The 139982-nt window shown below is 46.0% G+C and overlaps 2 protein-coding genes across 3 annotated transcripts; both read left to right on the top strand.

Moving 5' to 3' along the window:
* The first annotated feature begins 28604 nt into the window (after window positions 1-28604).
* Window positions 28605-98565, top strand: ADAM19 (ADAM metallopeptidase domain 19). 2 transcript variants are annotated; one of them, XM_083181708.1, is made up of 22 exons: window positions 28605-28997; window positions 35091-35194; window positions 38226-38296; window positions 51507-51585; window positions 60733-60809; window positions 62571-62739; window positions 64152-64217; window positions 65441-65512; window positions 68222-68388; window positions 73482-73566; window positions 75526-75665; window positions 77653-77830; window positions 80479-80568; window positions 80724-80919; window positions 81236-81344; window positions 81662-81863; window positions 83390-83467; window positions 84645-84753; window positions 84831-84981; window positions 93110-93176; window positions 94535-94708; window positions 95080-98565. In XM_083181708.1, the coding sequence occupies exons 1-22, from the start codon at window positions 28910-28912 to the stop codon at window positions 95164-95166; spliced, it is 2559 nt and encodes an 852-aa protein (XP_083037834.1). In that variant the 5' UTR covers window positions 28605-28909; the 3' UTR covers window positions 95167-98565. The 2 variants fall into 2 exon arrangements, with proteins under 2 accessions (XP_083037834.1, XP_083037833.1); XM_083181707.1 differs by having other exon boundaries at window positions 35088-35194.
* Window positions 98566-106298: 7733 nt separating this feature from the next.
* On the top strand, window positions 106299-114526 carry LSM11 (LSM11, U7 small nuclear RNA associated). The gene is made up of 4 exons (XM_083181705.1): window positions 106299-107083; window positions 108749-108888; window positions 110120-110203; window positions 112591-114526. Exons 1-4 carry the CDS (start codon window positions 106672-106674, stop codon window positions 112933-112935), a joined length of 981 nt encoding a protein of 326 aa, XP_083037831.1. The 5' UTR covers window positions 106299-106671; the 3' UTR covers window positions 112936-114526.
* The last annotated feature ends 25456 nt before the right edge of the window (window positions 114527-139982 follow it).

Raw genomic sequence — 139982 nt, 5'->3', positions numbered from 1 at the left:
GTATATATATATGCTGTAACTATCTACTGCAGCGGTTCTCAAACTGTGGGTCCTGACCAATGTTCCCTCTAATTTTATGAAAGGCAGTGTGCGGCTAAAGATTTTGGCTGTGCAACTTTGGAATGAAATTTACATTTTTGTGCGTCACTTATATATAACTGGAAAATGACATTCAGCATTTGCGTTAACTTTACTTCAAAATGATATTAAACATTTAAACATTCAAAACACTGCACACAATGTAGTTAATGGGTGAAACACACATTAATAGAGTCCACAACTGCAAAAAGGGACCACTGCTGCTTTGTGCGCTCAGTTGTAATGTCTGTGCGCATGCTCGTCGAGGTGTGTGCGCGCGCACATGCGCACAGCTTAGAGGGAACACTGGTACTGACCCCAAAGCGGGTCCCGACCTTCTCAGCATGGGGTCGCAACTCCATGTTGCTGACCATCAGGCTGATGACTTTTCAAATCTCAGTCAGTGACTCAAGGAGTCTGAAAATTCTGTTATTTTAGACTCCTCCCATCATTTTGTGCTCCCACAATGCTGCCATGTATGTGCTGTCTGCTGACGTGTGTGGATCGTTTTATCGACCACACTTAGGTCGACACCATTGGGACAACAGTGGGGAAGGTCGACAGGTGTCTAGGTCGACATAGGTGAAGGTCAACAGGTGTCTAGGTCGACATCGGACAAGGTCGACATGGGTTTAGGCCGACATAGTGTTAGGTCGACATGGGTTATGTCGACAGGCCGACGTAGTTTTTTACAGTTTTTTTACCTGAATGTTGACACAGTCGACATGGACACACTTGGAAGGCAACTGCAGCCCCTCGCTTCGCTCGCAATACTTCGGGCGCGGTGCCTTGCTGCGCTCGGCACACTATTTTATTCTCCCACCGCGCCATAGTGGATGGTAGGTCATGAAAAAACCGCCTGTCGGCACATGTCGGCTTTAAAAACCGTAAAAAAAAAACATGTTGACCTTCCGACCTGTCGACATAACCCATGCCGTCCTAAACACATGTCGACCTTGTCCTATGTCGACCTAGAACCTGTCGACCTTCGCCTATGTCGACCTAGACACCGGTCGACCTTCCCCCCCTGTGAATCCAACAGTGTCGACCGAATGGCCGTTGACCGAAGTGTGGTCGATAATTCGACCTTATCCCCTGCTGACTACACATGTGATGTGATGACCTTCTGCAGTAACTTGCTGGGGTCCTGTCATTATTTTCATTGTCTAATGGGGTCCCAGAGCAAAATAGTTTGAGGACCCCTGATCTACTGTATATGCTGTATCTATCTATCTTATGTTGTATCTATCTTTATCTATTTATCTATCTATGTATCTATCTATCTATGTATCTATCTATGTATCTATCTATCTATATATGTATCTATCTATGTATCTATCTATCTATCTATGTATCTATCTATCTATCTATCTATCTTATGTTGTATCTATCTTTATCTATTTATCTATCTATGTATCTATCTATGTATCTATCTATGTATCTATCTATCTATCTATCTTATGTTGTATCTATCTTTATCTATTTATTTATCTATCTATCTATCTATCTATCTATCTATCTATCTATCTTATGTTGTATCTATCTTTATCTATTTATCTATCTATTTATCTATCTATGTATCTATCTATGTATCTATCTATCTATCTTGAGTTGTATCTACACCAATCTATCTATCTATGTATATATATATATATATATATATATATATATAATCTCTCTCTCTCTCTCTATATATATATATATATACACACAATATGTGTGTGTGTGTGTGTGTGTGAAATAAATATAATGTGTATGCAGATAAGAAGAAATAGATGTAAATGTACCTGATGTTTCACCTCCATGTGCGGTGTCTGTAACTAAATAGGCCACAAATAGGAGGAGGAAAGTAATTATTATTATTATTATTATAATTTTATTTATAAGGCACCACAAGTGTTTCGCAGCGCCGTACAAAGGAACAATACAGGGAAACAAAACATGGCATAACATTGAATAAATAACAAAAATAGAGTACAAATAAAGAGCGCCACAGATCAATACACATTACAGCTTGGATATAAGTAGTGAGGACTCAATCAACATACAACTAGAGGCTTGAGGCCAATGATGGAGAGGAGTATGCAGACGAAGATGGTCACTGAGTGTTGGAGTATAGGAGAGCTGTGAGTGAAATGTGAAGAGAAGTGGGCTTTGACAACAGGAGGGAAGAGGGCCCTGCTCGGAGGAGCTTACAATCTAGTAGGAAGGGGAGACAGACAGATTACAAGAGGTGCAAGCGAGGGGGTGGTGGTTAGATAGCAGGATGTAAACAGGAAACAGGCAAGGGGTCGGAGAACCAGCTGGTTTATGCAGTGGGTACGCTTTGATGAATAGGTGAGTTTTCAGTGCCCGTTTGAAGCTTTGCAAGGTCGGGGAGAGTCTAATGGAGCGAGGGAGTGCGTTCCACTGAAGGGGTGCAGCATGGGCAAAGTCCTGTACTCTAGCATGGGAAGCAGTGATCAGGGTGGAGGAGAGACGACAGTCGTCAGCTGACCATAGAGGGCGGGAGGGTGTATGAATGGAGATGAGGTTAGAGATATATGGAGCAATGGAATTAGAGATGGCCCTGTATGTGAGTGTGAGGTGTTTGAAGAGGATTCTGTAGGGGAATGGAAGCCAGTGCAGATTTTGTTGAAGGGGAGTAGCAGAATTAGAGCGGCGGGAGAAGAAGATAAGCCTGGCTGCAGCATTGAGGACAGATTGGAGAGGAGCTAGTTGGGATTGAGCAAGGCCGGTGAGAAGAGCATTACAGTAGTCAAGCCGTGAGATGACCAATGAGTGGATGATCAGCTTAGTTGCACTCTGTGAGAGAAAGGGCCTGATGCGAGCAATGTTGCGTAACTGGAACCGGCAAGAATGGGCCAGCGTTTGGATGTGGGGTGCAAAGGAGAGGGAGGAGTCAAGAGTGACACCCAGGCAGCGGAGTTGGGGAACAGGGGAGATGGTGGTGTTGTTAACAGTGATAGAGATATTAGTAGGGGGCATAGCTCTGGGTGGGGGAAAGATAATAAGTTCGGTTTTGTCCATATTCAGCTTCAGAAATCGCTCAGACATCCAGGTAGAGATGGCAGCGAGGCAGTTGAAAACTTGAGAGAAAACAGTGGGGGACAGATCAGGAGAGGAGAGGTAGATTTGGGTGTCATCTGCATAGAGGTGATATTGGAAGCCAAAGGAGTTAATGAGTGCACCCAGAGAGGAGGTGTACAGAGAGAACAGAATGGGGCCAAGGACGGAACCCTGAGGGACCCCGACAGGAAGGATAGAAGGTGGTGAGGTAGAGCCAGAGGCAGAGACTGAGAAGGAACGGTTGAAGAGGTAAGAGGAAAACCAGTTGAAGACTGTGCCAGAGAGGCCAATGTTTTGGAGTGTGTGGAGGAGGAGAGGGTGATCCACAGTGTCAAAGGCAGCAGATAGGTCCAAAAGGATAAGCAGGGAGAAGTGACCCTTGGATTTGGCTGACAGCAGGTCATTGGTGACTTTCACTAGGGCAGTCTCAGTGGAATGAAGTGGGCGAAAGCCAGATTGAAGGGGATCTAGGATGGAGTGGTCAGACAGGTAGCTGGTGAGACGCCTGTAAACCAGCCGTTCTAGTATTTTAGAGGCAAATGGGAGAAGAGAGATAGGGCGGTAGCTTGTGGGAGATAAAGGGTCCAGGTTAGGTTTTTTAAGAATAGGCAAGACCAGAGCGTGTTTGAAGGGTGAGGGAAAGATGCCAGTAGAAAGAGATAGGTTAAAGAGGTGAGCAAGGTGGGAGCAGCCAGTGGGGGAGAGGGAACTGAGGAGACGGGAGGGGAGATGGTCCAAGGGACAGGTAGAGGGGGGAGAGGATGAGATGAGGGAGTGGACTTCCTCAGCTGTAGTAGGGCAGAAAGATGACAGAGTGGGGTAGTTGGTAGGGGAGGATGATTGGGGTGGGTGGGCAGCAGAGGGGGTATGGAAGGAGATATCATGTCGGATTACCTCAATTTTAGAGAGGAAGAAGGAGGCAAAGTCAGTGGCAGTGAGGGATGAAGGGAGGAGGGGTGGTGCAGGGCGAAGTAGAGTGTTGAAAGTTTCAAAGAGACGTCGGGGATTGGAGGAATGGGAAGAGATGAGAGATTTGAAGAAAGATTGTTTGGTATAGGAGAGAGCAGCGCTGTAGGAGGAGAGAATAAACTTGAAATGGAGGAAGTCTTCCAGAGAGTGAGATTTCCTCCAGAGGCGTTCAGCAGAGCGTGCACATTTTTGCAAGAATCGAGTTATTTTGTTGTGCCAGGGTTGTGGTTTATAGCGTCGAAGGGGAACAGTGTGGAGGGGGGCTACAGAGTCGAGAGCAGAGGTGAGAGAAGAGTAATAGAAAGAGGCAGCCTGGTTGGGGCAAGTCATGGTTGAGAGAGGAGAGAGGAAAGTCTCCAGGGAAGTAATGCGCTCCATCCTCTATCGCCTTAGTGTACAGAAATGAGGCATTCTCTGTTTGGTGTCTATTATGACATCACTCCACTATGATGTCACTTATGCTACAATGTGATGTAGGACAGGCATGTCCAAACTGTGGCCCTCCAGCTGTTGTGAAACTACACATCCCAGTATGCCTTGCAATCATTTAAGCATTCCTAATAGCAAAACTGTGGCAAGGCATGATGGGACTTGTAGTTTCACAACATCTGGAGGGCCATAGTTTGGACATTCCTGATGTAGGAGGAAGTAAGCATGAATGGTGCTACATCATAAATGTGTATGTGTGTGTGTGCATCGATGGATAGATACAGTATATATATATATATATATATAGGATTCGAAAGAACTGGCACTCCTGGTCTTGGGTGTAAGCCGAAGTAGCTTGCCCTGGTGCCTGCAATAAGGAACCTTGCAGTCCCAATAGTATACAATCGAATAAAGGGCACACAGGGTCTTCAGATAGGTGAAAGCAGGTGGACTGGTTTATTACACAGTCATGGAAATGTCAACGTTTCGGGGTCGCCCCCGTCGTCAGGACAAGTAAAGGTGAATGAACAAGGTGCAGAAATTACAGACATATATAGGCTTGGACACATACTTACCCCCTCCTGCAGGGAGCACTCGCAGCGCGACCACCAGGCTTGGTTTCCGGGTGCGATCGCACACTGGTGACGTCATCGCTGCTTACAGCGCCGTCTGGCAGGCGCATCACTTCGGCTCCGTCCTGGGGTCACGTGAGGCTGACTGCTGGGGAGGCAAACAAACAGTTAGTGCTATGGCAACGGTGACGTGAATACAAACACATGGGAGGGCTATTGCCAACAATGTAAAAAATGCGAACGCATCCATAATACAGCATACATTTACGAGGATGCTAAGAACAACAGTGTGAGCAAAAAACAAAATAACAAGTGGTGCGAAATACATTGGATGAGGTGGGCTAATGTATAAGAGAAATGGGAGGGGAGATTTAAAAACCCTGTACTTCTAGGGGTTGCGGGGGTTCCGCAAAGTGTCATGTTATGACAAAGATGCTAATATAAGCAGCACTAAGCGAGATTGTGCCACACATGTGACAGGTACATCAGGAGACTGCGCTGAGGGGCATGAAAGTAGGAGGCCGTCATGTCAGCACGCAGCAGAAGTCGACCGTGTGTCGATTGGTCATGCAGTTACCTGCATAGCTGTGTCAGGCTGAACCACGGGTGAAACGGAGTGTAGCATGGACCTTATAGGAAGGCATGAAGACCCAGGCTGTCATTTAACCCTTTTGGGGCCAGTGTGTCCAACCTGAATATCCACTGACATTCAAGTTGGAGTAGTTTCTTGGACCGGTCTCCTCCCCGGATGGAAGGTGGGACATGGTCAATGATTTTATAACGCAGCCTCGCCAGGCTGTGTTTGGCCATGGCAAAGTGCCTGGCCACTGGTTGTTGGCTTTTGCCAGACACCAAAGCAGCTCTGATGGCACTGCGGTGTTGTGCCATGCGGACCTTGAATTCACAATCAGTCTTGCCGACATAATTGAGTCCACATGGACATTGGATAATGTACACAACGAACTCTGTAGAACATGTTAGGGGCCATTTGATTTTAAATTTTTTGCCAGTGTACGGGTGAGCCACATCTTTGCTGGCTATCAAGTAGCCGCAAGTGGTGCAACCCAAACATTTAAAACAACCAACCCTGTTATTGCGGCTGGGACGTGCCTGGGTGCTGAAGTTGGTAATTTCTGTTTTAACTAACAGGTCTTTAAGGTTGGGGCCACGGGTGTAGCTAGGCATCAGTTTGGTGTCCTTAAAGATGGGTAGATCGGGGTCAGTGCGTACGATGTCCCACCACTTTTTAGCTTTGTGGGTGGTGTTTTGGCTGGTGGTACAGAATTCATTGACCCAGGGAATACTGGGTTGTTTTTGGCTAACTGTTTTTTTGGAAATCAGGTCTTTGCGATTTTGCGCCATGGCTTTAGCTTTGGATTGGAGAAGTTCATTGAGGGGGTACCCACGTTGGAGGAATTTGTCAATCATGATGTCAATTTGGGCAGATGCCTCTGCATCCAGGTCAGCAATCCTGCGGGCTCTTAAAAATTGGGAATAAGGGAGGCTTTTGACAGTGTTGCGGGGATGATAGCTATCATGCCTCAGCACTGTGTTGCGGTCCGTCGGTTTGACATATAGCGTAGTATGCAGTGTGTCATTGCTGATTGAAATGGCCAAGTCCAAGAACGGGATCGAAGTGGTACTGGTGGACAGCGTTAATTTAATGGGATGATGGGAATTGTTCTGCTCAGCTACAAACTCCTCCAGTGGGCTAGCAGGACCTTGCCATAAGATGAAGAGATCATCTATATAGCGTTTGTATGTGTTAATTTGGGTGTTAATTGCTGGATTGTTAAGGAGCTGGTTCTTCTCCCACTGCCACATGTAGGCATTAGCCAGGGATGGAGCTACCGGGGATCCCATGGCACACCCCGTTTTTTGTAAATAATAGCCTCCGTCGAAGTAAAAGTAATTATGGGCTAGGGTGTAGCTCAATAAATCGCTGAAAAAATTAATCGTGGGGCCTTGGTACAAGGGGTGATCGTGAATGAGACTGGCTACTGCCTGTACCCCATCTAAGTGAGGGATACAGGTGTACAGGCTGGTTACATCGAGAGTAGCTAGCGTAATATTCTCCAAGTGGGAACTCTGGTTGGCAAAGAGCTGTAACAGTGAGGTGGAGTCTCGCAGGTAAGTGGGCAAAGATTGGATACAGGGTTGGAGATAGGTATCCAAGTACACCGCTATGGGTTCGCACAGCGACCCCCTGGCAGAGATAATGGGTCTGCCCGGGGGGTGCTGTGCGTCCTTGTGAATTTTAGGTATGGTGTAGAAGATCGGCGTAACCGGGTACGCTGTCTGTAATTTTTTGCTCACAGTCTCGGTGATAATGCCATCTTTAACAGCTATAGACAACATAGAGTCCAGAGTACGTTTGAATTTGAATATTCATGACGTTCAGATTGTGGAGACTGTGGAGCCCAGGCGAAAGTGACCACTGCGGCAGTGGTAATGAGTAGGTATCCTATCTACTCATTTCCACTCTTTTCTCCACTAACAGGGGGGACAAATTGAGTTGCTACCTAAACTTTTCTAAATAGCGCATTGAAAGGGTATCCCATTGTTCTATATATATATATATATATATATATATATATATATATATATATGAGAAGAAAATAAAGTTTCAAAGGGCACTAAGAATCAAGTCAATACAGTCAAAACAAATATTTAATACATAAAACTGTTATAAAATCACACAAAAATCGCCACTTGGGCAAAACAGAAGTATAAAGGGCGCCGTGATCGGGGGGCGCCTCCAAGACACAAAATCAAGTATGTCTATGAGGATCCTTGTTGTTGTACTTAATGCAGGTGGCTGCTTTGGAGCTTCTAAGACCTCACCTCCATACTTTCCCTTGATGCATACTTTCCTACTTTTCTGCCCCCTCCTCCTTGTACTCTGTTGTGGGTGGCAAAAGGAGCCCTGAGTTCAAGTCACATTATTGCATTACAGATGATATATAATCAGGCTTTCCTCCCCGCTGATTCAATTACTGGAATTCATGGGTCGCGGAGAGGGGGTTGTGCTAAAATGATGCAAGTAGCTGCATTTTGTACCATTTAAGCTCTGCCCTCTCTTCACGGGCCCATGAATCATGTAGTTTTTGGAGGGGTATGGTAGGGCCTATTGATGTCATCCTTGTCCCATGTACACATCCCAGCATGCCTTGCTTCAGTTTTAGCATGGTCAAATAGCAAAACTAAGGCAAAGTATGCTGGTATGTGTAGTTCATGAAAAGCTGGAGGGCCGCTTATTGCCCTTCTAGACCATACATGCCTACCCTTCGGGAATGGTCGGGAGGCTCCCGCAAATCTAGTCCCCCTCCTGGCCCCCCGGGAGGGTGGCTAAGTCTCCGGCATCGTCCCTGCAGTACCCGCACCCCCGCACCCCCCTTCCTGCAGCATTAAAGTCCGAATATCGTCATTTTGCATAATTTTAGCCCCTTCCCCAAACCGCAGTCCCACAAATTGCCACTTTTGACTGTCGTGGGGGCAGCACTTGGTGACATTAGCCTTGTCCCGCTCCCCTGACTCATAGTATGTGGTCTTCTCTCTGGGGAGGAGTGACAAAATGTAGGCAAGTAGGGTCTAACCCTAGACTGACATTTATCTTCCAACGGTAGATAATGAATTCGATGGTGAGTGACCACTGAAAGATTTTTCACCCATGCGGACACATGTGAGGGGATGTGTTAGCGTTTGGCTGGTCGGCGAACATATGCAGCCTAGCGAACGGGTCTGAATCAGAGCCTAAGATGGGAGTTCTCTTGAAGATGGAATATTGCTCATAGCAACCAATCCGGTTATAATTATGTTTGTATTTAGCAACTTCTAGAAGATAGTAGATATAATCTAATTGGTTGCTATGGGCAACATCCCATCTTCAATAGAAATCCCAACGGTTGAAATATTTTTCTAACAATGTGATCCTGCATCTACATCAAAAGAGAGCTTCAGAATTCCCAAAGCCTTGTGTCGCACCTTATTGTCTATCATTGCAGTGTTGGACGCAGGGTTGCCTACCCTCCCGGAATGGCCGGAAGGGTCCCGGAAATCGCGTCCCCCTCCCAGCCCCCCCGGAAAGGGGGGCAACCCTCCCGCATTTCCCTCCATCGCCCGCAAACCCTCACAGGTTTGGGGGTCCACAGGTGAAATGACGCGATTGTGGCATTTTAGTCCTGCCCCCCTCAGTGCAATGCCTGAAATACTGGCATTGCACTGCAGGGGGCGGGGCTAAAATGATGTGTTCGCTCTAGACATGCCCCCAATAGGGCATCCCGTCTGTGGCTCCGCCCCCGAACCGGCTTCCCCCCCCCCTGCTTCAGTGATCTGCCTTGGACGGGATCTAATTATCTATTGTGATGTCTGCTTTCTTTCTCTTCCTCCAGTGATGGAAGTCTCGAGTCGCTGCTATAATCCACCATTGCGAATACCCAACAGTTGATAAACATTCCCCTATGTGCCCCCGTGTCTGTTTCCTGACCTCAGAGACAGCTTACACACCCTCAGTCCAATCCTTTGCACAAGAATGTAATTCCGGCTCTGCAGCTGCCATGTGCACAGACATGTCACAACTTGTTGATCCTATATTACTGCCCGCAAATAAAGGATCCAAATAAAGTATAAATTCTTGAATTTCAATTGCTCTAAGATTTGTAGTAACACATTCCACAGACTGATTGTATTTTTTTAAAACCCGTGTGGGAGGGATAAGGCCATCCAAAACTCACATTTAGCCACAGAATACTTTGGCTCACTACTAGGTGTAGGGCAGATTAGAGAGTAATCATCTATTCCAGGCCTGGCCAACCTGTGGCTCTCAAGATGTTGTGAAACTACAAATCCCAGCATGCCTTGCCACAGTTTTAACACTACCTTATAGCAAAACTGTGGCAAGGCATGATAGGATTTGTAGTTTCACAACATCTGAAGAGCATCTTGCAGGAGGCTCCTTTTAAGCCAGAAATCTACTGCTGTCCTGCATTGTACTTCAAATCTCCTGGATTCTCTAGATTCTGCCAGGGGTGCCATTATGTAGTTTCTTTACAAGGACAGCGATTTCCTATTGATTAATTAATTAGAGTATCTGGTGTCCATACTAATTTGGCTAATGCTATAATGGTATGGAAAACAGCACATTTAATAAATATAGATAGTGCTTACAAGATGCAGACAGTCCAGTGTTCACAATAAAGTCACATTTAATGCACAAAAACATACTTATATGTCATGGGATGAATTCACATATGGTCAAATTGCATTTTGAATGTATTGCATAAGCATCATTTTAACCATGTATATTGTGCTGAGTGACGGCAGAAGGGCTACATGGGGCGTTGGGTGGTGAACGGTGATGCAGCATTAGTTGGGCGCAGTCCGGACAGCACAGTCCTGTCTGTCCGGAACATTTTTGGGTCAGTTTATGACGGCTGCGTAATGTCACACACAGCCGCTGTAAGCCAAAGCATGGTTAGAGATAAAAACCCTGCAAAACTGCAACTGACACCATGGGGTAAATTGACTAAGATTGGAGTTCTATTGAAGATGGCCATAGCAACCAATAACATTCTATCTAGTATCTTCTAGAAGGTGCTAAATAAATAATAAGAACAATCTGATTGGTTGTTATGGCCATCTTCAATAGAACTTCCATCTTATACCGTGTTCTCACTGCGAGTGAGAAATACACGGCTTTTACCCGGCATTAAAATACCGGGGAATGCAGGGACGGACCCCCATTCTCACTGCAAGGCAAGTTCCCGGTTGAGGAAGTTCTACCCGGTAATTTGCCTTTAATAATAAAATAATTTTCTAAATTGAGATATAACCAGGAGTTCTGTAGCAAATGGGTAGCCATGGCCCATGCTGAGCAAATGTAGTTCTGATCTAATCATACTTATACAATAGAGAAATCTGCATTGGAGCTGTCCATTATTACAAAAATAAAATCTCTATAATGCAATACATCTGGTGAACCTCAAAACCGTCCGCTCTACTGAATGGACTGAAAGCACACATAGAAGTATATAAATGAGAGCTTATCAAATTTAACAGAGATAACATTCCACAGTGAACACCCATTATCAAGGTACGATTACAGTTGGACCATTAACACTTCAAGGAATCCACAATATGCAGCCAAGAGTAGAAGTTTTAGTTTTAACCCATTGGACACCGAGACCTCCAGTGGAAGCAATAAGAGACACATGTATGAACTAAAGGCCTATACACACTGGGCAATTTTGAGCTGAAAGCAGCTCACTTTTACCGTTTAAGCTGTTTTCAGCTCAAAAGCAGCTCAAACAGTCAGCAGGCTGATGTCGCAGCTGGGTGAAACTTTTTATATACAGTAAGTTCCCCTGGCCAAAGCATTAACACCTGACTGGTCAGCTTGGGCTAGGACCCTGGGGGAGTGGGGACCACCCCAATAAAGGGCCACATCTTCCAGGGCACCCCTTGCTGGACTGAAGCCTGGGGCTGTCTCCGGTGCCTCTGGGCGGTGGGCACAAGGCTGATAGCCAATACGGTGTTTAAAAAAAAGAAAGAAAAATGATTAATAAACTATTGGATTAAACCGTGGAACTACAAGTCCCAGTAAGCCTCCCCCGCATGCGGTGACTTGGAGAACCACAAGTCCCAGCATGCGGGTATTAAAGGGCCAGCTGCTACATGTATTTCTACAACTTAACCAATAGTCAAATAACTCACACTGACACAAAGAAAAATAAAACTTTAATACATACTTACCTATAGGTTCCAACGTAGGCCAGTCCTCTTCTCCAGTAGCAATCCATAGGTGTACCTACGGAAATATATTATACTCACCATCCAATCTGGCGTAGATCGCATCCTCTTTGGTCCATGTAGGCATCCAGGGATTAAAAAACAAACCGACAGCCCGATTTCATAACAAACTGGAGGAGTCACAAGTGTGTTAACACTTGTGGCTCCTCCACCGAGCTGGGGGATTTGCCGTTGACATCAGACACCAGGTCCTCCCTCAGCCAATCTGCAGCGAGAAGATGTTTTTTTACTACTATGTGAAAAAGTGTTTTCAAACCTTTATTGCATTATTTTAGTATCACCTGAATGCATACCTCCCAAATGTGTTCCATGGGAGACCCTCATTTAAGTTATTTTGGGGGTGGACCCAGTGCTCCCCGAGCAGCTGAGCAGTCCAGGGCTCCCCTTACTGCACTCCGTGATCATTAGCTGTTTGCACAGACTACCCCATCTCCCCCCCTCCCCCATCCTACACATGCCCAAACCCTCGGATTCTATGGACAGCATTTACTGAAACCTGAGGGCAGTATTCAATGCTCCCGATTCACTATTTTTATTCGGCGAATCGGGCTGTTTTCACTCCTTGCTGTGAATCTTTTTCACTGAAAATCTGATTCACCCTATTCAATGTTCACCGAAAGTAAACAGTGAATGCCGGCCAGTTCTCTGTTTCATGCTCGCTGCAATTCGCTGGTGTATTTCAATATGGTTTTCACTGGGATTCGCCAAGAGTGTATTCAATGCTAGGATGGAGAACTGCTTTCAGCATGATTTTCACCATGATTCACCATTTTGCATTCAACATCTTTTTAAGCTGAACTGGAAAGTGATCTTTTAAAATAAAGTGTTTTTTTTTTTTGGGGTGTAAAAAAAATCAGAAATTTTATTCTGAGAAGGGGCATGCTATTTTTATTCATGTGTTTGCAGCACTATTTATTTTATTTATTTTTGTACACATTCGCCAGCAAGGGGCCGGGAACCGCTCATTAAATATTCACTTCACACTGGTCCCTCTCATTACATATCCACAAGGGGGACCAGTGAAGCGCGGGGGAGGGGCCTGTGTCCCCGGGAGCCCTCTTTCTCCCCCACACATTCTGGGGCGGACAGGAGGCTTCCACCTCCCTGCCTGCCGCTGTCCCCCGGCAGGGGTTAAAAATTGCCATTAGGGGCAGCGAGCCCCTGAGGCGTTAAATAGGATGACAGGGAGTGCTGGCAGCGAATGCTGCAGCCCTCCGGAATCCTGCGAATGTGCAGCGAATCCTAAACAAAAATTACATTGAATACCTGCCAGAGAAGCAGTATTGAGCTGCGGGACAAGGTAGGGAGTGACTTCCTACAGGAAGCCAGCTCTCTGCCTATTGCAGACCATACTGGCCGTTCCCAGAGGGAGGGAACACCTACCATTGGTACTGCCTGTGCTGCTAGTGACTGGTAGGTAGGATTTTTTATTAATTAGTCACAGTCACACATTTAATTACAGTTAGGGATGGCCATCGGTGCAGATGCCATCGATGGCAATTCTGCACCCAGCCATCGATAGTGGCAAACTATTTGATGGATAACCATCGATAGTTTTAGCTATCGATGGTCATCCATTATATTTGACTGAATGGCCCGTGGGCCATTCAGAACATGGGGGTGGGACTTCCGGGTGTTGGGGGGCGGAGCTATTCTCCGTGTCCCGGGACCTTGAAAGAAAAAAAAAGAAAACATTGCTTCTCCTTTGCCATCGATGTAGGGAAACCATCTGGTACTCCCACATCGATGGCAAAAGTATTTGGCATTGGCCACAAACCATCAATGATTTCAAATCATCGATGGTCAATAGCCATCCCTAATTACAGTTCATAAAATGGTAATCAATAAGGAAACATATGCAAGAACGAATAATGTATTTGTGTGTCAGAGGCTGGCCTGGATGTGTTACAAGAATTTAAGTCTCATATATATAAAAAGTTTCAGAAGAAAACCATAATACAGATTTTTCAGCCATTTGTTCCTTTATGCTTATGGGGGCAGTTTTAGTTTACTACACCAGGGCCGTAGGGTGGCAAGAGCAGAGTGATGACATCCCAGTGGAACCGTCAGCCCTAACATATAAATAAAGGTTTCACAGCAGATTTATTTTTCTATTTTAAGCTTTCGCTTCCCCTTGTCTTTGATGTGTAACCAGAAACACAGTGCACTATCCAAACAGTGTGTGATTTACAGCATACAATACTGTGCAGCAAAAAGCAACCAGCACTACATTGTGCCCTATTAGGGCCAGATGTATTAAGCTTTAAAAAGTGATAAAGTGGAGAGTGATAAACAACCAGCCAATCAGCTCCTACCTGTCATTTTTCAAACCCAGCCTGTAACATGGCAGATAGTAGCTGATTGGCTGGATGTTTATCACTCTCCATTTTATCACTTTTTGAAGCTTGATCCATCTGTCCCTTAGACATTAGTGACCATAATGTGGAGCAGTATGTAATATTATTCTTATTATTTTATTATCCTTTATATAGTGCCACAAGGTTTCTGCAGTGCCCAATTACAGAGTACATAAACACATAGTCTAAGCAAGAGCACAGTAACTTATGGGGCCTACACACACAGAGATTTACTGAGCATTCTGAGCGATGCTAGATCAGACGGCGGCCTCTCTGATGCTTGGTATGCTGTGATGTTAGCAGCTTACTGAGCAAACCAGAATCCGGCCCTACATCACTACACCATATTCCCCTATACGTAACTACATCCCCTCTATGTGCTGCATTACACTTCATTAACCCTATACGCAAATTATATCACTACACTACATCTCACTACACAATGTGCTAGATCACTTCACTTCATTCCCCCATGCTCTGCACTATATTACTTCACTATATTCCCCTATACTCTGTACTACATCACTATACTAAATTCCCCTTAAAACTTAACCACAGCCCCTATACACTACACTACACTACATCCCCACTATACTGCACTACCTCACCACACTTCGGGCCTTATTCTGGTTGGAGCGGCCGGGCCGTACGCGTACGTCCCGGGGTTTTTCATGATCTGCGCATGTGCAGATACGCTAATGCGCCGGCGCGAACACTCCACAACGCTTACGGCCGGGCTCTCAACGTGCGAAAAAACCTGTACGCGAGCGTACGGGTAATGGGGCGGCATAGGGGCGTGTTGATGGGAGCGGCCGAAATAATGAGGGAAAATGGGCGTAAATATGGGCGTACACGGGGGTGTGCACCAAAAATGAGCGGTGCTACTACCGCACGATCGACTAAGGCACCGTTCATTTCGGACACCAAAGAGGCGGCCGCCAACCGCCAGCTCAAACCACCCCTACAGATACCGCATGCCAGCGTGCGCCTGAGTTGGCTAATTTACGCTGATTACTACTCAAACACATACACCTGAATGTAATAAGCAATGCTGCAGTCTATTAAGTCCAAAGCATGATTTCACTACCTGCAAGCCACACACACAGCACGCAAACACATTGGAAGCTTATGTTTTTATACTTCTCCACATTTAAAGGTTTGTTTAATTTAAGGTAAGAATCTTTTTATACGCTAAGGTAGGTATTTGCTAAACAGACACATCCACTACGTGCTTTCATAGACTTTACGCAGTAGCACACTCAATCTACACAAGTCGACATGTGTCAACGTGTTCACTCTAATACTAACATAGGTTTTGTATTTAGGATACAATAACATAAACCACATCTAACACCTACAAAGGATGTTTCAGCAATGTTTTAAGCCCATGACCACTATTTTCCACACAATCTTTGTATAGTACCCAAAATAATGACCTGTACCACTATCTCATCTGCTATGATTTGGATTTGACTACACTCTGGATGTAAGATGCCACCAATCACATTATTGCACTCTCATTTCTCTAACAAAGGATTCCTACATCTGCTTATGACACTGTCAAATCATATATATTTAAAAAGTTAGGCATGTTTGTTCACAAGCTAATTTATCATGTTTGGCCCATTCACACATCTTTTTTTAGGGAGGACACATATGCATTCCTACACAAATTTACCTTTTCACCCTTGTTTGTCTGCCTCACCCACTCCATGAGGAAAGCATTGTTCTGGACCTGCTTTTACCTACTACTGTAGGAGCTACCTCACCTGCACACAAACTGCTTTCTCACCTATTAAGTTGCTCTGCACATGTGCTGACACAAACTAATTAGCAGGGAAAAGTTGGATAGGAACATGGGAATGGCCATGGAGAGGGTTACACATGGGAAACTTCGACCACACTTCAACAAATGTTCAAAAATACCCTTGTCAGTAAGTACACATAAATCTAGTATTTGTTTCACACAAGAAATTACACATACCACAATTTTGATTTAATTTGTAAAATAAATTTATTTGCTGTTCAGCATCACAGCTTGACACTTTAATGTGAGAAATCAAATAACCAAATAAAATAGACACACAAATAATAAAACAGCCAGAACAAGAGGTTGCATATCTCCAAACATGTGTTACCCTGCAAATGCAATGGTGAAAGAAATGGGGACACCAGAATACGTACTGCAACAACCAGGGTGAATACTAAGCAAGATACACACCACCAAAAAAAAAAAGCCTGCATTTGTAGAGGTCAAAATACGAACTTTCATGCCCATGGCACGCAAATGGATCGATGGCCAACTCAGGAAGCGGATGTCCAGTGCAATTTAAACCTTTGGCCTCCAACCACAGAGGAAGTGAACCAGGTCTCATTTGGGCCCTTTTTTGCCCCTTTTAGATGGGGCCTTGGGGACAGGGGCCTTTGGCTCAGCTGCCTTGCGGCGTCTTCCACTAGTCGACACAGGAGGGTCAGCCGAGGTGGAAGGTTGGGGAGCAGCTTGGGGTGGGGCAGCAGATGGGGGATTGTCCCTTAGGGACCTGGCGGTGGACAGCTGCTCCGCAAGAAGTTCATTCTGGCGGCTGAGGTGTTGGCCAATGCTTAGCATGCCAGCCGCCAGAGTTTCATTAATGCGGTTCAAGGCCTCAACCTGCACCTGGTTTGTGGCCTTCCACTCCGCCAGAAAATCCGCCACCTGCTGCTGACGGATCGCAGCATCCACAACTTGCTGCTCGATCCTGTCCAGCGTCACCAACAGGCTCTCAGTCCATGTTTCCTGTGGCTGGGGCTGGGGGCGACGTGTTGGTGGAGGCTGGACCACTTGCTCCACCTGTGGCTCTGCAGAGGAAGATGCTGCCGGTACATACTGTGTTTCTGCTTCTTCTAGGATAAGAATTGAAAACAATGTCACCATCACATACGCAATCAAAAATATCTTTCTAAATACAATGCATTACTGTGACTTACCATCAAAAGCAGCAGCAAAGACCTCCGCCGGGAGCTCACTGTCCATATTGGAGATCCCCCTGACCTCGGCCACATCGATCACGTCACAGGAGTCCAGCTCCAGGGGGGTATACTCCAAATGGTCAGGCATAGGACCTCTCCCGGTGGACATGCTGTGGTTGTACCGGTCAGTCATCTTCTTCTTCAGTGCACTTTTGAAGTCAGTCCACCTACAAGTTTAAAAATACAAATATCACCATGAGATATGTGCACCACTGTGCTACGTGTAGGGTTACCACCTAGTCCCTTTAATTCCGGACACATGTTACTTACACAGGTTCTGTGGCAGTTTAAAATTAGGTGAAGTGGAGTCTTGAAGTCAGCCAGCCACAGAACCTGTGTAATTAATATGTGTCCGGAATTAAAGGGACTAGGTGGTACCCCTAGCTACGTGACATTTGCTAGTGTGGGTGATCTTATGTTTTTTTGCCATATGTGTCCCACACACACATTCATGTCTCAATTAGGAGGCATTTCAGTGTCTCATCTCATTCATTAGGCCACTAAATGCACATACATACATCACTATGCAGAAATGACATCATCCATGGCCAAATTAGGCACCTCCACCTGGTGTGAAACTACACATTTCACCATAGCTTGACAATGTGGTTATTATGGAGTAATTTAACTATGGAATGGCATACTGGGATGTGTAGTTTTTCACCAGCTACATGTGCACAGTTTGCTCATTCTTGTTTCAGTAGCATCATATGGAACATGTTACAACAACTCTTTCAAAAACACACTTTCTCTTGTCCCATCACATACTTCACATGAGCAGAACTGTGCCCATAACCTCACATCACACCAATGGTGCATGTTTCATATATCAATGTGGGTTATTAGACATGGTTGTGTTCACATGTGACATTGAAGTGTAGCACTATCTACAAACACACCTTTCTATTAGTCTCCAAACATACATGTAACATATGTACACACATATGACATTATCAGGGGGACAAAGACCAGGGCAATTTTTCAGCAGTCTCCAGCAGGAACTGAGGCCCTTATTCTAGTTCACTCTTTCTGGCCAAATATTTCTTAGATGGACAAAACCATGTGCACTGCAGGTGAGGCAGGTGTAAAACCCCACCCAAATCTGATTATCTCTGCACAAGTAACACCTGCCTCACCTGCAGTGCACATGGTTTGGTCCATCTAAGAAATATTTGGCCAGAAAGAGTGAACTAGAATAAGGGCCTCAGTTCCTGCTGGAGACTGCTGAAAAATTGCCCTGACAAACACACTAACCTTTTCTTCACCGCGTCCCAAGTTCTGACCACTGGTGACACCTGGTTCACTTCCTCTGTGATCTTCTCCCAAAGGTTTCTCCTTGCACTGGCACCCGGCTTCCTGGTTGCCAACTCAATCCATTCGCGTGCCCTGGGCACTAGAATTCGCATTTCGGCCTCTACAAATGCAGGGTTTCTCTTTCTGGTGGTGGTATCCTGCTCAGTCCTCACCCTCGATGTTGCAGCACGTTTTCTGGTGGCCCCAGTTCTCTCACCATGCACCTGCTGGGTCACACCTGTTTGGAGAGATGCAACCTCTTGTTCTGGCTGGTTGCTTGGCCCTTGTGGAGCTGGTGGAGGTTCACCAGGGCCTGTTACTGAGGGGCCCGCTTGATCTTGCAGGCTACTCCTCTCTTGGGCCCTCCTTCTCCGCTCCTGTTCCCTCTTCTGTAATGCTTCAAGCAGGGATTCTGCTTGTGCTCTCTGCAGAGCGTCCTCTGCTGCTGAATCGTCAGAGTCAGACATGTTTGCAGCAATTGTGGCCTGCATCTGACTGAATATTTATATGTTAATTTCCCGCCATGAACAAGGGGGCGTATATTTTTTCACGCAATATAGATGCAAATTTACGCCGATATTTCCCGCCGATAATTCCCGCTTAAATTACGCAGGTCTCAACGCACCTGATCAAACACCTGTATATGCACATACACAGGTTGTGGAGCATTGTGCTACATCGTGAAATGTGTGCACCTGTCATTCCAATGACGAGTGTTGTCAGCTGGTATCTGTTGGAGTTCGTGTATGCTTTGTGAGTCACATTTCAAAACATCACGATATAATGCTTTCCTTACATATGTAATGTGTATGAAATTGTCATACAGCAACATGTTGCATTGTGGCCCTTTAGGCAGCGTAGCTATAAGTAGAGGGTTGCGTGTATTATTTTCCGCCTACTGTATATACAGTACTCCTCTCCATGCATATCGGTGTATCGTGCCCCCTTTAAGCAGCGTAGCTATAAGTAGAGGGTTGCGTTTATTATTTTCCGCACACTGTAAATACAGTACTTCTCTCTTCATTGAATGCATGCTGTTGGTTGTGGTGTGTGTATATCGGAACGGTCCGCGTAAGTTTCTATTCGCATCCAGTTTGTTAATGTAAGAGGGATTAATAAAGTTAATACCAAACAAACAATTTTTTCGACCAATCAGCAAGCACCAAAAGTGATATATGTTCCTGCAATTAATAACTGCGCCATTGCCAATATGACTTGTACAAGAGCTAGGCCCTTTTCGACATCAGAGCTTTTGGCCCTGGTGGAAGTGATGGATCGTCACCTGGGGCCCAGGGGCCCATATGTTTCTAATGCGGACAAGCGGCGGGCGTATAATGCTGCCCGCCGCCTGATATTTTCCACAACCGGCGTCCGCAGAAGCCTGGGGCAGGTTGAGTGGCGCTGGTCCGACCTGCGCCGGCGGCAGCCGGTTTTACTCAGCAGCCTTCGCCGCCATATTGCCCAATGTAAGTTTTGATTACTAGTATGTCAGCGTTTTTTAGCAATGTTTTGTGTACTTTTTATAAATATGTTCCTGAGTATGGGGGTGTATATGGGTGCATAGGGGGTGTATATGGGTGTATATGGGTGTATATGGGGGGTATATGGGGGGTATATGGGGGTATATGGGGTGTATAGGGGGTGTATATGGGGGGTATATGGGGTGTATATGGGGTGTATATGGGTGTATAGGGGGTGTATATGGGTGTATATGGGTGTATATGGGGGGTATATGGGGTGTATATGGGGTGTATATGGGTGTATATGGGGTGTATATGGGTGTATATGGGGTGTATATGGGTGTATATGGGGGGTATATGGGGGGTATATGGGTGTATAGGGGGTGTATAGGGGGGGGTTTAAGTAGTTGATCAGTTTTGGGTGTAGGATATCAAATAGTTTGCATGATAAATGTCTGAAATTTCACAGCAATGATAATTTTAAAGGTTATGAGCATGACTAATGTGAATTTTTCTTTCCCCCTTTTTTATGAAACCCAATCTTCGATTTCTATGCCATCAACATGAACATTTCAGCACGGGCAAGGGCACGCATTCAAGCCCGGGAGCAGGCAGCCCGGGACCAGGCAGCCGAGGAGGAGGAGGAAGAGGAGGAGGAAGAAGAGGAAGAGGAAGAGGAGGAGGAGGAAGAGGAGGAGGAGGAAGAGGAGGAGGAGGAAGAAGAGGAGGAGGAACAAGAGGAGACCCAGGGTGCAGTTTGGACCCACACCATTTCCCCATCCCCTTCCCCCTCCACAACCCCCACCCCCTCCACAACCCCCACCCCCTCCACAACCCCCCCCTCCCCAACCCCACCCCCTCCACAACCCCCCCTCCACAACCCCCCCCCCTCCCCAACCCCCACCCCCCTCCACAACCCCCCCCCCCTCCACAACCCCCCCCTCTACAACCCCCACCCCCTCCACAACCCCCCCCCCCCTCCCCACCCCATTTCCAACCCCCCTACACCTCTCCACCACCCACCCCCAAACCTCTCCACTCCCCAGTCACACCCACTACCTCGGTCCAAACACCAGGACCATCCTCCTTGCTCCTGCACCCCCCAACCACTCCACAGCCAACCAGCGGCGCCCAGGATGGCTCAAGTAGCCGTAAGTAAATAATGTGTCTAATGTTGACCTACACATTTCTACACATAAACAATCACAACAACCACATATGTGTATCCAACATCAACATTAGTTGCAACATATCACTGCAGGCCGACCATGAGGTGTGTCCTGTCCTTCTCCAGGAACAAGGCTACCCTTGGTGGTTTTTTGAGTGTGGCCATGCCTCACCCCTTGAATAATTGACATAACAGTACATCCAATGAGATATCCGACATTAGTGGTGTGGTAGTTATGTGGCTCCAGGTGTTGGGTAACTCCAGTTCCCAGCATGATGTGCAACACAGGGCCAGATTATAATGGAGGCGCAAGGGGTCAGTGCCCCTGGGACCCCCTCTAGCTAGGGGCCCCCTGTGGTTGTCATTTTTTTTTTTAAAAGAAAATGTTTAAGTTATGTTTTTTTTTTTAGCTAAATGTTTTGTGCATGGGTGGGGTAGTGCTGCAGCTTCACCTATCTGCCAATGTGACAATGATTTATGGTGCTGAGCATCGGGAGGCAAGGCACACTGATTGCACAAGTGTGCAGTGCATTTCTGGGAGTTGACTAAGTCCCATGACACTTTGCACCAGAGGACAGAGGCTGAGAAGTTTGTGCTGAGCTCTGATTGGTGAGCTCATTACATACTTCTCAGGTCCATGGAGAACAGCAGCAGCAGCTTAGTCATAGGAGGGTTTTTAATCAGAGGCAGCACTAGGACTGTGAGGTCTCCTCCAGAGTAAGGGGCAGAGGGACAAACACAGGCTTTTCATGTGGTGTGTGTATATATATATATATGGTGTCTATTATTATTCCGAGTGCCGCCAACCCCCTGTCTATATATATATATATATATATATATATATATATATATATATATCCCCTGCAGGTAACCATTGACCAAGTTTATTCTGCCTTTACTCTATGTCTTGACAGTATAATATTCGCCCATGCAGTGTGCGGCCAGTAATGACAAGTGCAAGGGGGGCCCCCCGCTCTAAAGTACCCCCGGGCCCCCCAAAGGCTTAATCTGCCACTGGTGCAACTTAAATGTAGAGATTGTTTTGGTAATAGTGTGTGAGGCCATGCGGATGCATGCTTTACAAACATAGCTGTAGGCCTATAATTTGTACAGCAATGTCCTAAATTTAAAATAGTAAGGAGTGCTTAAGCCACAACAATGTCATAACCCTTAAATAGCACAGGCTAATTGTGAGGTTAGAGAGAGTCCCCCAAAACCAAAGTACCAATTGGGATACAGCATACATTCATTGATGAAGGAGTAATTGAATTAATGTTATTTACTATGTACAGTATGTGCGTGTTAACATATTATTTTTTAGTACTGTGTTTACAGCAGACCCATCTTCAATGTAGTTTCTAAATGTATGTGGCCTTCACACATAACTATGAACTTTTTATAATGTACAATACAACAAACATTTGTGTATATTAATTTTTTGTTTTATCCCTTCATTACAGACACTGACAGCAGCAGGATGGAGGTGGCAGCCCTCATGCGGGAAATAATGGTCACCCTGGTCTACCTGCAGCTACTTTTTGGCCTTCTGGAGGCCCGCCTTTAATTTTTTATTTATCCCCCCCCCCCTTTTTATTTTTGTATCCAATAAAAGTTTGATGACAGTTCGAAATTGCCTGTGTTTTTAATAATAAATATGTTAGAGGGCGTGTAAGGGTAGGTACATACAGATGTGTACTGTAAGTTATACTTGTAATTTGAGGTGAGGGGTAATGATTGATGTGTGAATGTGTGTGTTTTTGAGTAAAATAACACATAGTGAATATGCATGAATGTTTAATGTTGTTCGATTAAAACATCACACATAACATCAGGGTAGGTATACATGTTACACATTTTGGAAAAAGTAATTACGTACATAATTTAATACATATACAGAAACACCAACATAAACTTGATTTAAACGTAACAGCAATATGGGGACACATAGATAGTGATTAAAATGCCACATTAGAACATAACAAATATACATGTAATGTGGGTTAAAATGTAGTTTTATTAGGTCTTTATTAAGGTAGACAATTGAGTTAATAGAAAACAATAAGTGAATCACAAATAGATTAATTAATCAATTGTCAGATTAGTAGTTGAGAGGCAAGATTTGCAGGTCCATATATGTGAAGGGTATGCCAGCGTGCACGGACGTACGCTCACTCTCACGAGCGGTGACATAAGCTGAGTTTTCCATTGAAAACAATAGGGACCCGTCCGTGCAAACTGGCGTACGCTCAGATCTCCGCAAGAAGTCGGTGGGGAGACGGAGGAGAGACGGCCGTAGACGGCGCCGTACGCTCAGTCGTACGCCAGTTGTCGGAGTGTAAGGGCTGGGCCGGCCGCGTACGTTGTCGTACGCTCATTTGTCACCACTCCCCTTCTACGGTATTTCTGCCCGTACGTAAGCGGCTGATTTGTGGGTGGACTTAACCCTAACGGCCGCGTACGGCTAGCGTGCGGTAATGGCGAACGTACGCACGTTTGGCCGCTCCGATCAGAATAACCTCCTTCATCCCCTTATACACTGAACTACAATACATGCCCCCTATGTGCTGCACAACAACCCATACTCTACAGTACATCCTTCCATACTCTGCACTACATCACTACACTACATCCCTACATACATGTCTCTATACTCTGCACTACATCCCAACACTACATGCCCCTATAAGCTGCACTTCATCACTACACTTCATCTCCCTATACGTTGTACTACATACACCTATGTGCTGCACTACAAGACATCCCCATTATATGCTGCACTACATTACCCACAATAGAACATTCCAATGCCTCCCTCTACATCAGGGGTCTTCAACCCATGGCCCGCGGGCCACAAGTGGCCCGCTGAGTTGTTTTGACTGGCCCGCCTGTAAATGCCGTTTAAAAAAGCCAAAACCTTCCACGCTCATCCCTTTACATGGGGGATGCGGCGGAGGAGGACGTGCAGTGGCTGGGGTGGACGGGACATGCACATTGTGGATTTCCTGAAGCTGCGCACACGTCCCGCCTGCGCCCTTTCAGAGAAGACAGCCGCCACCACGTGACAACCGGCTCCAGACCTCTGATGCTGCGCACCCGTCCCTGCCTGCCTCCTTCTCAGCCGCTGCCAGCAGGAGCAGCCCTCTGAAAGGGAAATACGGAGATTGAGGCAGGTTTCTTAAGGGGAGGGGGGAGGTGAGCTGCCTGCCTGCAATGCGGTGCTGACTGGGGGAGTGAGATGGCTGCAATGCGGTGCTAACTGGGGGGGGGGGGGGGTGAGCTTGCTGCAATGCTGTGCTGACTTTCGGGGGGGGGGGGGGGTAAGCTGGCTGCAATGTTGTGCTGAATATTGGGGGAGGGGAGCATCTGGCTGTGCACTGCTGACTATGGGGGAGGGAGCTGGCAGTGCTGTGCTGATTCTCAATGGGGGGCTGTGCGGAGATGCCTATGTTTGGGGGGGGGGGAGGGAGCTGTGCTTTCTATCTATAAAGTGCTGTGCTTTATGGGGGCTGTGCTGGCTATTTAGAATTACCCCTTTCTGACCAGTGACACTACTGGTGGCATTTTATGAGGGACACTACTGGTGGCATTTTATGAGGGACACTACTGGTGGCATTTTATAAGGGACACTACTGGTGGCATTTTATGAGAGGCACTGCTGCGGGCATCATATGTATAAGCAGGAGTATTGGGGGCATTGTAGTGCAATGGGCATCATGGTGTGTGGCATAATGTGTAATGGGCATTACAGTGTGTGGCACAATGCGTAATGGGCATTACAGATAAACAGTGTATATTGATTTAAGTAGCCTGTCATTGCTTGGGCTTGACTTGTGAGGAGTTCTAGGTCACTGTGTGGGCCTTCATGTTTATATGTCACTGTGCGGCCTTTAGCCAGCCAACTTAAGCGTGGAAGGACCACAACCATTCCTGCGGTAACCAATATCTGGTCATGCAGGTTGCAAAAGTGAAATGTCAGGTAATGGTTTTCCTGCTAGTTCACACGCTTATAATTAGACCACGCCCCTTAGAATTAGGCCACACCCCTTATGGGGAGCGCGCGCACAATTTCTTCAATATAATATTATGTATGGGGGAGCTGCATTTTTTTTCTTTTTGCACTGGGACCCTAATTGTCTAGAAATAGCCCTGCTGCTGATTATATATTGGGGGCAGGGTTTATGTGTATGGGCAGCTGTGCCAACTATGTATGCCGGGGCTGTGATGTCTATCTATGAAAGGCTGTGCTAAATACCACAGTAGAGATTAGTGGCCCTCGGGCTTCGTTGAATTTTTTAATGTGGCCCACACTGTCGGAAAGGTTGAAGACCCCTGCTCTACATGATTGTTCTTACCATGAGGAAGATCTCTCAGCTCCTCTGTCCTGCAGAGCTCCAGACAAGGGTGGCCGGCATGGTAGAGTGAAGGGAGGGGGTGGGCCTGGTCCCTTTAATTAAAGAAGCCAAATAAAGGGCAGCAGAGCAGTAGCTTAACAATAGCAGGGTGATCAGGTCAAAGGATGGTTGTGGTGTGATTTTTGGGGCGCACACCACTAATCAAAGCAGTGTATTACATGGACATCACACTTGGTGCACCCCCCACAATCCCCTCCAGCTGGAAAGGAGAGAAAACTCATGGACTGCGAACCAGTAAGTCCCACAGATGCATCTCTACTGGGTCCGCAGCAAGCAAAGGGAATCCCAGCCAGCAGGACACACTAACCACCAATGGTCAGTCAAAGGGGCAATATATTTGTAACACAGCACAGTAACATTATTTAATTTGTGACACTGACAATTTATAGCTTGCATGAATTTATGACTCTCTCTTCTGATGCCCCCTCTCTCTCCATCCCATCCCACCCCCTGCCTCTAATTATGTCTCTCGATCTCAATGGAGCTCTCACTCTACCCATACTCCTCTCTCTCTCCATGCAACTCTTCTCATGCCTATCTCCATACCCCTTCTCTCCCCACACCCTTCTCTTTACCCATATCTATATCTCCATGCCTCTCACTCCCTATATGCCCTTCTCTTAACCCATATCGCTCTCTCTCCCCATAACTCTTTCACTCTCCCCATACCTCTTTCCCTCTCTACATGTCCCCTATATAGAAAAAGATGCATATACACAGCACCAGGAACCAATTTGTAGGTCAACATTGGGTCGACAGGGTCAACATGGACACTGAAACGTAGCACTGCATCCCCTCCAATGGCTCGCTACACTCACCATGCTTCAGGATCGGTGCCTTGCTGCGCTCAGCACACTATTTTATTCTCCCACCACACCCTAGTGAATGGTAGGGCATGAAATATCGCCTGTCGGCACAAAAATATAAAAAAAAAACCCATGTTGACCTTTTGACTGTCGACCTTCCTGCATGTCGACCTAGACTCCTGTCAACCTAAATGCATGTCGACCTAATGACTGTCGACCAAAATGCAGGTGACCCAATAACCATTTCCTGAGCAAGCAGCTCTTCTCTCTCCTCAATTTACCATTGCATATGTGTAGCTAATATTAGGTACCTCCGAATGTATGATCCCTCCTGTCCAGCATCACCCATAGGTTTCTATGGGGGATGCAATGCTACCCAGTGTTCCAATATATCAGGTCATCCTGAGATGGTGCATTGTAGGGCTGGGATCCTTTCGGAGCCCCTTTCCCTGTCTGTGCTCATTGATGTATGTCGCCATTAAGATCACATATTGCAATGTGAGCCTGGTACGTGATCCTTAATAATACTCCTTTCAGACGGAGATTAGGACATAGGTCCGTCCCAGGAGAGACCTGACATTTGTGGTCTGAAAGCTCTGCGTCCGACCTGGCTTATTGCCGGGTCAGTGACGTCACTCAGAAGCAGGGCTGAGCGGTGGCGTGTCATTGGGGGGCAGGGTAGGATGCAGGATTTAAATCCCCGGTTGCTCGACCCAGGGTGGCCCTTTCACACCACACCTCGACCCGGGTTGGTAACGATGAGAGTGCAGTCGACAGTCAAAAGGTCGACAGGCAATAGGTCGACAAGGTCAAAAGGACAACAGCCAAAAGGTCGTCAGGTTTTAAAAGGTCCACAGGCAATATGTCGACATGGTCAAAAGTTGACATGAAAAAGGTCGACAAGAAAAAGTTAGACATGCATTTTTAGACAAAAATTTTAGCCGACATGTGCCGACAGGCGGTATTTCATGCCCTACCTTCCTCTAGGGTGTGGAGGGAGAATAAAATAGTGTGCCGAGTTCAGCGAGGCACCGAGCCTGAAGCATGGTGAGCGCAGCGAAGGGATGCAGTACACTCAGACAGTGTCCATGTCGACATAGACACCCTAAAAACATAAAAAAGACATGTCAACATTTTCCCATGTTGACCTTTTTAACCTTGTCGACCTTTTGACCCTGTTAAAACTAGACACTGTAGATGATTTATACCCAGTACTATTTTTCTGGAAAAATAGGTCCAGGAACTCCAGGTCTGGGGGCGGATCAATTTAAAAAAAAAAAAATATATATATATATATATATATATATATATATATATATATATATAGGGACAGTGTTGCGGCTTGGCACTCCAGCTCAATGGGACAGCTACCCAGGTGCCCTCAGGATACAGATAGATAGCCCGATGGTATAACCAGGTATACACAAACGGCGGCACTCAATGGGTTTTTTCAAAACGTGTATTTCAAGCGGTCCAACGTTTCGGGGACTAGCCCCTTTGTCAAGGTGCAGGAAACCCATTGAGTGCCGCCGTTTGTGTATACCTGGTTATACCATCGGGCTATATATATATATATATATATAATAGAGAGAGGGAGAGATGGATGTATGTATTGTATTTACAAACAAAGGCACTCACAGGTGACTTTAAAATAAAACTTATCTTATGGAAAAGTAGATTTTCAGTACCTGATGATGTTATATTTAATAAGAGGTTCAGGAACTGAGTTCCTGCTGGTTTCTGCTGAAAAATAATACTGTTTATAATAACCTGGATGGACCCCTTAGGTCCCACACTCAGTTTCCGTCAGTCCAGGGGTGGATTTTAGGGTGAGGGCTCCTGTAGGCACAACAGTAAAACGGCACCACTCTCCCCCAACCACACACACCTAACTATTCTTTTTAGATAAACCTTTATTTGATGGAAGCCAAATTAAAAGAATCAAAAAATACTATGACTTATTTTTTTTAATTACGTATGCAAATTTACTAAATAGGACAGCTTATAGGGGCAGCCAGCCAGCTAAACATATATGTGCAGTGCAGATGTGGTACATGTGTAACTGAGGTGACAAGCTGCAGGATACTGGGTAACACTGCTCTACACATGCTAGCTATGACATTGATGCTCTGCCCCGCCCGCATGTAATGCATGTCATTGCACTGTGCATTATGGATATAATTCCTCCCGCTCCTCCTTATAGCGGCCGCATACAGCGGGACTCCCATTCCGGGGACCGGCGCAAGGTGTAAATCCCCGGGGCAGCATTAGCCGCCACACGCCAAAGCAAAACCCTCCCGCAGTGTCACGGGTGGGAGTGTCCGGCAGCTAGGCGGGGGGCGGCTGTGCTCGGCTTGAGTGGTGCCCGGGCAGCAGCAGCAGCAGCATCGCTCCGGGGCAGCGGCTGTGTGTGAGGACGGAGATGCGGCTGCTGCTGCTGCTGGGTGTATGACGGAGGGGAGAAGCCGGGGATCCCGCGGATGGAAGGAGCTTCGTGGCTCGGGGGGATCCCTGTCTGGATGTGGATCACGATGCTGACGATGACACCTGCGCCAGCCACTGTGACAGGCAAGTGGAGGAGGACACGCGTGGAGAAATCTCCCTACGTGTTCCACAGAGCAATGTATTATCCATATACTGTATACCGGCTGCTGAATAACATGCAGCTCACACACCCTGGGCCTGATTCTGGTTGGCTTGCTGTTTCCCCTCGCAACCAAGATAACACATCATCTCGCATGCCGCCGCTGCCGGTTAAGTAATTCGATAGTCGCCGATCATCGAATGATTTCTCCTGGCCTCGCAAATAAAAGTCAGTGGAAACGAAATTTTATTTGCGAGCGCTGGGACGAAGACAGAGCTAGCTATCATGCCACCCGCATACCCATGGGAACGCTGAGCGTTCCCATGGGCGTCCCCCACCGCCGACTTCCCCCGGCCCGCCTTGAGCCCTCCGAAGGGCTCGGCGACTACGCAAGTCACCAAAGCCGTTCACATAGGGGAGCTGCACATAAGCATTTTTTACCATGTACATGCGCAGTCCACAAACCATCGGAACATGCGAATCAGCTTCTCCATACATTTGCAGTTCTGCTACATGGGACATGCACAGACACACAGACACAGACACACACACAGACACAGACACACAAACATACATACAGCAGTAATCTGATAGTTCTTAGTGTTTTTTTTTTTTAAATCTATATGCCCACTATAATGTGTTCTGCCTACAGTATGTTGGCATGTACTATATGCCCAATATCATGTGTACGTCCTACATTGTGTCTGCATGTACTATATGCCCCAAATCATGTGTACTGCCTACAGTGTGTCTGCATGTACTACAGTATATGCCCAATAAAATGTGTGTCGGCATATACTATATGTAGAGTATAATGTGTGCTGCCTACAGTGTGTCAGCATGTACTATGTGTCCAGTATCACTTGTCTTCTTTACAGTGTGTCGGCATGTACTATATATACAGTATAATGTACATGCCCTACAGTGTGTCGGCATGTACTATATGTACAGCATAATGTGTACTGCCTACAGTGTGTCGGCAAATACTATATGTAGAGTATAAGGTGTACTGCCTACAGTGTGTCAGCATCCTCGTCTAGCCGTCTCTGGATAGCCATTGTGAGCCATGGCTATCCAAGGCCTATTGTTCTCAGCTGCAATACAATACATAGAACAATACAGTAGGGGATTAGCAGAGTAAACCTATCACTTATAACCTGTTCTCACTGTAGGCAAATTCCCGGGTCTAGCATGTCGACCCGGAAATTTGCCTTTTTTTTTTTGCAGTGTGAAAGGGTCGCATTCCCGGGTAAAACCCTTCTTTTTACCCGTGTTTGTGATCCGGGTATGCAGACATGGGTTGACCCGTTCTCACTGCATAAAAACCTGTGTTAAAAGGCAAATTACCAGGTAGAACTTCTTCACCCGGGAACTTGCCTTGCAGTGAGAACAGGGGTCCGTCGCTGCAGTCCGGTTAAAAGCCATGTATTTCTCACTCGCAGTGAGAACACAGTATTAATCATATTAAAGGGCTAGGTGAGGATAGCTCCATATAGTATAATGTGTACTGCCTACAGTGTGTCGGCATGTACTATATGTACAGCATAATGAGTACTGCCTACAGTGTGTCTGCATGTACTACAGTATATGCCCACTATAAGGTGTGTCGGCATGTACTATATGTACAGCATATTGTGTACTGCCTACAGTGTGTCGGCATGCACTGTAGGAATCTGATATATACACTGCTCCAGCACATGCACTAGTCACAGCAGTCTGGAATATAATGAATGTGTGTATACATAATCTCAGTCGGTCAGGCAGCGTGTAAGCGTGCCCTTACTGGTGCAGTATATATATAGCACACTATATATAGAAGAGTGATGAAGAATTTATAGATCTAACAGTAATGTGGGAGGACTTGGCATACACTAGACCAGAAACCATCTCTATGGGGGGGATTTGGGCAGATATATTCAGGCAACTAGGTGATTCATCGCGCCCTACGGGCGCTCTTCACACCGGCGTAAGGGGCTACGCCCCTTAATTTGTGAACATTTGTATTGTGAGAAATATGGTTAGAATTGTATGAAAGATGCCCTGTATTGCAGCTTCTGGCAGTGGGTGAGGGTCCAGCGTGGCAGCACAGGAGTACCGGACGGTGGCCCTGAGTCAGTGTCTCCTCCTACTGGGTGGGAGTTGGGGTGCATGAGAGAAGGAGGCTGGGATATGAGGCATGATAGGGGTATGTGGGCAACACAGCGTCAGCGATTACCCAGTGGTGGAAGTTACGGTTCAGGAGAGCAGGAAGCTGGGTAGTGATAGGGGTGTGTGGGCATACGGGGGACTAAAGAGGGTGGTGGACACTGTGCAGCTTCTGCCAGTGGGTGAGGGTCCAGCGTGGCAGCACAGAAATACAGGAATCAGTGTCTCCTCCGACTGGGTGGGAGTTAGGGTGCATGAGAGCAGGAGGCTGGGCGGTAAAGCATGATAGGGGAATGTGGGCAACACAGGGTGAGCGGGTCTCCACTGGCGGAAGTTACGGGGCAGGAGAACAGGAGGCAGGGCAGTGTCCTCCCACATTGATGGCAAAAGTATTCAACATCGGCCATAAACCATCGATTATTTGAAAATCATTGATGGTCGATGGGCATCCCTAGAACTGGAGGAGGGTGGGGGACAGTATGCAGCTCCCGGCAGTGGGTGAGCGTCTCCTCCCACTGGGAGGGAGTGAGCGTGCATGAGAGCAGGAGGCTGTATAATAGTGGTATGTGGGCAAGACATTGATAAAAGTTGTGGCGCTGGTGCAGAGGGCAGTGGGGAAACCTGCAGTGCGGCAGCCAGGGCCGGATTTCCCACCTAGGGGCGGTACCTGCTTGTGGTGGTACAGGATCCCCCATTGTCACGGGGGTACGTGAAATGCGGGAGCGGGGGCCGCGGTGGTCCGCTGGGGGGTGGAATTGCCGGAAGGGGGTCTGGGGGGTCTGCAAATTGCGGGAGGGGGGGTGGTGTGTGGGGATCCGCGGTTAGCGGGAGGGGGCGGGGGTCCGCAAATCGTGGGCAGGGGCGCGGGGGGGCTTGAATCGTGGGAAGGGGGGTCCGCAAATTGCGGGAGGGGGGTTGTCGGGGTTAGTGAATTGCGGGAGGGGGGGTTGCGGAGGTCCGTGAATTGCGGGAGGGGCGCGTGGGGTGCCGTGAGTCAAGGGGGGGTGGTGCGGGGGTCCGTGAATCACGGGAGGGGTCATGAATCGCAGGAGGGGGGGGTCGTGGGGGGGCTGCGAATCGCAGGAGGGGGGGTGTGGGGGGTTGCCGTGAATTGCATGAGGGGGGCGTGAATCAAGGGAGGGTGGGCGCAGGGGAGTGGTGCGGGGGTCCCTGAATCGCGGGAGGGGGCATGAATCGCGGGAGGGGGGGTCGTGGGGGGCTCCGAATCGCAGGAAGGGGGGTATGGGGTGTGCCGTGAATTGCGTGAGGGGGGGCATGAATCGCGGGAGGGGGGGTCCCCGAATGTGTGAATTACGGGGCGGTGGTAAATCGCGAGAGGTGCCGAGGGAGCCCGCAAATCGCGGGAGGGGGGCGCTACGGGGGGTTTCGTGAATCGCGGGAGGGGGGGTCGTGGGGGGTTGCGAATCGCAGGAAGGGGGGTGTGGGGGGTGCCGTGAATTGCGTGAGGGGGGCATGAATCGCGGTAGGTGGGGTCCCCGAATGTGTGAATTAGGGGGCGGTCGCAAATCGCGAGAAGGGCCGAGAGGGCATGCAAATCGCGGGAGGGGGGCGCTACGGGGGGTTCCGTGAATCGCGGGAGGGGGCGGCGCGAATTGCGGGAGGGGGGTCGCAAATCACAGTAGGGGGGGGGTGCCGTGAATCGCGGGAGGGGTCGCTGGGGTCCCGCGATTTGCGGGAGGGTCGCGGGGGTCCCGCGTTTCGCGGGAGGGGGTGGTCGCGGAGGTCCAGCGAATCGCGGGAGGGGGTGGTCGGATCTGGGACGGATATTAGACAGCACTTACATCGACAGCCATTACATCGACACCATTAGTTCGACAGCTCAATAGGTCGACATGGTTTAAGGTCGACATACCATTAGGTCGACATGTCATTATGTCGACAGCTCATTAGGTCGACAGCTCATTAGGTCGACAGTTCATTAGGTCGACATGTTTTGAGGTCGACACTGCCATTAGGTCGACAGAGTCTATGTCGACAGTCAAAAGGTCGACATGGGTTTTTTCACTGTTTTTTTTGGCCGAAATGTCGACACAGTCGACATGGACACAGTTTGAAGTGTACCGCAGCCGCTCGCTATGCTTCGGGCACGGTGCCTCGCTGCGCTCGGCACACTATTTTATTCTCCCACCACGCCCTAGTGGATAGTAGGGCATGAAATACCGCCTGTCGGCACATGTCGGCTCAATAAACAGTGAAAAAAACCATGTCGACCTTTTGACTGTCGACATAGACACTGTCGACCTAATGGCAGTGTCGACCTAAAAACATGTCGACCTAATGAGCTGTCGACCTAATGAGCTGTCGACATAATGACATGTCGACCTAATGGTATGTCAACCTAAAACCATGTCGACCTATTGAGCTGTCGAACTAATGGTGTCGATGTAATGGCTGTCGATGTAAGTGCTGTCTAACAATAGTCCGGATACCGGGGTGGTCGCGGGGGTCCCGCGAATCGCGGGAGGGGGGTCGCGGGGGTCCCGCGAATCGCGGGAGGGGGGGTTCGCGGGGGTCCCGTGAATCACGGGAGGGGGGGTCGCGGGGGTCCCGCAACTCGTGGGAGGGTGGAAAGCGGGGGTCCCGCGAATCGCGGGAGGGGGGGTGCGGGGTCCCGCGAATGGCGGGAGGGGGGTCACGCAAATCGCGGGAGGGGGGGTCGCGGGGGTCCCGCGAATCGCGGGAGGGGGGGTCGCGGGGGTCCCGCGAATCGCGGGAGGGGGGGTCGCGGGGGTCCCGCGAATCGCGGGAGGGGGGTCCCGCGATTCGCGGGAGGGGGGTCGCGGGGGTCCCGCGATTCGCGGGAGGGGGGGTCGCGGGGGGTCCCGCGAATCGTGGGAGGGGGGGTCGCGGGGGGGTCCCGCAAATCGCGGGAGGGGGGGTCGCGGGGGTCCCCGCGAATCGCGGGAGGGTGGTCGCGGGGGTCCTGGCAGAGGGTAGGGATGTGCAGGAGTAATGGTGAATGGTGGCTGTGGAGTAATGGTGGATGGTGGGCGTGTACTGTAGCCCTGGCTGGGCGGGGGGAGGTGATGTCAAGGGGGTGGAACGTCAGACACATGAAAGTGAAACTGTTCTACACAGGAACGTTCTCCACAGGGGTTGAGTGACAGATCTGGCTAAATATATAAGAGATGCTACTGCCTGTCACTCCTGTCATGTCTGATGAGGAGACCTGTGTTACACACTGCAAGCAGGATAGGTCACTGGGGCAGATGTAACAAGAGATAAATGCAAGGGTGTTAAAGAGAGATAAACATCCAGCCAATCACCTGCTAACTGCCATGCTACAGACTGTGTTTGAAAAAAGTCAGTAAGGAGCTGATTGGCTGGACATTTATCTCTCCTTATCACCCTTGCATTTATCTCTTGTTAAGGCTTAATACATCTGCCCCACTGTACTGTATGAACGATAAGTACAAGGGGGATCTCTCATTGTGGGCCTTGTTCTAGTTCGCTCTTTCTGACAAAATCCTTCTTAGATGGACAAAACCATGTGCAGTGCAGGGGGGTAGATGTAAAATGTGCAGAGAGAATTAGATTTGGGTAAATTATTTTGTTTCTGTGCAGGGTAAATACTAGCTGCTTTATTTTTACACTGCAATATAGATCTCACTTTGAAGTAAAACCCCACCAAAATCGAATTATCTCTGCACAAGTAACATCTGTACCACATGCAGTGCACATGATTTTGTCTATCTAAGAAGAATTTTGTTAAAAAGAGTGAACTAGAATAAGGCCCTAAATTACAAGAGGGACTGGAAGCTATTTTTTAGATCATTTTATTTAATTGTAACATTACAGATTCCCACTATCATGTACATGTGTGCCCCCTCATGAGTCCCTGAAGTGTTTGTGCCTGTAATCGCCTTCATTTTCCAGGAAATTCATTTTCACACCTTCTATATTTTAAGTAGAGGGAAATCAGCGCCCTCTTCTTGATCAGATCCGACCACATTCTGAAGTGATAGAGCCACGCTGGCTGACACCTCATCCTCTACAAAGTATAGTCACCAACAAGGTGAGTTGGACTAAAAGCTTGGTGTATGTAGCCATGAATGTACTCTGAGCCATAGACATGATATACCTATTATATGTACATTAAGGCAGATTTCCGACTTAGGGACTGATTCAGACCCGTTCATACTGGTCCGAATTCGGCCCTGTTTTTAATGGTGGGAGGTCTGCGCATGTGCGTTCGGCAGGGCGACGGGGGGTGCTGGCCTGTTCGCTAAGCTGCAAGTGTACGTAGCCTAGAGAACAGTTCTGAATTAGGCCCTTAAATTATAAGGCTTGTACATGTTTTCCTTTTACTGTTGTGTTCTTTTGTCTTCTGTGTTTTTCAATAAAGCTTGTTTTCTTGTCAAAACAGAGGACTCCGTTTCTTCCGCTATTTACCACAACTTTCCTGCCCAGAGAGGTTTTGCTGTGTCCCCCTCCCCTGCGGTGTCTTCTGTTCACTTGCCAGCAGCCTACCACTGGTGGCCAATGGGTTGCTGATTAATGTGCATAGTACTGCAGCCCAGGACTTGGCAAAGCCTGGGAGTCTTTGCTGAAGTGGAGGGAAGTGGCTGAAAGGTCGGTACTTGTTTCCTAGAACGGCCACAATCGTGAGTGATCGTGGCTCTTAATTAAGGGACACGATCCTCACGATGTGGCCGATTTTTTACAATTTTTTGACTTTGATTGACAGAAATCGGGTCAATCGGTCGGTCGCGACCAATTAAAATCGGCCGCGATGCGACCGACCGATTGACCCGATTTTTCCATAGACTTCAATGTTAAAAAATCTTTTAACATTGAAATCGGTTGGTCTTGTGCCATTATAATGGCACAAGATGAGATGGACTTGATTAAGTCCATCTCACATAGGGAAAAATGATAAAAAAGGTGAAATGGGCCAATATGACCCATTTCACATTTTTTATGTGCCCGCCATGACCCCACGATAGACGTGAACCCGAAGCGTGGCGAGCGCAGCGAGCCCGCGAGGGGCGGCGGTGCGCGTCCTCCGACCTTTTCATTCCCCTACTATCCACTAGGGCGTGGAGTGAGAATATAATAGTGTGGCGAGCGCAGCGAGCCACCGAGCCCGAAGCGTGGCGAGCGCAGCGAGCCCCGCGAGGGGACGCGTATACCTGTGAAGTGAGACGCGTCCCCTCGCGGGGCTCGCTGCGCTCGCCACGCTTCGGGCTCGGTGGCTCGCTGCGCTCGCCACACTATTATATTCTCACTCCACGCCCTAGTGGATAGTAGGGGAATGAAAAGGTCGGAGGACGCGCACCGCCGCCCCTCGCGGGCTCGCTGCGCTCGCCACGCTTCGGGTTCACGTCTATCGTGGGGTCTAGCACACTTATTAACATTTGGGGGGGCAATTTAAAGAAATCTGGTGTAAAAAAAAAAAAAATCGGGTGAAAAATCGGCAGATCGGATCGGTCGCATCGTATGCGACCAAATCGCATGCGATGCGACCGATCCGATTTTTTATCTTACGACCACAACGATCTAAATCGTTGTGGCCGTTCTAGGAAACAAGTACCGAAAGGTCTACTCTACAGTGTCTAGATAGACAGTCAACAGGTCAACTCCAAAAAGGTGGACATGAACTAGGTCGTCATTGACAAAATTTCGACACAAGTAAAATGTTGATATGACAATGGTTGACACATGAAAAGGTCGACATGTTTTTTTTCACAATTTTTATTCATATTTTTGGGGGACTTTTTCATACTTTACCATCCACGTGGACTACATACGGTAAAGTGTGCCCAGCGAGGTACCAGAGTCAACGAGAATCACCCCCTTTGTCTGTGTTGACCTATTGCATACTAGCCTTTTGTTGTCCACCTATTGACTGTCTACCTAGACGCAGTAGACCTTTTAATCCACACCCAAAGGCTTTGATTTGTCCCCATTGCAGCCAATAAAAGTTCTACCGCCGATACCATTTATAGATGGTGCAAGTGGTATAAAGATTACCAGCAGTAAACTAAACTCTCCTCATTTTTTATATCAGAATATTCTGTGTTTTGGATATGGGAATCTCAGCCTGTACAGACGCTGGCAGCCAAATTTAATACCCTCTGAGTTTGGTGGCCGTGCAGGATGCCGGTCCAACTCTGATGTTTTTTTAAAGGGGCAATCATTTGCAAGACATGGGTTTTGCCCCTTCAAATAAACCTCTGAGTTCAGCCAGGATCCCGCATGGTCGCCGAATTCTAAAGGGGCAGACACACGGGGTGATATGAGGGCTATTGTCAGATCGCTTAGAAATTAAGCAAGGATTGCTCCTTGTGTATGCCCCCGGTGACGGGTTATCGCCTGACTAGATCTTGACTGCATACAGTCAAAATCTCGTAATCAACAGTGTTCTCTCACCAGAGAGAATCTCGTAATCATCAGTGTTCTCTCACCAGAGAGAATATCGTAATCATCAGTGTTCTCTCACCAGAGAGAATATCGTAATAATCAGTGTTCTCTCACCAGAGAGAATATCGTAATCATCAGTGTTCTCTCACCAGAGAGAATATCGTAATCATCAGTGTTCTCTCACCAGAGAGAATATCGTAATCATCAGTGTTCTCTCACCAGAGAGAATATCGTAATCATCAGTGTTCTCTCACCAGAGAGAATATCGTAATCATCAGTGTTCTCTCACCAGAGAGAATCTCGTAATCATCAGTGTTCTCTCACCAGAGAGAATATCGTAATCATCAGTGTTCTCTCACCAGAGAGAATATCGTAATCATCAGTGTTCTCTCACCAGAGAGAATATCGTAATCATCAGTGTTCTCTCACCAGAGAACACTGGCCTGCACGAATCGCTTAAGCACGTCGCTCAGCACAGGCTCCCCCGTTGTGTGTACGAGGATTAAGGATATTACATTTGGCTGTTGGGGTCCTAAAGATTGGTCCTCCTTGTGTACATCCCATGCCAATGCATTACCACACTTATGTAGACAATAGGATATAGTCTATGTTAAATATGTCTGTGTATATTTTTATGTGTATGGGATTAGGGTTTATTTTGTGCAAATATTATTTTGTTTTAGTACCCAGCACATGTAGAAGTGATGGTAACAGCAGAAGGGAGAGAGCTAGTCCTATCTCTGCAAAGAAACAAGTGAGTATGTCTAATATTAGCAAGAAATACTGACCTGGGTTTATTTAAAATGGTCATGTAAAGTGGCCAGGTTATGCTGGGGTGTGTAATGCCCTTTGCCTACATACAGTGTAATGGAATTGTATTATGATGATGTAAAGTGGCCAAGTTATGTTGAGGGGTTCAGCGTTCTATGTTTCTATAGAGCGTATTGGAATTGTATTATGATCATAACAAGAGGTCTACTATTGTGTTGCATAATGTGTATAAGGGGTATATGGTGTGGTACACTACAATCAAGGCCACCCCCCCATTTGAGTGTCCACCCCCTTTTTAAGTGACCACACACCCTTTTCATGAGCGTGGCCCTTAATAATTTACTGGAGGTGTTCTGTGCCACCAGCTGAAATAATTGCCCACCCCTGTTCTAGAAAATAATATATAGAATTTGACTGGTTGCTATGGGCAACATCCCACCTTCAGTAGAACTCCTGTGTTAGTAAATTTACCCAATGGTGTAGGGTCTAGTGTTCTACAGGCCGGATTCAGAGATGTGTGCAAATGCATGTTCACAATACTAACAAATATATAGCAATAGGATACCCCCCTAAATGTATGTTTATAATGAACTATTAACTTTTAAGTACAATTATGTTATAAATTATTAAAGATTTCATTGAACATTAAAGAAAAACCAAGGCCAAGTGTTTTATATTAGGCATAGAACAAGATGTAGCAAACGGGTATATTGGTAAAACCTCAGAAAATGGCCATTTGTGGAGGTTAACCAAAAAAGGTCTGCCCCATAGAATGTTCTGTAGATGCAAGCTCCGAAAATGCTTCTGCCAGGTAATCAATGCATCTATATATGGAGTTACCAATAGAGGTCTATGGGCAGAAAGCCCATGTAGAGGAAACCAAAGACCCATGCCAGCAAGCTTCTGGTGTACCCCCTCCATAGAGGACCTGGATGAGGTCAGGCCTGCGCTCCTGGAGTGCTCCCAGAAACCATGCTGTGCACTAAATGGATGATTACAGAGAACCGTAAATTGAGTATGCAGTTAAAAGGTCCTCATACAGTATTGCGATTTGGCCTGTTTTCACACGGTTCTGACAGATCGGGCAGAGAAATCGGTTTAAATTACTTGTGTTTGACATCAGAATCAACCTGATGCTCTGTCCTGTGCGCATCGAGTCTGAGTCGGAGGTTGGACGTGCTGCACATAAATTGTATGTGCAGCATTGAGGTGCTTTTTAGCAGCTCCCCGGACGTCCTTTTTAGAGGCGATAAATGGCATGCGATATACCGCATATAAAAAAGGGGGGGAAGTTCAAAGGAAAACTGGTCTAACTTGTGCCTGAGCCAAGTAGGACCAGTGTATGGAGGCCTGAGCAGTGTCCACTTTACATCACACATTGTTCTTTACCTAAAAAGCTTTAATCGCATATTAACAGATCACAATGGGCCTGATCGCAGAACAAATTTGTTCTCAAAATGGGCAAAACCATGCTGCACTGCCGATGGGGTAGATGTAACGTGCAGTGAGAGTTAGATTTGGGTGAGTTATTTTGTTTCTGTGCAGGGTAAATACTGGCTGCTTTATTTTTACACTGCAATTTAGATTTCAGTTTGAACACATCCCACCCAAATCTATCTCTCTGCCCATGTTACATCTGCCCCACCTGCAGTGCAACATGGTTTTGCCCATTTTGAGAACAAATTTATCCTGCAATCAAGTCTTTATTAGGCCCAATGCCCTCAACATTGTGCTGGTCAGACCAGCAAGACACACATACTTCTACATGATAATGGTAATGCAGAGATGTGTTACATAGGTTTCCAATCATATGGTGAGCCACCAGATGTTATCATGTGGAGCATAGGACCACCAGAGCAGAAACACCTTGCCATGGTAGTTGGTTTCTTATGTAACTGAAATCTCATCTCTGTATTACTATCGTGTATGATGTCTGTCTGTTTTGCTGGTCCATTATGGTGTATTGGGGAGGTGAGATTTAGTTTTTTCTAATCGAGAATAACCCCTTCCTGCACCTATAACCCGATTTGAGCAACTACCATTCTGTGTATGACTCATACCTGTAAATTGCTGTTCTGGAGAAAATGCTAATAAGTTGATATGTTTTCAGTACATGGAAATTGTTATATATTTGTTAGTACTGTATTAGCAACATGTATTTTAGGGTAAGTTTCCCTATATTGTCATTGCTGTTTTTTACGGATATGGAAATAGTACAATCCTGAAAGCTTCCTGTCTGACATGATGGACGTGAGATAATGATCAGTCCTTTCTACCAAAGGATGCCTAGTTGAAAAGAACTCCCAGATCAATTTATTGAAAGCAACAAAAGGGCAATCGGTAGGAAAAGCATGAACAACACATTTGCCTCCAGCAGTTCCTTGGTGTCTCTTTCATTTTACAGTAAGGCTGACATCTGTGTTTCTGTGACTCATATTTATCTATGAAGACCAGATAACACTTCCTGCAGCTCTCATCCATTTGGCACACTGGACAGGATGAGTATCCATGGAGGATTCACAGTCCGGCCATTATAAACATGTCTGATTATATCTTCCATCCAACTGGACCCTAATCTCACTGTCCCTCTTTGTAACCACATTGTTTTATATAGTCTACTGTACGTATGGATCTGTGACTCACCAAGTTGCCTGTGTATACCTACACGTAATATGCCGGCATACACATGGTGACAGGGGCATGGTATATCATTGCTGTTGTAGATATGGAGAATTGGCGTTATGGCTGGGAGGACTGAGGTGTGTTTTGAGGACACAGACAGTTTGTTTGAATTATTTTGGTTTTGAGTATTCAGATGTGTTGTGATATGTGATTACAGTGATATAAATATAGTGTATTATTGTGTTTTATGCTAATTTGCATCTATAAGTTTTGCACAGAGCATATGTTTTATGGAATGGATTGCTGTTGTAAACCAAAACTGCAATAACGGAGTATCCTCATGTTTCAAAGTGGTGGGGGTTATTAAGCCACTTTTTTCAATTTATTCCAGCACCTGCTGCCTAAAGGTGCGTACACACGGATAGATTTGTCCAACGATTCAATCTCGTTAACGATTTCCTCTGAACCTCCTGCACAAACGATTTGGTGACAAATGATGAACGATTGAGCAAACGATTACACATGAAAGATTGATCTTTAACGATTTTGGAGGGAGAGGGAGCCAGTTAATTAGCCTTACCAAATCGTTCATCGTGCATACACATGAAACGATTGGTACACATCGTTAACGATTGGTCGCTGATCTTTCTGCATGCAGGAAAGATCAGCGACCTCTACTAACGACTGGCGGGTGCGCGCATCGCTGGCCATATCGTTCCTAAACACGGAACGATTTGAACGATTGGTCTTTTCGATCGATCGGGAACGCCCAGATCTTTTGCCAAATCTATCCGTGTATACCCACCTTTAGATGAAGACATTTATTTATTTATTTATTTATTAACAGTTTCTTATATATCTCAGCATATTCCCTTGCGCTTTACAAAAGGAGACAATGATACAACAAACAGGGTATTTACAGACAGTCAAAAGGTAAGAGGGCCCTGCTCTCAAGCTTACAATCTATAGGGAAATAGGCATTGTTACATAAGGATAGATACTGTATAATTGCATTAATTCCACCAGAATGCAAAGGTTCCTGGTGTGCTGTATGATACGGTGACCCTGCAGTTTGGCCATGGGTCAGGAGGATGGAAAATGTAAAAAAGAAAGAGAGTAGATATGTGTGGACTGTACAGTGGGGATGTGATTAGATAGGAACGGTATATGAAGGTTAAGTGGCTGGTTCTGGAATTTGATAAGCTTGCCTGAAGAGGTGAGTTTTCAGGGAACGCTTATAGGTTATAGGGCATTTCACAGAGTGGGTGCAGCCTGAAGAAAGTCCTGCAATCGGGAATGGGAGCGAGTAATGAGTGTGGATGAGAGACGCAGATCTTGTGAAGAGCGTAGAGGTTGGGTTGGAAGATATTTTGAGAAGAGATGTATGTTGGTGTAGTTTGGTTTATGGCTTTATGTGTAAGGAAACAAATTTTGTATTGAATACGGTAGAATACATGTAACCAATGAAGTGACACAGTAGCTTTGCAGACGATGAACGTCTGGCTAGGAAGATTAGCCTCGCAGCTGCATTCATGATGGACTGTAATGGTGAGAGTCTGTATTGGGGAAGGCCAATAAGGAGACTATTGCAAAAATCAATATGTGAGATGATGAGAGCATGGATTAGAGTATTTGCAGTGTCTTGTGTAAGGTAAGGGCGAATTTTGAATATGTTTTTAGGTGCATGTGTAATGATTTCGAGACAGATTAAATGTGGGGAACAAAGGAAAGTTCTGAGTCAAGGATAACACCTAGGCAGCGAGCTTGAAAGGTAGGAGTGATTGTCATATTCTCAACAGCGATAGAGATATCAAGTTGGTAACTACTATTTATTGATGGAAATATTTGAGGTGGTGAGATGACATCCAGGATGAAACAGCAGAACGGCATTCAGAGACACGGCTCAATACAATTGGGGACAGGTCTGGGGAGGATAGGTAGAGATAAGTATCATCCGCATACAGATGATACTGAAATCCAAAAGAGACGATTGCCAAGAGATGAGGTATAGATTGAGAAAAGCAGAGCACCTAAAACAAAACCCTGAGATACTCCAACTTAAAGAGGTAGTGAAGAGGAGGTAGAATCAGAGAAACGAACACTAAAGGAGCTGTTAGATAGGTAGGATGAGAATCAAGAAAGGGCTTTGTCTAAAGCTGGGTACACATATGTACAATCGTCGGGCCGTTCTTCCGTTCTGCGGACGAACGGCCGTTCGATTGTATATATATGTACGCAGTCCCGATCCCTTCGTTGCGATCGATAAACGGCCAAAAACGCTCTTGGCCGTCCACGGTCGGTCGGTCGCAGGTTCTTTGCTGCTTAATATTCTTCCGACAGGACGGCTCCATATCGAAAGAAAAGTGACATGTGTATGCACGTTCGATCGATATGCAGCCCGTTCCTGCGATCATTCCTCCCAAAAGCAGCACGCCCATGTGGGTGTTGACTAGCTGCGTCATCCCTCCATCAGCGCAGCATGTAAACAACAGGAAGTCTTCTCCCCCGTACTTTCCGCGCCATGCTGTTAAAGAATATTCGTTGTGTGTGCATTCCTTTTGAAATAAATAATCGTTGTGTGTGCATTCCTGACAGATATAGTTATAGAAGATAGATAGATAGATAGATAGATATGTGATGTTCATTGTTCTGCATAAACACTTAACATTTATTAAGAAATACTGACAAAAAATACTGTGAACACTTTGTTTATTTGAGGTAAAACGGTGGTCGGACCTGAACAGAGTGTCACATACAGGTGCTTGCCATGACATAAGAGCCACGTGAAGGTGTAGCAGGAACGCCCACCCACCCAAAAAACATCTAACACATTGGAACATGGTGGTGTATGTAGTGGAAAGCGGTCCCACGGCAGCAACGCATCACATGGGAACATCCCGGCCTGCTCACATGTGATGCATTGCTGCCGTGAGACTGCTTTCCACGACATACACCATTTTAAGGTGCATGCTGCTGGCCTCCAAATAACCAAGAAGGTGCAGCAAAAATGCACACACGAGCCTTCCTTCTCCTCAAGCTCATAATTAAATTGTTTGTAAAAAGGGCCAAATGCACCGATAGACAAACGTACGTACGTATATCCTGTACAGCTAGCAATGATCTGAATAGTCACGGCTCTATTCACTGTACTACACGAACGATTCTTTGTTCTGTGATCACGCCTGGTTTTGGTATGCTCTTTTAATCCAGCCCATTATGATAATGTTGTGTGCATTTTTATCGTGCGAATAGCCAGATCGGGAGAGTGTGTACGCGTGGTACAATCTTTTTCTTGCGATTGTTTGGACGGGAGTACATCGGACGTCGCAAGTAAAATTGTACATATGTGTACGCGCAGATCGGTCGTATGTTTTGGACGGTCGAACGTGTATTCGGTCGATCGAACGGTCGCAAGAAAAATGAAATTGTACATATGTGTACCCAGCTTAAGACCTAGGGATTGTAGTGTTTGTATGAGAAGTGCGTGGTCAAAAGCAGCAGAGAGATCTAGAATAATTAGTAGCGAATAGTGGATTTTAGACTTAGCAGTGACCAGATCATTCACAACTTTAGGCAGTGCTGTCTCTTTAATGTGTTGGGAATGAAAGTTTGACTGAAGCTGGTCCAACAAGTTGTGCGAGTTAAGAAAATGTGTGAGGCCAGTGTAGGCAAGTATTTCAAGTAGTTTGGAGGTGCATGGAAGTTGAGAGATGGGGCTGTAGTTTGAGAGAGAGCTTGGGTTAGAATTCTGTTTTTTTTTTCAGAATGGGAGTAATAACTGCATGTTTGAACAATGAAGGAAAGACAACAGTAGAGAAAGAGAGGTTACAGATTTTGGTTAAGGTTGGAATGAGCACAGGAGACAGAGATTTACTTATTTGTGAGGGTATAGGGTCAAGAGGAGAGTAGTAGAGTGGGAGGAAGAGAAAAGTGCAGATACTTCATCTTCATTCATGGGGTCAAATGAAGTAAATGTATCAGAGGGCTCAGGTAGGGAATTGAGCAGATCACCAACTGAGTCAGAGCATACCAATTCATCTCTGATCTTGTCAATCTTATCCCTAAAGTAGGAAGCAAGATCTTGTGCATAGATAGTGGCTGGTGGCTTGGGTGATGGAGGGTTGAGAAGTGATTTAAATGTATTAAAAAGACGTGTTGGGTTAGAAGCTTGAGCAGAAATGAGAGTTTGGAAATATGTTTGTTTGGCAGTTTCCAGGGCATAACCATGGGACTGGTAGAAAGTCTTATAAGTGAGGAAATCCTCTGGACTGCGAGATTTACCTTTTCTGTACGGTCACATGATTGATGTAAGCCAATGATGTTAGTGTATGGAATGCGCAACTGTGCTTCCTCCATCAAAGGATGGCCATCTCTGTGGTGCTGGTGAATGAAATGCTTAGCATTGTCCCCATTCGGTAAGACTCGGAGTTCATGTGATCAGACATTGCATAAAATCATTTTAAATCATTGGTATGCTGTGCTTGCTACAGGACACCACCTGATTCACCTGTCAGTCTGTATGTCCTTGTCTGATGTGGGTGATGAGGTCATTGCTGTGACATCACACTGTCTGCACTAACCCTGCTCACGGTCTCATTGTCTGATAGATCCTGCAGTCAAAGCATTAAAGCTCTCAGCTTCAATATTCCCCTCTGACATCCCTCATGCTTTTAGCTTAATTAAACCTATATGCTAAGACTCCTTCCCCCTCCCGGGCGGTGGGCACTGACAGATAGGATGAAGGAGGGTTGGGGGAAGGGGGGGGGGGGGGGGGTTACACTCTTTTAATGACATTATCTATCAGAAGCTTCCGAGAGAATAACATCTGGAAGGAGGGAAGTAAGAAAGTGAACAAAAAAAATACAGCGAGTAAGCAAAACAGAATAAAGAACTGATTATTCAACAATCTCAGAACTTATGATAGGTTTAATTATATTCAAATGATGTCATGTACTGGGCTATGGAACATCTGGCCTCATTACATGCTATGATTGTATTAGAATGCTTCTGTATGGTTTATGGAAGACTTATTTTATGGTGGCTCTCTTCTTTAAAATGTTAATGTCATGGAGAAGTTTTAATGCGCCCAATTCTTTATGATCATGCAATAGGCAGAACACCTTAACCCTTTGAGCGCCAAGTGAATTTGGCAAAATAGGCATGAAAATTGCCTAAAGATCCATACACACTGGGCGATTATGCATGTATGGACAGCGACATCAGCGTAGGGAGGATTGCTTTGCACAGCGCAGTGCGATGATGATGATGCGGGAGTGAGCAGCAGCGCTCAGCGCTCATCTCAGGGCCATACACACTGGGCGGTTTTGAGCTGAAAGCCGCTCAAACTTGCTGTTTTGAGCGGCTTTCAGCTCAAAGTCACCCAGTGTGTATGGGCCTTCACAAACCTTTTTATTCATCATGATGACCTGAAATGTTTACCTTTTTCTATAGGAAATATAGGGTGAGATTTAATAGGATAAGAGATTCAGAAAGAGAGATTTGATAAGAAATCTCCAGTTTTTTTAAAGCGGCAATCATTTACACTGCAAAACCAGTTTGATTTTGAAGTGTAGATGATTGCTGCTGTAAAAAAACTGAAAATTTTCTCACCAAATCTCTCACGTTCTGAATCTCTCATTCTATTAAATCTCACCCATAATCTTCTTTTTTTTACACAACATAGCGGTGTAACCACCATCAATGCTTTTATTGATTCATATGAACAGGATCCGCAGCCGCTGATTGGCTGAGAGTGCTCTATCTCAGCCAATCACCGCCTGCTGCGGTGCTGGACACAGTCACACTGATCACCGCTGCGGTGCTGTGGACACTGATCACCGCTGCACACTGACAGCCTGCCCCACTGTTTTACCACTGGCACTGCTTTTTCACCGGCACCCCCACCGGCCACTCATTTGAGAGCTGTCTCCGCCCGCCCCCACTGCTCCGCACCGCCCTGCAGCTCCCCCTTTTTTTGTTTTTCTTACATGTGATAAATCGCATGTGATTTATCACATGTAAAAAATGGCACATCAAGTCCTCAATTGTATGTGAGCCTCCCGGGGAGCTGCCGGGTGGCTCGGTGGTGAATTGGGTCCGACTTGTCCTAATGTATGGAGGCCTTAAGATTGTGCTGGATCCAATCAGCTATATCCAATACATTTATACAAATGGGGACTACTGAAACCCCACACACACCCCTCAGATGCAATCTGAGCTATGGAAGACTCACCTCCTCCTATTTGGTCATAGTCATGATGCCTCCGCAAACAAGGTCTCTCCTTGCAAAGATAGGTCAAACTTCAAAACTTTGATAGGTCAGAAAAAAAAAGGGGTCAAACTGAGCCACGTGTGGCTGCTGAGAAACACACTTTCCCATCACAGCCTGGTTCATACAGAACCACAGCCGGCCACCCACGTGACCACAAAACAATCTGAAAAGGCCAGGAGTCCTTTAGGAAAAATACCCTAACCCAAATGATTGAGATGTACAACAGAAGGCCTGTAGAGCAGGGAACACAGGGGCAGATTTATTAAGCTTGGCGAAGTGATAAATTGGCTAGTACTTTATCACCGGCCAATCAGCTCCTACCTGTCATTTTTTAAACCAAGCCTGTAACTACACAGTTGAGAGCTGATTGGCCGGTGATAAAGTACCAGCCACATTATCACTTCACCAAGCTTAATAAATCTGCCCCACAGTGTTTTATGAAGTAAGCACCTGACTAGAATGAAATGGGGAAATCCCTTCACTCCCCTACTTAAGGACAATAATCATCATTGGTTATTGCATGGAGAGCCAACCCCACAATTTATCCCAACATGCATCTTATGTTGTCTGTGTGAACAAAACACCAAATGTATTGATAACAGATTCTGGTTCTGTTGAGAGACAGAGAGAGCACAGCTATTGTACTTGGCACTGTTACTAAGCAAGTCTGTGAGCTTCAGATCAATGTCTTCGGGGCATATGTATTCGGGTCAATGTCTAATTTTTTTTTAAGCAACAATCATTTACAAGGCAAAGAAAAGAAAAAAGCGTCTGAAACGAGCCAGCTTCATGCAATCCGGACCCAATGACATATGCCCCATATCTTCTTCTGTGAAGAGTTTTGACCTCTATTTTTTGTGTTTAGTCACATGACAAGGTGACCTAACAAATCATAGTTGGAGTGCAATCAGTAGGACAATGCCAACCATCCCCCTAATAAGATTTATTACAGTAACTGATACCTCTGTGGAGCTGAATCATCCTTTAACCGATTCACCTTGAAAGAGTTTATGGTACTTGTTTCCTAGAACGGCCACAATCGTGAGTGATCGTGGCTCTTAATTAAGGGACACGATCCTCACGATTTGGCCGATTTTTTAAAATTTTTTCACTTTGATTGACAGAAATCGGGTCGATCGGTCGGTCGCGACCAATTAAAATCGGCCGCGATGCGACCGACCGATTGACCCGATTTTTCCATAGACTTCAATGTTAAAAAAAATTTTAACATTGAAATCGGGAGGATCGCGTCGGTCTTGTGCCATTATAATGGCACAAGATGAGATGGACTTGATTAAGTCCATCTCACATAGGGTAAAATGATAAAAAAGGTGAAATGGCCAAATATGACCCATTTCACATTTTTTATGTGCCCGCCATGACCCCACGATAGACGTCAACCCGAAGCGTGGCGAGCGCAGCGAGCCCGCGAGGGGCGGCGGTACGCGTCCTCCGACCTTTTCATTCCCCTACTATCCACTAGGGCGTGGAGTGAGAATAGAATAGTGTGGCGAGCGCAGCGAGCCACCGAGCCCGAAGCGTGGCGAGCGCAGCGAGCCCCGCGAGGGGACGCGTATACCTGTGAAGTTAAACGCGTCCCCTCGCGGGGCTCGCTGCGCTCGCCACGCTTCGGGCTCGGTGGCTCGCTGCGCTCGCCACACTATTCTATTCTCACTCCACGCCCTAGTGGATAGTAGGGGAATGAAAAGGTCGGAGGACGCGCACCGCCGCCCCTCGCGGGCTCGCTGCGCTCGCCACGCTTCGGGTTGACGTCTATCGTGGGGTCTAGCCCACTTAGTAACATTTGGGGGGGCAATTTAAAATAATCAGGTGAAAAAAAAAAAAAATCGGGTGAAAAATCGGTCGATCGGATCGGTCGCATCGTATGCGACCAAATCGCATGCGATGCGATCGATCCGATTTTTTATCTTACGACCACAACGATCTAAATCGTTGTGGCCGTTCTAGGAAACAAGTACCGAGTTTATAAATCAGTTCCTTCTAAACATGGGCTTCTGCCATTTGTGAAACTGATTATTGTTTACTTGTTATAAATAAGTATTGTGCTTACATGTGCTAAGACCAAGTATAACATTTCTACCAATCTTTATGCAATTGTACATATTTATATTTAGTCTGCTAGAACATGTTTCCATTACATTTAAAATATTTGATATCATGCATCCACATATTGCTCAATTTCCGGCATACATCTGTGGGTTGATTGCCAGTGATGGTGTTCCAATCCGCCAATCGGCAATCTGATCAGCAATTTGTCTGGGGAATTGCAAAATCCAGCATGGTAAAAATCTCTGATTCATTATTTTTGGGTTGGAATCGTTGAGTTGAGAACTTACAACATGTTGGCTTTTGCAGATGACGTGTTAAATGTATTAGGGCCAGATGTATTAAGCTTCAAGAAGTGATAAAATGGAGAGTGATAAACAGACATCCAATCAGCTCCTACCTGTCATGTGACAGGCTGGGTTTGAAAAATGACAGGTAGGAGCTGATTGGCTGGTTGTTTATCACTTTTTGAAGCTTGATTCATCTGGCCCTTAATGTTTAATGCATTGGGTTGACCATTGAAGACCGACAGTGATTAGGTCGACGCCTGAAATAAGTCGACATGGCTGACAGGTGGTATTTCATACTCTACCATCCACTACGGCATGATGGGAGAATAAAATAGCATGCCCGAAGCATGGCGAGTGCAGTGGTACACTTTTGACGGTGTCCATGTCGACATTCGGCACAAAACAACACGTGTTGACCTAATGCTTGTGTCAACCTTCCAACCCTGTCTACATTAGCCGTGTCGACCTATTTCAGATGTTGATCTAATCCCTCTCGACCTTCAGTGGTCGACCCAATGCATATCGACCTAAATAGGGTCAACCCAAAAAACAAATACCCAGTGAAATGGTGCATATTTACGTGGTGAAATACATATTTAGCAGGTTTTTCCGTTAAATCCATCTTAAAAGGGTCTACACAACTGGTCAATAAACTATATGTGGGCATGTCTAGTATCAAGCTAACACGGGGCCTTATTCTAGTTCACTCTTTCTGACAAAATCCTTCTTAGATGGATAAAACCATGTGCACTGCAGGGGGGGCAGATGTAAAATGTGCAGAGAAAATTAGATTTGGGTGAGTTATTTTGTTTCTGTGCAGGGTAAATACTGGCTGCTTTATTTTTACACTGCAATATAGATCTCACTTTGACGTAAAACCCCAACCACATCTAACTCTCTCTGCACAAGTAACATCTGCCCCACCTGCAGTGCACATGGTTTTGTCCATCTAAGAAGGATCTTGTCAGAAAGAGTGAACTAGAATAATGCCCATAGTGTGCCATGTGGCGATAATAGGGATGGCATCATTATTTCAGTAAAATGGACTCCTAACAATTCCCTGAGCTCTGCGTGGATCAGGAAGAGGATTACAGCAATAACCTCCTATAGGCGGCTTTATTAGTGGGCTCTGCATATGTAAGCAAGATTGGACCCCCATAGGTTTCAGGCAGCAGCGCATCGCTTCCTGGGCTACCGTCATTCTGAGATGGTGGTAGCCCATTGTAGCCTATGGGCTACGCACTGCTGTCGGGGCAGTGCGGTTAGCGGCGGGTCAGCACTGGATGTGCATGTGCAGACCCCCCTGGCGCCCGGCTCAGCTCATTGCAGGGACAGGCTCCTTTCAGAGTCCTGTCCCAGCATGCATTTTACAATGCGATCCTAGGCAGTAATATCCCACCCAGATCGCATTGTAAATACAATCCATGATAAATGTGCCCCTTTATACCTCTGGTCTGAATAATATCACCAGATTCTGGTGAAATTGCAAGATGAATATCACTCCAGACCAGCAAATGCTGATTCCCCTGTTTATATCTACAAAGTTATGGTGTGTACACACTGTTCAAGTACCGTGCAATGCGATCAGATCGCATCGGGATCACATCGCACGGCATGCATGCGATCTGCATACAATTTTGATCGCAAGGGTTAAAAACCCATGTGATTTGCATGCGATCCATTTTGACTATATAGTCAAAATCTCATGCACATTGTACGCGTGTGTACACACCAGTAGACATTAATGTTTGCATATGCAGTATATATATATGTATGGGCCCTCCTACCGCTATGTCATTTTGTTACCACCCAGTTTGTTTTATTACTGTTTCCACTTGTAAAGTGCAACCAAATATGCTGCGCTATGTAAGAAACTGTAAATAAATAATATACCATAATGTTTCTATATGGATTAACCTTCTGTTTTTATGCTTGCTTTGCAGACAACTTATACACATGAATTATACAGAGACTCATTACAGCCCCAGTGACATTCCTATTGTTCGGACCCCCAATATGACGGTATGAGCTGGTGAATAATGGTGGTCATATTGGATACATTTATAACAGTATCACTGTTTGATTGTGCCGCAACATTCTGCAGCAGCGTACACTGGGGAGATAGAGCATGTGGCTGTTTGTGGTGTATGATGCCTGCATTGTGTGCTGTGGTGGTGTATGAGGTCTGCATTGTGTGCTGTGGTGGTGTATGATGCATGCATTGTGTGCTGTGGTGGTGTATGATGCCTGCATTGTGTGCTGTGGTGGTGTATGATGTATGCATTGTGTGCTGTGGTGGTGTATGATGTCTGCATTGTGTGCTGTGGTGGTGTATGATGTCTGCATTGTGTGCTGTGGTGGTGTATGATGTATGCATTGTGTGCTGTGGTGGTGTATGATGCCTGCATTGTGTGCTGTGGTGGCGTATGATGTCTGCATTGTGTGCTGTGGTGGCGTATGATGCCTGCATTGTGTGCTGTGGTGGTGTATGATGTCTGCATTGTGTGCTGTGGTGGTGTATGATGCCTGCATTGTGTGCTGTGGTGGTGTATGATGTCTGCATTGTGTGCTGTGGTGGTGTATGATGTCTGCATTGTGTGCTGTGGTGGTGTATGATGTATGCATTGTGTGCTGTGGTGGCGTATGATGCCTGCATTGTGTGCTGTGGTGGCGTATGATGTCTGCATTGTGTGCTGTGGTGGTGTATGATGCCTGCATTGTGTGCTGTGGTGGTGTATGATGTCTGCATTGTGTGCTGTGGTGGTGTATGATGTCTGCATTGTGTGCTGTGGTGGTGTATGATGCCTGCATTGTGTGCTGTGGTGGTGTATGATGCCTGCATTGTGTGCTGTGGTGGTGTATGATGCCTGCGTTGTGTGCTGTGGTGGTGTATGATGTCTGCGTTGTGTGCTGTGGTGGTGTGTGATGCCTGCATTGTGTGCTGTGGTGGTGTACGATGTCTGCATTGTGTGCTGTGGTGGTGTATGATGTCTGCGTTGTGTGCTGTGGTGGTGTATGATGTCTGCGTTGTGTGCTGTGGTGGTGTATGATGCCTGCATTGTGTGCTGTGGTGGTGTATGATGCCTGCATTGTGTGCTGTGGTGGTGTATGATGCCTGCGTTGTGTGCTGTGGTTTTGTGTGATGTCTGCATTGTGTGCTGTGGTTTTGTGTGATGCCTGCATTGTGTGCTGTGGTGGTGTGTGATGTCTGCATTGTGTGCTGTGGTGGTGGTGTATGATGTCTGCATTGTGTGCTGTGGTGGTGTATGATGCCTGCATTGTGTGCTGTGGTGGTGTATGATGTCTGCATTGTGTGCTGTGGTGGTGTATGATGTCTGCATTGTGTGCTGTGGTGGTGTATGATGCCTGCATTGTGTGCTGTGGTGGTGTATGATGTCTGCATTGTGTGCTGTGGTGGTGTATGATGTCTGCATTGTGTGCTGTGGTGGTGTATGATGCCTGCATTGTGTGCTGTGGTGGTGTATGATGCCTGCGTTGTGTGCTGTGGTGGTGTATGATGTCTGCGTTGTGTGCTGTGGTGGTGTATGATGTCAGCGTTGTGTGCTGTGGTGGTGTATGATGCCTGCATTGTGTGCTGTGGTGGTGTATGATGCCTGCGTTGTGTGCTGTGGTGGTGTATGATGCCTGCGTTGTGTGCTGTGGTGGTGTATGATGCCTGCGTTGTGTGCTGTGGTGGTGTATGATGCCTGCGTTGTGTGCTGTGGTGGTGTATGATGCCTGCGTTGTGTGCTGTGGTGGTGTATGATGCCTGCGTTGTGTGCTGTGGTGGTGTATGATGTCTGCGTTGTGTGCTGTGGTGGTGTATGATGCATGCATTGTGTGCTGTGGTGGTGTATGATGCCTGCATTGTGTGCTGTGGTGGTGTATGATGTATGCATTGTGTGCTGTGGTGGTGTATGATGTCTGCATTGTGTGCTGTGGTGGTGTATGATGTATGCATTGTGTGCTGTGGTGGTGTATGATGCCTGCATTGTGTGCTGTGGTGGCGTATGATGTCTGCATTGTGTGCTGTGGTGGTGTATGATGCCTGCATTGTGTGCTGTGGTGGTGTATGATGTCTGCATTGTGTGCTGTGGTGGTGTATGATGCCTGCATTGTGTGCTGTGGTGGTGTATGATGTCTGCATTGTGTGCTGTGGTGGTGTATGATGTCTGCATTGTGTGCTGTGGTGGTGTATGATGTATGCATTGTGTGCTGTGGTGGCGTATGATGCCTGCATTGTGTGCTGTGGTGGCGTATGATGTCTGCATTGTGTGCTGTGGTGGTGTATGATGCCTGCATTGTGTGCTGTGGTGGTGTATGATGTCTGCATTGTGTGCTGTGGTGGTGTATGATGCCTGCATTGTGTGCTGTGGTGGTGTATGATGTCTGCGTTGTGTGCTGTGGTGGTGTATGATGCCTGCATTGTGTGCTGTGGTGGTGTATGATGTCTGCGTTGTGTGCTGTGGTGGTGTGTGATGTCTGCGTTGTGTGCTGTGGTGGTGTGTGATGTCTGCGTTGTGTGCTGTGGTGGTGTGTGATGTCTGCGTTGTGTGCTGTGGTGGTGTGTGATGTCTGCATTGTGTGCTGTGGTGGTGTGTGATGTCTGCGTTGTGTGCTGTGGTGGTGTGTGATGTCTGCGTTGTGTGCTGTGGTGGTGTGTGATGTCTGCATTGTGTGCTGTGGTGGTGTATGATGTCTGCATTGTGTGCTGTGGTGGTGTATGATGTATGCATTGTGTGCTGTGGTGGTGTATGATGCCTGCATTGTGTGCTGTGGTGGCGTATGATGTCTGCATTGTGTGCTGTGGTGGTGTATGATGTCTGCATTGTGTGCTGTGGTGGTGTATGATGTCTGCATTGTGTGCTGTGGTGGTAAAGGGATAAGGTCCCTGGGTCACCAAGCATTAGGTCTAAAAGCAATAGGTCCACACATCTAGGTCGACATGGGTTAGGTCGACCAGGTCATTAGGTCAAAAGGGTCATAAGGTCGACATGGGGAAGGTCGACATGGACTTTTTGACTGGTTTTTAATATCTGACATGTGCCGACAGGCGGTGTTTCATGCCCTACCATGCACTAGGGTGTGGTAGGAGAATAAAATAGCGTGCCGAGCATAGCTGTGCTACGTTTCAGTGTCCATGTCGACATGTGGGTAAAAAAACTGTAAAAAAACCCATGTCGACCTTTCCCATGTTGACCTTATGACCCTGTCGACCTAACCCATGTCCTTCAGTCATGTCGACCTTCGGTCATATCAGCCTTAATGCATGTCGACCTAGTGGTGTCGACCGAATGCCTGTAGACCTAATGCTTGTCTGTTGAATGATTCCATTGCGGTGTAAATACACAGTGGAAATACAAATCCCTGCTAGTAGGGCACATGAGGGTACGAGGCGCGACTAGCAGTAACCATGCCTTGAACCAGAACTAGCCGACATTTGTAAAGGTCTCATGATGATTACACAGATAATTCCTGAATATCACTAATAATGATATTCACTAATACCCCTTTTCCACTAGCCTAAATATCCTGGGTTTTTGCACGGGAGCGCGCAAAACCCGGGATTTTAGGCAGGTTGAAACGCTCCCTGGGAGAAATAACCCAGGTCGTGAGACCCGGCATTTCTACCCATGTAGCGACCAGGGTTGAACATGGGTTCAACCTGGGTCACTGTGTAGTGTAAACGCGTAACCAGGGTCAATGCGACCCGGGTCCCGTTCACTACAGTGCAAAAGCCGGCTTTGGGAGATGCTCTCTTCTCCCAGCGCCTCCCCGAACCCACCTCCCAATAACATCACCCGCCCGGCATTATGCCAGGTGGGGACTCTAGTGTGAATGGGTTTGCAAACCGGGTTGCGCCCAGGCTGTAGCCGGGTACAAAATCCTGGGTGTGACCCGGCTTGCAGATGGAAAAGGGGTATAAGAGAATCCACTTACTGTACAGCTGATGAAAAGATTTGTTTATATGATGGCATAATACCATGTATATAGTCTATGGAACACACAGCAAGATTACATATGATACAGGTGATCAGACAAGACCTTTATTCACCGGTTTACAACTTTGCAGTAATAGATATCTATAATCTGCAGATGACATCATTCTATAGAGACAGTAGAAAGATAAGGCTCTCCTCACATATCAGATTGCTAGGAGGATGGATGGTGTGCTAGGGAAGAGACCTGATAGAACGTGGAAGGAGAACCCTTGTAGCCAGTAGTGGTGGTAGATGATGGGAGAGAAGAATAGGCAGCAGTCATTGGTCAAGTGGGGGGGGTGTCAACATTTCAACATTTGATTGCAGATATAGGGAGATGGGGGGGTGATTGAGAATTAAGGTGATCAAGAAGCTGGAGAGGCTTTGTTCTGTATGAATTTAATTGTCTATAACTAGGCAATTAAATCACCTGTGCTCCGGTGATCGTATATTGGAGCTTTTCTAACCCCTGCCGCTCCCCCAGGCTCTAGCCGCCAGCCGCCTCACATTTTGCAGCAGTGATGTAGGCGGCAGGCTCAGGGGGACTCGGGAGCACTCAGGCGCCCAAGTCCTCCCGAGCCATCGCAAAACATCCCGAGCCTGCCGCCTGTGTGATGATTGACAGGCAGCTGGGGCAGCTCCGACGTACTAACGCCAGAGCGAGGGGGGGGGGGGTGTCTCCTAATGATCTGTGGTAGGTTTTGCTGGGGCAGGACAAACCTGCCCTGGTAGGTTTGTCCTGCCCCAGCAAAAGCCACCACTCACAGGGTTAACTCCCGAAAATGGGTATTTTAGGGGATTGAGCCACAGACATGCAATGATCAATGGGCCCCTAAGTGAACTTTAGACACCCCCCTTAGTGGTGTATTCAATGCTGCTGATGAGCTGTGACAGTGAGCAGCGCTGCCTGCTCGCTGTCACAGCTCGCAGGGTCAGTATTCAACTGACCCCCTGCATACACCGATTCCCCCTCTGCATATACAGCCGCTAAAACAATGAGACTCAGGGCTAAATGCAGCGAGCTCCCTGACCGCGAGGATTCCCCGGAACGTTGAACAGGGTGAACGGCCGGCGTGGGGGTTAAACAGTGAGGATCACTTGTTTTCTGCGATCCCCGCCGTTTAATCCTTGGTGTCAATTATGGGCGCATCATAGAGCCACTGGGTTAACGCTGATAAATATGGCAGCCTGAGAGATGTGACTGGTTCTGTGATCACAGAATGGCTGCCTGCGAGTGCGGCAAAGGTATGGCAGTCCTCTCCTGTCATAGTAATACCCCTGTTTACTTCTCAGCACGCTATCTGTTCACCCTGGGTGACCTAAAATATCCTGCTCTGTAAGCTATTATTTGTGCATTTTGTATAATTCATCAGCACCAGCTCTGCTTCTGGTGTACATCACACTATGTCAGACTGTCAGCTGGCTGACAGGACGTCCTGTATAATCGTGTATTTGTTCTATCCATACTGCTTGCTTTGTATATTTTCTGCTCCTGCTGCTGCTGCTCCATTTCCTACCTCAGATAAACTCTCGTTCCATTTTTGGTTTGACCTGTAATCCCTTTCTCTGTTTACTGACACACTTCTGTGATGCCTGAGGCCGAACGATATAGGGAAGTAGGTCAAGAGTGAAAAGTCATTGCTCTGTGGTGTGTTTGGACCGGCGCTTGCAGTGGGATTCCATATTTATTTATAGAATGCGCACATAATAGCCATCATATGATAGACAAAGAGGGTTAGAGGAGGACAGACGCAGAGACAGCCAGACACTTGGCCACATATACAGATGTACTCTGTCTGCGAATGCTCATTACAAACAGTATTACATTTGCCATGGAAGGGAAACATTAGTAGTCTTATTATTAAGTTTCTGTACTGCAGTGTGGTCAGGTCACCAAGTCAGATTTATTATGTGAGTGTTTTATTTTTATCTGCAAAAGAGGGATGATTACAGGCTAAAATAAAAATGTTCACTGTAAAACTGGACAAACCGACAACTAGATCTGCCACATAGGCCTCATAGCTACAGCCTTTCAGATAAATGGTTGTTCTGGTCTCTCAATGGCTCAATTATGGGCCCCACACATAGGGGGTTATTCTGGTTCACTCCTTCTGGCAAATTCCTTCTTAAATGGACAAAACCATGTGCACTGCAGGGGAGCAGATGTAAAATGTGCAAAGAGATTTAGATTTGGGTGAGTTATTTTGTTTCTGTGCAGGGAAAATACTGACTGCTTTATTTTTGCACTGCAATATAGATCTCACTTTGAAGTAAAACACCACCCAAATCTAACTCTCTCTGCACATGTTACATCTACCCCACCTGCAGTGCACATGGTTTTGTCCATTTTGAGAAGGAATTTGCCAGAAGGAGTGAACCAGAATAACCCCCATATACAATTTGGGCATGACCTCCTAGCATTTTGGAGGTCCCAGGTAAAAAGTGAGCAGGTACACTCCAGCAAAGGCAGGTTTCCAAATTGGACATACCTGTCACTTATTAAGAGAAACAGCTTGGTTACTTGGGGGAAAATGAAGGTTGTTGCCACTGTACCCATTACCCACACGTATACAGGTTTTGCTCATAAAATGACTGAATATTCCAGCCTACCTAATCTATAGTTCATCTCCGGGTATTATACATGTTTATGTACATCAAAAGTCATTTTTCATTAATTATGGTCACCATTTTTCATTTAAACAATACATTTTTGCATAGCTGTTTTGTGCAATCACTACAGGTTGGATTGGTAAAATCTCTACTGAGGACAATGATCTCTATGGCAATTATAGGACAAATTCCGTAACACCCCCATACACACCGCCACAATAACCCAAGTCATGGTCGGGTTAACCTAGGTCACACCTTGATGTGAAAGGATCCCTGAAAAATACCTGGGTTTGGTGACACAGAATCCAACCTTGATAGCAAACACTGGAATGAGTGTGGCCTGCATTGTCCGACCCACTTCCTGTTTACAGCATTGGAAGAGCAAGATCCTCGGTGCTTGGAGATGATGGCCTCTAAATGAGCCGGAGGAACCGTTCTGATACTCAGAAGGTCCATGTCTGTTTGTGTCAGAGTCTTAATCCAAATTCTGTCGGTTGCAACATTGACATATTTCCGCACTGGCGGCTGCGTACAAATTTGCGGTTGCATTAGCATTTGTGTACAACTCTGAAGCAGTACCTATATACTAAATGGAAACATATATTCACCTGTGAACTGCTTTATTGGTTGTGAGATAGCTGTAAGAAAATTCATCAGTACTATTTATAGCATAAATCCCGGCACGAAGGGCATTAAACACCAAATGACCATTACTCATAGTGCAGACAGTGTTGGATGATGGAGTGCGTACATCTGAATTAATTTACTGCGTTACTATACAAAGGAGAGTGTTACATATGAAAGATGCTGGCAGATAACCAGCTGGGAGAATTTCCCCTTTAAGTCTCTGTGAGCTGTCATAAGCCTCTGGGAAAATTTGAATTAGTACAACTATGTCTTTGTCTAGTGCAATTCCCAGCGCCCCCCATATAATGTGTATGATATAAGCAGGAAACCGTTAAATCTGCCTCAGTGAGGTCATGGTGCCCACATTGCCCAGGGTGCTTGGATTGGGGCTTTAGGGAAGAGGAAGTGATAACAGATATATAAGAATGTGGAATAGAAAGAACCCAATGTTCATTGTCCGTTATTAGAACGTCTGATCCTGAAATGACCAAGGCTGAAGACACTCTTCTGTCTTGTGCGATCTGACAAGATGTCTGATACTATTGTATGGAGTCTATTTATCTAACACTCTGATCCATAATTACAGGGGGTTCACTACGGAAGTAACCCCTGTGCCAGTCAGAACCTCCTAATTCCTCTATTCTAAAGCTTCACCTTCATTCATTTATTTTGCTACAAATAAAGTATACATTGGATCTACTGAGGTGTAACTAATGTAATCTACTGTATTAGTGCTGTCATCGCTTTCCCAACTGGGCAAACAGTAGCAGGCTGCACCCAAATCCCAGACAGGTAAATGGGATGAGAATCCAAATGCTGACAGCCCTCACTCAGCAGCATAGTAGGTGAGGCTATAAGTGACACAAAGGGGGACATTTACTAAGATGGGTGTTCTATCTAAGATAGGTCTTAGATCTGTTTGGTTGCCCATAGCAACCAAACAGATTATTATCTATTATCTTCTAGAAGGTGATAAAGAAGAAGTAGAACTCCATCATCGTAAATTTACCCCGTCACCAAAAACTTCTATGGCCATGTAAGATATAACTAATAAAATACCTGCTCCCATATGCCTGCACCCCTGCCCTGCACTACCACCTTTACCCTCTCTCTGGTTTTTTTCTCTAATGTATCGGTGAAAAGCTTTCTTGCCTGCCTGTCTGTGGCACGCCATTGCCCTGCTTTAGCTTTGTTTAGGATATAGACATAATACTGTGCCAACCTAGCTTATTATACCAAGAATGTTGTCATTAAATTAGACTTACTCTTAAGCCCTTTGAAGGATAAATCCACCCAATAATAATTTTGCATAAGTGCAATCACAACATTCTAAATACTGTTACTGAAATGAGCCATGGCACTGGACATAAGACATATTTTCTAGTCATTTTTTGCCAATGGGGTTTTGACTTTTAAAAAAAAAAGTGAATCTGCAGCGGTGAAAAATACCTCAAAACCATCCGAAAACGGCCGCTATTGAATACTAAAGTGTTTTTTTTTCTGGCTAGCACAAAAACAACAGACTTTATTCAATAACCCCCTAAGTACTCTGTCTTGGAGAGAGATAAAGTAAAAGTCATTATGTTACTAACTGCCATGTTATAGGGTGTGACTGTTAGGAGAGGTTAGTTGGCGCCTTATCCCTCTCCAATGCTTAGTACATTGACCCCTTTGTCTCTCCTCACTTTATCACTCTCATAAGGTTAAATTGACTAAAGCTTCTAAAAATAAAAAAGAGGATATTGCCCATAGCAACCAATCAGATTCTGTCTATACTTCTGTTGCATCTTAGAAAATTGTAAATGGAGTTTGGTTGGTTGCTATGGGCAACATCACTTTTTTAAAAAGTTTTTTTTTTTTAAAGTTGTAATTTTACCTAAGTCTTGATACACTCGTCCAATATCTTTCATTGAGCTGCATGTCTTAATTGATCATTATTCTGTTTCACTAGGACCATTGTTATTACCACGGAGTCATTCGCGGGCAGAGAGACTCCAGTGTGGCTGTCAGCACATGCTCAGGAATAAGGTAATCAGATAATGCAGGCTGCCGCTGCATCCAGGTGTCCGCCTCTGACTTGCATGACTGGGTTATTAGCCCCGCCTCTTTTACTTTTTAGTAAACTTAACATTTTTATTCACTGGATTTTCACAAATCTGACACTTTGGGGGAGGGTAGGGGGTTATTTTGGCGGATAAGTTTACAGATAAATGGCAGCTAGAAGTTGATGGGATTCTATTAGCAAATTCTCCACTTTATATCTGAGATTTTATAAATATTTTCAGGCGGCAGGAGGACTTGGGCAGCTGAACTACTGAGCGCTCCCGAATCGCCCCGAACATCCCCGAGCCTGCCGCCTACGTCACTGCTGTAAAGTGAATGGCGGCAGGGGTCCAGGGAGCTCCGGGGTATGATCGACGGAGCGAGCAGAGGTGACGGGGGGGGGGGGGGGGTGACCGGGGGGGGGGAGGGAGCACTCCAGAGGTGGTGCGCCAGTGGTACATATTAGTGATATGCCCGGAAATTTTCTTGGACAGCCCGCTGCGGCAGCGTTAATATGCCCCTGTTGGGGAGATTTATCAAACCTTATAAATAAGAAAAGTGGAGGTATTTCCCCATAGAAACCAATTAGAATCAAAGGGGAAAAATTACTAAGATGGGAGTTCTATTTCACATGGGATGTTGCTATTGACAACCCATCAGAATCTAGTATCTGATTGGTCGCCCATAGCAACATCCCATGTAAAATAGAACTCCCATGTAAAATAGAACTCCCATCTTAGTAAATTTCCCCCAAAGTGTAATTTTATAGAATGTACCAGTGGGCAGCACCTCCACTTGTCCTCTTTAGAAGCTTTATTAACCCCTTCAGTGGTAATCTCGAGAATTTTCCGGGCTATGCCTTAGTGCCCAGACTGGCAAGCCCTGAAAATTTTTGGGATTGCCGCTGGTTAGAGCCGTAACGCGCTGCTGAGCTGATAGCTGAATCTGCTTCAGCGCTGCCCGGCTCTGGCTGCTCACCGGCGCATCCCCTCCCGTCCCTGTTTGACAGTCTATGATGGTGCAGCGACGTCACGCTAGGCAGCGATCAGCGACACCACTGGTCTACTCAACAGCCAGCCAGGCAACAATACAAGCAGAGACAGTACAGTTATCGCACAGGGAACATATACCCACCAAGCTGCACAGCGCCTAGGCAGCCATTAGCGGCACCACTGGTCGCCGTAGCAGCCAGGCAGGCAACAATACAAGCAGAGACAGTACAGTTATCACACAGGGAAATATTTCACCATATCAGGAGTTGCAGTATTTCGAGTTCTACATCTGCCAGAGAGCCCGGGCAGCATCGTGTACAGAATGCTGAAACTTGTAGTGCCACATCTGCTACAGAGCCACACATTGCCCAGGGAGCTTCATACGCAGCATGCTGAGACTTGTAGTTCCACACTGCTACAGATCTAACAGATTGCCTAGGCAGCTTCATATACAGCATGCTGAGACTTGTAGTTCCACATCTGCTACAAAGACACTGGTTGCCCAGGCAACATCACATACAGCATTCTGAGACTTGTAGTTCCACGATAGCAGAGTCCCTTGTCTTTGCTCTATAATATGCTGTCTGATCAGATTATTTACTTGTAGGCTGTGTTGGTTTTTTCTCTAAATCTGTGTATATAAGAAATTCATGCTGGACTGTGTTAAGATATTACTGACTGAAGAGATAGTGAGATTTATTGTCTCTCCAACAGTAAATGAATTATAATGTAATACACCTTCTTGTGTTTCCAGGGGTCTCATAACATTAAGCAATAATGTAAGTTATGTGGTGGAGCCAGTGCCGGGGGACTCTCACAGGCACCTCCTCTACAGAGCAGAACATCTAGGGTTTGAAGGAGGGAAATGTGGACATACAACCAACAATGTGTCCAGCCTCGCCTCCCAACACCGTCATCATCGGGTGAGTGCTCTGCAAGCTGCATAGACAGCTATAGCAACAGCATCCCTGTGAAATCATCATTTTCCAAATGTAGACTAAGCCATGGTGTTATAACTCCATTTCCATATGATCCAGAGTGGCCTTAATGACAGGAACAAACCCAAACATTTAACGATACACTATAATAATAATAATAATAAGGCCACCTGGTTGCACTGTAGTAAATTGTGAATGAGATGCTTCCTGTGATATGATATCCCCCTAGAAATGACTTTCCTCACACAAAATACTTCTACTTCATCCCAGGAGATCAATGTATGAAACAGATGTCTACTATCTGGGGCAATTCTATTCATTAGTCAATGATTTTTCCTCCTAGAAATTGATATTCCAAGGCTGCGGCCGTCCGATACTGTACACATATCTGCAGTAAACAAACCCAACCACATCCCTTTAGTTAGTTGGTTAGTTATCCATCTGAGGCCTCCATACAGATGTTCCCAGTCATCTGTCCAAGAGATCTGTGCTCCGCAGCTCAGAGATGAAACATCTGTCCCCCACATGCTGCCCCGTGTCCTCATATAAATCTGTCCTCCGCAGCCCGGGGAATGCATCCTGTGATGTACTGCTCATTGTTTACATTAGCGTTCAGTGAACTATTACAAGACCCATCATTTAGGCTATAAAAGTCAAATTGGACAGCTATTATTTTTCATAGCAAGACACTTCCAGTTTTTTTAATGTACAGTACAGGCCTATCCCTAATTTGTGTAATAAATGCAGGGTTTGCTATGAATAAACGCTGTTATCAATTGTTCTCAGGCTTTGGTGGCATTGCTCCTATTGCTGTTTATAAGCCATATTTATTAGCACCCATAACAAGCACTCGGGGGCTCATTCAGACCTGATTGCTGGGATGCCCAGAGATCAGGTAGCCACCTCCCCGCAATGTGCAGTGCCGCTTAAGCTGAGACTCACTCGGTGCTGCGATGGCTGTGGGGAGACCGGGACCGCTAATGACATCAGCGTCCCTCCAGCCCAATGGGCAGGAGCTGCCTGCGACACTCCCAGATTACACCGGCGTGCCACCCACAAACAGCCACTGGCTGTCAATCAGCCAGTGTACAGCCTGCAATCACAGGCCCTCCCTGCTGTGATTGGACGGAGGGCTTGTGCATGCGGACCATGCACATGTGCGGCCCTCCGATAATCGCCAGGGCTGCAGATACATCCCTGTGAATCAGGCCCTCAGTGCAGCACCTCCCATATATGCAGCTCATTGTTGCTTAGCGTCCCTCGCTTACCCATCACATCGCGCACATGAAATCACTGATCTACCATCTTTAGTGTGATTTTCATGGCCTGTCCCTGTACATTTTCTAAATTCCTATCATTACTACAGTTTGGAAGCAGACCTCTTGTGTGTCCTGCAGGTGAGGAGAGAGGATACGGAGGGGGACAGATGCGTGGAGCTCTACCTCGTTGCCGACTACGCAGAGGTAAAGCCGTATGGTGTTTCATCTGGCAGTCTGAGCTTTTATCCCACCCAGTTACCAGTAATCTAGTTAGCCAAGGATCAGTGTTGAATATTAATATTGATGTATTACCAGTTATTTATATAGCGCACACATATTCCGGAACGCTTTACAGAGAATATTTGAACATTCACGTCATCTGTTATTTGTCCATGTGTTTGTCCAGTATGCATTCGGACACTCTTGGACCTATTTGGACGAAAACAACATGAAGTGGCTTGATTGGGTCCAGATTAGGTCCACAGCCACTAAAACTTTCAATCACGCCCCTGTGGGGGTCCCGGGGGTCCAAAAAGGGGTCCAGACAAAGTGGGTCAGGGAGGCAAGATATGACAAAGTTGCATAACATAGAGGGGGTGAAGGGCATTGGGTTTAAGAGTGGCCAGGACCTCTTTCCGATGTCAAGTTGGTGTACGCCGGGCAGACTTTTGGACTGGGGAGCGTGTTCTGAACCTGAGCAACGCCGGGTACCTCAGCTAGTTGAATAAAAGACTCAAAAGCCTTATTTACCCCTTTTTTTTAAATGAATACGTCTTATCTACTTTTCTTCATTATTGAAACAGCTGTGGTGCACGGGGGTGTGTGTGTGGAATTTTTTTCCTCACACTTTTTTCAGTTTGCAGTTTAGGTTAGACCTCACAGCACATTACATGACATTGCTACAGTATATTCTGCATTTTATTGTTTTCCTGCCACACAAAGGAGAGTTACTGTGTATATTGTATCCTGATTTAAGGAGGGATGCAATTTGATTTCACAGCACTGTACCACCGTGAAAGTGATCTTCTCAAGGGTTCCGTTTGCTCCTCACTGTTGCTCATTGCTGGATTTTGTTAACTGCTCTTTGCTGTTCTATGAGCTGGGCAATATATAACCCCCATGATGAGCGGAGATGAGCATTGTCAGCGCATGGTTTAGTACAATAGTACATGGGCCACTTTCTATAGCCCCACTGCTGATTAATGTTTGCCTGCCAATAACACAGATGTCAATGTTAAGCAATGGCAGTTTTACAAAGACACAAAATAAATGTGAAATGTATTTCTAGGTGTCAATAAGCCTGGGCTATACTGCCGTGTATAAGTCAGCGCTGTGATCAGTAATGTGACACAAGCTTCCTGGAATTGACAGCTCTGTATATGAACAGAAAGGCGTTTTATTGATTTCCACTTGTTTTGTACATTCAGTTTCAGAAACATGACTCAGACTTGGAGCGTACGCAGCGCAAGATGCTGGAAGTGACAAATTATATAGATAAGGTACAAGTCCCTAGTAGCCTCATTATATGCATGAGGCAGTTTTGTGTACTGTTATATAAGGGCATTTGTAGTGATAAAGGCCAGGAGGGATTGGTAAAACTTACTAGGTGTGGTGCAGCCTGCGTACAAGACACGGCAGTGGCATGTGTATTCTCACTGGCACTGCCCAAAGTTTTATCTATGGAACCCAATGCTTGGTATAATCACCGTCACAGAGAACCAGACACATCATTTAGATTGCACCAGTGCTGGGTAGAATTGTACTTTGGTCACTAAAATAAAACTTTTGAAGAATGCATTACTGTAAAGTTGGAAAAAGCAGAAAATAACACTTAGGGGTATATTTACTAAAAGTGCATTTTGGGTCTTGTCAAAATAGAACCAACATCCCCACAAAATCGACTATGGTGTTTTTAGTTCACTTCTGTTTTCGGTAGTATCCGGACGGCGGATCGACGGGGTGGAGGTCAACAATTCCATGGTCGACCACTAGAGGTCAATGGCATCTATACTTTGTTGTCGGCGTTAAGATAGACAGTGACGGGAGATCGACGGAATGTAAGAATCGGCGGGATCTCTGGCACCGGTCCATTTGGTTCCTACTCTACTATCCAAGTGGACATAGAGTAGTAAAATAAAAGTGTTCGAGCGCAACGAGCCATGCGAGGGGATACTGTGTACGTCCAGGGCTACCTCGCTGACATTCGGCACCAAAAAAGACAAAAAATCTGTGCCAACCTTGCTACTGTCGTCCAGGTTCCCGTCAATGCTTACCGCCATGTCAATCTCCCGTCACTGTCTATCTAAACGCCGAAGACCAAGTATAGGCATCTAACTAGACTCCGTCGACCTCTAGTGGTCGACCATGGTATTGTCAACCTAAACATAGGGTGGTATTCAATGCCACGGTGAGGGTGGCTTATTTGCGGTGAGGAAAAGCCATCGAACCCCCTGGCCGTATTCAATGTTAGGGAGAAATCCTCGCCCTGAGAGGGATCCCCTTAACCGGTGAAGTTCACTGCAAATGCAGCGAGTATGCTGCATTTTATGGCGTGCCCCGCCATTTTAATGGCCACATTTGCCGTTTCCACCTTGCCAAATGGAACCAGCGAGTGAAGGGGAGGGACTTGCATACTCTGACGGCGAACTATCGGCACTGTTCGCCGTCCTAGGGCGTTGAATACCGCACATGGTCAATGCCATATACCATAACCGCTTTCAATGGTGTGTTTGTTTCTATTTGAAGTTGATGTGTTATTCACACTCAGTAAAACCAAAAATAGACTCAAAATTTACACAAATATACAAAAGCATTCCTATTGGCCAAAACAAGTCAAATGCACTGTACCTTCCACAAACACCTTCCTCCTTGGCTAATTTGCATATCCACAATTTTTTTTATGATTTCTGAATTTTTGACCCCATCATATTGAGGTTTCAGACATTTCCACATGTGCTTTTTTTTTTCAAATTTTTGGTTCTATTGAGGTTCTATTTTCAAATCGACTGTTAGTAAATAAGCTTCCCCTATTGCTATCTATGGGACATCAATAAGAAATGGACCAATTGTTTATTTTTATGTAAAGTAAAATTTTTGATGCTTTTTTAGGGGATTTTGAGTTGCTTGTCAAATTCACCACTGAAACTGAATTATGGACATTAGTAAATATACCCCTTAGACACTGGTAGTGGAATTGCTAGTAAATTCATTGGGGCGTATGTGTTAAGTAGAGAAAAGTGTTGAAAAGTGGCCCATAGCAACCAGCTTTAAGCTAGCATTTATCAAATACATTCCATAAAATGATATGTGGAAGCTGATTGTTGCTATGGGCAACTTCTCTGGTCCACTTCTCCATGGCCCTTATTCTGATCGGTGCGGCCGGATCCGATTATGCGGCCAGGACCGTGCGTGCGAAACCCCGCCTTCCATACAGATCGCCAACTCCGTCCGTACGCGGTAAGAAGCTGGCCGAACGGACCACACGTGTATTTTTCTCGGAATACGCCTCCTCCATCTAAGGGAACCTCCCCCATCATTCGATGGTCGCAGACCATCGAATGCAGGACCGAGTGCTCCACCAGCTCCCGCAACCGCAGACCACACGGGCATTTTTCCGTGCAAAAGCCGGGATCTGGGCGGGCAGCTGACATCCGGCGATGTCATATGTCCGCCCCCTACACGTGCGTCACGGCCGCATTACCATACGTACGCCCAGCGTTTGCATGGGAACGCCCATGAAACGCGGGGCGTATGCATATGGTAATGAGCCCAAATAGCCCTTCACGCCCCTCTCCACCCCCTGTTCGGAGTGTTCACATATCATGCGGGATTTGGCCGTACGCCCCGCTCGCACATGCGCAGAGATGCCTCTGCACATGCGCAGACACAAAACATCGGCGGGCCGAACGCACGCGGATATATCCGCACCGACCAGAATAAGGGCCCATGTTATTCTTTTCTTGATACAGCTCCGTAGTCTCTGAGAATATGCTGCTCTCATATTGACATCATTGCACACCTTGCTAATGCGCTGTTATGTGCCAAGGTCACTATGGGCCAGCCCGACAATACTGACCCCACATTGAATGTCCCCCATAGACTTCTCCATTGTATTAATATAACTAATGAGGGAATAATTGTTAGGTCAGTTCTGTTCTCTTGTCACTCAGTACAATGATGATTACACAAGCTGTCTGTTATACCCCCAGTTCTACAGGGCTCTGAATATCCGCATTGCCCTGGTTGGCTTGGAGGTCTGGACAGCTGGAGATAAGTGCAATGTGTCTGAGAACCCATACATCACCTTACGTGCCTTCCTGTCATGGAGAAGAAAGCTCCTGTCACAGACCCCACATGACAACGCCCAGCTCATAACGTGAGAATGTTACTGCTACGTAAAGTATTGAGATGTGGGGAAGGGTCTTACTAAGAGCCCCAATTATGCCTGGTACACACCAGGACGACTAGGGCCCGATCCCCTCAATCTAGATCCAATTCCGACCAATTGGATGTAGATTGTGTGGTGATTGGGCCCTTTTCTGTCCTGGTGTGGACCGATACCGATCCGATGCGCGGTCCCGCGGGTCGGTCGGTCGTTATTCAGATCCTACCTGCTGCAGGTAGGATCTGAATAATGACCATACAGCCCGGTGCGGGTCGCCATTGGATCGGACCCGCTCACGGTGCACATCGTGAGCGGGTCGTGCCCCCCGCATCATCGTGAGCGGGTCTGAAGAAATACTGATGACCCGCTCACAATGTGCATCGTGAGCGGGTCGTCGTGGTGTGTATCCTACATTACTCTCTGGCCATTGCAGATGACCACAGGGCTATTTCCTTACCATACTAGCCTTACCATACTAGCCTGCTCTGGCAGAAGACAGCACGGACTCTGGCACTGTACTACAGTCTTTGCTTAGTTTCATATACAACCACAGAGCAATGGGAATTCCATACAATAAACATATTTGGTCCAACCAAGCTGGATCCAGGATAATGGTGGAAAATAGAAAATAAAAACACACATAGGGGTTTATTCACTAAGATGGGAGTTACTTTGAAGATGGGAATCATCAGAACCAATAGATTCCCATAGGAACCAATCAGATTCTACTTATTTATTTATTTATTTAGCACCTTCTAGGAGATGATAGACTCTGGTTACTATGGGCAACATCCCATCTTAGTAAATAAACCCATAGGGGGGTATGCAATCCTCTGCCGCTATTCCCGATGTTGGAAATAGCGGCGGGGCCTTATTCAATGCTGTCTTTACCGACCGCATTGAAGAGAGATCGTGGCAGAACGAGCCCAACTTTAAAAGCTGTCGGGCCCGTTCTGCCGATAACAGCCGTGGATTGTCGCGATTGAGGCCATAGATTGACAATCCATGGCCGTTTTCGCAGACACGACCCCTTTTTTTGCCGATCGACAGGACATTGAATCCCGCCTGCCGACTTGCTGTCGGGTAAATGGCAAACAGGCCAGGATCACGGCTGTCGGGAGGGATTGACAGCCGTGATACAGGATTGCATATCCCCCATAGTGTAGCATGTCTATCCAAATATGTCACCCTTAAGTGTACAACATCCAGAGGATGCTTCACCAATCCAAATGAATTTAAAAAAAAGTTAATAGGCAGCATACCCATCTCCCAATTTAGCTAGCAGACATATGTACAGGCAGCAATCCATGTAATTAGAGCAGCGGTCCTCAAAGTATTTTGCTCTGGGACCCCATCAAACAAAAAAAATAATGACAGGACCCCAGCAAGTTACTGCAGAAGGCCATCACAGCACATGTGTAGTCACATACATGGCAGCATTGTGGAGGAACAAAATGATGGGAGGAGTCTAACATAACAGACAGTCTAACATAACAGATATTTCAGACTCCTTGTATCCCTGACTGAGATTAGAAAAGTCATCAGCCTGACGGTCAGCAGCATGGAGTCGCGACCCCATGCTGAGCAGGTCGGGACCCACAGTTTGAGAACAAGCAAATAATAGCTGTCTCAGTTGGGGGATCTTCCTTTATTTAAATGTTGCCTTTAAGTAATACTCCCTACATAGGGGAGGAAAAGGTGGCCTTGCAGACTTCTGAGTATAAGTATCGAAGAACCTGCGATGTGAGTGGCCCTCCTTTTTGTTGGGTATCCAGGCTTTAGCTAGACAAGCAAAAAGGTTGACAACTATAGGTCGACAGGGTCAAAAGGTCGACATGAGTGTTTTAAGGTCAACATGAGGTTTTTCATGATTTAGTTGTAAGAAACCTAATTGGGGATTTTACCATCCATGTGGGCATAGAGTTAGATTATAATAGTGTGCGAGGCACCGGGCCCGAAGCAGGGTGAGCGCAGCAAGCCATGCGAGATGACGCGAGACATTTATATGGTGTCTATGCCGACCTATGTCCTACGTCGACATAGACGACAATAAAAACATGAAAAACCTTATGTCGACCTGTGTCAACTGTTTGCATGTTGACCTTTTGACCCTGTCGACCATTAGTTGTTGACGTTTTGATTGTAAACCTAAACAATGTAGATCTAAAATACCATAACATGTATGTTGTTTGAGTATAGCGCGACATGATCGATACCTTTTATATGCAAATATCTGCTAGTTTAATTGTGAGTTGGGTAAGCTGACTATTATATATATATATATATATAGATATATATATATATATATATATATCTATATATATATATATATATATATATATATATATACGTTTGGATTATTGAAGCAGTCTGCCCTATCCATCAAAGTTTGGGCGGGCGGCGTTAAGCTGCTCAGCAAGCGGCACCGAATCACCCCCTAAGTACCATCCCTGTTATTTTTCAGGACTTTCAATAGGATTTTTGCTGTCCTTACGCACAGGTGGCTGCATAATATTGTTGTTGCACCTTGGGACTTATTCTGTTTATTTGTTATTTGGTACTAGAGTCTGTCCCTTCTTGTGCTCATGGGCTGTATTTCCCCTGATTGCTTCAGAAAGGTAGGGGGCCATATGTAATAGGGTGTGAGAATCAGAACATGAGATTTGGGGATTAAAGCGCCAATCATTTAAATTAAAAAGCAGGTTGATGTTGCCATGTAATTTATTGCAGTTTAAAAAAAAAATGGGAAAACCCTCACACCCTGGCCCTTATTCTGATTAAGTCAGACGGCTGCGTGTTCGGTCGGACGGCCAATGTATTGTGTTTGCGCATGTTTGCGCATGTGCAGAGGCGTTTCTGCACATGTGCTAACGCTTCGAACGTCAGAACACGGGAGAACAATTCCGTGCAGAAAAGGATCGTACGGAACCATCCAAGCAGGGGGTGGAGAGGGGCGTGAAGGGCTGTTTGGGCTCATTACCATATGCGGACGCCCCGCGTTTCATGGGCGTTCCCTTGAAAACGCTGGGCGTACATATGGTAATCTGGCCGTGACGCACGTGTGGGGGACGGACAGCTGACAAAGCCGGATGCCAGCTGCCTGCCCATATCCCTGCTTTCATACGGAAAAATGTCCGAGTGCTCTGGAGCACTCGGTGCTGCCTGACCGCTCGGTCCATCATTCGATGGTCGGCGACCATCAGAGAATGGGGGAGGTTCCCACAGATGGAGGAGGTGTTCGCATGAAACATCCACTCACGGTCCATTCGCTCGGCGTCTTACCGCATTTGGACGGTGTGAGCGATCCGTACGGTAGGCGGGGCTAAGAACACTCGGTGGCCTACCAAAATTCGCATCCGTCCGAGTCATCTAGAATAAGGGCCCCTATTCCATTTGTCCCAGGGTTTTAACCATATACTGTATAAAAAGAAATCACTGGAAATAGGGGTCGGACATCCCCCGGATATATACAGGTCCCGGGGACTCATCCTTCACCCATTACGGATAACTGTAATCATGCAGAGATCAGGAATACTGTGCTAGTAAGATTGTAAAGCGGATTAGATGCGATAAAGGTATTTTACCATTAGTCTGTACAAATCAATACGCTGAGTGCTGAGACTGCTGGGATTGTGGCTGATGTAAGAATGTATGCACCCACCCTCTGTTATGTGATCGCTCTGGCTGTCTCGCCTAAGTGCTACCCACAGCCTTCTTATATGGAGCCGGCTGGGTTCCACTGAGGTCTGTACATGCACACTCCAACACTGGGAACAGTGGTATGGCTTAGCACTGTGGTAGCAATTACCTGCAGCATAGGTTCCCTAATGGCCAGGGTAGCAGAGTGTACCTGGACATTCACATTACTTGGGATGAATTGGATCATAGTAACATGACATCTTGTATCTTGTCATGTAAAGGGAGCCACACAAAGCAGTTTCCAGGTTGCTTAGTTTCTTTTCCAGAAAATAGAATAGATTTTTGTTCATGACAGCAAATTAAGTCTTAATCATTAAGAACTTTATTGAGACATGGTAATGTCTGACATAAACACAAACAGAGGTGTATATGAAAGCACACTATGGGGGCTATGTGATCGGTTCACAGACCTGGCAATCAGTTATATGGCTGATTACCTATACCCCCAGATCCCCCCCCCCCAAATGCATCTTAATTTCCAATATAAAAATGTGTGTGTGGCCGGTAAATAATGACTATATGCTTATCTGAACGATGCTTCCAATGGCACATTAGCTCACAAAGATTAATTTATTAATTTAGCATATAGACACTCAAAATGTTTCAATAAAAAAAACCTAGCATTTGTAAATAATTGTGTCTGCAAGCACCTCTGATGGTGGTGGTAGGAGCGCATCCCTCTCCACTGTTTGTGAGGGCACGTGCCTTTCCAAATCTAAATCTCTTTGCACGTTTTACATCTGCCCCACCAGCAGTGCAGCACGATTTTTCCCATTTGGGGAAGATTTTGCATTTGCGATCAACTCTGAATGTGTGTGGTCTATAAACATTGTATTACAGTTAAACACCGATTATCTGGTATCGTCTGTTCCAGCAATGAGCCGGAATATCAGTGATACCATTTTAAAGCAGCTTGACCCTGCAGCATGGCTCGCTCCTCCGCCACACCACCAGCAGCTTGTCTCCGGATCGTAGGACATTCCCGTTCCCGCAGCGTGTCTCAGTCCCTGCAGCGCGCCCACCCGCAATTTGATCCCCTCCTGCATCCCAACACCCTCCCACTGCCTCTCTAAACCCTCCCACTGCCCTCCTAAGTACTTATAAGCCCTCCCACAGAACCTTCTCTAAACTAACACCCTAACAACTCTAAGTTCGCCCCCCCGGGATTTGATGTGTCTGGATTAAAGGAGGTTCCGGACCATCAGGTGACAGATAATAGTCAACCTGTATTATATGCTGTGTTTTTCCCATATACTATCCATGTATTTGCAGGATATACTGTATAGGAGGCATTTTTTTGTTGTTGCTGGGTTCATAAAGTCCTTGTTACTGTATGTAATTGATGTAATATGCTATTTTTGTAATTGTAGCTTTGTCTCCTGCAGAGGGCGCTCTTTTCATGGCACTACCATTGGGCTGGCTCCACTACAGGCAATGTGCTCATCCTTTCAGTCAGGAGGTGTAAATATGGTAAGACAGGTACAATCAGTGCTCTTATTAAACTGTGTGATGGAGAAATGGCATCCACTTATAATGTAACATAGGGGGTTATTCAGACCTGATCACAAATCTGCTTTTTCTCAAATGAAGAAAACCATTCTGCGCTGTAGGTGGGGCAGATGTAACATGTGCACAGAGAGTAAAGGTACCCATTCACTAGTCCAACTTGTCTAATGCACAAGTCAGACCTGATTTCCCGTGAACTTCCCTAGGAGTGCTTCTATCCAATTTGGCACTTGATGTGCCATTTTTACATGTGATCTAAAAGGTCTCCTGGGGAGTTCAAGGGAAATCATATGCGATACATCACAGGTGCTGGAAAGTACCCACGATGTGCACTGGCGGCTGCCCATCTGATTTATCTTATGTGCAGCACGTCCAACGGGATGTCAAACATATGCAATTTTTCATCTTGATCCGTCTGTATCAGGTGTAAAGTGGCCAAATGGCACCAGTGTAGGGGCACATTTTAGTTTTGGGTGAGTTATTTTGTTTCTGTACAGGGTAAATACTGGCTGCTTTATTTTTACACTGCAAAAAGAAGATAAGAGTCCAAGGAAGCTATTGCAGCGGCATACATATATACGCAGCCAATACGCAGTAAAGAGGAACATTGGGTGCTAGTCACCTTATGTCTATGCAGACTGGGCGTGGCAGTAGCAGTGCAGGAGCCATGTTTCTCCCAAAAATGGCCATGACTCTCCTGCATTCTTGCTGTTAATCCCGTTACCTCCCCCAGATGGTATTTTCCTGTCAATGAGCAAGTGAGATCGCAAAGGCACCTTGACACATGTGCAGTGCGAATGGTGGACACGCACAGTCTCCAGGTAATCGCTCACTGCCTGAACATCGGCCATTGCATATGAAATAAATTAGGCCTGATTCCCTTTTCTGTCCAGCCCAGTGGTGTCGCAACAGGGGTAAAGGTTGCACCCGGGTGTCACTGAAGTCAGGCTTCTGCTCAGTGATAGTAGCCAGGTGTTGCACCATAACATTACCTGCAGCACCTGGCTCCTATAACTGTGTAGAAGCTGGCACTGCAGACAGGGCTATCTCCAGGGGCAGTCCACATCTCCTAGTTACCAAAGTGACCGGGTTCATGATGCTAGGCAACGTCCCCCACCCACAAAACCACACCCACAACTTGCCTACGATGCATGTTTGGCTTGCACTAGGTGCATCGGGAGTCAAATGTGTAAGTGACGCCACTAGTCCAGACCCAAATATCATACTGAACATTATTCATAGATACCATTAGACCAGAGCCATATTAAAAAATTACAACTTACTTTCCTTTAGAGATCAGTGTTTATGTGCTGGAGCATTGTAACACTGCTCTAAGCAGATCAGTTAGTTGCAGAATGCTTTAAATAATACTTTAATTTTAGTGGTGTAAATACATGTCCGCCAGCGCACCATCCGCTGGTATCTGGCGGATGATGATCCTGCGGACATGGACGCGCGAGCGTCTCACACACTCACGTGTCCATTGGCGAGAGGCGCCCCATCCGCCGGTACAGGCTGTCGATCGTCGCTATGATCAGAATCTACTTATTATTTATTTAGCACCTTATAGAAGATAATAGATGGGACCAATCAGATTCTATGTATTATCCTTCAGAAGGTGCCACATAAATATAAAGTAGATTCTGATTGGGTGCTATCCCATCTTAGTAAATAAACCCGCTAAGAACAAAATATAATAAATTTAAAAAACCAACCTGATTCTTGTACCAGAGAGTTGAATGGAAACCACTTTGAATTTATATTTTTACAGTGGGTGTTTGAGAATTGATATAACTTTCCAAATCTGTAAAGAATTGTGTCGTACGCCCATCTTTCTGGAGAGAGGCCTCCAACCAATCCATAGACATTAAAAATAATACATCACATATTGGGGATTATCTTTTGTTTGTTGTTCTTTTGCAGGATCACTCTGACAATGCTATTGGAGTTGCAGCCACGATGGCCCACGAAATGGGACATAATTTCGGGATGAGCCATGATGCTGCTGGATGCTGCTCGGCCAAACCAGAAGACGGCGGCTGCATTATGGCTGCTGCAACTGGGTGAGAAAACCAATGAATTAATCTGCAAAGTTGCAGATGGCTGTGAACCTTATTCAAGTCCATTCGCAGTTTGCCTGCGTTCGCATGGGGACTGAGGTGTTGTTAGTGTGCATGCGCATTTCTGGGCATGTGCATTCGCAGGGTGCATGCACCTCGAACACTCTGTTCGCCAGGTGCACGCACCCAACACAGCGGGGGACGGAGAGGGGTGTGGGGTGCCGGCCAGCCCCTATAGCATATCGGGGATTAGGGATAGGCAATAGCGGGGCAGGGGTACTGTAGGTCAGGCTCTTGGGAGGGAAGGGAGGATTCAGTGGGACAGGGGGAAGGTAAGTATACCTGACCACTGTTGGGATTCCCTCCTTCTGGATGCTGGCGTTTGTATTCTGAGGACCCGGCATCCCAACCACAGGTCATCCATATTTTTTTTTAAATAATTTTTCTATTATTAAAAGACTCTGAAGCTTGATACATCATTGACATCGATGACCTTTGATAGTATCCAAGTGATTTTATACAGGGTGACATAGGTATAGCTGAACTGGGACTCCTGTCTGTACATATAGGCGTTGGTTATACCAAGCCCCAATTAGAAGTATTGGTTTGTACATTATCCTGATTACATCAATAGGTATAGAGCTATTGATTATCATCATTAATGTTTGTTTTCCAAGCTATGTAACCGGATAATGAATAGAACACAACACCCATTATACTGTTATTGTATCTCCCCTCACCAGAGAGTGTTGTGTCATTCCCTATGCTATTCTTTATGTAACCGTGCAGTGTATATCTGGCCGGTATATGCTGATGATGCTGCTGCCTGGTTTGCAGGTATCTCTGCACCAGGCCGTTGCCATTGGAGCAGTCTTTGTGTATTTGCTGTGTTGGTTGGATGTCTGTTATTAGTAAATTATGTTGTCTATTGATAAGTGTCACCAAGTGATACGTATGTTGTTTGTATGTTTCCATCAGAGAGTGCATGCTTTCATTTTGTATTAAGATTAGTAAATTTAGATTTTCTGAGATCTCCTATATTTAAAATTAATTGGGCACTCCATGTACCCACTGGCCAGGGTTACCAGAAGGGACCCAATGCTACTCTGTATTGGTCCAAGCATCCCTAGGTGTGATGGCCCAAATGTTTCTGCAGATCCCCTTGGAGGGCTTCGACTGATGCTAAGCAGCTTGGCTAATTATTGAAGTTGCTTGAAAGACAATTTCAAGCGATGCCCACCACCTGCATCTCTAACCCACCCCTTGCGTACAAAGGGGGTAATACTGGTTGATTCACAAGGCTGTGAATTTGCCTTGCTAATGGTGGCCTGGCCGCCCCCCATTCGCCAGGGCGATTCCCTCACAGGGTCTGCGAATGGAGGTTACACAGTAACCTCCATTCGCAGCCTAGTGGGATCCACTCACATCATTCGATGGTCAGTGACCATTGAACGATGGCGAAAGTGCACGCATATAAAAGTGACTTTGAAGTCCCTTCCATATGCGTTGACGCTCATGAGGAAGTGGGCGGGCAGCTGACACCCGGTGAAGTCAGCTGGCCGCCGCCCTAACCCGCGTCATCGGGTCATTTGCATGAGAACACCCAGCATTCTCATGGGAACGCCATGAAATGCTCTGCGTTCCCATATGTAAATGGCCTGTCCCACCGCCCCACGCCACCCGCTCGCACACTTGGGTGCATGCGCCAAGCGAACAACCCTTTTCACCGTGGACACACGCACCCGGTGTATGAACATGCGCAGAAATGACCCTGTGCATACGTTCACCATCGGAGCCACTGCGAATATATTATATTATATATCAGTTTTTAGCAGACTGGAATACTATTATGCCAAATCAGATAATTGTTCTACGTTCATGTTATTAAATAAGGATGTGGGAAAGTATAGATATTAGCAATGTAATGGAAAGCAAATAAGTAGGGACTTTGAAGGCTGCAATGTAACTATTCGCTGTGTGTCGTTTCCAGACATCCCTTCCCCAAAGTGTTCAATGAGTGTAATAAACGTGAGCTGGAGCGTTTCCTGCGCTCAGGAGGGGGAATGTGCCTCAGTAACACACCAGACACCAAGACACTTTACGGGGGCCCACGCTGTGGAAATGGCTTCTTGGAGGAGGGGGAGCAGTGTGACTGTGGGGATCCTGAGGTATGATCTAATGCACAGGATATGTCTAGTGGTGAACTACATTTCCAGTATGCTCTGGTCGAGTCTTGCTCCGGGCCATCAGAAATTTACTGAGGCCTATTATCTTCATTATTCCATGTACTGTTTCTTTTTGTATGCATTGTGAATAAGTTCATAGTGTAGGAATTTTCCACAAAGTTATTATACACCTACACTGATAAACAACGTATTGAGGTTATTAAGAATATGGAGCAAAGTATAAAAAATAAAATAAAAAACAACAACACTTTTCACTTGGAACAAACCATGTTGCAATGCAAGGGGTGCAAGTCCACATTTATGTGCTTTGTATGCACGGTTCATAATGGCTGCTTTTGCCTATTAATAGTGGACACCTTTATTTTTACATTGCAAATTACCTTGCTAAACATTCCCAGCCTAAATCTCTCTGCACACTTTAAGTCTGCCCCATCTGCCATGGAACACTGATTTACCATGGTATAGATTTGAGCCTTTTTTAGTTTGCTATTTATTATATGTATATTAAGAGTAATTAACAAACAGCGAATACAGTAGCTGAAATTTCAACAGATCCAGAAGATTTTCCCACTGTGTGTTCCGACCTGGCAAGGCTTCATTCACTTCCTGAACTGACAGATAGCCTTTTCCAAACTGCGCATGCACACCAAAAATATGTCTGTCTATAGATCTGTGACCAAGCATACACTGATTACAGTAAGTGTGTGTACGCATAAGCTGGAGATGCCAACTAAGGAGACTTGGACACATCCCCGATACACCAGTGGCTGAGTCCTTGGAATCTAGTTTTATTGGCCCTGGCTGCATGATTTAACCACACATCCTGAGTAATCTGAGGGTTACTGAGCTGTCCAATGGCTACGCACTTGGGGCCTTATTCTGGTTCACTCGGTAGGGCACAAATTTGCACGGGAGACCCGTTTTGTGTATGCGCATGCACAGCTGCATTTCTGCGCATATGCAGTAAAATCTGTTTGCCGAGCGCAAGCTCACAGCCCTCCGCACTGGGGGTGGAGAGGGGCATGGGGTACTGGCCAGGGGCATTAGCATATGCATATGCCCAATGTTTCATTGGCGTTCCCAAGAAAACATTGGGCGTACATATGGTAATGCGGTCGTGACGCACGTGTGGGGGGCGGGCAGCTGACATAACCTGTATGCCAGCTGTCCGCCCATATCATTGCATTTCTTCACTCATATGTACGAGTGGTCTGGACCACTCTTACATATGCCTTTCCCATCATTCAATGGTCGGCGACCATCAAAAGGTGGGGGAGGTTCCCACTGGCATGTGAATGGATGTTTATGTAAAACATCCATTCGCTTGCCAGAAGAACGAATGGGGGTGGGCGTACCACCAGTCGCCGGGCAGGGTCTGGATGACTCTCAAGGGAGCGAATTCGCGCCCGAGCACGTCAACCAGAATAAGGCCCTTGATCTGATTCTGCATCCTTGTTTGCATCAGTGGATCATAAAAGCCTGCAGTGGGCATATTTTTACTGTAGACCCCTCCTTTGGCTAATGAATATTTTAGCACAGCTGCTTCTGCAGAGAAAGACATTGCGGCTGTGCAAACTGCATCCATCTCTTAGTCTGGACCATAGTCCTGAGCGTCAGTAATAAGTTATGGTGGTAGACATGGGCTTATATGCTTGCCAAAGCAGATAGACCAGCGCTTACAGGCTACAGCCTCAATGTAATGTTTTCCTCTGCATGACAGCCCGTTTATAGTTTAGGAGACTGATCATTCACCTTTGTTAGCAAAATAAAAAAGCTCAGAAATGGGCAAAGCCATGTTGCACTGCAGATGGGGCAGATGTAACCTGTTCAGAGATTTATATTTGGGTGTTTTTTTTTTTCAAACACATCTAAATTGCAATGTAAAAATAAAGCTGTCTCACATCTGTGGTCTACATGCAAAAGTAGAAAACAAAAAGATGGCGCTCTTATCACCTGATGTACACGGCGTAAAGGATAAAATCTTCCTTGTCGTACTTCTTCTATATGTTGCTAATCCGTATTCCTCAGAAGATATATGTAAATAACAAGAAAGGAAGAAAATATAGTGTAATATGTCTAAAACAAGTCCACAAAAAAGTCCAACTTGGTGTATAAATCTTCCCCTTATGGGTGGTGTGGGGTTATATCTCTTAGGGGATCACTGCAGTGCCAACTTAGGGTCGCTTAAATGAAGCTTACATTCATTCAGGAAACGAAAAGCACATAAAGGTATCTTTCACCAGTTCAAATACACCACATATAAGGATCATCAATAGGTGCTCACACAATCGCTTACACCAGCTTACTGTGCATCCTCCTATAAAGGTTTCTTTTTCAAATGAATTCTTCTGGTTCCAGAAAACACTTACTTTTTATTTGAATGTTCAATAAAAAACTACAGATACCACATACAGTACCTTGCACACAACCAATATAAATGTATAATATGCTAACCTTGTATAGCAACATGGTGTGTTCTTTGCTTTACTGAATATGGACCTAGATTAGTTTAGGTGCTGTAGAGATAACCGTGCATTTGTCTCTAGAATACATCTTCATTGCTCTCACTGTCTCTGGGTCTCCACTGTAGTATTTACCTAACCACCTTCCCCAACCTCTCTCTCTTTCAGCAATGTGATAATCAATGCTGCAATGCTACAATGTGTACTCTACTACCAGGGGCTGAGTGTGCCCATGGGGCCTGCTGTCATCAGTGCAGAGTAAGTCATCTACTATCCAGGCAACAAAAATAACAGGAGAAACAGTATGAACAGCTGAGAAACACAACACACTGTTATATTCATATCCCGTGCACAGCATAACATCATGTGGCACACATCTGTACAGTAATCCCTCCATGTAAATTCCTGTTTAGCTGAGGCCTCCTGGATTCCTGTGTCAGAAGACAGCCAGAGCCTGCGACCTGCCAGAGTTCTGTACCGGAGATTCTCCTGTGTGTCCTCCTAACTCCTTCCAGCTGGACGGAACTCCTTGCCAAAACGGAGACGCCTTCTGTTACAACGGGAGATGTCTCACTCACCAACAACAGTGCCGGCAACTGTGGGGAGTGGGTGAGTAGTGTAAACTCAACTGGGGTATGCTGGTGTGGTCTGCACCAATCAAACCCTTTGTATCATGGTACCATAGTCTATAGGTGCAAATTCAGGTCAAAATGTTTCCTACAGTTTATGTAATGGAACTTACATTAAACTGATGTTTAAATTAATTATGTCTCTGGAAAGTAGCAGCACAACACCGCTTTTTATTAAGTCATGGGGTGTTTGGTCTATTTGCACCTTTGTCGTTCAGGTGTATATTGTAAACTGTGGTTGTGATTAATCGTGGCTATCCAAACCACCTGACGCGTCCGTTCTGTCTGTGTCACAGGATCGAGGATTGCGCCAGATGTGTGCTTTGAAAGGGTCAACGCAGCTGGGGACCAATATGGCAACTGTGGGCGTGATATGAATGGTGAATACAGGAAATGTGAAGCAGGGTGAGTGAGGAGAATGTGAGAACACGTGGCTACCTAAATTCTCATTGCTGATATGTGCGGGCAGAGATGCACTGCCTGGGAGAACCCCTTCATCAGGGCTCGGGCAGTGCTGGCACTCGTGTGCAGGCCGGGCCTTTAAACTATGGTGACTCATAGGTCACGCATTTCATGCCGCCTTGTCGTCCACCTGCCAAGTACCGCCATCCATTCAGGAATTTCTGGATCAGAAAAAAAGGGGGGGGGGGTCAAGTAAAATGATGCAATGACATCTCCTGGCCAGCACCAGGGTCACAAGGCTTATTTTGCTGTCCTCCTAGGCACGCTAAGTGCGGGAAGATCCAGTGCTTAAGCTCCGCTCTGAAGCCGGTAGAGCACAGTGCTGTAGCCATAGACACCACTATATCCGTGCAGGGGAGACGCGTGCTCTGCAGGGGAACTCATGTATACAGAATAACGGAGGAGGAAGATATGATGGATCCCGGCCTAGTCCTCTCTGGTACTAAATGTGGCAAAAGCCAGGTAAGACCTCTGCTGTACATACTTTGTTTAAAAAAAAAAATCAAGTGGTGTTAATTAATTTTTACATCACATCGAAAAATAAAAAAAAGGTAATTTGGTTGCTGTGCGATTGAATGTGTACAGCTACAAATCTATTCGCAGCCATGTGAATGTCCAGAACCAATCCTAACAGGCTCTCCGTTGACTGATTTTTACACTGGGCACCAATCATCGCAGGCTCAGACTAGCCAGCAACTTACTCAGCGGTGCCATGAAAAAAGGCATATCTGTCCTGTTGCTGATGTAACAGTTTATTGTATAGCGCAGCAAATTTCGTTGCACTTTATAATTGGAAACAGTGATAAAACAAACTGGGTAATAACAAACCGACATAGAGGTAGGAGGGCCCTGCTCACAAGCTTACAATCTATAGGGATAATAGGAGGGATACATAAGGATAGGATTCCATAGCATATCAGTCCCACCAGATTACAAGACAGTCCTGATGGGATGCAATTAGATATGAATGCTACTGGAGGTGGTGTGGGGGTCCTGAATATGATAGGCTTGCCTGAAGAGGTGAGTTTTCAGGGAACGCTTAAAAGTTTGGAGGTTTAGGGTGAAATTTAATAGGATGAGAGATTTGGCAAGAAATCTCCAGGTTTTTTTTAAAGCGGCAATCATTTACACTTGAAAAGCAAACTGATTTTGTAGTGTAAATGATTGCCGCTTTAAAAAAAACTGGAGATTTCTCACCAAATCTCTCCCTTTCTGAATCTCTCACCTTTTTAAATGTCACCCTTAGTGTGCGTGGAAGGGCATTCTATAGGGTGGGTTCTTTTCCTAGACATGTCTGGATTGATACCACCTATCCCATTTTTTATGGCCCATGCTGTACAAATTTAGTGAGACACAGAACGCCCCACAATATAAGCTTTCACATTTCCCATGGAGCATATATAGAACCATGCTTTTATTGAAGAGAACCCTTGAGCGTTGTCCTATCTGTTCACAAGACTAAATATCCATCCTCATTGCTATGAAGTGGGCAGAGCCATACTGATAAATATGCTGTATCTGTGGTAAGATAGACAGAGCGGCCTTCCAGTCCCATACCTGCCCTCAGGCATGATTGTTTAAGGTATGTCTCATCATAGCACTGTCTACACACGGTGGCTGCAGCCATTTTGTGAGCTAAACCTAAAATGTGAAAAATAATGAGAATGTAGTGCTTTTAAATGTAAGAAGATATGTTCCATGTTTTAGCAATGTCCCTAGTATCTAATGAACTTACAGGTTGCATAGTAATGAGGGTTAGTTCAGTTCACAAAATGGCTGCCTGTGCTGTATGTAAACTGGGTACGTTTTAATTGTAATGCAACGCACAAGTTACCACACAAAAATCCCAGAAAGTTTTAATGTAGCATTTCAGCTTTTATTGAAATGTGTTCCTACTTAAAAGTGATTCATTAATGCTAGACATATGTTTTGGATATGTTGCACTATATAGCTGAAGTAAATTGGATCATACCATTTGTTTATTCCAGCTTTGCTTTGAGGGGCAGTGCAAAAACATCTCGTTCCTGCAGGTGGATGAGTGTACCAAGAAATGCCATGGAAACGGGGTGAGAACCAATAACACATACTCATATTAAGGGACATGCAGAAAGTGGAGTAAATGAGGTGTTCTGATAAGTAACATTAGAATATAACATCATTTATGAACCATAGAACTGCAAAACCAGCAGAAAGATTTAGGCCTGGCAATCACATTTTGCACCTTTTTTTGCTTGGAGAGGAAAGTACATGTATTATTGTATATGCTCCTTTCTAAAGCATGCCCAGAATGAAATCACCAGAGCTACACTCCACAGTTAGATATACTTTCAGCTATGCATGAGACCTGTGACATTTAATGCTGGTGCCCTTTAAGCATGGTCTGGTTGTGGTCATAGGGTTTGATTCAGGAAAAACCATGTGCACTGCATGTGGGGCAGGTGTAACATTTTTCAGAGAGTTATGCTGGGTATACATTAGTAGACTGTATATCTACAGACAGGTGGGGCAGCATGTTTCCATTTGCATGTGCCCACCCACTGAGCTGTCAATCACCAGCAGTTCCTAGCGCGGCTGTATGGGTGGTCGGCGGAACGCCCGTACACACATCACGATGCACCAATATATCTTTAGATATATCAGGCATTGGCTGTGTTGCACAGCCGACGCAGATATATTGCTCACACACACACACTGGCCAATGGTGCATCAATATATTCGCAGTTTAATCGAACAGCCGATATATCGGCCAGTGTGTACGCGTTTTTAGATTTGGATGAGGTGTGTTCAAACTGAAATCTATATTGCAGTGTAAAAATAAAGCAGACAGTATTTATCCTGCATAGAAACAAAAGTACTCACCCGAATCTAATGATCTCTGCACGTTACATCTGCCCCACCTGCAGGGCAGAATATTTTTGTCCATTTTCAGAACAAATTTGTCCTGCGATCAGTTCTGAATTAAGCCCTTAGATTTGTGTTCAAACTGAATCTATTGCAGTGTAAAAAATAAAGCAGCCAGTATTTACCCTGCACAGAAAAATGAGCCACCCAAGAATGTAACCCACCTAAATATGTCTGCACATGTTACATCAATTAATACTAATCTGACATAGCATATGTTTATATTGTAGACTTCTATACCTATGTTTCTGGAAAAAACAGAATTGAAATATCTGCAAATGGCTCGGAACACAGACATTCTGCACACCTACTAAATCCGATTTTGTTCTGTGCTGTATACAGGTGTGCAATAATAACCAGAACTGTCATTGTTTCCCTGGATGGAAACCTCCATATTGTAATCAGACAGGCAATGGTGGCAGCATAGACAGTGGCCCAGTGCCTGCGGATGGTAAGTCCTCTGTTTTCCCTATATGTTATCTGGGTATTCCTGCTAAAACAAATAAAACTAACTCATTTTTCTTGCAGACTCGCAGTCAGCGTGGCTCTGGATATTTATACCTGTATCGTTACTAGTTGGGATTGCAGTGTCCTTGTCCTTATACCTCTACAAACACAGGTGCTTAATAAGGCTCCATAAATCAGACAGCATTCCCACAGCAGGCTCCCTGCCCAAGAGGTAGGTGCTATATTACCACACATACAGTATTGTACTGGCCACTATATGAATGAAAGACCTTTAGGTTGGTGAGTGTCGCAGACATAGACGGTGCTAAATGTATCAAATCTGACTGACCAATTAATCATCCGGATGCAATCAACTAATGACTAATATCTGGATGCAACTGACGGGACCAGCCATTTACAGGTTGAGTATCCTTTATCCGAAATGCTTGGGACAATGAGCATTTTGGATAAGGGATTTTTCCGGACTTTTTAATATTTTTTTTCCCATACTTACCTGGTCCCCTGGTGGTGCCCCGATGGTCCCCCGACATCCACGGTGTGCTCACGCAATGCACCCCTGGGCCCAGAGATGCCACAGAAGAGGATCCTGAAGGCCGCTGTGGACATTGGGGGAAGCCCATAGCAATCCCAAGCTTTTTATTTAATTCTATTTAATTTTATTGTTACTTGCCATATTCCAGCAACTCACTCTACGGCCCCACAGGCCCAGCAGCCCCCTTGGGCGGCTATTACACAGTTACTGGACACTTTAGTGGATAGGCTGTCACCCGCAGCAGGCCCTGCCCTCCTACCTACACCTGTTGTTCAGACAACCCCCCCATGGGTGGATTCATTGTCTGAGACCATGCTTTCCTTAACTCAGTCTCTGGCTGCACAGAAAACACCGAAAGGTGATTTCCCAGGGTTCTAAAAGACCCTAAAAGCATTCATCATCTCAGTCTACATTATTGACTGATACCACTGTTTCTTCAGATGGGGAAGCTGATGATAATGACACGGACACTTCTGATGGTGATCCTGAGGTGAGGGAGGCAGCCGACAAGGAGGTGAATGGTACTGACCTTATAACAGCCATTAGGGCGGTCCTCCTTTCTAAAGAGAAGGAGTCAGCGCCCGTGGCGCAAAAAGTGGATGTATTTAAATCCTGCAAACTCCCACATTCAGACCACTTAATGGGGATTAGAACGGAGATTTGGAAAACCCCAGGTAAGAATTCCCAATTCCTAAAAGGGTGACTGGTAGATACCCTCTGCCGAGGGAGGACTGCAAGTTGTGGGAAAATCCACCCCCAGTGGACTCCCATGTAACCCGGCTGGTTAAACCGTCGGTGTTGCCAGTAATGTCACTGATAGGCTTTTGGAGCAATGTGTGAAGTCCATTTTTTCCATGGCATGGGTGGTTAACAGACCCACTATTGACGCATCCTGGGCCGCAAGGGCCATACAGGAATGGTTAAAGATAATGGAGGAGGAGCTCCCTACAGATGCGTTTGAAGAATGCACTGCATGTTTGTCACGCATGGATCAGGCTGTGGCATACAGATGGAGCCGGAATAGTTCTTGCAGGTGCTGGTGAAAGTATCACCAGCCCCCACCAGGGGCGCGCGCATGAGACGCCGCCTCCCCCACTGTCGCCGCCTGACAGGGTGGGCTTCCCCCTGTGGGATCCCAGGGTGGGGGGCCGACTTTTCTTCTTCTCGGAAGAGTGGCTCAAGACATCGTCAGACGCTTGGATGAGAGAAGTGGTACCCATGGCTACACCGTGGCATTCAAAGGGTGCCCCCCCAAAATAATACTTGCACACAAGTCTACCCAGGGACGCACGGAAAAACGTCCTGTCTACATCAGGTAGTGGAGTCCTTACTACAATCCAAAGTAATAGTGCCTGTACCTCAGCATCAACGAGGCCAGGGAAATTATTTCACCCTGTTCTTGGTCCCAAAACCAAACATGACATTCAGGCCTATACTGAACCTAAAATCACTGAACAGATCAGTAAAGGTGTCCAAGTTCCGCATGGAAACTCTCAGGTACATCTGTGCTGGCAATGGAACCAGGGGACTATATGGTGTCTCTGGACATACAGGATGCGTACTTACATGTCCCCATTGCACTATCCCACCGGCAGTTCCTGCGGTTTGCGATTTTGCCAAACCATTACCAATTTGCGGCCCTCCCTTTGGGGTAGGCCACGGCCTCCAGAGTCTTCACAAAAATAATGGCACTGATGACGGCGTCTCTGAGACGGCAGGGGGTCAGAGTACTTCCGTACCTGGACGACCTACTAATTCTTGCCAATTTGCAGGAGACTTTACTAACACATCTCCAGCTAACACAGACGCTCCTCCAGTCTCACGGCTGGTTGATAAACTGGAAGAAATCCGCTCTGGTGCCCTCCAGACAAATGATACATCTGCGAGCCCTGCAGGATTCTCATGCTCAGAGGTTGATCCTTCCTCTGGAAAAGGGCCAACAGGTGCAGGCCAAGATTCGGAGCTTCCTTCGGTTGCAGAGGGTCTTTGTCCTCCATGCGATAGTTTGCACGTTCCACATGGCCGAATGGGCGCAATTTCACTCTCGCCCTCTACATAGACTGATCCTGGCCAGATGGGACGGCTGTCCCCAATCTATACAGTCTCGAATGATGAGCCTCAACAAGGAAGTACGTGCATCTCTGCAGTGGTGGCTAACGGACTCCCATCTGAGGGTGGGAAGGCCCTTTTGGATCCCGCAATGGGTACTGCTCACTATGGACGAAAGCCTGCGAGGTTGGGGAGCCGTAGTAGAATCCTGATCCTTGCAAGGAAGGTGATCTCGGGAGGAATCCAGGTTGTCCATAAACCTGTTGGAGCTACGGGCAGTGTTCAACGCCCTCCAGTTGTCCCAGGATCTGTTGCAGGGCCGACCTGTGCAAATAAGGTCAGACAATGCGACCACGGTGGCTTATATTGTGAGTTATCGGTACGCTTGCTTAAAAGAAACCATTATATGTATTGCAACACCATCATTGTGTGAGTGAAAATGTACGCCTAACCCAATTCTATTGGACACCAGGGTGGATTTGGTGAAGGCTATACTGTCACCAAAAAAAGATACGGTACTTGTTTCCTAGCACGGCCACACCGATTTACATCGGGGTGGTCGTGTCGGAAAAATCGCGTCGTTCGCATCGCATGCGATTTGGTCGCATGCGATGCGATCGACGCGACCGACCCGATTTTTTGATTGAATGAAATGTAAATCGGGTACCTGGGACCCGATTTTACATTGGATTCAATGTAAAATATTCCCTACACCCCCAAATTTAACTACGTAAACCCCACCCCACGATAGACGCCAACCCGAAGCGTGGCGAGCGCAGCGAGCCCGTGAGGGGCGGCGGTGCGCGTCCTCCGACCTTTTCATTCCCCTACTATCCACGTCGGCGTGGAGTTGAGAATAGAATAGTGTGGCGAGCGCAGCGAGCCACCGAGCCCGAAGCGTGGCGAGGGGACGCGTATACCTGTGAAGTTATACGCGGCCCCTCGCGGGGCTCGCTGCGCTCGCCACGCTTCGGGCTCGGTGGCTCGCTGCGCTCGCCACACTATTCTATTCTCAACTCCACGCCGACGTGGATAGTAGGGGAATGAAAAGGTCAGAGGACGCGCACTGCCGCCCCTCGCGGGCTCGCTGCGCTCGCCACGCTTCGGGTTGGCGTCTATCGTGGGGTGACGACGGGGACATCTATAATGTGAAATGGGTCATATTGGCCCATTTCACATTTTTCACATTTTCTCACGATTTCAATGTTAAAAAATATTTTAACATTGAAGCCTATGGAAAAATCGGGGGCATCGCGTCGGTCGCGTCGTGACCAATGTTAATGGTCCCGACCGACGCGATGCCCCCGATATTGTACCTTTGCCGACACGATCCTCATGATTTCAATGTTAAAAAATATTTTAACATTGAAGCCTATGGAAAAATCGGGGGCATCGCGTCGGTCGCGTCGTGACCAATGTTAATGGTCCCGACCGACGCGATGCCCCCGATATTGTACCTTTACCGGCAAAATGGACCTGATTTCAAAGGAAATCGGGTCCATCGTGTGGATCGTGTACCTTAACTTAAAGGTACACGATCCACAAGATTGTGGCCGTGCTAGGAAACAAGTACCAAAGATACCTTTACGAATTTGAAAAACACACTCCCTCTGTGAGTGTGGTATGTTCCACTTCTATTCCCTCTATATGTTTTGAAACGAAAAATACAGTTCCACACATTGTGTTCTTTCTCTTTATTTTCACATATCGACCCATGAGAACGGGAGAAGTGAAGAGAACACATACAGACAGCGCTTGAATATATCCTTACCCCTTTTTGTGCTTATATAAACCACCAAGGAGGCACAAAAAGCATAAAAGCAATGAGGGAGGTATCCACGATCCTCCAATGGGTTGAAAGTCATATCGGCGGTATTCTTGCTAGGAGTTCTGAAATGGGAGGCAGGCTTCCTGAGATGCCAGGAAATTCACGTGGGAGAATGGTCCCTGCACCCCGAGGTATTTTGTCAAATAGCCGAGAGGTGGGGCACTCCAGACGTGGATCTGATGGCTTCTCGGTACAATCACAAGGTGACGTTCGGTTCCAGAGCCAGGGATCCCCTGGCAGCATTCACGGACGCTCTTTCGGTTCCATGGAACTTTCATCTGCCATATGTTTATCCACCAGTGTCTCTTCTTCCTCGAGTTCTCAGAAAGTTCAAGCAGGAAAGAGGAGTTCTCATCGTAGTGGCTCCAGCGTGGCCCAGGCAACACTGGTTCTCAGATCTAGTACAAATGTCAGCTGTTTCTCCTTTTCTATTACCTCTGCGGATGGACTTAATAGGTCAGGGCCCATGTCTACATCCGAATCTCAAGAGGCTACATTTGACGGCGTGGCGCTTGAGACTGCCGTCCTGAGAAACAAGGGTTTCTCTTCAACAGTGGCTAGGACTATGCTCCAGGCCAGTAAGCCAGCTTTGTCCAGGATATACTATCGAGTGTGGCACACTTATTTTGCTTGGTGTAGAGCAGGGGTGGCCAACCGGTCAGAGGTAAAGAGCCGAAAATATCGGTAGTCAAGCTAAAGAGCCGACATCATGCGCGCACCGAAGGCGCATGCGCCAAAAAAAAGGGGCGTAGCCTATTTTGATCCCTTGGGTGGGTGTGATACAAATATGCCTCCAATAGTGCAGTGCCATATATACATATGCCCCCAATAGTGCCAGATACACATATGCCCCCAACGGTACCAGGTATGCACCACACGGTGCCGGGTATGCCCCCACTGTGCCAAAAAGCTGGTATGACCCCACAGTGCCACAAACTGCTATGCCCCCACAGTGCCACAAACTGCTATGCCCCCACAGTGCCACAAACTGCTATGCCCTCACAGTGCAAATTTCCCAGGAGCAGCACTCACCGTTGTTGCTGCTGCTGCCAGACGGGGAGAGGACAGTCCCCCTGCAGTCCTCCTGTCACCGATGGGAGGAGAGCACAGCACTCCGCGCATCTCCTTCCCCCTCACTTCCCTGTGACTGGGCCGTCCACCAATCAAAGCTCACTGGCCGGCTCCTGATTGGCTGCTGGCCCACGAGCTCTGATTGGCGGACGGCCCAGTCACAAGGATGCACAGTAAGGGGTAGGAGAGATGCGCGTTGCGCGCTCTTCTCCCCTCAGAAGGAGAAGGGATTCAGGGAACCGGCAGCAGGGGGGACTGGGACAGACGGTGGGCGGTAGCCAGCAGTGGGAGCAGGAGCCGCACTTTACAAGGGGAAGAGCCGCATGAGGCTCAAGAGCCACAGGTTGGCCACCACTGGTGTAGAGCAAGGTCGCTCGACACAAAACAATTTAAGGTGGCTAGATTGTTGCCTTTTATTCAGAGTGGTCTGGATAAAGGTCTGCACCTGGCCTCTCTCCCAGTCCAGGTGTCCGCCTTTATCGGTTTCAACGGCAGTTGGCCACTCTTCCTGATGTTTGAACTTTTTTCCAGGGGGTGCTGAGGATTCAGCCCCCTTACTCTCCTCTGGATGCTCTGTGGGATTTATCCGTGGTTCTTTCTGCTCTCTCTGAGCCGCCTTTCGAACCTTTGAACTCGGCTGAGTGGAAATGGCTCACAGTCAATGTGGTGTTCCTGATGGCAATTGCCTCTGTCAGGAGAGTCTCTGACCTAGGGGTGTTATCTTGTCACTCCCCTTTCCTTATTTTCTATAAGGATAGGGCCGTTCTTAGGACTAGGCCCTCCCACCTTCCTAAGGTGGTTTCAAAGTTCCATGTGACCAAGAGATTGTGGTTTCTGCCCTTAATTCTTCCAAGTTGTCTTCCAAAGAGAGATCTTTGGATGTGGTGAGGGCTAGACGTTTTGTTTGTTCTCTATGGGTTCCATAGTAGAGGGCGGCCTGCTGCCAAGCAGTCCTTAGCGCGCTGGATCAGGATGGCGATCCAACAGGCTTATGAGAAGGCTAATCTCCCGTTGCCTTCCTGTATCTCTGCACATTCCACTAGATCGGTTGGTCTGCTAGGCAGGGTGCTGTGCAAGGCAGCTACGTGAACCTTGGTATACACGTTTCTGAGGTTCTATGTCTTTGATACATTTGCTTCCCAAGATGCTGCGTTTGGGCGCCAAGTTCTACTGGTCCCTCAGGCGTCTACCCACCTTTAGAATACTGTTTTGGGACATCCCCGATGTAATCCCTGTGGGACCCAGGAACCCCGAAGAAGAAAAGAGAAGTTATGGTAAAAGTTACCATAAGTTAACTCCCTTTCCTCAAGGTTCCTGGGCCCACAGGGCACCCACCCTGTTGTGTACTCTGTCCTATTCTGCTTCCTGCTGGGGTTTGGTAAAATAACTAACTAGCCTAGCATGGAGGCGGGGTTATAGGGCAGAGGAGCCAGGCATGATGGGAAGCTCTGAAAGCTTTGGAGATGTTGGTGCCCGGTCCTCTGGATCCGCCTACAACCCCGATGTAATCCCTGTGGGCCCAGGAACCTCAAAGAAAGGGAGTTAACAGAAGGTAGGTTTTACCATAACTCCTCTTTTGGAATATTTCGGTTTTTGGAATGCACAGATAAGGGAGACCTGACCTGTACTGACCATCTGTCAGGATGCATGATGGTAGTAGACCTCTGTCAGTCTTTGTAAGCTTACTCAGACTGGCCGCCTGATTACAGCTGGTTACAAGAAAACTACCTCTTTTGAAGAATGATGCCAGTTGCCACCCCCAAAACGTTAAAGCATGTCAATCATATAGTGGGAGCTATAACGCAATACCCATGTACACATGTGCAGACTCCCAATCGTTGGATTTGTACGCAAGCCTTCAGATTGTGTACAAATCCGAATTGGGCCCAACGCATTTAACTTATTCACGTTTATCATCCATACAGTTTCCCTTTGTGTTGTTTAGATCTAGATTTATAGCTTTATATAAATAGCAATCTCTGCTTCATCTCACTGTCTATATGATTATAAGCAGTTCTTGTTGTTCTTGTTCTTGTTGTAACACTGAGCAGTGTCCATTGAAGCTGTGAGACAGACTCAGAGTTGCATGTGCTGTGTGGACAGAACTTGTGGTATTAAACAACTGATTGGAGGCCTGAATGCACAGTTTTGCAAATATCAAAGACAGAATTGTGTTCATCCTACGTGTATACAAGCTGTTCAAAGTTGTGCACCAGCAGAGGAGTCTAAGGCTGTCAGCTGCCTGCAGTGGGTGGGGAGGTGGAGTCGCATAGATGTGTCTGACTCAGGGCTGCCTACTTTTAAAGTCTCCTCTCCGTGAGAAGCCGTCATCAAGCCCCGGCTAAACAACGTCATTTGCATCTTTAGTCCCGCCCCGAAAAGCCACCAATCGTGGGAAATTAATGCCGTTATCCAGGACGGTTGCCCACCTTTCCATGGGGCAGGGTGGGGGACCTGGTTTCCCGGAGCCTCACGCCATTCCAGGAGGGTAGGCAACCCTGACCTGACTCTGGATGCCAGCAGATATGTGCATCATAGAATAGGGAGTTGTATTCAGCAAAGTTGAAAATCAAATCAATTAAGTGCATGATTACAGTGCATATGTAACATACATTTCTTTTAATTCTAACCTTAAAAATGCCAAATATAATTATTTCAGTCAAATTAGCTCATGTAATGGACATGTCATTTTTCCCTGTTAAATGTTATGTGCAAATCGATAATCTATGCTAATCAGAAGCACAAGTAGCTTCTGCTGATTAAAATGATATTCAGCTTGCCTGTATTTTGTGTGTATTTGTGACTGTATCTAATTATGTGGGGTGTCAGTCATTTAAATAACTTTGGATTTGTCCTCAGTCACAGTGACAGCAGTGATAAGCCCAGGCCTGAATCTACCTCCAGACCCAGACCTCAGATACAGATGGTAAGTCTACAGTCAGCAGCAGCTCTAACATTTTATTTGATCAGGATAAAAAGTCAGGCAGTAGCTGTATGACATGCGAGCTGGGATAATCAGGCAGTAGCAGCATGACATGTGACCTAGTCTAGTCAGGCAGTAGCTGTATGGCATGCAAGCTGGACTAGTCAGGCAGCAGCCCTATGACATGCGGGCTGGTCTAATCAGGCAGCAGCTGTATGGTATGATATGTGAGCTGGGCTAATCAGGCAGTAGCAGCATGACGTGACCTGGGCTAGTCAGGCAGTAGCTGTATGGCATGCGAGCTGGACTAGTCAGGCAGCAGCTGTATGATATGTGAGCTGGGCTAGTCAGGCAGTAGCTGTATCGCATGTGAGCTGGGCTAGTCAGGCAGTAGAAGTATCGCATGCTGGGCTAGTTAGGAGGTAGCCATATGACATGCAAGCTGGGCATATCAGGCAGTGGTACTATGACCTGTAACTGGGCGAGTAAGGCAGCAGCCGCATGACGTGAGCTGGGCTAAGACGGTAGCAGCATGACATGTGACCTGGTTTAATCAGGCAGTAGTAGTATCGCATGCGGGTTGGGCTAGTCAGGCAGTAAACGTATCACATGCGAGCCGGGCTGGTCAGGCAGTAGCTGTATGACATGCAAGCTGGGCTAGTCAGGCAGTAGCCGTATGACATGTGAGCTGGGCTAGTCATGAGCTGGGCTAGTCAGACGGTAGCCGTATGACATGTGAGCTGGGCTAGTCAGGCGGTAGCCGTATGACATGTGAGCTGGGCTAGTCAGGCGTTAGCCGTATGACATGTGAGCTGGGCTAGTCAGGCGGTAGCCTTTTGACATGTGAGCTGGGCTAGTCAGACGGTAGCCGTATGACATGTGAGCTGGGCTAGTCAGACGGTAGCCGTATGACATGTGAGCTGGGCTAGTCAGGCGTTAGCCGTATGACATGTGAGCTGGGCTAGTCAGGCGGTAGCCTTTTGACATGTGAGCTGGGCTAGTCAGACGGTAGCCGTATGACATGTGAGCTGGGCTAGTCAGACGGTAGCCGTATGACATGTGAGCTGGGCTAGTTAGACGGTAGCCGTATGACATGTGAGCTGGGCTAGTTAGACGGTAGCCGTATGACATGTGAGCTGGGCTAGTTAGACGGTAGCCGTATGACATGTGAGCTGGGCTAGTTAGACGGTAGCCGTATGACATGTGAGCTGGGCTAGTTAGACGGTAGCCGTATGACATGTGAGCTGGGCTAGTTAGACGGTAGCTGTATGACATGTGAGCTAGTCACTAATCTGGTGTTTTCTTGTTTATGTTCCGTTCTGTGACGTCTGGTGTAATATTATGTTATTCTTCTTGTGCAGTGTCCAAAGAGCCCAGGCAGTTTGCAGATCCATCACATGGGAGAAGAACAAAGACCTTCATCCAGTCACCATCACAAGCAGTTAGAGGGTGTATCTAGAAATACCCCATCTCATATAAGAATACCTCCTCCGACCAGGCCTGCCCCACTGCCTCCAGGTGTCCCACCGCGTAAGGTAAAATAGAACCTTAGGATTCTTCTTTCATTTGGTGTAAACAGATGCCAGGTATTCTACAGGATTAGAACTGGATAAAGATAAAAGTATTCTGACTTCAGAATGGTGAATCCAACACCAATATAGGACAGGGCCAAACAACCATTGGGAAAGCATTAGCCTGTGTTTACCTTCTTTAACAGTGTAAATAACTTAACATTTATAAAAGTAATTGGAATATTAACAGCTTTATTTATTTCTGTGATGTTGCCCAGTTATATTATATCATATATAAATATTTGTGTGTGTGTGTGTATGTGTGTATATATATATATATATATATTTGATGACTTTGTTGGGACTGCAGAAACTAATGTTATTCTTCATTTCAGGCATTACAGCCTCCTCGGAGAGTGCCACCTCCAGTTCCGCCAAATAGGCCAAGGCGGACGCCAAGCGACCAGTCAAAACCTCTGTAAATCACCTTTGGAATCGATTTGCTGTGTCCAAACAAAGGGTTTATTGTAGCTCTGCACTCTTCCCATACATCATGTCTCAGACCTGATGAATAATACCACTGGCAGGAACATCTGCTGACTTTCTGTATTTACATGTGGCCAGAATGGAGGCAGACATTTTGGGTACTGAGAGAATAGTCATGACACTAGCTTGATAAGTGAGACATTATTTTGTGAAGCAAAACATTTGGTGCTTCATATCTTATTGATAGTTCATAGTGAATTGATAGATTAAATAATAGTTAATCCTTCAAAATGGCTGCCTCCATGCATAAATCCCAATAGTTTTAGTGACAATCCCTGTTCTTAGACTCTTCAGGGGTGGGGAGTTCAGGATCGGGAGACACACCCCTAAGGGACATGGTCAATGCTTCTTATGAAGTGATTTTCCTTACTGTGCAATGTCCATACCCACTTTCTGTGATTTCTTGATTATAAATATTTACATTTTGGAGGTATGATGTATGCAACGGATAAACTTTAATGAGAGTACAAAAACAACTAAGGTCCATGCTTCAATAATGGCAGGTGAAGAAAACAACTATGAATATTATGCATAGGAGTAAAAAGAAAATATTTAATATATTGCTCTAGCATTATGTTATTATGCAAACGACAAGTTAGCTCAAGTTCGCAGCCCTGTGAAGAGAGCCGAATCAGGCCCAAGGTGGCAGGGTGTGCTGGAGAGGTATAGGCACACATTGTTACCTTTCATAAAATAATCTGTGTATAAAACACAGGATGTTATAATACACCACAGCTCCCTTAAATAATAATTCTTCTTTCATATTTATTGTTTTATTTAATTGAATCTAATTATTAACAGTTATACTAGATACCAAAGTGCATTACAGCTGTTGGGATGGTGTAGAGGGCAAACAAGTAATAAGTAATATGTATTTATTGTTTTGTTATTAATTCAGGGTAGGACTTCTCTCTACTCATTTATTCCAGCTTAGCCTTTAATGCCTTAATCGGGAAAGTGACTAGAATTTCTTACAGAACGATTGAGCAGCTCTCAATGGAGCTGCCCCTGGCGATAGAATCGCCATTTGCCGCCTTGCGGTGCAGTAGTTAAAAAAAACCATTAAGTAATTTGCCACTTGATTGATAACAGATAAATGGCAATGCAAAGGAAATGTATATTTATATTGATGCTGGACTGGAGTAGAAATAATAGTAGGCAATGCTTATTGAGCAGTCGGTAAGGCACATAGCAAAGTCCTATTGTGTGTGGTGTATCCACTTCGGCGAGACGCTGACTGTGCTACATGTAATGTTTATTGTATGGAGGGCTCTCTTTAGTTGAGGCCGTGTCTCTGTGAGTATAAGCTCAGGCCAGACTCTACCGCCTCCGAGGTTGTGTAAAGGATTAAAGGGGGGAGAGAATTCTTAAGTAGGTTTGCTCCTTCCAGTGCAAATGGGACCATATAGGATCACCAGTGCAAAAGTAACAGGTACCCGCTGATGAGGTTCTCTGCATCTAGCATACTGCAGTGTACACACACGGTGCGGTTCTGACTCACTTTCTATTCGGGTTGGACTATATAGTCAAAATCATAATCGATTAGACATTGAACAGTTTCAAGCCACATCCAGTGCCGATTCGATCCCAATGCACGCTCCTGTTTAGTGGAAATCGAACAGAAAAATAGACTGTGCAGGCAAGTCTATATAGTCAATATCGTATGCATTTTGCTTGCCATGCGATTTGATCGAATCGCAATGCAACCACAGCGTGTACACACCGTTAGCTTCACTTTCATCCCAAAGATATGATATATTGTATGAAATAATGTGGGAAATAACAGGGGTTATTTAGTGTCTACATCACAAAGAGAAACTGAAGTAATGATGTTAAATTGACTGTTTCTGTATTATATGATGGGATTGGGACCCTGGAGGTCTTATGCTTTATTTTTAATTTTATTTTTCAAATGTATGTTTATGTTGGTTTATTATTTTGTTTTTGAACATTGCTTCCAAAATACAGGTGCTGTCCATGGTGCTGTCACAGTGATGTTGCTCAAGGAGTAGATTATCTGGCAAGTGTTTTGTACACTAATCTGAACACACATAAGTAGAGTTAACAGTAGAGAGGGCAGTGAGTCAGTGACTCAGACAGCGTCATCTTTATGTGCTCCTACTGTGAGAAGAGAAAAAAATGCACTTGTGCCTGTATGCTGAGTTATGCACTCACAAACTATCCACTTGCTTGGCTTGCTCCCCGTTATCAGTACCCTCGTGCACTAGTGCAGAGGTGTGCAGCAACCTGTACAAAGTGACTTAAATAAACTGGAAAGATGGGCGGAAAATGCCAGGATCTCTACTAACATTGGGGCATATGGTCCTGGTTTTGATGTTGTTTTTTAAACATTGGCAGGTAAGACTATTAACTTGTGCCTCAGTGATATATCTAGCCCATAGTAACGCGGCAAGCAGTATTGTGATGGATATTGGTTCAGCTCATAAAACACATATACATAAATGCATTTCATCAGGAGTCAGTACTTTGGTGATTACTTTGGTACTTATGTGCTCCTCTTACTGTGAAAACAAAAGATCTCGGGGCATGTGCTGTATGGTATGACCGCCAGACAGTGTAGGCAAGACGTCAGGACACATCCTGTATGGTTTGACCACCAGCCGGTGTGGACAAGATGTCAGGACACGTCCTGCATGGTCTGACTGCAGGCTGGCATGGGCAAGACATCAGGACTCGTCCTGTGTGGTCTGACCGCAGACTGGCATGGGAGGTTCCTAAAAGAAAAGTCAGATTTGTGTGCAATTATCCCAAAACTATGATATAGGAGGATATGAGATGGTACAGAGAAGAATCGCAATTTACAATGACTTAAATGTCAACACTATATTTACATAAGACAGTATATGTAACAGTAAAGAAACTACACAATAAGATCATTGTTCTGTTATGGAAAACAATGTAGAAAAAATAATGCACTTGCAGAAAAATCAGGGAAGATTGATACATGATTTAGGACATTGGATTCCATCATCTGTAACTTTTATGCTTTTTTATTATAGTGCCCATTGTTTTAGGTACAATACAACCCAATAAGAAAAAGAAAGTGATTAATAAGTATAAATATGATTTGATTCATGTTACAATTCAGTATATATGAAATATGTTCCTCCTCAGAGATTGAAGCAGCTGTGATCGTACAACAAATAAGTGTGCAAAATTATATTTCTTTTACCTCATGTTTTGTTTTTGCACAGGACTAATTTATTTTGCACTACCTAATATTCACAATTTATTGGAAGCTTTTCACACATCTGTAATATGACAAAACATCTGAATTGTGGCAGATTGAATAAAGATATTTAATACATTTTCAATTTTGCATTTTTAAATTTCCCTTTCAGTCTATTGTCTTCCTCCTACCCAATCCCTCAATGGGGCTAATGTAATAATCTGTGAGATATAGGCATGTGCTCAGTTCTGGTGAAAGGGACATCTTATAGAACACAAAACAACCTGGCATTTGTGTTTGTAATGGGGCCTACACCTGTCTATATTTTGCTGAATGATCTGTCGGGGCCAGTGTTCTCTGGTGAAAACTAATTTATCCAGCAAGCTGGATCTTAATCGCCGGGCAATAGTGCCGCATGTTGCTATGGCCCCTACACACGGAGCGATGTAGCATTTTCTAAGCGATTTACTGAGATGCCCAGAAATCCACAAGTAAAGCAAACAGCTTGGCAAATCATGTTGCAATGCAGGTGGGGCAGATTCAACATTTGCATAGAGAGAGAATTAAATTGCCATATTGTTAACAATTAACTTTGCACAATATAGCGCATACACACTGAATGATTTCAAGTGATAAAGACAGTTTGCTTTACCAATGACCATTTGTTTCTCAAAAATGAAACCGCCGCTCCCGGACCCATCAATTCACGGTCACAGCCACGTTCTCTAGCTGGTTCCAAGAACAATAGGTGTATGATTCTCTAGCATGGGGCCCTCCTGTTCTTTTGTTTGGCAGAATCCAGCTTCCATAGGTCTTATCTCCACATAGACCTACAGATGTGTCATCATCCACCTTGCATCAATAAGATGCAATTTCGGGAAAAAAGAACAACCCAACACTAATGGAGTTTTACTGGACCTGCCAGCCATGGAACTCCCGCTGTGTTCTGATCCAGTGCTACTCCGTTAGTGTTCGGTGTCCTTTTTACCGAAAATGTGTCTTATATGCATTGTGATGCAAGTAGCATACACAAGCATACCTTGCTGATTAAAATGATATATGGCATGACTATATTTTGTGTGTGACCACAGCTGTATCGGAATACGACGTGCTAGGTTACAGTGTTTCCCAATAACACACTGTAACAGCTTTTCTCATGCAGATACAGCCATGGTACACACAGAATATATGAATGCCGCAGAAGCTACTTGTGCATCCTATTTGCATTATTTTGCAGACAAGATATATTTTGACAGAATCAGATGAAGAAAAAAATAAGCTAACGACTCACGGCACGGGATGACTAGAAAGGGCTGTTCAGCGCACAGTGATGTATGTGGACACATCTGTATGCCTGGGACTGCAAATTCTTTAATATGTAATAAGTATCAGAGAGAGATAAACAGGGCGATCATCAGCACTCTCCCTTTCTCCTCTGGCCGGCTCTAATGGGCAGGCACAAGATCTCGCTATTACCACAAGATCTCCAGAACAGCCCGGAGCCACAGCAGGGCCAGAGTAGTCCCCGCAATGGGGGATAGGACAACGCTAGCCCTGAGCTGGTGAAAGCAACGAGGTGATTTACCACCTGGGCGGCTGTTAATACATTGCCCCGGTTGCTAATCACTGGGGGGGGGGGGGAATTACAGGAGACAGCCCCGCACGTTAGATGCGCTAGTAATACATTGGGGAAAATGTAATCCCCCCCAGTTAACCAGCGTTATGTGCAGAAATGCTGGTTAGTACATCTGCCCTGTAGTGGGACCTCTGGGCACTGTGTACAGAGTACAGACACCTCCCTCCCCTAGGGTAACCATCAGTCATTCATTGAGGCAGCGTTATTGGGGCTTTGTCCCCATAAGAAAGGTTCTCTACTCTGCTGGCCTTCTTGTGTTCACCACCTTCCCACCCCTTCTCGTATCACCCCTCACCACCTGACCCAGGTGATCCGTATGCAGAGAGAGTAAGGAGGGGGTTGTGTGCACTAGGGAGAGTGAGTGATGGAATACATGGTACTTACTTGGAGTACTTGGGAGAGTGAATGATGGTAGGGAGTGTACTAGAGACAGACCAGGGGCCCCTCATTGCACACGCTACACCATTTTTTTTAATACTTACCCTCAGCAGCAAAGATGTGGAAATCAACAGAATGCACTGAGGGTCTGAGTGCAATAGTACCAACCAATCAGCTACTAACTGCTGTGTTACAGGCTGTATTTAAAAAAAAAAAAAAAAATGACTGGAGCTGATTAGTTGGTACTTTGGGCAGCACGGATGGTGTAATTGTTAGCATTACTGCCTCACAGCGCTGAGGTCATGGGTTCGATTCCCACCATGGTGCTAACTGTATATTCTCCCCGTGCTTGCGTGGGTTTCCTCCGGGTACTCCGGTTTCCTCCCACAATCATACTGGTAGGTTAATTGGCTCCCAACAAAATTAACCCTAGAATGTCTGTGTGTGCGTGTACATGTGGTAGGGAATATAGACTGTAAGCTCCACTGGGGCAGGGACTGATGTGAATGTTCAACTATTCTCTGTAAAGCGCTGCGGAATATGTGCGCGCTATATAAGAAAATGTTAATAAATAAATACTGTAGTTTACCTTTTTCCATCACTCTATAATGCTTAGTACATCTGTCCCTAACACTGCACTCTACTGATCTCCTGTCTCACAGAATCCATCTCCCATTGGACAGGGCTCTGTCTGTAACTGGAGCTGTGTGGTCTCGGCTGTCCTGCCTTCAGCCTGACATTAGCCCCAAACCTGAGCTCCCAACTGTTTTTTTTTTAGTAATAATGTAATTATAAGTCTAGGCACACCAGACCTCTTGCATTTAAGGAAGCCTGTAAGAAGCTATTCAGGGATGACATCAGCCCAGTAACATTATCCATAGAAAATATATGTCTCTGCGTGTCATTGCATTGCTCACACCTGCTTAAAAACTGTTTCCTAGTTCCGCTGTCCTCTGGGACCAAGTGCGGAAATAAGCTGTTCTCTTCCTGGGACTTGAATAGACCAGATGTGTTGCTTTCATGAGATTTGTGTCGCTGATGATCTTGTTAAGGGGAGAGCGATGTGGTAAAATGATTTACAGTGCAGCAAATTACTACTGTACAATATGTGGAATGTCAGGTTCTGCAGGCATTATAATATCTTATATAGCACTCATTCTGATTCACTCGCAGAGGCAAATTCCTTCTCAAATGGAGAAAACCATGTGCACTGCAGGTGGGGCAGATGTAACATGTGCAGAGAGTTAGATGTGGGTGGGGTTTTATTTCAAAGTGAGATATATATTGCAGTGTAGAAATAAAGCAGCCAGTATTTACCTTGCACAGAAACAAAATAACTCACCCAAATCTAACTCTCTGCACATGTTACATCTGCCCCACCTGCAGTGCACATGATTTTCTCCATTTGAGAAGGAATTTGCCTCTGCGAGTGAATCAGAATTAGGGCGATAATCCCACTCCCGGAAATCAGGTGAATCTATCAAATCAGCCCGTTATATCCATTCAGCTTGTACACAAGGGTGTGGGTTATTAGCTAGACAGGGGTGTATTTACTAAGATGGGAGTGCCATTGAAGACAGGATGTTGCCCATAGCAACCAGTCAAATTCTATCTAGCATCTTCGAGAAGGTATTAAATAACTAAGAAGTAGAGTTTTATTGGTTGCTATGGGCAACAACTCATCTTCAACAGAACTCCCATCTTACTGTAAGGATATACAGTCAATAGGTCTACCCCCAAAGGTCGACATGCAATAAGCCGACATGGTCAAAAGGTCGACATTGGAAAGGTCACCATGGGAAAAGTTGCCATAAAATGGTAGATACAAAAGGTCAACATTAGTGCCACATTTTATTTAGTGTCAATGTCAACAACTGTTGTGATGGACCCCCAATTAGAGTAACGCAGAACCCTTTTGTGACTGCAAAAAATTACACTGTAATGAACAAAATGCCACATATTGTAATTCCCATTAAACATAATGCCACACACCGTAATGTCCATCAAAAATAATGCTATACACCGTAATGTCCAATATACATAACACCACCCACCGAAATGCCCATTACAAATTATAATTATACCATTACAAATTATACCACACAAATTATAATTATACCATTACAAATTATACCATACTTGCCTACCTTTGAAAACTAGTTTCAGGGAGATTATAGTTGGTAGTAGAATTTTGCACAGCGACCCATTGAGGGGGCGTGTCATGCTCCACCCAGAGGGTGTGTCTAGTTCCATATATGGAGAGATTGTGAACGTGGCACCTAGAAGCATGGGTGTGTACTGCTACATCTGAGAGGAATCTTTTAAAATGACTTATATCCAAATGTAGATGATCCCCAAAGCAGTTTGTAAGAAATACTATACTTGGTAAAGTGCTGGGAAATGGTGCTGATGATTCAATGTAAATGTATCTGTCTCTCATTCCTTTTGTCCCAAAAAATGTAACAGTCTAATGTGGACTAGGGGAAATGAGAGAGATTGCTAGACTAATGAGGGAGAGAGGGAGTTGCTGCTATTTCAGGGAGTCTCCTGCAGAATGCAGGAGGATAGACAACTATGTATTACACATTACACTACACACCATAATGTCTATTACATATTATGCCCCATAAGTGAAGCTTACCTACATTATTATTATCATTTATTTATATGGCACCACAAGGATTCTGCAGCGCCTGACAATACATAGATGAGCAAAAAAAAAGAAGAAAATAAAGATTTACAGTACAAATGCAAATTAAGTACATGGTAAATAAGACAGTTGAAGACACTGACGCAATGCTCGTTGCCAGGGGGTAAGTTACATGCTCGTTGCCAGGGGGTAAGTTACATGCTTGTTGCCAGGGGGAGTTACATGCTCGTTGGCAGGGAGGAGTTATATACTTGTTGTCAGGGGGAGGGGTTGCATGTTCATTGCCAAGGGAACTTACATTCTCGCTGCCAAGCAGACTTGCATGCTTGTTGCCAGGGTGGGGATACATGAACATTGTCCAGGGAGGTCCTAACAGCGCCCCATGCTCCTCTGCCGCATCCGGCCTCCAGCCCATACGCACATTATGTCTGAGACTGAGTCTCCAAAAATGTCTACCACCCTGGAGGTCTGGCAGTACCTCTAGTGTGAGTCTCCTCCAAGGTGGTGGCCATTTTTGTAAAAACAGCCGCCAACAGAATGTGCGTGAGGCCCGCTGTGGGCTGGAGCCCGGACACAGCAGTCAGAGAAGCACAGCAGCCGGGAGGGGGTTTGGGTGTGTTGGGAATTAGGGGGTGCCTGGGTACACATCTATGAGGTTGTTAAGCACTGGAAGGGGGTTTCTGCAAGGGGGGGGATATGCGCACAGGAGAGAATCTGCACATAGGGGGGCAATTCAACACTGTGAGGGAGAATCTGCATGGGGGGGGGTATTTTATTTAGTTATTTATTAACAGTTTCTTATATAGCGCACACATATTCCGCAGCGCTTTACAGAGAATATTTGAACATTCACATCAGTCCCTGCCCCCGTGGAGCTTACAATCTATATTCCCTACCACATGCACATACAGACATTCCAGGGTTAATTTTGTTGGAAACTAATTACTGTATTTTTCGCTCCAAAAGACGCACTCCCCCCCCCCCCCCCAAAAAAAAAAGGGAGGGGGGAGTGTGTGTATCTTATGGAGCAAATACTGCAAAAAAAGAGTGCACGTTGGGGCCGGGTCCTGGATGCTGCTGCTGTGTCGGCATCTCAGGAGCTGCAGCAGAGCCCAGCATCTCGGTAGCCATGTGATTTCCCCGCTTCCCCCTAACCTCCTCCTTCCTCAAGAGTGCACCGCGGGTGCAGCGTTGGCTGCTCCACCCCATCCCAGGAGAGCCTGGAAGAGGGAACCACTGGCACAGACATGCGGGCAGTGTAACATCCAGAAGGAGTGTTATGGAGGAGCGCATCAAGCTCTGGAGACGATAGCAGCAGTAGCAGCTCTGACAGGGAGGAGGCACAGAGAGACGAAAGGAAAGGAGGAGGAGTTTCCAGCCTCAACTTGGTAAGGGTCTGTGTCTACAGTATGTGTAGGCTGGCTCTGATGTGTGTGTGGGTGTGATTATTTTCTTACAGTTCCTGAGACAATTACAGGCAATTCATAGGTTAATATGACATAGTATTGTATACCTGCCAAATAATACCACATGCTATTTTATATAGTATTCAGTTACTATTAAATATCTGGTAAATTGATTTAATGGGCATGTTGGTGTGACATAATGTTGTGTAATGAGCATGACAGTGTGAGGCATAATCTGTAATGGGCTAGACAGTGGCAGGCATAATGTATAATGGGCATTATTTGGTTCAGAATATTTTTATTACTGTTTTCCTCCTTTAAAAACTAGGTGCATCTTATGGTCAGGTGCGTCTTATGGTGCAAAAAATATGGTAACCTACCAGTATATCTTTGGATTGTGGGAGGAAACCGGAGTATCTGGAGGAAACCCACACAAGCACGGGTAGAATATACAAACTCAGGACAAGGTCCATGGTGGGGATTGAACCCATGACCTCAGTGCTGTGAGGCAGTAATGCTAAGCATTACACTGTACGTGCTGCCCCTTTGCAATAAAAGGGGAATATTTTGCACAGGGGGAGATGGCAGTAGTCATCGGAATGTGTTCAAAAAGTAGATCCTAGGTCCAGACACCCCTCAGGTACAGTATATATACTTTTCTAATCTCACTTGCTTCTGTTCTTTTCAGACACAAATTAACAATACTGCAATTCCCGGCGGTAGCATGTGGGGAGCTGCCCAGTAGAGGTAGCCCCCTGCCTCCGCAGCTTAGCTCTGAAGGCAGGCACCGGGCCGCAGTGGCTGTGTGTGATGTCATGCAGCTGACATGGCCCCCGCCGGCATGGTCCAGACACACCACTCTCACAAAACACCAATATGATTCCCTAGTAACGGTCCGTCGCTGTCCCAGAAATTCAGATACCAGTTTCAGGTTTTGTGCATGCAAGCTCTGGCACTTCAGCGTAGATGCTAAATCAGGCCCTAAGCATGATGACATGACAATTAACCCTCTTCTGCAAAGTTTGATCACTACACCAACAAACTAACATCCTTGGGGCACTGGGTTTCTGCCCGGGTGCCAGACGGGGTCCCAACAGTAATTCACCTGAAGTGGGGGTCCACGACCCCCATAATGGGAGACTAGAATAGGTAGCGAGCCACCGTGCCCGCAGCGTTGCGAGCCCGCAAGGGGCTTTGTTGCGCTCGCCATGCTGTCAGAGTCTGGCCAGTCGGGATCCCGACGTCAGGCTAATGACTGTCAGGATCCACACTATCGGAACCCTATACCACACCTGTCTGCCCAGGGTGCTGCCATTCCTGGATAAGGCACTGGCTTATGGAGTCCAGTTTGGGTCATTACACCAGTAGTTTGTTTACCCCATGTAAGAAAGGCTGAAGCCAGTCAGCAGTCATTAAGACGGTATTAATATAGGGGACTATAGAGTACAGTATGCATGGCAAAGGAGTTCACTAAATCGAGGGCATCACCGCTAATGCATACATCCCAACGGTTCCGAATTTTGCAGGACTGTTCCAGCAGTGGCCCCCGGTGGTGGTGGTAGGGAGACCCCCTGTCCCTCTCTCATCTGCTTAGCAGAACAGCAGTGAATAGACATCTATTCATGGGAGACAGAGGCAAAGGTGCATGCCAGCAGCTCAGAGCGGGGCGCTAATGTGGCTTTGCAGTGCAGGTGTCCAGTGTGCTCTGGCCACTGTTGGGAAATATGGCTAGTGGCTTACAGGCCATGTCACAGGCAATGGGTTGACACCAAAATGTCGTCATGCACAAAAGATTGACATGACATTTTAGAGCCTTTTTCACAATTTACCATGCACATGGACTCCTACTAGAAACGGTAACATGTGCCGAGCGCAGTTCATGTTACCTCTATGTCAACCTTCTGCATGCAGACCTTTTGCTTACTGAACTAATGACTAGTACATACAACCAAAAATGTACTTCACTTGAGAGAAAGTAATTCTATACTAAAAGCAGAAATTCCAGATTGTATATAGCCTTGTCATTATTTGTTTACTGAGACAGTGACACAGGTCGCGTGGTGGGCATAGGAGGAATATTTAATAATCGTCATAAAGCAAAAAGGAAGGCGGGAAGTTACAATGTAACGTCCGTGCTGCACGACTGCCATCTAGTGTCCGCTTTGGGGTACTGCAGCACACATGGACGCGGCCGCTCCAGTGGGGGAGGCCGAGGCCGGCGCCTCCCGTGATCTCATGGCCGATGAGGAGGACGACGATATACCGGCGAGCCTGCTGGATGTGAGCTCGGAGTTGTTCGATCCCCTGCTGGCCCTCTACTCCCCCCGCACGCCGCTACCTTTCCCTGATGTCCGCTGCTTTAACAACGTAGCTGAGTACGAGAGCTTCCTGAGAGGGGGAGGCCGTGGCAGGGGTCGAGCCAGGGCCGCGGGGGCCCCTAAGGCATCATCCCGGAAGGGACGGAAACCGGCTCCAGACCCGGAGCGTGTGGAGAGACTTAAAAATTTGATGTTGCCCGTGGAGGAGGGGGCAGAGCCGGTCAGACCTCGCAGGCAAAAGCGACTGCCGAAAAACGTGCTCACCCGCATGCCCTGTGAGTTCCTGGGGCTGGGGATTGTAGCACTACAAGTCCCGGCATACCCCCAGTTCATGTGGTGGGATATTTTAGCACCAGTGTAGTGTAATCCCAGGCTGATGGATTATTGTGTCAGTGGCCAGGGACAGCAGGTTTAGGATCTTGGCCCTGCTGTTGTCCCTACGTATGGGGTAATTAACAAGCTGCAGAATAAACTTGTTGTTGTTAGTTAGTGGTCTATGTATTATCTTCTGCTAAATGTCCCAGAAAATGTATGAAATTGCTGCAAAATTTGTATTTATTTACATTTTTTTCCATTTACAAAAATGCTCCCACCAGGAAAGTAGCTCGTATATGGGAAACGGTCCAGGTGGTTACAGTGATGGCTTACAGTCCAGGTTCAGGCCCAGCGTATCTGTGCGCAGTCACACATTTATCATAGTAGGGATGGACATCATATCGCGATGGTTCACAAACCATCAATGTTTTTGTTCCGATGGTAGTGGAATACCATTGAATGGCGGCATTCTGGTGTTTGCAGCCGGTGTTGCGATGGTTCCACCACTAGTCACATCCCCAGTCAGCCACGTTGCAATGGTTTTGTGCATGCACGGCCACGCTGAAGATGAAAAATCATGATTTTCTTTTTTATCATTTTTTTGATGCGTTGGTCTGTTACCATTGCATCAAATTATTTGGTATAGTGGATAGACAATGTCTAGGTCGGCCACTAATGGTCGACACCTAAACATTGACATTGTCAGAAGGTCGACATGGACATTGTCGACAGACGTTTTCAAGTTATTTGCCATCAGTGGACATGGACGCCGTATATATGTACTGCGGCCTGTCGCTGCGCTTTGCCATGCTTCGGGCACAGAGCCTAGCTGCATTCGCCACACTATTGTATTCTCACTCTATGCCCACTTGGATAGTAAAGTATGAACAAAGTTGGTCTATACCAAAAAAAACCGTCCAAGTTGACCTTAAGCATACTTCGCAACATTGAAGAGGTATGAGGAGGGACGCTGAAGTGTGCCTGGAAATTTTGAGGGCATGGCCTAGTGGGAAGGGGCGCGCCCTGTACTCTTGAGGCCACACCCCTGTTTTTGTCGCTGTGGGGGCATGAATAGACTCTGACATTCCCGCGGAAAGTGGAACAGTTAGGTGGTATGCTTGTGTCGACCTTCTGTCACTGTTGATATAGGTTATGTTGACCACCATTAGTGGTCGACCTAGACATTGTCGGGGTGACCTAACAAGAAATGTATAATACTGATGCTGTTTAAGTTTCACAGAGTTCGGTTCATTTTTCCTTCTCATAACCACCATAGAAAGCTATGGGGACTTCAGCCTTTCTCTCAGATATTTGTCGGTACCACTAGCTACTTTAATAAATAGGCCCTTAGTGCTCATGCATATAGATGTTAAATTCCTGTATGTTGTACTCTGGCCACCACAGCCTAGTGTAAGTCAGTTTGTTTTAAAATGTCGGTAACTATGAGGGTGTAATATGTATCGGGGGAAGGACAGATGGATAAAGTGGCCACATTTTTATAGAGAGTTTGTGGACATTCTTCACTAAACTTTATAATGTGTGATGTTGCGTTGCTAAACCTATTGTATTATAATAATGGCTGTATGAAGCGGTACATATAACGCCACCTGCTGTTTGGTTCACAGTGCATGAAGGCAGTCCTCTGGGAGAGCTACATCGCTGTGTGCAGGACCGTCTGAAGGTCAGAGTTCATATCCGCACATTCAAGGGTCTGCGTGGCGTGTGCTCCGGATTCATCGTCGCTTTTGACAAATGCTGGAACATGGTATTGGTCTTTCATATTCTCACTTACTCTCAGGCTATGAATTCTCTACTGTGACAATATCTGTCTTCTATGTGGTAAGCTACATGAATGAAACTATAATAGACTGTGTAAGGAGTGTCACTGTATTAGATACAGAATGTCCATGTCTGTTATATGTTGGCCTATTGACCATGTCAACCTCTTGCATGTTGACCATATGTGATCGAACTATTGACGGTAGACCTAAGGATCCACACCCCTTCTGAGCCAGGGGTCCAGGAAGAACAAAGGACACTTACTTCCCCCAGATGGGATGCTGTCAAAATCCCAAATGGGTCATAATAACGACAAGGACAAAATCCCAACATTTAAAATACAGACAAGGACAAAATACCGACATTTAAAATACAGACAAGGACAAAATACCGACATTTAAAATACCGACAAGGTCAAAATACCGACATATACAATGTACAGGTGAAACTGTCAACATGACTTTCGGTCAAGAGGTCGACATGGGTATTTTCACTGGTTTTTGACCCGACATGTGCCGACAGCCGGTATTTCATGCCCTACCATCCACTAGGGCAGGGCTGGGCAACACCGGCCCTCCAGATGTTAATGAACTACACATCCCAGGATGCTTTGCATTAGTTTTGCTATGTGGCCATGCTGAAACTGATGCAAGGCATGCTGGGATGTGTAGTTCATCAACATCTGGAGGGCTGCGGTTCACCTCTAACTGTGTCCATGTCGACTGTGTTGACATTCGGGTAGAAAAACAGTGAAAAAACCCATGTCGACCTGTCGACCCAAAGTCATGTTGACAGTTTCACCTGTACATTGTATATGTCGGTATTTTGACCTTGTCGCAATTTTAAATGTCAGGATTTTGTCCTTGCCGGGATTTTGTCCTTGTAGGTATTATGACCCATTCGGGATTTTGACCGTTGGGATTTCATACCGAATCCCCCCCGGATGTATAGTCATTCATGTTCTTACAGCTGCAATACCACTTCGTAACAATGTGAATTGTGTAAAGTTTATAGATTGTCACATTGATCTCAGTCCTGGCTAAAATAAAATAAAAACTTTGAAATCTGGAAATGTGATGAGAAGAAGCGACATGCGTATAGCACCTTCATAAGCATAGATTGCTGATATTAACAATGTGATTAGTGTTTAGAGAAGCATCGATATTAGTTAATGTAGTGATTTACAACTTATGCATTTACGATTCTTCTCTATTTAGGCAATGGTGGACGTGGATGAGACCTACAGGAAACCTGTCCTTGGCAAAGCGTATTACAATGAGCCCCAGCTAACTCTTACAGGGGTAATGTGCACCTATATCTTCTGCTTTCCTTATAACGCTGACACTGAAGGGCTATTCTTTAGGTAACTGTACAAAAGGCGGTGGGAAACCATAGCAACCAATCCGAAGTCTGCATACATTTTCCACACACACCAAGGTTAAAGAATCTGGTTGTTTCGACGCCATCTTTGATTTGATGATACATTCCTACCCACATATGCTAAATAATTTTTTTTTTTTTCACATAGTGAAAGGTTGTCATTTTCTGTTGTAAGAATATAACCAATAACTGATGGCAGTCACTGCCTGGCTTAAGGTGCGTACACACGGGCTATAATCGCTGGCAATATGGTCACTGAGTGACCATATTGCCGGCAATAAATCACCGGGTGCACGCTCCCGTTTTTAGCCTCCTTATGATCGCTGCGACCAGCTGATTCCCACTGCGGCTCCCCGGCAGAGGTTCCCTTTCATCAGCGACCATCTCTGGTCGCTGATGAAATGGAGACACTGAGCAATATAACGCCCCTGTGTGTACAAAGCTTTACACTGAAGGCCCTCGCCGCCTGGCTTACACTGAAGGCCCTCGCCGCCTGGCTTACACTGAGGGCCCTCGCCGCCTGGCTTACACTGAGGGCCCTCGCCGCCTGGCTTACACTGAGGGCCCTCGCCGCCCGGCTTACACTGGACAAGGGGATACAGATACAGTGCCCAGTAGAGTAAGCCAGTGGCCACTTGCTAATGATGATGGATTGTATGTATATAGCATAATGTTATAAAGTGACTGAAGATGATAAAAATGGAACTGGTTTATCTGTGTAGCACTGTGTAATGTGCTGGTGCTACATAAATCAATGGTACATGCACAAAAGCAATGTATGTGGGGACACGGAGCCCAGCTAGGAAAGAGGAAGTGGTGTATTTAGTGTAGATATAAACTTTTTAGGTTTTTCATAATATTCTTCTCTCAGCTGTGCTATTCATCTACCTATCCTAACTTAGGGGGTTATTTTGGTTCACTCTTTCTGACAAATTCCTTCTTAGATGGACAAAACCATGTGCACTGCAGGGGGGGGCAGATGTTACTTGTGCAGAGAGAATTAGATTTAGGTGGGGTTTTACTTCAAAGTGAGATCTAAATTGCAGTGTAAAAATAAAGCAGCCAGTATTTACCCAAACCATTTTACATCTGCCCCCCTGCAGTGCACATGGTTTTGTCCATCTAAGAAGGATTTTGTCAGAAAGAGTGAACTAGAATAAGGCCCTTAGTGCTGCCAGACAAAGGGGTTCTAGTAGGCAGATGGGTAAAAGTAATGATGGGTATGAGATTATGCTGTGTGTGACCGGGCTAGACATGTATTGTGCTGGACACAGGCAGCACATGGTAGACACGGGTCTCATGATAGACACAAGTAGTTTCTTGTTGTCAGGGATCCATGGTAAGCGTAACACATTTATGCTGGACACAGGGCAATATATGTGGGGCATAAACCTGTATAGAGCCAATGGCTGTTATGCTGCACACAGGGCAGTATATGCAGGACATAGGTATGTATAAAGCTTTGAGATCTTGTGTTGTACACAGGACAGTATATGCGGGATATTAGCCTGTATAGAAAATGTGACTATTATGCTTAAAACAGCGCAATATATGCAGGACATTGGCTTGTACTTAGCTTATGGCTGTTATGCTGGTCACACATTCAGTATATGTGGGGCATTGGCCTGTACAGAGATAGTGGCTGTTATGTTGGACACAAGGCAGTATATGCAGGGTATAATGTTGTACTTTGCTAGGCTGTTATCCTGGACACCTTGTTTGATACACAGATGTAATTATTTACTGTTTAAAGGTGCCCACTGGCGCCTAATGACGTCTATGTGTATGATTGTGATACGCATTGGACTGATCTGAGGAAGGGCAACATGCTCCCACCCAAGGCAGACAGACCTGTGACACATGTGCAGCATGCTCTGCCAGTGACAGGATAATGCAGGTAAGTGTCCAGGACAGAACAGGGAAAAAGAAAAAAGAGGAAGACAAAGAGACATAGAATAAACATTTCAGACACTTCATGAGTTGGTGGTCGGACCCGCTGGTGGTCCGACCACCCTACCTGGGCCCACCCTCCCGGCAGCAGGGCGGCCAGGGAGCAGGGTCATCTGCGATCCATAACAACAAATGGGGGTATCGGGTGGCCGTACACTGCTGCAAGACATTGCAGCAGTGTATGGCCGCCTTAACTCTCTCTGCACATGTTACATCTGCCCCACCTCCAGAGCACATGGTGTGTCCAGTAGAGAAAATTAGCTTTTGCATGTGAACCAGAATCAGGCCCTAAATGTGTTGCCTCTTACTTTATTTCTTACACATGTCAGTTACTCATCCGCCTGCTTTGTTTTTTTAGCTGTTTGACCGGCTGAAGCTCCAGGAGTCAGGACTAAAGTCCTTTCCAGAAACAAAGGATGCCGTGCCCAAGAGACCGGCAATACCTCCTCCACCTACAAGAGCACAGCAAGGAGATGGCACGGTCAGGACACGCACCAGCAGAGATTCTAGGTCGCATTCCCAGCAGCCGGCAGCCAGTGCCCCCATAGAGGATAAAATCAAAAAGGAAGTTTCTGGTGAGAAACCCAGACTGAGGACAAAGCACCAGAAGGAGAAGATAGATTATCAGAAGGTGTTCACACGCCACATGAATCAGGTGTTTATTCGTGGAGAGAGCATCCTACTAGTGCATGTACCAGAGTGACGCTTTGCTCAGCCCGCAATACTAGATCATTACTACAGCTCGTTAGGCTCATCCTCAGACTCTGGATCAATAAGATGATGGCATATAGAGAAGCACAGGTTACATGCAGCATCTTATGAGAACATGACATTTGATAAAGGAATCTGCTGAATTTGCTGCTATTCAGGGGAAAAAGAAAAAAACCTTTTGATCAGGGGCTGACTGCAATTCCAAGTACTCCAGTTGTGGCCAAAAGTTGAATTGTTAAGAAACACCAGTGTTCTTGTATAATACATAGTTCCTGTACTCCGGCTCGCCTCGGTTTTGAAAGAAGATGATCATTCTTGCAGAATGTAGTGTTTTTGTGCTATGCAATGTTGTACTATATACAGGAACAGAAAAGTATGCATGCAGAATGCTAGCAATACCAAAACCAGCAAAGCAGATGAGAGAAATGCAATCTGGCTGATGTGTCCCAGCATGCACCATTCTACCAAGTTGCATATACAGGGATTTAAAAAATGCCTTCTGCATTGACTGCGCTAAGTAAGATGACAGCATTGTTTTATCACTATAATTACAGACCTACGTACATTGAGTGTTGAAAGTGTTGTCGTCTCTGTCCTCCCGTGGCTGCACAGAAGAGACCTGCAGCCAGAGAGCGCTCTCACTGCACATAGACTTCTTGAACTCTCTGTATTTAACTCTTTTAAGCATCCTGAAGAATAGGGCAGGCATGGCCAAACTATGGGCCTTATTCTAGTTCACTCTTTCTGACAAAATCCTTCTTAGATGGACAAAACCATGTGCACTGCAGGGGGGCAGATGTAACCTGTGCTGAGATAATTAGATTTGGGTGAGTTATTTTGTTTCTGTGCAGGAAAAATACTGACTGCATTATTTTTACACTGCAATATAGATCTCTCTTTGAAGTAAAACCTCACCCAAATCTAATTCTCTCTGCACGTTTTACATCTGCCCCACCTGCAGTGCACATGGTTTTGTCCATCTAAGAAGGATTTTGTCAGAAAGAGTGAACTAGAATAAGGCCATATGGCCCTCCAGCTGTTGTGAAACTAAAGTCCCATCAGGCCTTGCCACAGTTTTGCTATTAGGGAATGCTAAAATTATGGCAAGGCATGCTGGGATGTGTAGTTTCACAACAGTTTGCCCATGCCTGCCTTAAAGCCATAATATCTTTTGCTTATATAAAAGTCATTTGATATATAGGGGATCTTATCTGTGCCTCCTTTGTATTACCCCATACTTGCTGCAGGGTATTTGTTAAGTCTTCTATTTTGGAAAAGCACTGGGGCAATTGCATTGGATATTTACCACAATACTGAGTGCTGGTCAATTGAATTTCTATATATTATATATATATTATGTGCTGTAGACCATGGCGCTGTGTGTGACACTTTTTATTCCCATGTTGGGAGGTTTACAGAGTAAGTACTAGCTGCCTTATGGGGACGGAGGGGGTGGGTAGAAGAATAACTTACAGGAGAGAGAATGGACGTTCTGCCTTAACTGTTCTGTTGGAATATCCTCCTCTGTACTCCTTAGTGTCTATCATGTTTATGCTGATGAATAAAACATGGTGTGGTACCACAACAAAGTGTCCCTTTAATAGAACATGCGTCATACAGACATTTATTTCATTCTTAAGTGAATCAGCAATCGCCGTATGTAAAGAAAGAAAAGTTGCAAATTGTCCCAGAAGATCGCACAAGAAAAACACCAATACCGTCACTGGCGCTGTATAAATTCCTTTTTCTCTTAAGGATTGTTACCCAAAAACAAAAAGAGATGAGAGACAATAGTGTGATATTGTTTAAACTCCAACAAGACAATTTAATTGAATTTGAGGGATTCTGTTGGTCCCGTACCGTTTCGTTTTGTCTACTTTAGGGTAGACTCCAAGCATATGTGATGGAGCGGTAACGTCACCAACTGGACCATAGGATATCCGTTACTACTGTAAATGGCTCCAGAAAAGATACCACAATAGTCTAATACCGTTTAGTTCTATATATTGCACAAAGAGATTGCAAAACTAAACGATCCGGGACCAACAGAATCCCACAAATTCAAGTATCTTGTTTGATTTTAAACAATGTCACACTATTGTATCTCATCTCTTTTTGTTTTTTGGGTAACAATCCTTAAGAGAAAAAAAGAATTTATACAGCGCCGGGGACTGTATTGCTGTTTTTCTTGTGCGTTATTGTATTCATTTGTGTATTTTGGTGATACACATCACTGTAGGCCAGGGCTGGGCAACACCGGCCCTCCAGATGTTAATGAACTACACATCCCAGGATGCTTTGCATTAGTTTTGATATGTGGCCATGTTGAAACTGATGCAAGGCATGCTGTGATGTGTAGTTCATCAACATCTGGAGGGCCGGTGTTGCCCAGCCCTGCCCCTCCAGATGTTAATGAACTACACATCCCAGGATGCTTTGCATTAGTTTTGATATGTGGCCATGCTGAAACTGATGCAAGGCATGCTGGGATGTGTTGCCCAGCCCTGCTGTAGGCGGTCCCTTTGAGCAGCTTTTACGCATAAGTGTTTCCACAACCCATATATATTTTTGTCTGTCCCAGAAGATCAACCACAATAAATCAAGACGTTAATCCTTCAAAGATGGGTACTTGTTTCCTAGCACGGCCACAACGATCATAATCGCGGTCATCGGGGGTAAAATCGGGGCCATCGCGGGCATCGCATGCGCAAAAAAACCGGGTGCGATGGGCCAGACGCGATGCCCGCGATTTCCCCATAGAGAACAATGTTAAATGCCTCAATTTACCCGCGATGACCACGATTTCCCATAGGAAACAATGTGAAATGGCTCAATTTACCCAAATTATCATAGGAACAATGGTAAATGGGCCAAAAACACCCCTGAACATTGAAATGTCCCCCCAAAAGTAGTTAACGCCACCACGTGATCAACGTGAACCCGAAGCGTGGCGAGCGCCGGCGGTACGCGTCCTCCGACCTTTTCATACCCCTACTATCCACTAGGGCGTGGAGTGAGAATAGAATAGTGTGGCGAGCGCAGCGAGCCACCGAGCCCGAAGCGTGGCGAGCGCACGCGGATACCTGTGAAGCCCGCGAAGGGACGCGTTTACCTGTGAAGGTATTCGCGTCCGCTCGCCACGCTTCGGGCTCGGTGGCTCGCTGCGCTCGCCACACTATTCTATTCTCACTCCACGCCCTAGTGGATAGTAGGGGTATGAAAAGGTCGGAGGACGCGTACCGCCGCGGACTCGCTGCGCTCGCCACGCTTCGGGTTCACGTTCATCGCGGGGTGGCGTGAACTACTTTTGGGGGGACATTTCACTGGTCAGGGTTTTTTTTTTGGGCTTTCTGGCCCATTTACCATTTTTCCCTATGATGATTTGGGTAAATTAACCCATTTAACATTGTTTCCTATGGGAAATCGGGGGCATCGCGGGTACATTGAGGCATTTAACATTGTTCCCTATGGGGAAATCGCGGCCATCGCGGTTGGACCATTTAAGCATTTTTAGGCGCACACGACGCGACCGACCCGATTTTTCACTGTTTTCAATGCATTTCAATGGAAAAATCGGGGGCATCGCGTCGGTCGCGTCGCAGGCCACTAAAATTACCCCCGATGGCCAAGATTTGTGGCCGTGCTAGGAAACAAGTACCCAAAGATGAGATGGGGAATATATAGTTTCCTTATCTGTAGATATTCTTCTCGCTCACCAAGATATTTGGAAAAAGATTGAGATGCATACCAGCACAGCAGATGTCCTTAGTATATCTAGGACTGCACATAGGGCCTGATTCATGTGCACTGCAGGGGAGGGGGGTTATCCTTTCAGTGGCCAATGAATATCTACAATATGCATCACGCCTTTTTCTATAAAACCTAACCTTATTATACATTTCACATAGCGCATTCAGATGTAGAATACATAGACATAGGCTGAAAGTCCAGGGACATCCTACTAGATCTCCTTCCATTGATTCCGTACACTGTAGCTCTCAGAGAATATTTAAAAGTGTATATTTATTAAATTTCTTGGTACTTGTGTATTATAGCGGCGCCCCCGATGTACATCGAGCAATGTTTTTATCGCATCGCATGCCATGCACCCGATGGCATGCGATGCGACGCGATTTTTGCCCCCTATGCGATGAAACATTGTATAAGCACCCAAATGGGTGCTTACAATGTTAAATGCACCCCCACGTCACCCCCCCCCCCCACTATAAACGTGAACCGGCGGTACGCGTCCTCCGACCTTTTCATACCCCCATTATCCACGTCGGCGTGGAGTTGAGAATAGAAAGTGTGGCGAGCGCAGCGAGCCACCGAGCCCGAAGCGTGGCGAGCGCACGCGGATACCTGTGAAGCCCGCGAGGGGACGCCGATACCTGTGAAGGTATCGGCGTCCCCTCGCTGCGCTCGCCACACTTTCTATTCTCAACTCCACGCCGACGTGGATAGTGGGGGTATGAAAAGGTCGTAGGTCGCGTACCGCCACCGCTCGCCACGCTTTGGGTTCACGTTTACAGTGGGGGGGTGGCGTGGGGGTGCATTTCACATTGTAAGCACCCATTAGGGTGCTTATACAATTTTTAATCGCATCGCATTGTATGGCATTGTATGCCATACACAATGTCATACAATTTTAAAATTGTAGGACATTGTACAATATCGCGTCGCATCGCATACCATCGCATGCCTAATGGTATGCGATGCGATGGGCGCCGCTATAATACACAAGTACCAATTTCTTTTTCCCTGTATTACTATTGTCCAGCTCCAATCTATAGTAAATATAGCCTTCCTTACTGTGCTCTGGGATGGGGCCATTACCAACCATGGAATCTATCATCTTGATGGAGCCCTCACCGTACGTATTTTATGGAAATATTTATACATTCTCGAATTTGAAACGCCTGTTGCCTCTAATAAGGGGGAATTTTTTTTGGGTGATGTCCGACTGCATACGGGGCGATAGGTCGGCGTATGTAGTTACATTATAGTGGATACAGTTTATGAATTGAGATGGGGGTATTTAAGGAACTTAGGAAGACTCGCCTAGTTGTTTCCTGACACTTTGGGGGAAATTTACTAAAGGAAATTTGTAAAAAATTAGGTGTATTTGTATCCAGAAATACACTTATTTTTTACATTTACAATCCCGAAAATACAGCAATTCGTATTCGTATTGATAGCACATCAATACGAATTGCCGTATTTTCAGGATAGTAAATGTCAAAAATAAGTGTATTTCTGGATACACCTATTTTTTTTTACAATTTCCCCCTTTATCACATTTGTCTCAGGGGCTAATAAACTCAATGGGAAATATCTGTATAACTTGCCTATGTTAAGCTGTATTTACTATGGTTAGCAGTTTAACCCCTTCCCGACATATGACGTACATTTACGTCATATGTCGGTTGCGGGGGAATCAAGCCAGCTCACGGAGTGAGCTGGCTTGAAAGAGAGCAGGTAATGGCTGTATATTACAGCCAGGCACCTGCTCTCACGGCCACGAGCGGCGAGTTCGCCGATCGTGGCCGTTTAACCCTTTAAGCACCGCGGGCAAAGCGCCCGCAGTGCTTAAATAGCTGATCGGAGGGGGGGCGCCCCCCTCCGGCGCCGATCGGGGCCCCCCGCGGCGAGATCGGAGGGTGCCGATCGGTTGCCATGGTAGCCAGGGGTCTAATGTAGACCCCTGTGCTGGCCGTGTCAGTATTCCTATTACATCCTGCCTGAGGCAGGATGTAATAGAAAGTGCTGAAAATCACTATGTTCAGCCATAGAGCTCTATGGCTGAACCTAGTACAGGCGATCGCGCCCCCTAGTGGTCAAGTACACTAGGGGGCCTTGTAGTAAAAGTAAAAAAAAAAAAAAAAATAAGTTTAAAAATAAAAAAAAAAATAAAAAAATATTAAAAGTTTAAATCACCCCCCTTTCCCCATTTCACAAATAAAAATAAATAAAAAATAAAAAAAATAAACATATTTGGTATCGCCGCGTTCCTAAAAGTCCGATCTATTAAAATATAACATTAGTTATCCCGCACGGTTAAAGGCGTAAACGGAAAATAATTCCAAACGCCAAAACTACGTTTTTTGGTCGCATCGCGTACCCAAAAAAAAATAACTAAAAGAGATCAGAAAGTCGCCCATATCCCATAATGGTATTAATTAAAAAGTACACTTCAGCCCGCAAAAAATGAGCCCTCACCCAGGTCCGTAGGTGGAAAAATAAAAAAGTTATAAGCCGCAGAACATGGCGACGCGACGCAAATTCGAAAAACCGTAAAAGTTGCTATTTTTTTTTTTAGTGGTAAAACATAACGAAAACTATATAAGTTTGGTATCACCAGAATCGTAACGACCCATAGAATAAAGATAACCCATCATTTAAAACGAACTATGAACTCCAAAAAAAGCGTAACCAGCGCAAAATTGTGGAATGGCGTTTTTTTTTTTTTTTACCCCACATTGAATTATTTCCTGATTCCCCAGAATATTATACGGTATAGTAAATGGTACCATTACAAAGTACAACTTGTCCCGCAAAAAAAAAGCCCTCATGTGTCTATATAGCCGGAAAATTAAAAAAGTTACGCTTATTTGAACGCAAGGAGGAAAAAAAAAAAAAAAAAAATTAACACAAAAGGCAATGTCGGGAAGGGGTTAAAATGAATTGTCCAAGTGTCACCCATGGGCATCAATGGCGGCTTTGAAAACAATGTCAAAACCAATGGTGCCTCTTTTTTCTTGTTTTGTTCATACGGTTTCTGTGCCTTGTACACACTGCAGACCTCTTGTGGTGCCATATCAGAAATGGATTAGATCAGGGGTCCTCATTCCTCAAACTATTTTCTATTTTGCTCTGCGACCCCATCAGACAATAAAAATAATGGCAGGACCCCAGCAAGTTACTGCAGAAGGCCGTCACAGCACATGTGTAGTCAGCAGACAGCACCTACATGGCAGCATTGTGGAGGCACAAAGTGATGGGAGGAGTCTAACATAACAGACAATTCAACTGATTTATCAGACTCCTTGAATCACTGACTGAGATTCGAAAAGTCATCTGACCCCATGCTGAGCAGGTCAGGACCCACAGTTTGAGAACCGCTGGATTAGATGCATTACGGTATGTACCCATGCTTCAAAGACCAGGCATGTCCGAACTGTGGCCCTCCAGCTGTTGTGAAATTACAAGTCCCATGATGACTTGCCACAGTTTTGCTAGAAGGGAATGCTAAAACTATGGCACGGCATGCTGGTATGTGTAGTTTCACAAAATCTGGAGGGCCACAGTTTGGACATGCCTGTAATAGACGTTTTGATCCTTTGATTCGTTTTACCCTTACCAAATTCATAATTGGAGTTACATCGTTATTTAATATAACTATGGAACCCTGCCCCAGCTTACAGGCAATACCGTTACCAGTACCCTTTACTCTGTATACAGGGTGCGGATAATGAGGTTGACAGTTAATAGATCAACCACTATTGGTCAACATAGTCTGTCACTATTGAGAAAATATCGACAAGTTTTTCACTTTTTTTGGCCTCTGTTGACATAGACACTGTACTATACCGCATCCGCTCGCCATGCTTCGGACGTGGTGCCACACTGCACTCACGTGGCTTTGGAACCGGTGCTTCACTGCGCTCGCCATGCTTCGGGCACGGTGCGTCACTGGGCTCGCCATGGCTAAATCGCTTAGAAATGAAGCACAACTCGCTCAGTGTGTATGCCCCATATCGATATGCAGCCCTGTGCATCGCTAGCGCCGGTCTAGATCATTCAAGCATGCAGTAGATATCTAGTCAGATCGCTTAGCAATCAGAGCGATCTACGTCCGCCCTCCTGTAAAACACACCCATTATTTAAATTAAAATTGTTTGTTTTATTTGCTTAACACAAATCTTCCATACTAAATCCCTCAGCACAAATCTCTGTGTGTATGAGAGATCTAGACTGTAGGAAACCTCCCACATTAAATAGCTCAGAACACATCTCTTGCTAAAATCTCCGAACTGGGATTTTGAACAAGGGTCACCCATTTTAAACCCTACAATGAGGGGGACATTTACCAAAATGGATTCGTAGAAAAAAGGTGTATTCGTAGGGAGAAATACACCTTTTTTTTTACGAATTTGTATTTTCGGGATTTACAATCCCAAAAATACAACAATTCATATTCCTAAAGATGGAACATTCATATTTGTATTTACAAATACGAATGTCTACACCATCGATAGAATACGACAGAAATCACCATTCAAAAGAATGGTGGTTCCTGATGTACTAAGCAGCCGTACTGATAATACGGCTGCTAAGTGGTGTAAAACACCCACGCAAATACGACAGGAAAATACACCTTGCTTTCCCTGTCGTATTTGCTTTAAGCCTGCACGGATCAGTCAGATCCGTGCAGGCTTTAGTGTAAAAAAAATAGAAAAATTAAATAAATAAATAAATAAAAAAACCGGCGTGGGGTCCCCCCCACAGCCGAAACCAGCACCAGGCTGACGGAGCCTGGAGCCGGTAATTAAAAATCAGGGAACCCGACAAATAGGGGTTCCCCGATTTTTAACAACCAGCCCCAGGCTCCAGGTCCGGGGCTGGTTCCCAAAATACGGGGGACAAAATGACTAGGGGTCCCCCGTATTTTAAGAACCAGCCCCAGGCACAACCAGCCAGCAGGGTAATGTCACAGCCGGGGGAAACTTATGATATAAGGTCCCGCGGCCAAAACATTAACCCCCTGACCGGTCAGCCTGGCCAGGGGCCCTGGGGGAGTGGAGACCCCCCCAATGAAGGGGTCCCCCCCTCCAGGACTTACCTGACCAGGCTGAAGCCTGGTGCTGTCCTCGATGCCCCTGGGCGGTGGGCATCGGGCTGATTCAAGTGTAAAAAATAGATGAAACTATTGTTTTTTACTGTGGCACTACAAGTGCCAGCAAGCTGGGACTTGGAGAACCACAAGTCCCAGCCTGCTGGGCATTAAAGGGCCCGCTGGCACTTGTAGTTCCACAGTTAAAAAAATAGTACACAAAACACACTGACACACATTTTAAATAAAACTTTAATACATACAAAGCCCACACATACTAATACTTACCTATATTCTTTCCGTAGGTAGCCCTGGTCCTGATGTCCGGTCTGTGTCGGCGTTCTTCTTCATGTCGACGTCGCTGTCGGCGATGGCGTCCGGTGTCCGGGTCCGACGAAATCCATTGAGGAAGCTGTGGAAGGAAACCATACTCACCTGTCCCAGCGCGACGTAGTCCAGGTAAGTGTCTTGGCAAAAAAACAAACCGACACCTGAGACCAGCCGGACAGCAGGGAGCCGCACGGTGTTTGTGTACATCGTGCGGCTCCGACCCGAATGCCGCTATTGGCCGCCTTGCGGCCTAGCGGCTCCTGATTGGCCGCTAGGCCGCAAGGCGGCCAATAGCGGCATTCGGGAGGCGGAGCCGCACAATGTACACAAACACCGTGCGGCTCCCTGCTGTCCGGCTGGTCTCGGGTGTCGGTTTGTTTTTTTGCCAAGACACTTACCTGGACTACGTCGCGCTGGGACAGGTGATCATGGTTTCCTTCCACAGCTTCCTCAATGGATTTGGTCGGACCCGGACACCGGACGCCATCGCCGACAGCGACGTCGACATGAAGAAGGACGTCGACATGACACAGACCGGACATCAGGACCAGGGCTACCTACGGAAAGAAGATAGGTAAGTATTAGTATGTGTGGGCTTTGTATGTATTAAAGTTTTATTTAAAATGTGTGTCAGTGTGTTTTGTGTACTATTTTTTTAACTGTGGAACTACAAGTGACAGCGGGCCCTTTAATGCCCAGCAGGCTGGGACTTGTGGTTCTCCAAGTCCCAGCTTGCTGGCACTTGTAGTGCCACAGTAAAAAACAATAGTTTCATCTATTTTTTACACTTGAATCAGCCCGATGCCCACCGCCCAGGGGCATCGGGGACAGTACCAGGCTTCAGCCTGGTCAGGTAAGTCCTGGAGGGGGGGGGCCCTTCATTGGGGGGGTCCCCACTCCCCCAGGGCCCTTGGCCAGGCTGACCGGTCAGGGGGTTAATGTTTTGGCCGCGGGACCTTATATCATAAGTGTCCCCCGGCTGTGACATTACCCTGCTGGCTGGTTGTGCCTGGGGCTGGTTCTTAAAATACGGGGGACCCCTAGTCATTTTGTCCCCCGTATTTTGGGAACCAGCCACGGACCTGGAACCTGGGGCTGGTTGTTAAAAATTGGGGAACCCCTATTTGTTGGGTTCCCTGATTTTTAATTACCGGCCCCGGCTCCTTCAGCCTGGTGCTGGTTACAGCTGTGGGGGGACCCCACGCCGTTTTTTTTTTTTATTTATCTAATTTTTCTATTTTTTTTACACCTTGCAGCCTGCACGGATCTGACTGATCCGTGCAGACTGCCTGTACGAATTCGTATTAGCGGCCGTATATATGGCCAGCTAATACGAATCACTACACCATCGGAGGGTTACAAAGCAGTCGTATCTGACTGCTTTGTAATTTCCCCTCCGGAACACGACTTTGCATACGACTAAAACAGTCGTATGCAGTTGTAGGGGAAATACCAATACGAAAAACTAGGTTTTTCATATTGGTAAATTTCCCCCTGCATGTTTTATGGGGCCTACACACGGGGCGACTGTGCTGAGCGATCTGTCAGGGCCAGTGTTCTCCGGTGAATCTTAATTGCTCCAGCAATAGCAGTGTGTGGGGTCATTTACTAAGCGATCTAGGACCTTATTCTGGTTGGTTTGCAAAAGCAAACCTCTTTAATGGACAAAACCATGTGCACTGCAGGTGGGGCAGATGTAACATGTGCAGAGAGTTACATTTAGGTGGGGTTTGTACTTCAAACAGAAATCTAAATTGCAGTGTAAAAATAAAGCAGACAGTATTTACCCTGCACAGAAACAAAATAACTTCCCCAAATGTAACTCTCTCTGCACATGTTACATCTGCCCCACCTGCAGTGCATATGGTTTTGTCCATTAAAGGAGGAGTTTGCTTTTGCAAACCAACCAGAATCAGGCCTCCAGTCAGATTGCTTAGAAAATGGGCTGAAATCGCTCTGTGTGTAGGTCCCTTCTTTTAACCCAGGTTAATCAACCTGGGTGCTCCCACTCTGCACCTAACCCGGTTTATTTGTGAGATGTGAAAGGTGTATAAAAGTGTATGAGCCCTTTGAAATAACACGGTAATATAAAAGTAATTGTCAGACCTTCACCTAGCCCAGTATCTCCCAACCATGCACACTAACCTTTCAGGTTTTAAGGACATCCATGCTTGAGCACAGATATTTAACCTTTGAGTGCCAATATCTCTGAGGGTTTAAGAAAAAATGGATGCTGAGCGCCACTTTTTAAATGATGCCAATATTAGTGATCGACACTAGTCAAAAATCTGTAAAAAGGTCTGTATAAAAGCAACCCTTATATGTAAAGGTGTCAGCTGTCCCCTGAATAATAAGGCTTGGTAAGAGGCTAATATTAGTAGCATAAAAAATGGATAGAGGGTTCAGCGCCCAATGATGCTATATACTATGGGGTGGTGTATAATAGAGGACAGGTATATCAGAAAAATAAGGAATTATATTAATACACTAAAACATTTTTTTTTTAAAAGATACACACATACCACCTCTCTCTGTGAGATGGGCAAAAAAATGAGTGTCAACATCTCTGTGAGCGATGTGCAAAATATTCGCTACAAATACCAGTGTCGCTCAGATTTGTTATATAAATTCAAATAAAAAATGTGTAAAAAAAAAAAAAAAGCTTATATTTACTACAGTATATAAGGCAAATATTACAGGTCATTATGATGAATAAAAATGTTTGCTTGCCAATGTTCACACCAATTTGGACAAATTCACTTGGCACTCAAAGGGTTAAGTCACAATAATTGCGGCATTAATTAGGGTTATTTCACACGCTCCGGCTCCTGCCGGGCGGCGAAGCCCCGCACGCCCAGGACGCCTCCCCGAACACAGCAGTTTACAATGGTAGGGATGGCCACAGCCCTGCAGCCGTCCCTTCCAGTGGTGGAATCCGGCTGCAACCAGGCGGCCGGGCCGTGGCCATCCCGTATGAATGGACACACTCGTGTCCATTATTAACTACTCTGTGCGGCACAGCTTTTGGCTGTGCGGGGTTTCACCGCCAGGCAGGAGCCGAAGCGTGTGAAATAGCCCTTACATTACTCGTGCTCAAGAGTGGGCTTTCCTGACAACCTGGGCGGCCAGGGTTGGGAAATACTGGTCTAGCTATTGACATTAACAGATAAAAAATGCAAGGTAACCCTTATAAAATCTCTTCGCACAGATTTAGGAAAATGATATTGCATTGCCAGGTATTATATAACAAGCTGGCCACATTTTCCTTTCTTGATCCATTTCCATTTAGATCAATGTTTTCTGTGCTGCGGAGGCTCTGCTCGTGCCACCAGAACAGCTGCCTCTCGTGCTGCAGAAAGACTTTGCATATCCTTTATCAGGCTATTAAGCCCTTTCTGTACCTTCTGTGCAAGCACAGGCTAATTGGAGAAGTGCGGGGAACATTCCACGGTGATGTGCGTGTATGCAAATGAACAGGCTGATACATGATTTATGGATTTAATAATATTCTGAGTGCCCCTTACATTTTAATCACTTGCAACATCCTTTTTAATATTCAATTACTTTATTAACTAATTAGGTCACTTGCAGACAAAGGGTGATCTGTATTCTGGCAGCAGAAAAAGCCGTTAATCTTGTCTTGTCTCCTAATTAAGGGACCAGAGAAACTTCTGCACTGAAGTCAAGGCCACAGCAAGAATTGGGCTTTATTGGTTTCTGTGTGGTCAGCAATGTTGACATTGTTGGTGTGCTTGCGGTAATGTTCTGTAAATAGACCAGAATAATCAAACCTAGCACAGTAATCATGAGCCTAATAGCACAATGCCCGCATATTCATGATAAAACTCCTGGAAGTGATGCTAATTTATTTTGCACCATATTTTAGTGACCAGTCCAACAATTTCTGATACATTATAGGAGTGTAGTAAATAGAACTGCACTATTTAATATGTATACACAGAAATATTCCAATTTTAGAACAGAATGGTAGAAAGATAGATTTGGAAAATTATTTGGTACTTGTGTATTATCTGGGCACCCGATTTTTTAATCTTAAGGCATTGTACAACCAAAAATCGGTCGCATCGATTGGACCCGATTTTTAATTGTACAGGCACCCAGATGCCTGATTCCTATGTTAAATTCCCCCCCAGACCCGATTTCTGATAGTCATTACCCATCAGGGTGGGTGTACAATGTGAAATGCCCCCTCATTGTTAACGCAACCCGACGCGTCCTCCGACCTTTTCATACTCCCACTATCCACGTTGGTGTGGAGTTTATTATATATAGTGTGGCGAGCGGACGCGGAATACGAGCCCGAAGCGTGGCGAGCGCAGCAAGCCCCGCGAAGGGACGCGGATTACTTAACATGTTTTCCACGTCCGCTCGCCACGCTTCGGGCTCGTATTCTGCGGGGCTCGCTGCGCTCGCCACGCTATATAAAATCAACTCCACGCCGACGTGTATAGTGGGGGAATGAAAAGGTCGGAGGACACGTACCACCGCCCCTCGCGGGCTTGCCACGCTTTGGGTTTGCGTTGATCATGGCGTGGCGTTAACAATGGGGGGGCATTTTACCTAATAATTAACCATCATGGTGGGTATACAATGTAAAATCGGGTCTGAGGGACCATTTAACATTGGGTCCAATGTAAAAATCGGGTCGGTCGCGTCGCATGCCATTGTAATGGCATGCGATGCAACCGATTTTTGCATTGTACAAGGAACCTCTAAAAAGTCAGAAAATCGGGTCCCATCGCGTCTCATTAGGTAGTGGCATGCAATGAAATAATCGGGCGCCCAGATATTACACAATTACCGATTATTTATGTATAGGTGGCCATACACTTATACGATTTGACACTTTTCTACACGATTTCAAAGTTTCAGGCAGATCAATCGAAAGAAAAGTGTAAAATTGTATTTAGTACAATTTAGTAAGTATTTAGTAAGTATTGTCATTTACTTACAACTCGATGTAGGTTCCACGGATGGTCACACTACTGCACCAAGGATACATCATATCCTGTGGCGATGGATTGAATCGCATGCGATACACCATATGCAAAATGACTGCATACGATGTATTGCATTCGATATAGCTGTCAGGAGTTGCATACGATACCTTGGCCTAGTGTAAGGAGCCTTAAGACTCAAATGATTTTCTAAAACGGCATGGTAGCATAGTGGCTAGTAATTGTTACCAGGCAGTGCTGAGAATACAGTTTCTATTTTACCCAGGGCAGGATGATGTGTGTAGTACAGTAACTGGCCTCTGCAAAGGGCTGTGTAATATATGGGCACTATATATAAAGAACAACAAATAATATTTAGTTTGGCCCATAATTTGCCATTTAGATGGCTATTACTGTATGCAGGGGTTTTATTCTTATTCTCTAACACCCTGATAATTGCATCACTGTTGGAACTGTCTTTATTTAACATGTACTTGTCCTAAATTGCCTTTTACTATAATATGTTATTTTCTTGTTTTTTGCTCATTTATGGATTGTCAGGCGCTGCAGAACCCTTGTGGCGCCATATAAATAATAATAACAAACATTATTTCTGCACCTATTGCAGCATTGTATTTGATATATTTATATTAGCAAATGCATCAAACCCATAAAGCTTATTATTTAATATGCCTATAGATCCATATCGGGGCTGGCTAAACCAGATCTACTAACAATTCATGTTATGCAGTCATTGCGGTCACATTTTGAAATATGCTGCAGTCAGGGGGGTATTGTGGACACAGCTGTCCCGGGCCCAGCTCATTTCACAAACACCAGGTGCCCCCATTGAAGCCCACTGCTAACGGATCACTTCTAGAGCGCAAGCTTCTCCTTCACCTCCGGACGCTGGCAGACATTTAAAATGCGGCACCTTCAGGTGAGCCAATCAGAGCTTGCATACTGGCAGCCGGTCTGATTAGCTGCTGGGTCGCGAGCTCCAATGGGCTCACAAGTTGGTGCCATATTTTAAATGGCCTCCAGCATCTCAATTCAGCTGGGGCAGCGCAGGGAAGGGGGAAGAGCCTGTGCTTCACTATGCTCCACCCAAATGACTAGAACAGCAGCAGAGCTGGGCCATGAGTGAGCATAAAAAGGGGCATTATGTGTCATGGAGGGAGGAGGGGAGAGGCACTGACACTGGAGATGATGGGGCAGATGTACGAATCAGCGTTAAGTGCAAAAATGCACTGAACGCTGGTTAACTGGGGGGGGATTACGTTTATGCTAATGTATTACTAGTGCACCTAACGTGCGCTAGTGACAGCCTTCAAGGGATTAAAGGCTAGTGACAGCCCCAGGGATTAACGTCCGGGGCGATGTATTAACAGCCTTCAAGGCGTTAATTCACCCCAGCCGCTTCGCCAGCTCAGGGCTAGCATTGTCCTATCCCCCACTGTGGGGACAACGCTAGCCCTGCTTCTGGCTCGGGCTGCGCAGGAGATCTCGCGCATGCCCATTAGAGCTGGACAGGGAGGGAAGCGCACTGAGCATGCGCGGGACGCCGGGGGAGCCGTTAACGCTGGGCATAACGGCTCTCCTTATCGGCTGGGGGGGGGGGGTTAATACATTAGCAAATAGCGGGTACCTGCTTCTCCTCATTATGCAGGAGAAGCGGGACCCGTTATTTGAGAAGCGCTAAGGGGGGGGGGGTTAGTACATCTGCCCCTATGTTCTCAATCTCTAATTTTAAGGCTATTAAAAATTACACTGAACAATTGCATTTGATCCTCTGGCACAATGGGGCAGATGTACGAAGCAGCGTTAAGTGCTTAAGTAGCACTTAACGCTAGTAAATGTTTTTTTTTACGAGTTGTGGACATGTATGAAAGGAGCTTTTAACGTCCCCCTAAAGCAGCCCTGAACTTAACGTTCAGGCGCTGTCCTCTGGCTTTGTTATAAGCTTTAACGTCGCAGGCAATGTATTATTGCCTTCCCCGACGTTAAGCCAGATTTTTCTCTTCGCCAGCCTCAGGCTGGCGTTAGGTGTTTTATTTTTATTAACTCCTCCCCCCCCTCCTATCCCGCCAGCATGCCGACAATTGTCTTTCCTGTCAGCATGCTGGCGCCGCCGGCTGCCCCGCTCCAGTCCCCCCTTCCATTATTTTTTTTTTTGGTCCCTGCTGCTCCGATCCCGCACGATAGCCCGGTGAATATAACTAATACCTTAGAGTGCAATCATCAGCCGCCAGGTCTTTTGAATATGATTTCTCACAGCTCTCCCGCCGCGTCTCCGGCTCTCCGCTAGTAAGTAGAGACAGCATGCCCGCCCGGTCTTTTAAATATTATTTATGACAACCCTCCCGCCGCGTCTAGCTCTAGGGTTGAAGGACTGCATTAACCTTCTGAGTGCTAAGTGAAATTGTCAAAATAGGTGTGAAAATTGCTAAGCAAACATTTTTTTCATCGCTAGCTGGAGTACCCGGCGTTGCCCAGGATTTTAGGAATGTATGTTTACAAAAAGGGGATTTTTGTAAGAACTTACCGTTCGAACCCCTTTCTCTTAGTCCAGTCCGGTGACACAGCTCCACAATGGGATGTAGTAGGTTCCGCCAGGAGCCAGGCACCTATGCTTCAATTCTTTGGGAGCAGGCTCCTCCCTCTGCATCCCATAATGCAGTTCAACTTCAAGAGCACACTAGGATACATAACTCAGTGCCTGAACACTTTATATGTAACATAACAGAACCATAACATGACAACACATGAACGGTACACTTAACTGAGCGTAAGGGAGGGATGGCTGTGTCACCAGACTGGACTCAGAGAAAGGGGTTCCAACGGTAAGTTCTTACAAAAATCCCCTTTTCTCTTTCGTCCAGTCCGGTGACACAGCTCCACAATGGGACGTTCACGAGCCGGTCCTTTGGGAGGGTACGCTCAGACAGGGCCGGCGCTACCCGCTCAGCAGAGCCTGCAAAGCTGGTAGGCGCCGCCCCCTGAAGGCGCTACCTCCCCTCCTTCCATACTGTAGCTGCCAGCTGCCCCAGCATGTGCCTGTCAAAGTATATGACAGGGCGCGGTGCGGGTAGCAGGGCAGCACCAGGCGCTGTACATGAGGTACATTTAGATACATTTGGCCAGCAGCCGCGGCACGCTCAGACACCCGCTGTGCGCTGTCCGCCGCTCAATGCACACTGCCCCGCTGAATGACGCTGCCCGACATCATCACAATGGCCGGCGCATACGTGCCATGTAAAGAGAAGAGCCAGACAACTGCCGAGCTGTTGGGCGGCTGGGTTTTAGCGAAAGCAGGTTGACTCAGTGCTGGATGGATGAAATGCAGGAGCCTGGACAGAAGGCCACGCTGGCAGGTACATTAGGTGAGAGGCACCATCTATATACTATCGCCAGAGTGCCGGTTTTCTGGAGGTATAATATATATAACACATATGTATGTTTAGGAAGAGGCGTCACTTCAGGACCCACAAATATAAGTCTACTTATATTTGTAAAGGTAGGAGAAATCATTCGATGGTCAGCAACCATCAAATGATTTATCCTGCTGCGGGCACATGTGAGGGGATGTGTCTTTGTGACATATCCCCTCGCAAGGTTGCTAGGGGATATGGTGGCGGTGATTTGGCGGGGTGGCGAGGCAGCAGGCACTCTCTAGAAGCGCATTTTATAAGGTATGGTAGGGCGCAAATTTAGAGTTTGCAGGGAGGCGCCGAACACCCTAGCACCGGCCCTGCGCTCAGACCAACAGTTCTCATCACTGCCCGTCCGAATGAAGCGTCCTCTGACGCAAACTCATGAAATCTGTAAAAGTTGGTAAAGGTGTGAACAGAGGACCAGGTGGCAGCCCTACACAACTGCTCCGCCGTAGCCCCATGGCGCACCGCCCAGGAGGAAGCAATCGACCTGGTGGTATGTGCATTTATCCGAGACGGAACCGGTCTACCTGCTTTACAGTAGGCAAAGGCAATAGTAGATCTCAACCAGCGAGCGATGGTCTGCTTAGAAGCAGGCCACCCAACCTTATGCACATCATATAGCACCAAGAGTAAATCCGATTTTCGAATGTCCTTTACCCTCTCAATGTAGATTCGCAAGGTGTGAACTACATCCAATTTCTTCAGTTTGTCCCTATTTTTAACCCCTTCTGGGGGAGAAAACACTGGAAGTACAATGTCTTGGTTTAAATGAAAAGATGACACTACCTTAGGTAGGAATTTTGGCACTGTACGCAGTACAGCCCTGTCATCATGAAAAATCAAAAACGGTGACTTGCAAGACAAGGCACCTAACTCAGACACTCGTCTGGCTGAGGCAATTGCCAACAAAAAAGTGAGCTTCCATGTCACATACTTTAGCTCCGCAGATCTCAGCGGCTCAAAAGGGGGATTCTGTAACATAGACAAGACCAAAGATAAATCCCAAGGCGCCACCGGCTGCCTATAAGGTGGTTTAAGTCTAGTAACCCCTTGTAAAAAGGTTTGAACCTCAGGTAACAAAGCTACTCTCTTTTGAAAGAATATAGATAAGGCTGAAAGCTGCACTTTTAAGGATTGCAGACTAAGTCCTGATGAAAAACCATCCTGCAAAAAATTTAAAAGCCTTGATAATTTGAATCTGGATGTGTGAAGCTTCTGTCGCTCACACCATCTAATGTATATCTTCCAGACCCGATGGTAATTAGCCGCAGACACTGGCTTACGGGCCCTCAGCATGGTCTAGATAATCTCATCAGAAAACCCCTTTTTCTTCAATAAGGAGGTTTCAAAAGCCACGCCGTCAAATTGAGACGACCTGGGTCCTTGTGAAGAAACGGCCCTTGGCCTAACAGGTCCTGACGATGAGGAAGCCTCCAGGAATCCTTCGACAACCTCAGTACATTGGAGTACCATGACCTCCTGGGCCAATCTGGTGCAATTAGAATTGCCCGTACTCCCCGATTCTTTATTTTCTTCAATACTCTCGGCAACATGGGAAATGTAGGGAAAATGTACACCATCTGAAAATCCCACGGGACTGTCATGGCGTCTACTGCCCACGCTGCAGGATCCCGTACACGCGAGCAAAACCTCGGTACCGGACGGTTCTTTCTCGTCGCCATTAGGTCTATGTCTGGCAGACCCCATCGATTCACAATCTCCTGAAATACCTCTTGATGGAGAGTCCATTCCCCTTCCAGAAGTGACTCCCTGCTGAGGAAGTCTGCTTCCACATTCCTGATTCCTGGAATAAATATTGCCGACAATGCTGGAACATTTGTGTCTGCCCAACTGAAGATTTTGGAAACTTCTGCCATCGCCATCTTGCTGCGTGTCCCGCCTTGATGGTTCAGATAAGCCACTGTGGTAGCATTGTCCGATTGTATCCTCAGCGGGGATCTCCTCAGAAAATCCTCCGCCTGAATTAATGCGTTCAAAACCGCCCGAAGCTCCAGAATGTTTATTGGCAGTTTGGACTCTTCCTTTGACCAAAGGCCCTGAAGCCTCAGGTGAAGGACTACCGCCCCCCAGCCCCTCAAATTGGCGTTGGTCGTTATGACCAGCCAATCCCAGGGCCTGAGAGATCTCCCCAGCTGCAAATTTTCCACATCCGTCCACCATAGGAGGGACTCCCTGGACTCCAGTGACAGGGATAAATCTTCCTGTTTCATCGTTTTGGCATTTCCGGACCAACAGGAGAGGATGTTCCATTGGAAACTCCTCGAATGGAATCTGGCGAACTGGAGAGTTTCGAAGGTTGCCACCAACTTTCCTAGCAAACTTACTCCTTGCCACACCGATGGAGCCGGTGCTTGTAGGATCTCTAACACCATCTGCCGAATCTCCACAGCCTTGGCTTCTGGGAGAAAGACCCTGTGAAGGTGTGTGTCTATGATCGACCCCCAGAAACTTCAAAGTCTGCGTTGGTGTCAAATGGGACTTGTGCAAATTTAAGATCCAGCCCTGACTTTTCAAAAACGGTGTTGCCACCTCCAGGTGAACCTGTAACAACTCTGCGGACTCTGCTTTGAAAAGCAGATCGTCCAGGTAAGGGATAATAATTATTCCCTGCAGTCTGAGAGCTGCAGCCATGGTGGACATCACTTTGGTGAACACTCTCGGAGCCGTGGCAAGACCAAACGGGAGTGCTTGGAACTGCCAATGTCTTCCCCCGATTGCAAACCGGAGTAAAGACTGGAAATCTCTGTGGATCGGGACATGGAGATAAGCATCCTGAATGTCCACTGATGCCAAGAACTCCCCTGGCTCTATGCTCAACAGCACCGACCTCAGGGATTCCATGCGGAAGTGATCCACCCAAAGATGAACATTCAAAGATTTTAAATTTAGAATGGGCCTGAATGACCCGTCTGGTTTGGGAACTAAGAAAAGGATCGAATAAAAACCTTTTCTTCTCTCCTCTCGAGGAACCGGTATAACTACCCCCTTCTTCTCGAGAGATAAGGCCGCTCCCAGAAGAGAAGATCTGAGACGAAAGGACGGTTTAAAAACTCCAAATTTAGAGCCAGAGGATTTAGAGGTGGTGGGAAGAAAAGTACTCTTACCCCCAGTAGCCTGCTTGATGATCTCATCCAATTCTGACCCAAATAAAAGCTCACCTTTAAAAGGAATACTTTCCAGTGACTTTTTAGATTCACTATCCGCCTCCCAGGCCTTTAACCAGAGAGCTCTTCTGGCAGTAACAGAAGTGACGGATACTTTGGACGCCATTTTGACTCCCTCCTCGCTAGCTTCACATATATATTCCGCAGCACACCTCAACTTTTCTGCTACGGAAAAAGCTTCCGCATCATGTTGGAGATGACTACTTAAACTCTCTGCCCACCTGATCATGGCTTTTGCCACCCAGGCCGAAGCAATAATGGGGCGCATAGTGAAACCAACATCTTCAAAAACTGCCTTCAGACAGCCTTCAACCTTTTTATCAACCTGATCTTTAAAGGCCCAGCCACCTTGCACTGGCAGCGCTGTGGCCTTGGATAATCTGGCCACAGAAGAATCCACCAGAGGAACTTTCTCCCAAACCTTGACATGATCCTCAGGCATGGGGTACATGTTTGCATATTTTTTAGACATTAACAGTCTCTTTTCTGGAGACTTGCCAGCCTCCCCTAACAAAGCAACCACGCCTTTATCCGAGGGAAAGGATACTGGATCCTTACGGCTCCTTTTAAACACACACTGCGCAGCAGCCTTTTCCTCAGCGGGCAAATCCAGAGCCTGCTTTACAGCCAAAATCAAATCCTCAATACCAGAGGCTGAAGAATCTGCTTCCTCTCCCTGTTACCAACACAAATTATCCTCATCTACCCCACCATCATCTGTGTCGGTAGTCAATGGAGGAGCCATGGAAGACCCTTGTCTAAACACCACATCCTCTGATACCTTGGTAAATTGATCCAAAAGAGAAGACATGTTATGCACACCCTGTGCAGTGTCGTGCATAGCCTGCAGCAAGATAGGGTCTCCCTGTGCACGGGTAATAGAACCCTGAGATGAGGGAATAGGTCCCGGTGATCCCACCAAAGATCCATTTTGCCTATTTAAAGCCTCTGTTAAAGCCTTAACAGACCGTCCCAAAGCCACAGCCCACGCTGGCTCAGCTCCTTCAGGACTCTGGGTCCGTGACCCACAGGGCACAGCTTCACAGGAAGGGCACAATTCCCCCTGGTCCAACTGTTCACATGATAAATTTACATTACATCTCTTGCAATGGTAAAACATCTCAATCGCTCCCTCCCCAGCAACAGAACTTCTCTCATCAGCCATGTTAATATCAGAATAAAACACTGCTAAACGTTCAGGCAAAGTCACAGAGTAATGCACCAGTGTACTTATCTGTGTGTTCTGTTGCCAGCGATCAGCGGGGGAAGCTCTTGTCAGGAGAGACTTCTGAGCAGGATCTCTGTCTTTCAGCTCCGCAGCAAGCACAGAAATGGTGCCAGTGAATCATGGAAGAGACCAAGTCTCCCTTCCAGTAAAGGTAGCTGGCGTCTTTTGGCGCCAAACCTCTGTCACAGGCGCTCCCAACTATGTCTCTCCCCTCCAGTAACTCCCCCTCTAGGGACCACTTGGAGTTGTCCAGAAACGCTGGACGTCCTGTAAGAAACCTCAACTCCCCTGGGGGATTTCAGTTTCCAAACTCTTAAAGATGGCGGCCGCCATCGCTGGGAGACCCGTCCCCAAGATCCCCTTCTAGGCAAGGCGCTGGATGGGGTCCCCCAGAGCCCAGAAGAAACCTCCGTTTGAGCGGAGGCAAGCGCTGTGCAGAGTGTGCATTCCTCCGCCGAATGCCCTCCTCTGCACACAGAACACTGAAAGGACGCGCTTCTGTCAGTGTTCTGCTGCGCTCTCAGCGTGTATTGACTTCAGCCAGAAGTCACACGCTGGAAAAACCTGCTACTAAGTCTAATGTTAGAAAACAATAAAAACCTAGTCTAACTAATAAAAATCCAAAGAAAAAAGTGTGGCTACAGCGCAGCCACTCAGCATTGCACCCACTCCTGTAGGCACCTAAAATGAAACTAAAGCATTATGGGATGCAGAGGGAGGAGCTTGCTCCCAAAGAATTGAAGCATAGGTGCCTGGCTCCTGGCGGACCCTACTACATCCCATCGTGGAGCTGTGTCACCGGACTGGAAGAAAGAGAAAATCTATTTATATATTAAACACACAGTATAAATAACATTAGTTGTTTGTTAATTTATGTTGGAGCGCAGCACATTATGCATCTCCTGATATACTCTGTGCTGCTGGGGGACCCTGCTACTGCCACTATATAACTCTGTGTGTGGGTTCGTGCTATCTCCATTCCCCTCCTCACATCTTGTCCCAGTCACATGCAGACCTGTCATTACTGCCATATTATGCATATCCCGATGCAGTCGGATACTCAACCTGTATATTGAAAGTGAGTGCAGACAGCCGGATTTAGGGAGCAATGCAAAGGGTGGCAAGAAGGCAGTAGGCTCCTTGAATAAGAGGAAGACTTGGTTTAATCCAGACATTGAGAAAGAGGAGGTCAGTGCTGCAGCTCGGTCTTGACACCTGCAGGGACTTAAGCTGGTATATCACAATTCCTAGAATTTAAATGTTCCCGTGTCCTCACTTTATTTTGGCCAGAAGATGAGCGCTATCAGCCTGTGTTTAGGGTCATCTTCCAGCCACATTAAGTTGGGCTCATTAGGAGCAGGGAGAAAACATTGTCAGCATAATTATCTTCCATATTACATCACAAGCATTAAAAGGAACGAACACCTTATATTTCCTGAGACTTTCATGCCCTTTTCTAGACAACTATACAGTCGGTCCATATAAAGGTTGCCCGGACAGCCACATAAAGCAGTGGTGAAGAACACATGCAGAGATAATAGCGGAAGTAGCTCAGATTCACGCTGGCCGCACCATCCTCCTGAACCAATGCAGGGGTGCCTGGGAATTCCATGCATCTGCCACTGGTTATCAATGAATCTGATTGGACATTTGTTCAGGCCATAAAGTGGCTCTTTAAGAAACACATCTGTCTATCCCAGTCATCCCTTTAAAAAGCTGAATTTTCTATTTCAAAGTACAGTGTCTGTGCGGTTACATATATAATTTCATGGGTCAGGCCAGTGTACACAAGAACACCCCCCACCAGATTACTAGGGGAGCACTGATATCACACTGAGGCCTCTTACAATCACTTTCTTCAGCCATTTGCAGATATACCAGCTCGTATGATCAGCGCATACAATCTATGTGGATAGACAGACAAAGGCACCAACCAGGTCACATTCTTATCTATAAATAACACCAGTTTGCTGGCATGCATGTACATATATACGTGCAGGAACAATAGTACTGGATGACACATAGTGGAATACCGTGATTTAAGACTTGATCGCAGGTCAGCTGTAATTACTCCCAATTTGTGTGCACAGAACTGAGAGGCAGATGAGGAAGGGGAGAGAGATAAAATGCCAATCAACTCCCAAAGTCAATCTTCAAACACAGCCTGTAACATGGCAGCTAGAAGCGGATTGGCCGTTACTTGATCTCACTCTACTTTATCGCTCTCTAAGGTAAATAGACTCCTAAAGCAGATATGTAAGATAAACGGCGCTACCACCAGCATGCCCGCACTACACTTACCCAAATTGCAAATGCCATCTTTAGCCACGTGGCAATTCTACAGAGGTGCCTACAAACGGAGACATCCAGAATTGGTAACCTGCTCACAGGTAGGGATGGCCATCATTGCCTATGCCATCGATGGCAAAAGTGCAACTGGTCATCGATAATGTATTGCTATTCAATGGATGACCATCGATGTTTTTACATCTCAATGGTCATCCCTTTTCTTAGATTGATTGGCCTGTGGGCCAATCAAAATACAGAGGCGGGGCTTTGCAGGTGTCAGGGGCGGAGCTATACTCCATGTCCCAGCTCCTTGGGGGTAAAAGCAAAAATGTAACTATTTGTTTAAGCTTGACATCCATGGTGGGAAACCATCTGGTTCTCCCCCATCGATGGCAAAACTATTTGACATCGGCCATAAACCATCAATGATTTCTAATCATTGATGGTCGATGGTCATCCTTACTCACAGGGAGCTCCTATACAATTATGTAATATATAGGATAAACTTATGTGAACAATTGGGGCTTTGTTTTCTTTTTTAAGTTAAACTCAGATTGCTGGTAAAAACTTAAATGGAAACAGAACCCATCCGACCGGAGACCCCATACCCACTAGCCCTCCGTAGACCACCCCAGCTAACTGCAAGAGCAATTTCTCAAAAGCACCACACGTTACATGCAATCACACATGTGGGATGTGACTTCTGCAGAGACTTCATCCTTGGCTACAGGGGAGAATTAGCAGGTACTGTAGTTCTAGGAAGGCCAGACTGTACGGTTCCGCATAATATCTGAATCTGCAAAGCAATGGGATGTGAGGAAAGACGGAGAACCAGATGCAGGTGGGCACATAAGAACTGGAGTTGGCTAAGAGGTGGCCTATATAATATTAGAAAGAAAACATCAAACAGATTATAAAAGAAATATGTGTCAAACTATAATAAATGGAAAATAAAGTGTTAATATGGTTAGACATTCAGATGTAGCAGTATGGCATTCTAGTTAAGAGGTGTGCAGCACACTCGTATAATGAGACCTGGAGGAATGCATCAGAACCAGGGCACATGGATATCACAGATTTAAGATCAGATTGCGGTAAGAGAAAAGCAAAGTGCACAAAAATGTGTCCATAAAACAATCAAAATGTCATATATATATATATATATGTGTGTGTGTGTGTTTATTGTGAATCCTGCACTCTTCTTTGTACTGATAACTGGGACAGAACTTTAAATACTGCAGGTGCATCTGCTGTGTCAGACTAGATGAGGCTGTAGTCTTTACCGTCTCACCCCCCACCCCCCATGGCTTCAGTCATCCTGCAGAAGTTGCTGGTATAACAGGATTGCGTGTGACAGTAACACTTCACAGCTCGCCAACTTCCATCTCCTCTGGAGCCTATGAGCCGAGTTTGTCCCTTCCATCTACTGGTTTATTAATGAACTACAGGCTCTTAAGCAGATGCATATTCATTAGCTTGCCAGCTGTTGTGTAGATCCCAGATGCCAAAAGAGAGATATGCTAACGCAAACTATTTCTTTTCTCCTGACACAGAAGTAATTGTGGTCAAATTAGAAGAAAAAAACGTTAATTGCACACCTGACACCATCACCGGTAATGGGTTCTTTACCAGACAAAAGAGACGGAAAATGTTAACTTAGATTAGAGGGAACTTTCGGGAAAGGGTTTTCTAGAACTGACCGGTTAGTATAACGGCAAATATAAACTCAAACAGTAACAGAAAGCCCGTAACGGTCACAACAGAAAAATGCAAACTTACATTTTGCAGGATATAAACTCAGTCTATCCGTATGCTAGGAACCTGTACCCGCATGAATGCACATTTTGATAAGGGTTTCAGGAGTCCGTGGCATAATTTGCCGGAGTCTGCTGATCACTGGTTCCAAGTATACAGGGTTTGTATAAAAAGTAATGAGACCTATTTGCTTCTGAAGCGATTGTACATGCTCCAGGCGGGTTTGATGGAGGGGGGAGTCAGCTTCAACACGCACTGAGCGTCAGTCGCCTACAAGCTTCTGTGCGGTGCGTAACGTGGTTTTAGTGAACCCCTGTCCCTAGGCTGAGTTGAAGCTTAAAAATTCAACGTTCTATCGAACAGTGCTACGCCATTAATTTCTGTGTGGGATAAAATCGGCTATGGAGACATTGGCCATGATCTAGAAAGTGCATTGCTGCCAATTGGAAGCTGCATCATGACAATCCACCAAGCCACACCTGCTTCGTAGTCAACGACTAACTGTCCCAGAACGGCATCGCAACGCTTCCCCAGCCCCCAGGGGACTTTTTCCTGTTCCCCCAAGTGAAGACAGCCCTCAAAAAGGACACCACCATGGGGCCGTAGCAGAGGTCAAATCGGCTTTGACGCGCTGCTTGAAGGACATTCCAGAAAAGGACTTCCAGGGCACCATCCAAGCGTGGACAACTCAGCAGAAGTGTGTTGACGCACAAGGGTTTTATTTTGAAGAATTTTAAATAGTTTTTTAGCGAGAACTTCAATAAATATTTTTTTCCTCCAAATTTGGTCTCATTACTTTCATACAAACCCTGGAGGTGCATTCACTAGGTTGGCATAAAAGCTCTTGCATTATAAGTAAAACAAGCAATTAGAAACATATTACAATTCTTCTTCCAAGTCTCCGCTTACAAAATTGTCAACACTTATGTGAATGGATTTAATAAAATAGCCCAATAAACCTTACGAAAATCCATAAGCCTGCAATTCCCAAACTTGCCACAAGGTGTTGCTGTTGGCCCAGTAC

This window comes from Crinia signifera, chromosome 4, assembly GCF_055691185.1.
Source record: "Crinia signifera chromosome 4, ASM5569118v1, whole genome shotgun sequence".
NCBI classification, from domain to species: Eukaryota; Metazoa; Chordata; class Amphibia; order Anura; family Myobatrachidae; genus Crinia; species Crinia signifera.
Note: the sequence above shows the minus strand (reverse complement) of the source record. Positions and strands in the feature narration are given on the sequence as shown.

Coding starts and splice junctions, on each gene's coding strand:
- LSM11 (XM_083181705.1), top strand. CDS start 106,672: ATGGACGCGGCCGCTCCAGTGGGGGAGGCCGAGGCCGGCGCCTCCCGT. Junction 107,084..108,748: donor CGTGCTCACCCGCATGCCCT/GTGAGTTCCTGG, acceptor TTTGGTTCACAG/TGCATGAAGGCAGTCCTCTG. Junction 110,204..112,590: donor CCCAGCTAACTCTTACAGGG/GTAATGTGCACC, acceptor TTGTTTTTTTAG/CTGTTTGACCGGCTGAAGCT.
- ADAM19 (XM_083181707.1), top strand. CDS start 28,910: ATGGAAGGAGCTTCGTGGCTCGGGGGGATCCCTGTCTGGATGTGGATC. Junction 35,195..38,225: donor AAAGTATAGTCACCAACAAG/GTGAGTTGGACT, acceptor ATTTTGTTTTAG/TACCCAGCACATGTAGAAGT. Junction 84,754..84,830: donor TGGCCCAGTGCCTGCGGATG/GTAAGTCCTCTG, acceptor TTTTTCTTGCAG/ACTCGCAGTCAGCGTGGCTC.